This window comes from Primulina tabacum, chromosome 15 (assembly GCF_025594145.1).
Source record: "Primulina tabacum isolate GXHZ01 chromosome 15, ASM2559414v2, whole genome shotgun sequence".
NCBI classification, from domain to species: Eukaryota; Viridiplantae; Streptophyta; class Magnoliopsida; order Lamiales; family Gesneriaceae; genus Primulina; species Primulina tabacum.
Window position 1 is genome coordinate 36,258,989 of NC_134564.1, and position 113,741 is coordinate 36,372,729.

Consider the following 113,741-nt stretch of genomic DNA (forward strand, 5'->3'; position numbering starts at 1 on the left):
TTATAAGAAATCTATTCTTTATTATTAGAGTACGCATTAAAAGCATGATAGAGCCAACAAACACGATTCCAAAGAGTAAAAATTCAGTTTTGAACGGGTCAAATATATCTGGATTATTTCTGTTAGTTTAGTTAAATTTCGAGAACCAAATTCGGGATAGAATTGTAACTTTCGTAAAATTTTAAGGACCACTACTCCACTAGACCACATAATAATTATTTGATATTTAATAAGGTCTAGCGGCTGTTGGTTGGCTGAGTCACCATGATTTATTTCCTCTCACATTCCTGTCGAGCCGGGGGTGAGGGAAGCCTAAGGTGAGCGATTTCACCTTTGGAGCAATTATTTGATATTTAAAATTAAAGTGTTTTAAGTAAGAATATTAGTTTTAACCTATTTCTATGGGCATGCGGCGGCGGCGCTGTGAGGAGTTACATCACTCATTCACGGCAATGGGCATAGGGATGTTTGGTACGTCCATTTATATTTATTGATTTTAGAAGTCCAAATAAAGGAGGCTATTATTTTCATTGGCAATCGACACCAATCCACGGCATCGTCATCGAGCCCTTCATCACCATTCATGGCGCAGAAACAGAATCCCCAGTCGAATCACTTGTCTGCTGATGGAAATAACTTACGGAAACTCAAGACTGAGGTAACAGTGAATATTCATTCATCCATCTATTATCTCAAAAAAGAAGAACCATCGGCTACTCTTTTCTTCTGTGTTTTAAAATATGTTACTGTTACTCTACTTATGGGATTTTTTTTTTTAATCTTGCCAAATTTTGAGTCTTTTGTGCCAATTTTTTATTATCGAAAAAATATGGTCTGTTTCTGGGTGTCGTGTTTGCACGTCTAGTTTTAGTGACAAACAGTAGATTTTTTTGTGTTTGTTTTTGTTTTGCTTAGCAATTTTCCTCCAATTATTTGTACAATATGTTGAGGCTTTGTGATTCTTTTTTCGCATGACACTGGCCATTACATTTTGAATAGATTTCAGTAGCAAATGAGGATCGTTTTATGTATCCCGTTGTGGTTCTTCACTTCTTTTGTGTTACTGTGCAGGTGACTGGTTTCAACAGTATATCCATCACCTCTTGCATTTACCATTGTTGCAAGAGGTGTGCAAAGAAGAGACAAAGGAGAAAGTATCTTCCTCAAGAAATATTTTCCAAAGTTCTTTTACTTGGTGTTTTCCTTACTATAGATTTGATTTTACGGTATCGAGAGGGACTTAGAAAGAGTGATCAAAGCTCTTTCTTTGTAAGCAACGTGGCCTTCTCGTAAACATCCTTCACCGCCTTTCCGGTCGAGCCTACCGATCTTCCTTATTTTAGGATGCAACTCGGATTCCTCCTTCACGGCTTGTATCTGGGAAATAATCAGCTTTCTGGCACCATCCCTGAAAGGTTGGGGCGTTTGAGCAGTTTGGTAAAGCTGAACTTGACTAGTAATAATTTATCTGGTCCAGTACCAACAAGTTTTGGGAACTTGAAAGGGCTGACTCATTTAGATTTGAGTTATAATGAGCTCAGTGGTGAGCTTCCTTCATCTCTTGCGAGCATAATAAACCTCGTTGGGCTTTATGTTTAGCAGAACAGGCTTTCTGGACAGGTTGATCAGCTTTTCTTGAATTCCATAGCATGGAGGATTGAAACTATGAATTTCCATCTCAAGTTTTACATGATGCTGCGAGGTATGTTTGCCGAGACTGGAACCTCGTGATCCGTTCCCAAAATTTTATTTACGATCACCTTCGGGATTCAAATAGTGGGCTGTTAATCCAGGGTTGTGTTTCTCTTAGAAAAACTTTTGTGGAAATGCGACAAGGTTGTCTCGAGATATCTAAGTTTGATTTTGGGTTTGTTGATCTAGTAACTAGTAGCTGCAATGGTTTGGTGTTGACCACTGACGTCGGTAACCTGCATATTCTCATTGTTGTTAATCCCGTGACAAAGCAGCGTCTCTCTCTTCCTCCATTTTTCAGGCCATTATACTTTGCAGATTTTTGTGGTTTTGCATTTGTTGTGCCTTCCATGGAGTATAAAGTGGTGACGTCTTATGATCGTGTCTTTAGTGCGAATATACAATGTGCAGTGCTAACTATTGGAGTTGATCCAGTTTGGAGGCATATTGATATCCAACACTTGTCTCTCACAACTAGAAAAGCTCTCGGGTCTCTCCCATTGACTACTGGAGCCTTTGTGCACTGGATTGATAAAGCTGTTGTTTTGACTTTGAATATGGAGACTGAAACCATTCACCAGTTTTCTCATCCTCCAGAAGGGTTGATGTACGGAAAATTTTTACCTATGGAAAATAACCTTACCTATGTTTGTAAGGCCAGTGATTTTTTGTGGGAGGTTTGGGAAATGAATCTGGAAACTGGAGTGTGGAACAAGTCGTTTAGCTTTGATTTGGGAATTCAGGTTTCCAGACACAAGGACTTTTTTGGTTCGCAGAGTAATTTAGTTCCCTATGGTTGGTTAGTACATAGGGAGCTATTGGTTTTCGGTGCTCCAATTTGTCATCAGAGTACATGTATGGCTTACAATGTCAAGAGAAAAGAGGTTACTTTGTTCGAGTTGGATCCCAGTAAGGAACCGTACAATATTAAAGCTCATGTTAAGAGTCTTATTTGGTTGCAATGAGGATTTTAACTACCAATTTCTTGTTTGTTATTCGCCTTACATATTTCCCGGCGTAATGAGCTTCTAACGGACTTGGTTATTTGGTCTTTCGGGGGACTTTTGGTTATACTTCATTCCTTGCTGATGAATTTAGAAATATTTAGATAAAATGAAATATTTTATTTTTGAAACCTGGATTTAGAAAGATACCATTTATCACATCGTGTGATTTTCTACTTTATGCTTTGTTTTTTTATAAACAAAATTTAAATTATCACACAGACTGGCTGTGTTTGGTATTCACGATTACTATATCCATTGCATTTTTTTTTCAATCCTTGGTTTTATGTTTATGATTAGAACCCTCGGTTGGAGGTGGGTTAAACAAATCAAGAAACTATAGTAATGTGGATTAATAGTTGAAATTACCAGCGCATCCTTAATCTTTTTGTTTTACCATCTCGTCGTTATTCCTATTCCTTTTAAACTCATTTTGATCCACGGTGAATTGGCGTTAACTGCTTCAATCTCAATGGAGTAGGAATTGGAGAATGCCACTTTGGGATTTATGTTAATAGAAGAATGCATGAAAAATGCCTAATCAAATGCACAAATCAAAGCAAATTTTATGTTGGAGAAACTTGATGTTCATGCGATTTATATTCCTCAGTTGAGTTTGGTGTCTGTTGTAGTGCCATTTTTAGCTTCATTTTGGTGCTGGTTTTGTGTTAATGGGGAAGAATTTAAAGATGCATGCTAAAATTTCAGAAACTGGTGCAAGAATTAAATCTGGTTTGGGTAGTTGAATTTTTGTTGTGTTGTTAGAATTATGGGTGCAACCTCTTAGGTTTGAATGAAACTTTCATGGCATTAAGTTACCTTGTAAATGGCGTTGTAGTAACTTGATTTGGAGTTAGAACGAGATAAGTACGTCATTTTCAGTAATTTGGGTATAGTGTCAACATGAAATTTTAGATCTTCAAGATATCTTTGAGATGACACTTATTAGGATTGATTCGAAGTTATACTAAATTAGTGACGAAGTTTCTTCTTTCAAGTGTGTCATCTTACAACAACTGGTTACAAGATAAGTTTTGAAAAGTAGAAGTTATACTAAATTAGTGACGAAGTTTCTTCTTTTAAGTGTGTCATCTTGCAACAAATGGTTTACAAGATAAGTTTTGAAAAGTAAAAAACCAAAATCGCTCATAAAAGATGAAATGTGGTTCATTAAGTTGGCTAGCTTTCCAACTGAACCCGAATGAATTAGATAAAAAATAGAATTTATATGAATTTTTCTACCGTTATGGGACGAGCTGGATGCAGCTAACAGTACCATTTGCATCCAGCATTTACGTGTGGGAGCCTCTGTTTAGAGTTTAGAATCTTGGCATGACTGTTTCAAATAGTTAAGTAATATTGAATTCTCAACTTAGGTCTTAGGCCAACATAACATAATTATGATTGAAATAATTAGGAGACTTTTATTGTATATTTTGAATCGAATGCATGTGCATTAAAATTATATCGACTTATTAAAATATTTTATTTGTGTGACTTCGAGGGATGAAGTTGTAAGATGCGGCAGTTTCATGTAGAAGGAATAATGACTTGTACATTATGAGATATTAAATAGTGTGTATTAGTACTCATATTCTTTTTTTTTTCCTGAAAGGTTAGTACTTGTATTTATTGAAGGGGTTAGAATTGAGCATTAGTAGGTGTTGAATCTATGGTTGCTTATCGAGTTTCTTGGATTGGTATCATCTTAGAACTAAGACTTGAAAGCATTTTATATTTGGATACTGTAAGAGTTGAGTTACCTTTTAAGCTTGCGACTTAAAATGAACAATTGTTTGGGGAAATAATAATAAATTTACTTGAACAGTCTAGCATATGAAAAAAAGATTTAAGTTATGTAATCAATTTTTATTATGCCAACATATAAAAATTGAATATAAGATCCAACTAGGGGAGCAAACGAACCGAATCGAGCTAAATAATAGTAAAACATTTTAGGCTTGAGTTCAGATCAAATTAAGTATATTAGAGTTCAAGATCGATTCAAAACTCGAAAATTTCAAATATTTTGGTTCGAGCTCGGCTAGAAATGAAGTTCGAGTTCAACTCAAAATATTTTCGAATATATTCGTGAACTATTCTAACTATTGTTAAGGTTCGACAACTTTGTTCGAAAGCTCAAATGTTCGAAATATATTTATTATATCATTATATTAATAAAATGTAACGCTTGCGAGCGGCTCATGAACTATCTAACAAAATAATTTTGGCTCGAGTTCAGCTCGAAAAAAGTTCGAATATGTTCAGATTCGGCTCGAGTTCGATAAGTTCGAATATGAATAAAATATTATCGAGCTGACTCAAAAAGCTAACAAAACCGATTCGATTCGTTTGCGCCCCTAATCCAACTTAATATGTATGAGATTAATAATTATGTTGGAAGGTCTATTAAAGTTTTACTACCCTACCGTGTTAAGATTTTAGTTAATGTATGGTTTTTTGGGCATTAGCTTAGGCTCGGAAGTTTCATTTAAGTGTTTAGTTTTACGTTACAATTTTACAAAAGAGGAGTAAAATTATGATTTCTTTTTTGATAAATAAAATCACGAGAAAACAATGATATTATAACACAAGAGAAAGTTATACCATTTTCACATGAGTGAACAAGGGGTGTAAATTAGCTTTTGATGGCTAAGTAACAACATTGTGAATTTAACAAGAGTTTTAATTTTTATTTTTTTTAATTTTTATTTTTAATGAATTTAACAAGCGTTTGATGGGCTTTAGCTGTGATTGAGTTTCATCGGGGATTGAACATATTGTCTTTTCCAAGTGCCCTAAGATTTTAATTTATTATTAGAGTATGCAGTGAAAGCATGATAGAGTCAACTGACACGATTTCAAAGTTAGTAAAAATTCAGTTTTGAACGTCGAAATTTATCTGGATGTATTCTGTTAGTTAAATTTCGAAAACGAAATTCATTTTAAGAGGGATATAATTGTAACTTTCGAAAATTTTCAAGGACCACCTAGACCATATAATAATAATTATTTAAAATTAAAGTGTTTTAAGTAAGAATCTTAGTTTTGACCGATTTTTATTCTGTTGCCATTTTTTGCAACGGTTTTATTTACCGTCGCCTTTGGCGACGTTAAATTTACATCCGTCGCCATAAACATTAATTAATTATTGTATTTATAGATTAGCGACGGTTGCAGTACAAACCGTGGCTATCGTAGCGACAAATCTACATAAACTGTCGCTAATATAGCGACTGTGTATAGAAAACCGTCGCTATGATACCGAGAGTTCCTATGCACCGTCGCTATGAATACAAACCCGTCACTACCAGAGCGACGGTAATTTTACAACTGTCGCTACAGAGCGACGGTACTTTTACAACTGTCGCTATAATAGCGACAGTGCATAAGAAACAGTTGCTAATAGCGACAGTTGCGACCAAAACCGTCGCCGATCCAGATCGGCGGCGGTTTGTCTAAAACAGTCGCTATTGGCGACGCTTAATATCGAAAACGTAGCTAATGGCGACGGTTTAGGGTAAACCCGTCGCTATCATTCTATTTATACCGAGGTTCACGAACATTTTCTTCGCGCGAAATTTCTTCGGCACAATCTTCGCTCAAGTAAGGTTTTTAAATCGTTTTTTTTTTTACAGAAATTGTAATATTTAATTTTTTTGTAGTACTTTATTTACGAATTACAGCATAGTATTTTATTTATGAATTGTAACATAGGAAATTATTAATTTTGTAAATTATGAATGAGTTATTTGTGATAAGATATGAAAAACCGTGGCTCGAAGGTTAAGCTACTGTTTATTTAAATATCTTCGCTTCATATAGCGACGATTTTTGTAAATCAGTTGCTTACTATAGCGACGGTGTTTAAAACCCGTCGCTATATTAAGCAACGGTGTATGTAAAACAGTTGCCACATTTAGCGACGGTGTTTGGAAAACCGTCGCTATATTAACCAACGGTGTATGTAAAACAGTCGCTATATTAAGCGACGGACTTGTTATAACCGTAGCGACGGTGTTCTTAGCTCAACCCATCGCTATTTGGTCACGGTTATTGAAATACTGTCGCTATGTGAAGGCGACGCCACGTTCGGTTACGGACGACTAAACCGTCGCTATAACCGTCGCCTCACGGTTTTAGCGACGGTTTGACCGTCGCTAATCCCGTGTTTTTTTTGTAGTGTCTGGCTTGATTACTTTTTAAATTTCATATTTTGCTATAAAATGATCAATTTACATACTTTTAATCAACCTCCTCTGCGATCCTCTGGATATTTACTTTGCTGTAAATAATTACAATTTACATACTTTTAATCAACCTCCTTTGCGATCCTTCGGATACTACGTGCTCTGTAATTTATTGCACTAAATTTCTAGATGATTGGTTGAAATGTTATTGATTGTGTTTTTTCTATTGTGAGTTGCAGATTTAGTGCAACATTACGAAGAACGTCAGTTGAAACAGGTTCACTTATGAAATTCTTCCTTCCTCAGTGTTCAGGTTTTATGTAGCCTCGAATTTTAAAAATAGTTGCAACAATTGAATATTAGTTAGAATATAATGTTTGGTGTTTGTTGATTATTCTATGAAAAGAATATAAAATTACACTGCCAAATGCTGTAATTAAAAATACCAGGAGCATTACTTCATGATTGACGGAATTAATCAACGAAATAATTTAATTTTGATCGATTTAAGTGGTCTTATCGGCCTTAAAACTGAAATTATTGAAGATATATGGGTAAATGTTGGATTTATGTTTCGAAACTAAGCTTATTTGTGCATATGGTTTGAATTTATGCTGAAACATGTAGTCCTACTCGGTAGCAGTAGGAACAGAGCATATTGGGTCTTTTTCATGTTACTGCAACTTTTACTTATGGAATTTGAAGTTATGGTCTGAAGAAAGCTTCTACTGCTCTGTGTTGCTTCGGTTTGATGCCAATTTTTAACATCATTTGGTTAAAATTGAAAGAGATATGCTCATATTACTGAAACTAATCCTACATCAGAAACTAGCTTGCAGTAGAGCAAATTTCTTACTGTTTTTTAAAATTATGAGCATTGTACTCTGGAAAATTGGAAATATGATTCCAATGAAAGATGTAGAGAATTGTCTTATCTTCAAAATCGAAATGACACCGAAATCACGTAATTTGGTTTAGTGATGAATGATATTTACCCAATTTCCCAGATAATATGCATTCTCATATAAATAGGGCATACAAGATTACAAGTATGTTCTTGCGAACAAATTTAGGCCAGTTATATGATTTTATTTGGCATAACTTTGTGATGATGAGTTGGACTTTGAGATGTCTTGCACTTCCAATTGGAATAACTCGATTTTGATCAAGCATGAGAATGTTATCAACTTCCTACCAATATGTGTCGAAGAGGAAAATGCTTCTGCTTTGCTTTGCATGTGTGTGTTGGTATGGGTTGTTTTCGGCATTGTTAATCAAATAATTTCACTAAGCGTTGATCAACTTAAATGTGATAGAATTTGTTTGCTTTTCAACAAAATTAGAAGAATGAAAATTTGGTGAGTTTTGGTCAAGTTATAGGAAACATTCTCAAGGCATGTAAACTGAAATTTTATGATATGTTATAGACTAAGCAATTAGGCAAAAGTTTGATATTGTTAAGGTATTTGAATGAATTTATGATATTATTGTGGATGTATCTCATTGATAAAATCATGATGTGAGGATCGTGGAGACGAGCTATCTTGGTGTATTACTCCATTTTGTACTTGAATCATACTGCCTAGGTACTGCCCGGATACGTGTTTTTTAAATTTTTTTGATTTATATTTCCATTCCTTGGATGTATCATTGCCCACAACTCTTGGTTTATTGGTATGTCATGTCATGTCAATTTTTTGTACCACGCTTTAATAGATTGTTCTATTTCTTTTGCATATTTATGTTGTACTTGCCACTTGGGAATGATTCGATAAAATGAATATTTTATTATTACGCTAGAACAGAGAGAGTTTAACTTATGCATACAATGCCTAAAAATAAATACAGTTTTAATTGTTTTTGTTCAATTTATTAACTGAATTTAGGAGACAAATTTGAGGTTTTTATATTCAATAAATTTTAATTCGATAATATTATTATAATTTTTGGAAAATCATTTGACTACTTGTTTATTTCTTTTACGTTGAAGTTTATCTTTATTTCAAGTGGGATGATATTGCGGTTGCAAAAGAATATTATTTTTTATGATCAAAACTTATATCATGTAAGTTAACAAATTGAGTTTGGCGGATTTATTTAAGCTTTGAAATTCATTGTCTTTCATGATTCAAGTACAAAATGTTTCGGTGTCATGCTGTTAAAATTTCATGAATGTTTAATTTATTAACTCAATTCATTCATGTGTGCCTCGGTGGCTAGTGTTTATAATTATTTGAAAATTGAGATATATTTGGTGATTAAAAGGAGGTTACATATGTTTCAAAGAAAAAAAAGGAGGTTACATAAAGGAGTGGAGCCCACATTGTAACTTCGTTGTAACTGTTTAATGCGTGTGAGATTGAAAGTGGCCACGTACAACCTTTCACCATTTCTCACTTTTCCTCTTAAACCATATGCTTTTGTGTTCTTTCTAGGGCAGCCTTTCTAATTTGTGCTATTTCCTTCTAAATCAACATCCGCAGGATCAATGGAAGCTGGAGCAGATTTGAGTATGTCTTGCAAAACTTATTTGTTTGTTTATTTATCTATTTATTTAAATTAACAACTCTATTTATTGAACTATATTATTGAACTATATTTACAGATTTTTTTACTCGACGACGAAGTACCAGTGCGGTTAGGAAGAAGACGCACGGCGAAATTACAGCGGCGCCTCCACACTTTCAATGTTAAAACAAGGAGCTGGAAACTCCGCTACCAGAGGACATTTTGCAAGAAAATTAATATGGTGTTACGGTGTCTAGAACACCAAGAACGAATAGGTAATTACATATTAATTTCTTTTATTTGTACGTATGTGATATTTTCCATTAATATGCAATGTAAATTACATTCTGCCCAAACTTCCTGGTGTTTAGTGGAAATAAAGACCTATGTGTGTTGTGTGCGTGCGATATGATTGTTTCTTGATAGATCAACAGATAGAAACATGCTATCGTACTTACTGTAATTTACATTGCATCTTAATGGAAAATATCACATACTTGAGCCTTATTTATTAACACCTCCTTTGTAGCTGTCTTGACACAGATACCAGTCACTTCCGCTTTTTCACTTCCCGGCTTTAATCTCTCCACCCTTTGATGTGTAGTGCATATGTGATGTTTAAGTTGATTTATATTTGACAGTGTTTACATGTTTAATAATTTTTTCATCTGCATACATGCAGGGTTACAGCCATTTCGTAACAGAATGAGATTTAAAGTTTCAATTGTAAACCTTCTAAATGAGGTAACTTCTTGGAACCTTGATTTAAAATCTTTATGTACAATTTGTTTGGCTCATTTGTGAATACGAAATTGGAAAAAATAACAAAAGATTCTATTTCAAGTTTTCATCTTGCAACGAATTAACCTGGTTGATCTTGTATGAGTTAACGAAGTTTTAAAGTATTGGACATAATTGTCTCCGCCTTATCTCTAATGTTGATTATTATTTTAGAACTTTAAATGATATGTGTTGTTACTGTTTTGAATAGTTTTCTGTTTCCATTCTTTCTGAAACAGGAGGATCCCGCAATTGATCACTTGTTTGAGGTAACAATTAAACTGAACTATGTCGTGTGTTCTATTTGTTCTGCTTAGCAAACATATCAAATTCCATTAATAATGAAGTCTGAATATCGAGTATAATTGTCGTAAAATGTAATAATTAATTTTAGTATTTGTTATTGTATTTGTATGTATGAAACTTGTGCCACTTAATCTGCTCAGCATGTCTAAATTAAAGAAGTTTTTAAAATGCGTTTGCTTGATAGAGTTGTCTGACATATTGTACCAAGCTTTTGTTGTTTTCTCCAGCTATTTCATGTACAAGAAATTAGATTCTCTTTATTTCAAATATGATTATTAATGAGTGATTTATGAAACTCATCTCTCCGTGGACATGCATGTTATGTTCAATTTCAGGAAAAAAAATTATTCCTTTTGTTCGAACTGAATCATAAAATTTATTATGACATCGTTTGTTTTTTTTTCCAATTTGTGTTTTTTTCTATGTTGGAACAATCGTAAATTATTTCATGTACAATATATCGTTAATGATGTGTTCACTCTTCACAACAAAATAACAAAAGATTGTATTTCAAGTTTTCCTCTTGCAATGAGTTAATTTGTGTGGGGACCCGGACGCTAATCAAGTTCTTAATCATAATTGGGACTAATTAATCAATTAAAAACAAGGTCTAATTTTTTTTTTAAAATGCGGAACGTAGTGAAATCAAACTCATATACATATCAGTATAAAATAAAGTACATGTCCTGTACCGTCTACAAACCAGTAAAACTAAGGTACAACATCTATATATCAAGTGTCACACCCTATATACATCAAAGTCCGAAGTCTCCACTCTATCACGATCTCTCCTCATCTCCTGGACCCTGATCCTGTCCCACCTGTTGTCATGTACACATACAAACAAGACAACAGCCGGATAATTCCGGTGAGAATATAATCCCAGTATAAATCAACGAAACATGCAATCATATAAACACATATACAGCATGTAATCAGGTAACAAATATATGTATCAAAATCTGAAATATGAACAATCATAGACTGTCGACAATGCTCGTAATTCCACAATTCAGACTAGACTCAATCCTAGTCTAGGGATCCCGGTTTCCAAATGTGGTATTCCTATATCGAATTCTGTAATAGAAGGAACCCTGATCCTATTACTCGATATAACCAAATATGGTGTTCTTATATCGAATTCCGTAATAGAAAAATTCCGATTCTATTTACTCGATATAACCAAACATCCGGTGTCCTGACCTAACCGTCATGGACTGTAGCTCTATCGCTAATATCCTTATCTTGAGACATCGTGCAATGTGCCCGTGGCGATCCCGCCACTATCAGGCACTTCCGTCCCAAGATTTCTATACTATCTTGTGACATCGTGCAATGTTCCCGTGGCGATCCCACCACTATCAGGAACTTCTGTCACAAGATTACTCATCTACTACCTGTTATCTATAATTCAAGAGAACGAGTACATAATCAAATCAATGCAAATATCAATGCAAATATCAATGCAATAAAGTAAAGTATGTGATTTAGGGAAACTCAAGTCTAAACCGACTCAAGTCGATCTCCCAATACCACATTGACTTATACCTTTCTTTCGTCGGTTTCTGGCTCAGTCGAAGTCCTGAATTCACAGTCTGTCTGGCAATGACAATATCAATAATCTCATGTCAATATACCTTTCAAATCAATAACAATTTGATCAATCTTGATTTAATTCAAAATCAACGGCATAACGGTACAATTTCAATATCCCCGTCAAAACAATATCCTCAAATCACAGTTACAATCCATAACCTATATCCAATAAAATCCGTAATCCAATCACAATTCAAATCTGTCTGGTATAAATCAATATACCTTCAAAATTCATAAAAAATCCATAATCAGTCCGTTTCCTAATCTGACTTCGATTCTACGATGTCTAACATATCAAGAATATCATATATGAATCCTATTCAATTCTGACAATAGCATAATTTCAAAGCATGTCAAAACGTAGCAAAACTTACGTCCAGTTGTAGCCTACGTCGATAGGATTACAGTACTGAAGTCGGATTACAAATCAGACGGACGGATTTTTCACAAAAGGCGTAAGGATTTTTCACTCTTTCACAGAAACCCTTTTCTCGTTTCCTCTGTTGTGATTTTCGTTCAAATGGACTAAGTTATGTATATATATATCCAATCTTGCATGTAAAGAAACGTGGCTCATTTTCATACAATTTAGGCGGCGCTCGAGCGGTCAAAAACTACCGCTCGGGCGCCGAACACTCTGTCCAAGTACTCGGCTAGTCACGCACTGGCGCTCGGGCGGTCATAGACTACCGCCCGGGCGCCACATCTTCTGTCCAAGATGTGATTCTACTGAACTTTGGCGTTCGGGCGGTCATTTCTTACCGGTCGGGCGCCACTAGTTCTGTCCAAAGATTGCACCCTTCATATTTAATCTTATTTCGTGTCCCGATTAATCCTTTCATAATCATATCAATTATAAATCAACAATTACCGATTACTAGGATTAAATTTCCGGGCATTACAATTTGGTTGATCTTGTGTAAGTTAAAGATGTTTAAAAGTGCATCCGAATTTCATAATTTGCGTTCATGTCTATCTCAAAATATGGCTGATATTTTATTTAAACAGACACCTAATTATGGTTACAGTTTCTTTGGCGCTCATTTAGAGCATGTTGATTTTCTTTGGCGCCTGAGATTGCTTTTTGTTTTAAAAAAAAATTCAGTAACAGAGAAGTGCATTTTGAAAATACAACTTCTCTGCTTTTTTTTAATAGTAACTTAAAATGTAAAAGGCCCAACCCAACCCCAAACCCTAGCAGCCCAGTTCACAAATTAAATAACAGAAGGCGACGAGAGCAGAAGTGTGAAGACTGCAACAGAATTATAGAAGCCAACAACGTGACTTAATTTGTCGTTTTGTGTGACATTGTGACTTAATTATTTCATATTTTAATATATTATTCTAAGATAAATATATATTTTTTTAAAAATTAAAAATGTGCGCCTTGCTTCGGTAAGGCGCGCGCCTCGCCTTACGCCTTGCGCCTCAGGCTCCAAAGCCCTTGTGCGCCTCGGTGCGCCTTGCGCCTTGAGCCCTTGACAACTATGTTCATGTCTATCTCAAAATATGACTGATATTTTATTTAAATGGACACCTAATTATGGTTACAGTTTCTTTGGCGCTCATTTAGAGCATGTTGATATTTTCTATTTTAGATTGTTTTGGTTGATAAACGTACTTGGTATTTTTTCCTTGATTTGACTGAATTTTTCTTTATTTGATATATTTTTACTCAATTGTGTAGTGCTATCATATTATATATTTTTTCTTGTTTGATATATGTTTGCTTAGTTTGTGGCCCTCTCATGTAATATGTTATCTTACTTTGTTGGAGAGATGATTTTTAGGTCTTTATGTATTTTGTCGTATTTTTTGTTTCTTATTTTCATAGGAAAACATTTTAAATGATGCAAGGGAACATCATCATCTGCAGATTTGTTTTGACTTCAATATCTTAATGATCAAGTTTTTTTTTGCCTCTTAACTCTTGTGAATAAATGGAGTGTAATAATTTGCATCATGTTGATCTCAACATGTGGTCGATATTTATTTTAATGGATAGCTAATTACGATTACAGTTTTTTTTTTGCACTAATTTAGAGCATGTTGAATTCTCTTTTTTAAATTGTTCTTGTCGACGGATATCTTGGCATCTATGAGTGTGAATTACTTAATAAGACTTGTTCCTTAGAAATGGGTCTCTCAACCAATCTGTATATGCCATCATGCACTCCACCATAGCCAAACATTTTCCCCGTGCCCAGCTCTTGTGTAACACAATGAGAAGGAAAAAATTCAACTTTATGATTCAAATCTCTTGTAAGAGCACTGACGGACGGTAGGTTTATGTGAAAACCGGGGAATGTGTGTGTAAGGCTAGAGGCAAATTATTCGAAAAAGTATAGTTAATAGAACCTTTTCCGACAATAGGAGATAAATACACGTCAACCACACGGACTTTATCATTGCTTGAACAAGAGAAATAAGTTAGAAATTTGTTTCGAGCACTAGTCATATGATCGGAGGCTCCATAATAAAAAAAATCCACGAATCATCAGGAATATTATGTTTATTTTGGACAGTATGAGCTGATGGACGCGAGATACCCGAGTGTGCAAGATGAGAGGGAGGAGTGGAAGTACTAGCTGTGATGGAACGAGATTCAAATCTTGCTAGAAGAAGCCTGAGAGTTTGCGGTTCCTCCTTGGACAGTCCCCCCTGGAAGAATTTTGTTCCCCTGGTTTCCCTGTATGAGAAGTTTCGGAAATATAAGCTTGAGGTATGCACCTGCATATCTTTTACCACCACAACCACGTTTAGGACGACCATGGAGTCTCCAACACGTGTCTTTAGTGTGCCGTGGTCTCACAAAGTATTCGCATGATCTCGCGTTTTGTTCATGACGACCATGGAGTCTCCAACATGTGTCTTTAGTGTGCCTTGGTCTTACACAGTATTCACATGATCTCGCGTCTTGTTCATTTCCTCTACCTGTATTTCCAGTTGCATTGTGTTTCGCAGTGACAGAGTATGAGTTAGCCAACATACTTGATCTCTCTGTGGGTATAATAAGCATCATAGCACTATGCCTGATCTCATCCTGCTGTGCACATAGCTATATGCTTGTGGTAAAGAGGGAAAAGAATCCCGTCCGAGAACTTGAGTTCTAATCTCATCGAATGCATCATTCAGCCCTGTTAGAAAATCATATACACATTCCTTTTCGTTTAATTTCTCTAATTTTGTTACATCAGTCTCACATGAAGCTTGAAAGTCCTTGTAATAGTCAAGCTCATGCCACAATCCACTAATTTCAGAAAAATACTGACCAATGGTTATTTCATCTTGCTTGGTCTCATGAACCTTTTTCCGCAACTTATCCTGGCTGCCCAAATATTTGTGCTGTATTGAGCAGTAGATATCAAAGTGCAAGATTTGGTTGAATGGAATCAACCAACCACGACATTATCAGAGAATTTTCGGAGTTCCATTTGCTAAGACTGGGATCTGTAGGATCTGGTCTTCTTTTCCAGTTATTCATATAGCCTAGCAATCGTCTAGCCTGAATGAATATCGAGCATGATTTATTGGTTTTTGTTGACTTTATCATATCTTTTTTTATTTTTGTAGGAACACATTCCAAATAACCAACATGAACGGCCTCATGTTTGTTTATCAAGTTGTTTTTTCCTCTCTCTAAATCTTATCCTATCTTTTTTTATTTTTTGGTACTCATTTAGAACATGTTGAGCTTTTCTCTCTTCAACTGTTTTGGCTGACGAATATATTTTTGGAATTTTTCGCTGATATGACCGAAGTCAACGTTATATTGCATCTTCAAAGTTTTATAAGTCTTCCCTCTAATACAAATGCAGTAACTTTCTTGCTTGTATATTCATTTCTTGTTGGAGAGATGATTTTTACGTCTTTATGTATTTTATCGTATTTTTTTTGTTTTTTTATTTTCGTAGGAAAACATTGCAACTCATGAAGGGGAACAAGTTGGTGGGCATGTTTGTTTTGATATCTTTATGATCAGTTTTTTTCCCCTCAATATTACGAGTAAATGGAGTGTAATAATTTGCATTCATGTTGATCTCAACATCTGGCCGATATTTATTTTAATGGACAGCTAATTACAATTACACTAAGTTCTTGTAATAAATGAAGCTTGAAAGTCCTTGTAATAGTCAAGCTCTTGCCACAATCCACTAAGTTCAGAAAAATACTGACCAATGGTCATTACTCCTTGCTTGGTCTCTTAAACCTTTTTCCGCAACTCATCCAGACTGAGTAAGTTTGGGCAGCTGCATGCCAAATATTTGTGCTGTATCGAGGAGTAGATATCAAAGTGCAAGATTTGGTTGCATGGAATCAATCAACCGATATTATCAGAGAATTTTCAGAGTTCCATTTGCTAAGACTGGGATCTGCAGGATCTGGTCTTCTTTTCCAGTTATTCATATAGCCTAGCAATCGTCTAGCCTGAATGAATATCGAGGATGATTTATTGGTTTTTGTTGACTTTATCATACCCTTTTTTATTTTTGTAGGAACACATTCCAAATAACCAACATGAACAGCCTCATGTTTGTTTATCGAGTTGTTTTTTTCCTTTCTCTAAATCTTATCATACCTTTTTTTATTTTTTGGTACTCATTTAGAACATGTTGAGCTTTTCTCTCTTCAACTGTTTTGGCTGACGAATATATTTTTGGAATTTTTTCGCTGATATGACCGAATTCAACGTTATATTGCATCTTCAAAGTTTTATAAGTCTTCCCTCTAATACAAATGCAGTAACTTTCTTGCTTGTATATTCATTTCTTGTTGGAGAGATGATTTTTACGTCTTTATGTATTTTATCGTATTTTTTTTGTTTTTTTATTTTCGTAGGAAAACATTGCAGCTCATGAAGGGGAACAAGTTGGTGGGCAGGTTTGTTTTGATTCCAAATAACCAACATGAACAGCCTCATGTTTGTTTATTAAGTTTTTTTCTTCTTTCTAAATCTTATCATATCTTTTTTTATTTTTTGGTACTCATTTAGAACATGTTGAGCTTTTCTCTCTTCAACTGTTTTGGCTGACGAATATATTTTTGGAATTTTTTCGCTGATATGACCGAATTCAACGTTATATTGCATCTTCAAAGTTTTATAAGTCTTCCCTCTAATACAAATGCAGTAACTTTCTTGCTTGTATATTCATTTCTTGTTGGAGAGATGATTTTTAGGTCTTTATGTATTTTATCGTATTTTTTTTGTTTTTTATTTTCGTAGGAAAACATTGAAACTCATGAAGGGGAACAAGTTGGTGGGCATGTTTGTTTTGATATCTTTATGATCAGTTTTTTTTCCCTCCAAATATTACGAATAAATGGAGTGTAATAATTTGCATTCATGTTGATCTCAACATCTGGCCGATATTTATTTTAATGGACAGCTAATTACTGTTACTCGAAGTTCTTGTAATAAATGAAGCTTGAAAGTCCTTGTAATAGTCAAGCTCTTGCCACAATCCACTAAGTTCAGAAAAATACTTACCAATGGTCATTACTCCTTGCTTGGTCTCTTAAACCTTTTTCCGCAACTCATCCAGACTGAGTAAGTTTGGGCAGCTGCATCCCAAATATTTGTGCTGTATCGAGGAGTAGATATCAAAGTGCAAGATTTGGTTGCATGGAATCAACCAACCACGACATTATGAGAGAATTTTCAGAGTTCCATTTGCTAAGACTGGGATCTGCAGGATCTGGTCTTCTTTTCCAGTTATTTATATAGCCTAGCAATCGTCTAGCCTGAATGAATATCGAGCATGATTTATTGGTTTTTGTTGACTTTATCATATCCTTTTTTATTTTAGTAGGAACACATTCCAAATAACCAACATGAACAGCCTCATGTTTGTTTATTAAGTTTTTTTCTTCTCTCTAAATCTTATCATATCTTTTTTTATTTTTTGGTACTCATTTAGAACATGTCGAGCTTTTCTCTCTTCAACTGTTTTGGCTGACGAATATATTTTTGGAATTTTTTCGCTGATATGACCGAATTCAACGTTATATTGCATCTTCAAAGTTTTGTAAGTCTTCCCTCTAATACAAATGCAGTAACTTTCTTGCTTGTATATTCATTTCTTGTTGGAGAGATGAGTTTTAGGTCTTTATGTATTTTATCGTATTTTTTTTGTTTTTTTATTTTCGTAGGAAAACATTGAAACTCATGAAGGGGAACAAGTTGGTGGGCAGGTTTGTTTTGATTCCAAATAACCAACATGAACAGCCTCATGTTTGTTTATTAAGTTTTTTTCTTCTCTCTAAATCTTATCATATCTTTTTTTATTTTTTGGTACTCATTTAGAACATGTTGAGCTTTTCTCTCTTCAACTGTTTTGGCTGACGAATATATTTTTGGAATTTTTTCGCTGATATGACCGAATTCAACGTTATATGGCATCTTCAAAGTTTTATAAGTCTTCCCTCTAATACAAATGCAGTAACTTTCTTGCTTGTATATTCATTTCTTGTTGGAGAGATGATTTTTAGGTCTTTATGTATTTTATCGTATTTTTTTTGTTTTTTATTTTCGTAGGAAAACATTGCAACTCATGAAGGGGAACAAGTTGGTGGGCAGGTTTGTTTTGATTCCAAATAACCAACATGAACAGCCTCATGTTTGTTTATTAAGTTTTTTTCTTCTCTCTATATCTTATCATATCTTTTTTTATTATTTGGTACTCATTTAGAACATGTTGAGCTTTTCTCTCTTCAACTGTTTTGGCTGACGAATATATTTTTGGAATTTTTTCGCTGATATGACCGAATTCAACGTTATATGGCATCTTCAAAGTTTTATAAGTCTTCCCTCTAATACAAATGCAGTAACTTTCTTGCTTGTATCTTCATTTCTTGTTGGAGAGATGATTTTTAGGTCTTTATGTATTTTATCGTATTTTTTTGTTTTTTATTTTCGTAGGAAAACATTGCAACTCATGAAGGGGAACAAGTTGGTGGGCAGGTTTGTTTTGATTCCAAATAACCAAAATGAACAGCCTCATGTTTGTTTATTAAGTTTTTTTCTTCTCTCTAAATCTTATCATATCTTTTTTTATTTTTTGGTACTCATTTAGAACATGTTGAGCTTTTCTCTCTTCAACTGTTTTGGCTGACGAATATATTTTTGGAATTTTTTCGTTGATATGACCGAATTCAACGTTATATTGCATCTTCAAAGTTTTATAAGTCTTCCCTCTAATACAAATGCAGTAACTTTCTTGCTTGTACATTCATTTCTTGTTGGAGAGATGATTTTTAGGTCTTTATGTATTTTATCGTATTTTTTTTGTTTTTTTATTTTCGTAGGAAAACATTGAAACTCATGAAGGGGAACAAGTTGGTGGGCAGGTTTGTTTTGATTCCAAATAACCAACATGAACAGCCTCATGTTTGTTTATTAAGTTTTTTTCTTCTCTCTAAATCTTATCATATCTTTTTTTATTTTTTGGTACTCATTTAGAACATGTTGAGCTTTTCTCTCTTCAACTGTTTTGGCTGACGAATATATTTTTGGAATTTTTCGCTGATATGACCGAATTCAACGTTATATGGCATCTTCAAAGTTTTACAAGTCTTCCCTCTAATACAAATGCAGTAACTTTCTTGCTTGTATATTCATTTCTTGTTGGAGAGATGATTTTTAGGTCTTTATGTATTTTATCGTATTTTTTTTGTTTTTTATTTTCGTAGGAAAACATTGCAACTCATGAAGGGGAACAAGTTGGTGGGCAGGTTTGTTTTGATTCCAAATAACCAACATGAACAGCCTCATGTTTGTTTATTAAGTTTTTTTCTTCTCTCTAAATCTTATCATATCTTTTTATATTTTTTGGTACTCATTTAGAACATGTTGAGCTTTTCTCTCTTCAACTGTTTTGGCTGACGAATATATTTTTGGAATTTTTTCGCTGATATGACCGAATTCAACGTTATATTGCATCTTCAAAGTTTTATAAGTCTTCCCTCTAATACAAATGCAGTAACTTTCTTGCTTGTATATTCATTTCTTGTTGGAGAGATGATTTTTAGGTCTTTATGTATTTTATCGTATTTTTTTGTTTTTTATTTTCGTAGGAAAACATTGCAACTCATGAAGGGGAACAAGTTGGTGGGCAGATTTGTTTTGATTCCAAATAACCAACATGAACAGCCTCATGTTTGTTTATTAAGTTTTTTTCTTCTCTCTAAATCTTATCATATCTTTTTTTATTTTTTGGTACTCATTTAGAACATGTTGAGCTTTTCTCTCTTCAACTGTTTTGGCTGACGAATATATTTTTGGAATTTTTTCGCTGATATGACCGAATTCAACGTTATATGGCATCTTCAAAGTTTTACAAGTCTTCCCTCTAATACAAATGCAGTAACTTTCTTGCTTGTATATTCATTTCTTGTTGGAGAGATGATTTTTAGGTCTTTATGTATTTTATCGTATTTTTTTTGTTTTTTATTTTCGTAGGAAAACATTGCAACTCATGAAGGGGAACAAGTTGGTGGGCAGGTTTGTTTTGATTCCAAATAACCAACATGAACAGCCTCATGTTTGTCTATTAAGTTTTTTTCTTCTCTCTAAATCTTATCATATCTTTTTTTATTTTTTGGTACTCATTTAGAACATGTTGAGCTTTTCTCTCTTCAACTGTTTTGGCTGACGAATATATTTTTGGAATTTTTTCGCTGATATGACCGAATTCAACGTTATATTGCATCTTCAAAGTTTTACAAGTCTTTCCTCTAATACAAATGCAGTAACTTTCTTGCTTGTATATTCATTTCTTGTTGGAGAGATGATTTTTAGGTCTTTATGTATTTTATCGTATTTTTTTTGTTTTTTATTTTCGTAGGAAAACATTGCAACTCATGAAGGGGAACAAGTTGGTGGGCAGGTTTGTTTTGATTCCAAATAACCAACATGAACAGCCTCATGTTTGTTTATTAAGTTTTTTTCTTCTCTCTAAATCTTATCATATCTTTTTTTATTTTTTTGTACTCATTTAAAACATGTTGAGCTTTTCTCTCTTCAACTGTTTTGGCTGACGAATATATTTTTGGAATTTTTTCGCTGATATGACCGAATTCAACGTTATATTGCTTCTTCAAAGTTTTATAAGTCTTCCCTCTAATACAAATGCAGTAACTTTCTTGCTTGTATATTCATTTCTTGTTGGAGAGATGATTTTTAGGTCTTTATGTATTTTATCGTATTTTTTTTGTTTTTTATTTTCGTAGGAAAACATTGCAACTCATGAAGGGGAACAAGTTGGTGGGCAGGTTTGTTTTAATTCCAAATAACCAACATGAACAGCCTCATGTTTGTTTATTAAGTTTTTTTCTTCTCTCTAAATCTTATCATATCTTTTTTTATTTTTTGGTACTCATTTAGAACATGTTGAGCTTTTCTCTCTTCAACTGTTTTGGCTGACGAATATATTTTTGGAATTTTTTCGCTGATATGACCGAATTCAACGTTATATGGCATCTTCAAAGTTTTATAAGTCTTCCCTCTAATACAAATGCAGTAACTTTCTTGCTTGTATATTCATTTCTTGTTGGAGAGATGATTTTTAGGTCTTTATGTATTTTATCGTATTTTTTTTGTTTTTTATTTTCGTAGGAAAATATTGCAACTCATGAAGGGGAACAAGTTGGTGGGCAGGTTTGTTTTGATATCTTTATGATCAGTTTTTTTTCCCTCTAAATATTACGAATAAATGGAGTGTAATAATTTGCATTCATGTTGATCTCAACATCTGGCCGATATTTATTTTAATGGACAGCTAATTACTGTTACTCGAAGTTCTTGTAATAAATGAAGCTTGAAAGTCCTTGTAATAGTCAAGCTCTTGCCACAATCCACTAAGTTCAGAAAAATACTTACCAATGGTCATTACTCCTTGCTTGGTCTCTTAAACCTTTTTCCGCAACTCATCCAGACTGAGTAAGTTTGGGCAGCTGCATCCCAAATATTTGTGCTGTATCGAGGAGTAGATATCAAAGTGCAAGATTTGGTTGCATGGAATCAACCAACCACGACATTATGAGAGAATTTTCAGAGTTCCATTTGCTAAGACTGGGATCTGCAGGATCTGGTCTTCTTTTCCAGTTATTTATATAGCCTAGCAATCGTCTAGCCTGAATGAATATCGAGCATGATTTATTGGTTTTTGTTGACTTTATCATATCCTTTTTTATTTTAGTAGGAACACATTCCAAATAACCAACATGAACAGCCTCAGGTTTGTTTATCAAGTTGTTTTTTTCCTCTCTCTAAATCTTATCATATCTTTTTATTTTTTGGTACTCATTTAGAACATGTTGAGCTTTTCTCTCTTCAACTGTTTTGGCTGACGAATATATTTTGGAATTTTTTCGCTGATATGACCGAATTCAACGTATATTGAATCTTCAAAGTTTTATAAGTCTTCCCTCAAATACAAATGCAGTAACTTTCTTGCTTGTATATTCCTTTCTTGTTGGAGAGATGATTTTTAGTTCTTTATGTATTTTATCGTATTTTTTTGTTTTTTATTTTTGTAGGAAAACATACCAAATTATGAAGGGCAACAACAAAGAGTTGGATCTTCTGGATTGGGGCAACGACAAAGAGCTGGATCTTCTGGTTTGGGGCAACAGCGAAGAGATGGATCTTCTGGTTTGCGGTAAAATTCATTTCTGGAATTTGGATTGATTCTACTGCTTTATAGTTTTCAACTTTTTATTTCTGTATAATATTATTTTTCTATTAGAGGAAATATGGATGAAATTAAGAAGAATATCGCGCGGAAGGAGCTCAAGATCAAAGCTGAAAAAGAAAAACTCCGGATTATGGATAGCGGTCTCTTTACTTTTTCTAGTGTGACGGTTCTATTGAACCTACTCTCATCGCATGTTCCGCTGGAACAAAATCCATTACACCTTGAATCTTCCTTGGACAAGACGATGATGAAAAAATTGCAAGAGTTGTTCGGAAAAACTGTACCTACTATTGATGAGTTTCTCCGTCCTTCTTATAAAGTAATTGAACCAGTTATGCAGCGACTAGCCCCAGGATATTCTTTTAAAGTGAATGATGTTGGACCTTATTTTGTTGCTGTTGGGGAACATGAGTAAGTCAATAGTTATTTATATTTTCACGTAAAATAAATTATATCGCATGTTCAATTTGTTTTTTTTATTTATAGAGAAAATCTCATTCCACTTAAGAATATGCTGGGAGAGCTCGAGGAACTAAAATCGCAAAAAGAAGAGCTGGTATGTTACTTATAATTGTTTTGTTTATTTCCAAATAAAGCAAGAAGCCTGAGAATTAGCATATTGTTCTTTTTTGTGTTTACTCAGGAAAGAAAGTTGCAGGAGCAGGGGATTTAGAGAATGAACCTCTTAGGTTTGAATGAAACTTTCATGGCATTGAGTTACCTTGTAAATGGCATTGTAGTAACTTGATTTAATTTGGAGTTAGAACGAGAGAAGTATGTCATTTTCAGTAATTTGGGTATAGTGTCAACATGAAATTTTAGATCTTCAAGATATCTTTTTGATGACACTTATTAGGATTGATTCGAAGTTATACTAAATTAGTGACAAATTTTTTTCTTTTAAGTGTGTCACCTTACAACAACTGGTTTACAAGATAAGTTTTGAAAAGTAAAAGAACCGAAATCGCTCATAAAAGATGAATTGTGGTTCATTAAGTTGGCTAGCTTTCCAACTGAACCCGATTGAATTAGATAAAAAATAGAAGTTATACGAATTTTCTACCGTTATGGGACGAGCTGGATGCAGATAACAGTACCATTTGCATCCAGCATCTACGTGTGGGAGCCCCTGTTTAGAGTTTAGAATCTTGGCATGATTGTTTCAAATAGTTAGGTAATATTGAATTCTCAACTTAGGTCTTCGGCCAACATAACATAATTATGATTGAAATAGTTAGGAGACTTTTATTGTATACTAGGTAAAGACACGTGCGACGCACGTGAAAATACATTTCTATTATCAATAATTGTTGTTAAAGAAATGAGATCATAAGAGATTAATTTACAAAAAATTATATATTAATGATTTCATGCTATATTAGTCGATAGAAAATGAGTGATACTACATGTGCAACCAAATTTGTACAATAATTCTTACAGTTCAAAAAAATCGATACAGAAATTTCATTTATCAAAAACTCATGATAAATTAAATATAAAAACTCATTAGATAATAACAAAATCTCACGATATAATTGTTATAAATATCGCAGTACGATATATTGGTTGTACCTTTAGCATTATCAGTAGGAAATTCAATGTGATATAATTTGTACTACATGTATTATAAAATGAGTGCAAAAGATATTTGTTTAAAAATTTTATGTGTTATAAATCTAAGGTTATTCTTGAATGGAAGAATTTCAAATCCATGAATTTCAATACATTCAAATGTATTTTTGTTATTTAGAGAAATAACATCATAAACTTCAAATCCACTCATTTCATGTTTATATAGTAGTATTTCATGTTAGTTAGGATATTTTTCAACTACACCCAATAATAATGTTATTTGAAATTTATTCTACTTTATATAAATAATAATATGTAAATAAGTAATGTGTAGATTCAAGATTTGATATATTGTTTCATTGTTAACAATAAAATTGTAATTCTAATCCATAAATTTGAAATCAATTTATCCAAGCGTAATTTAAATAAATTAATAATTGTTAAAAAATATATTAGTAATAAATATTATAATTTTGTATAAATTAGACATTGGAGAAAATATAATATAAAATTGATATCACAATAGTAATTAAAATTAAATTTGAGAGAAGAAAAAAGTATAATACATAATATTGACCATTTATTTTACCACGTGTTATTGATTTATGAAAAATAAAAATATAATATAGATAATATATTCTAAACCTTAAATTAAATTATTACTTCAAACGTTTTCTTCTTTTATATTTTCAATTTATATTGCTTTTACGATTTTTTTTTTGGTCATCAGTTTTTTTTCCTCTGTGAAAAAACAATATTCTCGTCATCTTCATTAGCAAATCTTATAGAAGAACTGTATATTCTTCTCTATTTGATCCCTCTACAAATCTCCACACAATTAAGTGTTTTGTAGGAAAAAAAAGTTTGTTTCATCAAGCAAATAAAACCAAAGAATTTTGTTATTTCAGTATTCTACAAATTATATTTATTTTTTGTAAATATTTTAACTTACTCTACAAGCAAATAAAATCAATGAATTTTGGTTATTCTATCTTCTAGACAACTGACAAAATATAATTTAATTAATATTTTATTATATTTATCAAAAAGTGTTCAACTCTTAATGATATAACATATTTATGCAATATGTTATTTAAATACAAAAATTAAAAATTACGATAACATATTTTTTTATATTTCATACTATATTATTGGAAGTATTAAATTGTATATATTAATTTTTTTCTGAAAAACTTTTTGCATATATAACTCATTCAAAAGATTATATATTTACAAAATAAAAAAAATCATATTCAATTTAATATTTTGTGAAAAATATATGTTCACTTCATCTACAAGCAAATAAAAACAAATAAATTTGACCTTTCTTATTATCAATCATAACTCATAAGGAGAAATATCGAGCAATAATGAATAATTTTTGTAAAGATTTATTCATAATAATTTTAAAAATTTACCTTGAAAGATATGTCATTTCAGATTACATAAATCTATAATTGATTTACTTATATCCATCTTTTATAAAAATACATCTTCGTCAATTGCAAGATCATCAAATAAGTAATTGTTATAGTTTCTGATATTTACAAAGACGAAAAATAATTAAAATTAGTAAAATTGTATGTATTCAATCATATATTGTTAAATTTTAATAATAAACTAAGGCTTTGAAAAATATTAGTTGTAATTTTTATAAAGAAAAATAGATAGAATAATTAATACTCACGAAATATTTATAAGGTCATCTTTCTTCTATATCCAATAATGCTTAGTATAATTTTTGTAAAATGTAATTAATCGTCGAACCTTCTTCATAACACCAACCCACATGATTTAATTATTTGGCTTCATTATTTTAATTCATCGTTTTAAATTAATTATTTTCAATTAATGCAAAATAGAGGATATTTAATATCATGTCCTTACACAAATTATGTTTTTTGTGGAAAAAATTCACTATATTTACAACCAAATAAAACAAAAGAATTTTGGTATTTCAATATTGTACAAACTAATTTTTTTGGAAAAAATTATTTTGGCTTCATCTATAAACAAATAAAACCCATGATTTTTTGTATTTCAATATTCTCAAATTAATATTTTGCGGAAAAAAATATGTTCAATTCATCTACAAGAAAATAAAAACCAAAGAATTTTGGAGTTCAATCTTCTTGGCAAATTGATCATTGCCTAGCGTACGTAGATTGATAATCTTGACATCATCATAATAATTGATTTTACAAAAACTTCCGCACCAAATTAAAGATAAACTTCTTGCATATATAAAATCATTCAAAAGATTATAAATCTACAAAATAAAATAAATTACATTCAAACAAGTATTTTTGTGAAAAACATTTGTTCACTTCATCTACAAATAAATAAAAACCAAACAACTTTGACTTTGTCCATGGAGAAGTAGTGAGTGTTGCTAATGAATAAATTTTCTAAAAATTTATTTATCATAATTTTAAAAATTCAAATTCAAATATATATCTTTTAATGTTACAAAAACTATAACCGATTTGTCAATATATATCTCTTATAAAAATAATCATTGGTTATTGCAAGAATCTCACATAAAATAATTGTTATAGTTTCTAGCCTTTAAAAAGAGGAAATTATAGTTAAAATAAATACAAATATATTATTCAATCTTATATCGTTAAATTTTTATAATAAACCAAGGCTTTGAACAATATTAGTTGACTTTCTTTTTAATAAAGAAATATAGATAAAATAAATGTCAATAAAATATTTATTAAGATTATCTATATTTATATCTGATAATTCTTGTATCATTTTGTAAATGTAATTAAATATCGAACCTTCTTTATGACACCAACCTTGTTAAAACAAAAACAAAATTAGTTTAAATATTTGGCTTCATTAGTTTAATTCTTCATTTTAAAATAATTAATTTTAATGAACGTAAAATAAAAGATATTTAACATTATATCGTTATACAAATTAAGTTTTTTTGGAAAAAATATTTTCACCTTATTTACAAGAAAATAAAACAAAAGAATTTTGTTATTTTAATCTTCTACAAATTAACTTTTTTGTGAAAAAATCTACAAATTAAGTTTTTTGTGAAAAAAATTCTTTTTCACTTCATCTATAAGCAAACAAAACCAATATATTTTGGTATTTTAATTTTTTCAAATTAATATTTTTTTGTGAAAAAAGTTTGTTCAATTTATCTACAAGAAAATAAAAATCAAAGAATTTTAAAGTTTCAGATTTTTTTGTCATCTTGATCATTATCTAACATAAATGTAGTTTGATAATTTTGTCCTTATCATAATAGCTGATTTGACAAAAACATCATCACTAAATTTTTCCTGTATGTACAAACTAATGACAAAGTTGACAATACACAATAGAAAAACTTTGACCTTGATTCACACTTTTATAGATACTAGGTAAAGACACGTGCGACGCACGTGAAAATACATTTCTATTATCAATAATTGTTGTTAAAGAAATGAAATCAGAAGAGATTAATTTACAAAAAATTATATATTAATGATTTCATGCTATATTAGTCGATAAAAAACGAGTAATGCTACATGTGCAACTAAATTTGTACAATAATTCTTACAATTCAAAAAAATCAATACAGAAATTTAATTTATAAAAATCTCATGACAAATTAAATATAAAATCACATAAATAATAACAAAATCTCACGATATAATTGTTGTAAATATCGCAGTACGATATATTGGTTGTACCTTTAGCATTATCCGTAGGAAATTAAATGTAATATAGTTTGTACTGCATGTATTATAAAATGAGTGCAAAAGATATTTGTTTAAGACTTTATGTGTTATAAATCTAAAGTTATTCTTGAATGGAAGGATTTCAAATCCACGGATTTCAATAAATTCAAATGTATTTTTGTTATTTAGAGAAGTAACATCACAAACTTCAAATCAACTCATTTCATGTTTATATAGTAGTATTTCATGTTAATTATGATATTTTTCAAGTCCACCCAATAATAATGTTAATTGAAATTTATTTTACTTTATATAAATAATAATATGTAAATAAGTAATGTGTATATTCAAGATTTGATATATTGTTTCATTGTTAACAAGAAAAGTATAATTCTAATCCATAAATTTGAAATCAATTTATCCAAGCGCAATCTAAATAAATTAATAATTCTTGAAAAACATAGTAGTAATAAATATTATAATTTTGTATAAATTAGACATTAGAGAAAATATAATATAAAATTAATATCACAATAGTTATTAAAATTAAATTTGAAAGAAGAAAAAAAATATAATACATAACGTTGAACACTTATTTTACCACGTGTTATTGATTTATGAAAAATAAAAATATAATATAGATAATATATTTTAAACCTTAAATTAAATTATTGCTTCAAATGTTTTCTTCTTTTATATTTTCAATTTATATTGCTTTCACGATTTTTTGTTGTCATCGGTTTTTTCTTCAATGTGAAAAACAATATTCTCGTCATCTTCATTAGCAAATCTTATGAGAAGAAATGTATATTCTTCTCTATTTGATGCCTCTACAAATCTCCACACAAATTAAGTGTTTTGTAGAAAAAAAAGTTTGTTTCATCAAGCAAATAAAACAAAAGAATTTTGTTATTTCAGTATTCTACAAATTATATTTATTTTTTGTAAATATTTTAACTTAATCTACAAGCAAATAAAATCAATGAACTTTGGTTATTCTATCTTCTAGACAACTGACAAAATATGATTTAATTAAAATTTTATTATATTTATCAAAAGGTGTTCAACTCTTAATGATATAACATATTAATGCAATATGTTATTTAAATACAAAAATTCAAAATTACGATGACATTTATTTTTTTATGTTTCATCCTATATTATTGGAAGTATTAAATTTGTATATATTAATTTTTTTCTGAGAAACTTCTTGCATATATAACTCATTCAAAAGATTATAGATTTACAAAATAAAACAAATCATATTCAATTTAATATTTTGTGAAAAATACATGTTCACTTCATCTACAAACAAATAAAAACAAATAAATTTGACTTTTCTTATTATCAATCATAACTCATAAGGAGAAATATCGAGCAATAATGAATAATTTTTGTAAAGATTTATTCATAATAATTTTAAAAATTTATCTTAAAAGATATGTCATTTCAGGTTACATAAATCTATAATTGATTTACTTATATCCATCATTTATAAAAATACATCTTCGTGAATTGCAAGATTATCAAATAAGTAATTGTTATAGTTTCTGATCTTTACAAAGACGAAAAATAGTTAAAATTAGTAAAACTGTATATATTCAATCATATATTGTTAAATTTTAATAATAAACTAGGCTTTGAAAAATATTAGTTGTATTTTTTATAAAGAAAAATAGATAGAATAATTAATACTCACGAAATATTTATAAGGTCATCTTTCTTCTATATCCAATAATGCTTAGTATAATTTTTGTAAAATGTAATTAATCGTCGAACCTTCTTCATAACACCAACCCACATGATTTAATTATTTGGCTTCATTATTTTAATTCATCGTTTTAAATTAATTATTTTCAATTAATGCAAAATAGAGGATATTTAATATCATGTCCTTACACAAATTATGTTTTTTGTGGAAAAAATTCACTATATTTACAACCAAATAAAACAAAAGAATTTTGGTATTTCAATATTGTACAAACTAATTTTTTTGGAAAAAAATTATTTTGGCTTCATCTATAAACAAATAAAACCCATGATTTTTTGTATTTCAATATTCTCAAATTAATATTTTGCGGAAAAATATATGTTCAATTCATCTACAAGAAAATAAAAATCAAAGAATTTTTGAGTTTCAATCTTCTTGGCAACTTGATCCTTGCCTAGCATACGTAGATTGATAATCTTGACATCATCAAAATAATTGATTTTACAAAAACATCCTCACCAAATTAAAGATAAACTTCTTGCATATATAAAATCATTCAAAAGATTATAAATCTACAAAATAAAATAAATCACATTCAAACAAATATTTTGGTGAAAAACATTTGTTCACTTCATCTACAAGTAAATAAAAACCAAACAACTTTGACTTTGTCCATGGAGAAGTAGTGAGTATTGCTAATGAATAAATTTTATAAAAATTTATTTATCATAATTTTAAAAATTTACATTCAAAGATATATCTTTTAATGTTACAAAAACTATAACCGATTTGTCAATATATATCTCTTATAAAAATAATCATTCGTTAATTGCAAGAATCTCTCATAAAATAATTGTTATAATTTCTAGCCTTTAAAAAGAGGAAAATATAGTTAAAAATGTAGGACCGAGCACTTACCGCTTTACCAAAAGCTATAGCTAGTAGTAATGGTGTAACTCAAATCTTTTAAACCGCACAACAGCTCAAGCACCACGGTTCGATCGCTCTATCAAGCAGGGACAATTATTGTACCCAACAATCTCCCTCCCAATAATTGCACTCCTTGCAATCAATGGGAATCGAACCCGTGACCTTGGCTCTGATACCAAAATGTAGGACCGAGCGCTTGCCGCTTTACCAAAAGCTATAGCTAGTAGTAATGGTGCAATTCAAATCTTTTAAACAACACAACAGCTCAAGCACCACGGTTCGATCGCTCTACCAAGTAGGGACAATTATTGCACCCAACTTAAATTAATACAAATACATTATTCAATCTTATGTCGTTAAATTTTCATAATAAACCAAGGCTTTGAGCAATATTAGTTGACTTTCTTTTTGATAAAGAAATATAGATAAAATAAATATCAATGAAATATTTATTAGGATTATATCTGATAATTCTTGTATAATTTTGTAAATGTAATTAAATATCGAACTTTCTTCATGACACCAACCTTGTTAAAACAAAAACAAAATTAGTTTAATTATTTGGCTTCATTATTTTAATTCTTCATTTAAAAAAATTAATCTTAATGAACGTAAAATAAAATATATTTAAAATCATATCGTTATACAAATTAAGTTTTTGTGGAAAAAAATATTTTCACTTTATTTACAAGAAAATAAAACAAAAGAATTTTGTTATTTTAATCTTCTAAAAATTAAACTTTTTGTGAAAAAATTCTTTTTCACTTCATCTATAAACAAATAAAATCAATATATTTTTATATTTCAAAATTTTCAAATTAATATTTTTTATGAAAAAATTTGTTCCATTCATCTATAAGAAAATAAAAATCAAAGAATTTTAAAGTTTCAGGTTTTTTGGCAACTTGATCATTATCTAACATAAATGTAGTTTGACAATTTTGTCCTTATCATAATAACTGATTTGACAAAAACATCCTCACTAAATTTTTTCTGTATGTACAAACTAAGGACAAAGTTGACAATACACAATAGAAAAACTTTGACCTTGATTCACACTTTTATAATATGTATAGATTTTGAATCGAATTCATATGCATTAAAAATATATCGACTTATTAAAATATTTTATTTGTGTGACTTCGAGGGATGAAGTTGTAAGATGCCGCAGTTTCATGTAGAAGGAATAATGACTTGTACAGTATGATATATTAAATAGTGTGTATTAGTACTCGTATTCTTTTTTTTTTGAAAGGTTAGTACTTGTATTGGTATTGAATGGGTTAGAATTGAGCATTAGTAGGTGTTGAATCTATGGTTGCTTATCGAGTTTCTTGGATTGGTATCATCTTAGAACTAAGACTTGAAAGCATTTTATATTTGGATACTGTAAGAGATGAGTTACCTTTTAAGCTTGCGACTTAAAATGAACAATTGTTTGGGGAAATAATAATTTTACCGCCCGAGCGCCGCCTCTTCAATACATTATCTTCTTAACTTGGCACTTGGCTCTGATTTTAGTTTTCCGACCATTTTTCCTACAAATTCGTCACGCCCGAGTGAGACATGATCACATGCAAATGTTTACTCTAAAATGAACAAAATGTGAATAAAATATACGCATGCACAATGCAAATACACACACACTGATGCAATAAACACGTAAAAATCACATTTATCAACCCCCTCATACTAACCTTGTGCTTGCCCTCAAGCAAAATAGGTTACAGACCACAATCACAACACGAAACAAACACAAAACTAAAGTATTAAAATAACGAACTGAAGTAGCAAACTGACATCTCCTGCCTCAGCGGGTTTATGAACCACATCCAATTAGTCAAATCACAACATTTATCAATACCCCTTTTGTAAGGGCCAAGATCTTGATTCAGTTAATATGAGATTTTAATTATATTAACATGAGATTATTGAAGTTAAACTAATGTGATTATAGCTGGGCCATTACGAGACCCAAATCGGACCAAGCATATGATTTACACAACTTGGGGACAGAAAGTCTGGCGCCCGAGCGGTAGAAAGTGACCGCCCGAGCGCCAGTGTTCATCAAATATACGTTGCGGGCAGAAGAGTTGGCGCCCGGGCTGTAGTTTTTGACCGCCCGAGCGCCAAGGGTGCATTCGGAAATGTTTGGACAGAGAGGGCCGCGCCCGAGCGGTAAATTACCATCGCCCGAGCGCCGCCTGAAAATGGTGGAAAATGAGGACACATATCTCTACATGCAATTGGATATATATATATACGTATATCACTTTGCATTCTTCAAAAAACGAGAAAAAGAGTCTAGAAAAGGTTTCAGAGAATTACGAAGAAATCCTTGCGCCTTTATATTTTGATCCGTCCGTCTGATTTGTAATCTGACTTCAGCACCGTGTTCCTAGCAACGACAGCTACAACAGACGTAAGTTTTGTTACGTTTTGTTAAGATTTGAAATTATGCTATGTCCAGAATCAGATACGATTCATATATAGTGTTCTTGACATAGTAGACATCATAGAATCGAAGTCAGATTAAGAAACAGATTGATTATGGAATTGTTATGAATTTCAGAGTTAAATTGACTGAGATGTGATGTCAGATTTGTACGATGGATGATGGTAAATTATGGGAACTAGTAGATACTGGTGTGGTATCACCGGTATCGCAAGATTGTACTATTGTACTGTCAGAATTTGATAAACAGAGATGTTGTGGGTTGATTAGAATATTGATACAGAATATTGATATTATCATTGACAGATTGAACAGTGACAGACTTTGAATCAAGACTTTGATTGTATCAGAGCGACAGCAAGAAAGGTATAAATAAATGTTGATTCAGGATTGCACAACTCGAGTTAGGTTTGACTTGAGTTTCCCTAAATCACATACTTTATTTTATTGCATTGATATTTGCAGATTATCAGATTGATATGTTTAGTCTATTGAATGATAGCAGAGCCAGAGTTTGAGTCTAGGGCAGATCAGCCTAGCTAGGGCAGAACCGCCGAGTCTTTGTCAGAACCGATAAGACTCTAGACTTACGGTGTATCGATGAGCTTATATGTAGATCGACGTCTATTGTAGACACTCGATACAGCATACCAAAAGTCTAACTAAGATCGGGATCCCTAGATTAGAAATAAGATAAGAAAGATAACAAGTCATTGATTTAAATACAGATTCGTATTTGTGCATGTAGTCAGATTGGATACATGTTTTATTGACTGTTTATGCTTTTATATATGTTTTATATGATTGCATTAATACATTGTTTATACTGGGATATTTATATCTCACCGGAGTTATCCGGCTGTTGTCTTGTTTGTATGTGTGCATGGCAACAGGTGGGACTGGTTCAGGGTCAGATAGGTGAAGAAAGATCGAGTAGAGTGGAGACTACGGACTTGGACTAGAGATAGGGTTTAGACACTTGACAGTTAGTTGTTGAACCTGAGATGTGTATGATTGTATATTGTATCAGATTTATATTTTTATACTGATATGTATAGGAGTTTGATTCCATTATCTTCCGCATTTTAAAAAAAAATTTAGACCCTGTTTATTATAATTGATTTAGTCCCAATGACGATTAAGAACATGATTAGCGTCCGGATCCCCACAACAGGTGGTATCAGAGCGATAGATCCTTTAGATTGAGATAGAAGAGGCTAGTGAGCGGGGTAGATTGAGGTTTTCTTTCCTACTTTTGAATGCTAGCATGTCTTACTGCTTTATTACATGTTACTTCTTTATCTGATTTGATATAGTAATATGTTGTATTGAAACTGGATCAGCACTGATTCTAGATCAGCAGTAAGATGATCAGAGGAGGATTGAAACAGAATTGTGGTATTTGTTACTAATCTATTTGATTACCAGATATGCCTTCGAGACGAGTCCCTAGAACAGGGAAGTACATCAAATCCTCCAATGGATGTCACCCCGACTCCAATGGAAACGTTATTGAAACGATTTCAGTCATTTCATCCGCCGACTTTGAAAGGAACAGAGAACGCTGTGGAATGCGAGAGTTGGCTTGATGATATTGAAATGCTGTTTGAATCATTGGAGTATACAGATGAGAGGAGAGTGAAATTAATTGGACACCAGTTACACGATGTTGCAAAAGACTGGTGGATTACGAGAAAGAGAGCCATGGAGCATAGAGGTACGATTATTACCTGGAATATATTTAGAACTGAATTTTATGAACGATTCTTTCCAGTGTCGTATCGAAAGGACAAGGGGGTGGAGTTTGCCAATCTAAGGCAGGGACAGATGAACATAGAAGAATACGTGTCCAAATTCTCCTCCTTGCTGAAATTTGCTCCACATGTGGCTGACAGCGAAGAAGCTACTGCTGACCGGTTCATCAATGGCTTGAACCCCAACATTTTCACATTGGTGAACACAGGGCGACCGAATAATTTTACTGACGCCCTGAACAGAGCTAAGGGAGCAGAAGCCGGTCTGATGAGACAGAAAGGGGCTTCATTTGTGCCTCCAGCACCGAGACCACAACAACCACCTCCCAGATTTGAGGGTGGCAGCAGTAGTGGAGGGAAGAAAGAATTTTTGAAAGCCAGAGGAAAGCAATTCAAGAAATCTGGCAGCAGTTCTTCCAGCTCCGGTGGTTCCAGACAGAGCCAGAGTTACACTGGAGTTTACTGTAAGACTTGCGGAGGAAGACATGCAACTGAGCAATGCCAGGGAGTGACTGGTAGTTGCAACATATGTAAACAGCCGGGACACTTTGCTAAAGTGTGTCCCCAGAGAGGTTCCCAAAGATCTCAGGGGGCCGAGTCATCGGGATCAGCAGCACAGACTGAGAGATGATCAGCTGCTGTTCACACATTCCAGCCAGTGCCAGCTCAGTCACAGCAGAGGCCAGGAGGAAGCCAGACGGGTAGCCAGCCTCCTAGACAGCAGGCCAGAGTATTCGCTTTGACAGAGGAGCAGGACCCAGGAAGCACCAGATGACGTTGTGGCAGGTAACTGTTCTTTATGTGGTTACTCTGCTTATGTACTAATTGATATCGGTGCTTCACACACATTTATTTCTGAACGATTTGCACTGAGTCATGCATTGCTTGTAGAGTCTTTAGCTACTGTAGTGTCTGTCTCTTCGCCTTTGGGGACATGTTTGATATCTATAAATTCTGTTAAGCATTGTCTACTACAGTATGACGGGCATGAGATAGAGTTAGATTGCATCGTACTTGGGTTGTCTGACTTTGACTGTATTATCGGTATTGATATGCTGACCAAGTACAGAGCGACAGTTGATTGTTTCCACAAGATAGTGAGATTCAGACCAGATATGGCTGAAGAGTGGAAAATTTTATGGTAAGGGTTCTAGATCGAGAATTCCTTTAGTATCCGTACTATCTATGACTCGATTGTTACAGAAAGGAGCAGAAGGGTTCCTTGTATATTCAGTAGATTTACTGAAGTCGAGTCCAGCATTGGCAGATCTGCCAGTGGTACGTGAGTTTGCTGACGTCTTCCCAGATGAGATCCCAGGATTACCTCCAGTTAGAGAGATAGACTTCAGCATTGAATTGATGCCAGGTACAATACCGATTTCTAGAGCTCCGTACAGAATGGCACCAGTTGAATTGAAAGAATTGAAGAATCAGCTGGAAGACTTACTGGCCAAGGGGTACATCAGACCGAGTGTTTCTCCTTGGGGTGCTCCAGTATTGTTTGTAAGAAAGAAATACGGTTCGATGAGACTCTGCATCGACTATAGGCAACTGAACTAAGGCAACGATAAAGAATAAATATCCTTTGCCTCGTATTGATGATTTATTCGATCAGTTGCAGGGTTCTTCAGTATATTCCAAGATTGATTTAAGATCGGGATATCATCAGCTGAGAGTCAGAGATTCTGATGTCTCAAAGACAGCATTCAGAACCAGGTATGAACACTATGAATTTATTGTCATGCCGTTTGATCTGACGAATGCTCCAGCTGTGTTTATTGGATTAATGAACCGTGTATTCCAGAAATATCTCGATGATTTTGTGATTATTTTCACCGATGATATTTTGATTTATTCAAAGAATACGAGTGAGCATGCTGAGCATTTAAGAACTGTGTTACGAATTTTAAGAGCTGAAAAATTATATGCTAAACTGTCGAAATGTGAGTTTTGGCTAAGACAGGTAATATTTCTGGGTCATATTATATCTGGAGATGGTATATCAGTTGATCCCAGTAAAGTGGAAGCCGTGATTTCTTGGCCAAGATCGACATCAGTGCCTGAAATTCGCAGTTTCATGGGTTTAGCAGGATACTACCGTCGTTTCATTAAAGATTTTTCGAGTATAGCAAAACCAATTACTAAGCTGACTCAAAAGAATGCTCCATTTGTTTGGTCAGAAGAATGCGAGACCAGTTTTTTGGAGTTGAAGAAGAGGTTGACCAGTGCCCGGTGTTGACTATTCCATCCGGTACTGGTGATTTTGTGGTTTATTGTGACGCTTCTCACAGAGGGTTGGGATGTGTGCTGATGCAACGAGGACATGTTGTCGCTTATGCCTCAAGACAACTTAAACCACATGAGACTCGTTACCCAATTCATGACCTTGAATTGGCAGCCATTGTCTTTGCATTAAAGATATGGCGACATTACCTTTATGGGGAGAAGTTTGAGATATATTCTGATCATAAGAGTTTGAAATATCTGTTTTCACAATCTGAATTGAATATGAGACAGCGAAGATGGCTTGATTTGCTTAAAGATTTTGATTGTGAAATCAAATACTATCCAGGAAAGTCTAATGCAGCAGCAGATGCATTAAGTCGAAAGGTATGTTCTTTATCCTTATCGACGATTGGTGTTTCAAATTTGGTAGAAGACTGCTGTTTGTCTGGATTAGCATTTGAAACAGATTATAGACCGTTGAGACTCTATACGGTACAAGTAGAACCAGAGCTGATCATGAGAATTAAGGCAGCTCAGAGAGTTGATCAGAATATACAGAAATCAGTATCGATAGTCAGAACAGGACATCGATCAGAGTATCAGGTACGTGATAATGTCTTGTATGTGAATAATCGTCTGGTTGTGCCGAATGTTTCAAATTTGAGACGACAGATATTGTCAGAAGCGCACAACAGTCGATTCAGCATTCATCCTGGTGGCAGAAAGATGTATAACGATTTGAAAAGACAGTTCTGGTGGAAACAAATGAAGACTGACATTGCCGAATTTGTTTCCAAATGTCTGAATTGCCAGCAGGTGAAGGTAGAAAGAAAGAAACCAGGATGATTATTACAGAGTTTGTCCATTCCTGAATGGAAATGGGATCACATTTCCATGGATTTTGTAACGCAGCTACCGCGTTCCTCCCGAGGTTATGATGCGATTTGGGTCGTGATCGACAGATTGACCAAATCCGCATGTTTTATTCCGTACAAGATGACGTACAGATTTGACCAGATGGCAGAAATCTATGTCAGAGAAGTGGTCAGATTGCATGGAGTGCCGAAGTCGATTGTATCAGATCGTGATCCTCGATTTACTTCGCACTTCTGGCAGAGTTTGCAGCAGGCTCTCGGTACAAAGTTACATTTGAGTACCGCGTATCATCCACAGACCGACGGACAGTCAGAGCGGACTATCCAGACACTGGAGGATATGCTGAGAGCAGTAGTGCTAGATTTTAGCCCTAATTGGCAAGATGCATTGCCGCTTTGTGAGTTTTCGTACAACAACAGCTATCAGACGAGTATTGAGATGGCACCATTCGAAGTGTTGTACGGAAAGAAGTGTCGATCCCCTCTATATTGGGATGATATCTCTGAAGTGCCTGAAATTGGACCTGACATGATCAGAGATATGACAGAAAAAGTGAAGATAATTCGAAAGAAAATGAAGGCAGGCACAAGACAGACAGGCCAAATATGCCAATGTTCGACGTAGACCGTTGGTATTTGAAGTAGGAGACCGAGTATTCTTAAAGATTTCACCTTTCAGAGTAGTTGTCAGATTTGGCAAGAAAGAGAAATTGTCTCCTACGATACATTGGGCCTTATGAGATTCTCGCGAAGATAGGAGATCGTGCCTATCGACTCGCTTTACCACCTTCACTATCTGGGATACATGATGTCTTTCATGTATCGTTATTAAGGAAATATCTTCCTGATGCTTCACATGCTATTCAACCAGACGAGGCCTGAACTGGATGAAACATTGAGCTATGTTGAAAAACCGATTCAGATTATTGATCGTAAAGAAAAACAGCTCAGAACAAAGACCATTCCACTTGTAAAAGTTCAATGGACTCGTCATGGTACTGAAGAAGCAACCTGGGAAACTATTCAGATATGAGACAAGAGTTCCCAGAGTTATTTCGCTAATGTAAATTTTTTATATAGTTTTTGTATATATACTCCTTAGGAATACGATTGATTACATGTGATTTCGGGGACGAAATCGTATCTTAGAGGGGGAGAAATGTAAGGGCCAAGATCTTGATTCAGTTAATACAAGATTTTAATTATATTAACATGAGATTATTGAAGTTAAACTAATGTGATTATAGCTGGGCCATTACGAGACCCAAATCGGACCAAGAATATGATTTACACAACTTGGGGACAGAAAGTCTGGCGCCCGAGCGGTAGAAAGTGACCGCCCGAGCGGTAGAAAGTGACCGCCCGAGCGCCAATGTTCATCAAATATACGTTGCGGGCAGAAGAGTTGGCGCCCGGGCGGTAGTTTTTGACCGCCCGAGCGCCAAGGGTGCATTTGGAAATGTTTGGACAGAGAGGGCCGCGCCCGAGCGGTAAATTACCACCGCCCGAGCGCTGCCTGAAAATGGTGGAAAATGAGGACACGTATCTCTACATGCAATTGGATATATATATATATATACGTATATCACTTTGCATTCTTCAAAAAACGAGAAAAAGAGTCGAGAAAAGGTTTCAGAGAATTACGAAGAAATCCTTGCGCCTTTATATTTTGATCTGTCCGTCTGATTTGTAATCTGAATTCAGCACTGTGTTCCTAGCAACGACAGGTACAACAGGACGTAAGTTTTGTTACGTTTTGTTAAGATTTGAAATTATGCTATGTCCAGAATCAGATACGATTCATATATAGTGTTCTTGACATAGTAGACATCATAGAATCGAAGTCAGATTAAGAAACAGATTGATTATGAAATTGTTATGAATTTCAGAGTTAAATTGAATGAGATGTGATATCAGATTTGTACGATGGATGATTGTAAATTATGGGAACTAGTAGATACTGGTGTGGTATCACCGGTATCGCAAGATTGTACTATTGTACTGTCAGAATTTGATAAACAGAGATGTTGTGGGTTGATTAGAATATTGATACAGAATATTGATATTATCATTGCCAGATTGAACAGTGACAGACTTTGAATCAAGACTTTGATTGTATCAGAGCGACAACAAGAAAGGTATAAATAAATGTTGATTCAGGATTGCACAACTCGAGTTAGGTTTGACTCGAGTTTCCCTAAATCACATACTTTATTTTATTGCATTGATATTTGCAGATTATCAGATTGATGTGTTTAGTCTATTGAATGATAGCAGAGCCAGAGTTTGAGTCTAGGGCAGATCAGCCTAGCTAGGGCAGAACCGCCGAGTCTTTGTCAGAACCGATAAGACTCTAGACTTACGGTGTATCGATGAGCTTAGATGTAGATCGACGTCTATTGTAGACACTCGATACAGCATACCAAAAGTCTAACTAAGATCGGGATCCCTAGATTAGAAATAAGATAAGAAAGATAACAAGTCATTGATTTAAATACAGATTCGTATTTGTGCATGTAGTCAGATTGGATACATGTTTTATTGACTGTTTATGCTTTTATATATGTTTTATATGATTGCATTAATACATTGTTTATACTGGGATATTTATATCTCACCGGAGTTATCCGGCTGTTGTCTTGTTTGTATGTGTGCATGGCAACAGGTGAGACTGGTTCAGGGTCACAGAGGTGAAGAAAGATCGAGTAGAGTGGAGACTACGGACTTGGACTAGAGATAGGGTTTAGACACTTGACAGTTAGTTGTTGAACCTGAGATGTGTATGATTGTATATTGTATCAGATTTATATTTTTATACTGATATGTATAGGAGTTTGATTCCATTACCTTCCGCATTTAAAAAAAAAAATTTAGACCCTGTTTATTATAATTGATTTAGTCCCAATGACGATTAAGAACATGATTAGCGTCCGGGTCCCCACACCTTTCAAAGCACCTTATAGCTTTTTGATATGACCAGGAAGTGTGGTCGTGTGTGTGTGCTGTGGGATTATCTAGCTTGTGCTTCAGACAGTTTTATTCGCGAATCATGCAAGTCACCGAATCGACAGTTCAACGCCAGTTTCTTTATCCTGAGTTCCGTTTCTATTTGTGACCAACAAGTAAACACAAAGTGGCAAAATTACCTGGTTGTACAACATGAATTAGGGGGTCAATATCCATGAGTTTTCAAACGGCTCAAAAAAAATGGGAAGTACACTGATCATTTTCATTATGTACTTGTCAGAATTTTTTTCTGACATTTCTCAACGCCTTACATCTTCATCTTTTTAGCCTCGGGATAAGATTTCATCCCTTTTGGCTCCCCCACACCTTACATCCCCTTTTGTTATTCACAACAATAAACACTTTTTTTTTTGAGTGCATAATTTTCTCATGTGTACTCCCTGGGTTCTGAATATAAGGTGTTTGCTTTTAGATGGCCTAGGGATGGCTTTTGAGGCTCTATGCACGATTGGGACAAAGAGGATTTTAGGTATGCTCTGATTATCTACTCGAGTTAATGCTACCGGTTGGCCACTTCTATCAACCGAAACTCATTCAAGTGCAACTCGCATATCATGTTTCTTTCAATTTCTCCCACAGATATTTTAAACTCGACTGTTATTCACACCACTACCAAAACCCACCTTTATGTGCATATGAAAACATACAATTCACCAGGGGATTCATACGAGTGATACGACTAAGCAACATGCTGTTCATTTATCCCATAATCATCATTGGCTACCAATTTACTCGTTTCACCATCAACTGACACTCATGCAAGACAAATACGAAAGACAACAAATACGAATACGAAAAACGACCCCCTCATACTAAAAGTGTGCAATGTCCCAATTGCACAAAAGAACCAAAACACAGAAATGCTAACACGAATGCAGACTCATAAACACAAAAGCTAAAAACATGCCAGACTGAAAAACGGTAAGAAAGAAAACAGAAAGCAGTAAAGAAATAAAAGTGCAAGGAAGGGGAAACAGTGAACTCCCCTGATCAAGGCTCCTCGTTGTCGTGCTCCGGCGGTGGCACTCCTGCCGCATCTCCCTGATGAAGATAGTCGTACTGAAACTGGTAGGGGGCATAAATGGCGGAGGCGGTAGGATGGTCTCGGGGTCTACGCCCCCGTGGATGAGCATGGTGCGCATCATGGAGTCGAGATGGGCAAGATGTGCCGCGACGTTGTTGTTGACTTTCTCCTGGTGAGCCATGAAGGCAAGACCCTCATCAATCTTTTCGTTCTGAGTACGCCGACAGGGTGGTGGGCGACGAGGGACAGCAGTGCTTGATCCACCAGCTTCCTCCTCCTGATCGGGGAAGTCGACCCGTCGCTTTTCCCTCTTCCGCCGTTCATCCTCCACACAAATTGGCTACATCGGTTGAAGCCACTCCTCGTCGTCCCGAAAATTTACCCCTGCCCGTGCACACAATTCGGATATGATGGTCGGAAGAAAAGACCAATGTGGCTGTTGTGAGCACTCAACATGATCTGAGAAGCTATAAGTTTTCCCACATTTATGTTGTATCCTTGTGTCAAAGCAAAAAGTAGCACCGCTCGTTCCTTTTGTACCTCGCTCTTATGCGAGACTGGCATCATTCTTCGGGCCACAAACAAATACCACATGGCAACTTCAGCTTTAAAGTATTTCTCGTCGAAACAGCTTGGCGGTCCGCCCAACGGTTTCCACGTCGCACCCGGATGACATAGAGTCTCGATAATCAAGGTGTAGTTGGGATCAGCCACTAACGCCTGGAAGTTAGAGTCATCAAACTCAGCCGTTTCTAAGAGGGAGTTAATCGTGGCAGAATCAAACAGCACAAGCTTTCCTCTAACAAAGGCCCTACCATCGGTTCGTTCACGGGCATTAGCGTAGAATTCCCTAACCACAGACACCACGGCTACCTTAGGTTGCTCGCTAAATTTTTCCCACCCACGTCTCTCCAAGTCCACAAGGGTTGGTACGTATCTATCGTCCAGTGTACGACAAAATCCTCTTTCAGCTATGGGGTTTCTATTAATCTTAGCATGATCGTATCTCTCCCTAGCCGCCGCACTCACAAAACGATTTCTATCGAAGGACGAAGATGAAGAGGCTGAACCGAGATTACCTCGTTGTTTCTTTGGAGCCATGGTGGTGTTGATGGAGATGGTGGGTGAATCGGAGAAGATGACCGGAGTGATGTAAGAGTCTAGCTTCCCTAATAAGATTGTCCTACCTTGCCAGAAATTGGAGTAGGGATTGGAGCTCCTGCACAAGAAAATCGAAAAGGGGGTGAGGTAGAGTTAGGGATTTGGGGGAAAGATTTTCGCAGAATGAAAAAACGGGAAGGGGATTCGCGATTTTAACAGCAGGCGCGCTCGAGCGGTGGAAAAGTACCGCTCGAGCGCCATGTTCTCGGGAATTTAATTTTTCGGCTTGAGTGATGGCGCTCGAGCGGTAGATAATTACCTACCGCCCGAGCGCCGAGATCTCGGGAAAATTCACTATTTTTTTAAGCAACAAGAAAACAAATAAAAAATCGAATGAAATACAAGATAAGGAAAAGAGAAGTAGTTCTCAATTTATAATCGAGAGCTTGACTGTCGGTCAATTTCAGTTCGGATTGTCCTGGAACCGGGTGATTCCAAGTTGTGGCTCAACTGTGCCACCCATGTAGTGCTTCAGTCGCTGTGCATTGACCGTGAAGGTCCCATCCTTTCCATCGTGCAATTCTACAGCTCCCGATCGGTAGACTTTGGCAATCACGAATGGACCAGACCATTGCGACTTCAACTTTCCGGGGAATAGTCGCAATCGGGAGTTGTAGAGTAGGACATTGTCATCTTCCTTGAATTTCCCTCTCAATGATCCGCTTGTCATGGGCCTTCTTCGTCTTCTCCTTGTATGACATTGCAAGATCATATGCCAGGTTTCAGAATTCCTCCAACTGATCCAGTTGCAGCAGACGTCTTTCTGCATCAGTAAAATTAAAGTTCAATGCTTTTGTAGCCCAGTATGCTCGATGCTCTAACTCTACAGGTAAATGACATGCTTTACCAAACAACAACCTATATGGTGTAGTGCCTATAGGTGTTTTAAAAGCAGTCATATATGCCCAAAGAGCATCATCTAATCTCACTGATCAGTCTTTCCTACTAACACCTACAACTTTCTCTAAAATTCGCTTTATCTCTCAGTTCGACACTTCCACTTGACCGCTCGTTGGGGGTGATATGGGGTAGAGATCTTGTGTGTGACACCGTATTTGCTCAAAAGTTTTTCAAAGAGTTTGTTGCAAAAATGGGTGCCACCATCACTAATGATTGCCCGTGGTGTCCCAAACCTGTTAAAAATATTTTTCTTCAAAAATTTCAGGACCACTTGAGCATCGTTAGTGGCATACGCTTCTGCCTCGACCCACTTAGACACATAATCAACCGCGACCAAGATATATTTTTTCGTGAACGAACTGGGGAACGGTCCCATGAAATCTATCCCCCATACATCAAAAACCTCACACTCAATAATATTATTTAATGGCATTTCATGACGGTTAGAGATGTTACCTGTCCGTTGGCATCTATCACCCGCTAGCACATAAGAACGAGCATCTTTAAAGAGGGTTGGCCAATAAAAGCCACATTCGAGTACCTTAGATGCCGTCCTTGTTGGTCCAAAGTGACCACCTACCTCACGGTCATGGCAATGATTGAGAATTTGACCAAACGCTTCCTCTGAAACACACCTTCTCATCATAGAATCTGCACATATTTTGAACAAGAAGGGTTCCTCCCAAAAATAATATTTCACGTCCAAAAAAAATTTCTTTCTTTGGTGAAATGTTAAATTTGGAGGGGGTGAGCGTGTAACAAGAAAATTCGCAAAGTTTGCAAACCAAGGACAATTTGTTACCGCTAGAAGCTGTTCATCCGGAAACCAATCGTCTATTTCATCGTTTTCACAATTTTTACTAACGTACTCTAGCCTAGAAAGATGATCAACTACCACATTTTCAACACCCTTCTTATCCTTTATTTCTAAATCGAACTCTTGCAACAGTAAAATCCACCTAAGTAGTCGTGGCTTCGCATCTTTCTTAGCCAGTAAATATTTTAGTGCAGAGTGGTCTGTGTAAACAATGACTTTAGACAGAACAAGATAGGAATGAAATTTGTCAAGCGCAAATACTACTGCAAGTAACTCCTTTTCAGTTGTTGCATAATTCATTTGAGCCTCATCTAAGGTCTTACTTGCATAGTAAATTGTATGAAATACCTTGTTTTGCCGCTGGCCAAGCACTGCTCCCACCGCAGTGTCACTGGCGTCGCACATGATCTCGAAAGGTAGATCCCAATCTGGTGCCACCAAGACAGGAGCCGTCACCAGGCGCTCCTTCAAATCCTCGTATGCCTGTACACAGTCAGAATTAAAATCAAAGGGCGCATCTTTCATAAGTAAGGAAGATAGAGGTTTGGCAATTTTAGAAAAATCTTTGATAAACGCCGATAAAAGCCGGCGTGGCCTAGAAAACTTCTAACTCCCTTTATGGATGTCGGAGGTGGTAAGTTCTTGATAACTTCGACTTTTGCCTTATCCACCTCTATTCCATGCTCTGATATCTTGTGCCCCAATACTGTAACGTACCGTACTTGTACTACTTAAAATTTGCGGAAAAATTAAAAATTTTCTTGAATACGAAAATAAAATCAATACGGTCGTCACTACATCATCCATTCACCAATAAAAATCTTGTTAAAAGAAAAGCTTGCTCAAAAAGTCTCGCATCAAACATAAAATCAGAGTATTTTAAATTTGCATAAAAATGTTAAAATAACGTGGGCGGTCCTCGGGTCTAGCCTCCCACTCAGTCCAAGCCTGCTCCTTGGTCCCCACCTCCTGTCTCCTCATAGTCATCCTCACCTGCATCGATCAAGTCTAGTGAGTCTAAAGACTCAACACGTATAAACTGAGAATAGCAAGTAATACATAATAAAATCGCATGCAACTTTAAAATAGAACATACATACTTGAAGCTTGGATTTGAAATGAGCTTGAATTTGCATACATATATAGACGTGCCATAACTTAAAAGCTTTCATAAACATGCTTGCATACTTTATCATACTTAAACATACATGACTTCATTTTTGCGTAGAGGCATGTTTCAATGCAAGTGACCCATACATAATAAACGCCTGATCAGACAAACCACAGTACTGGGCTGACAGGGACGTATCCACTGCCACATACATGAGATCCCCGTTCATGATTTAACGGGCTGGTTGGTCCCCGTTCATGATTTAACGCTTTCCAACCACGATCTAACCCGTTCATAATTTAACGGGGTGGAGAGGTCCTCAGCCACGTTCACCGACTTCCAAACCCATTCATAATTTGGTCACAAGACATTTAGCATACCTCAAAAATAAAATATTTTCTTGCACGTCAACATACTTACTTGGCTTTGAGGGATTCGTTGGATTTCATTTGGGGCCGCTGCTGCACACTAACATGAATTTCAACACTTAACTTGCATAACTTAGACGTAGGAACTCGAGCTCACCACCGAAGTGCATAAATGGCTTATGACATTCTAGATCACTCGGGACTTGACCTCGTTTAATCATAATAACCAGGACATCAAACCCCGAAACAAACTCTAAGATGCCGTGTGAACATTTCTCAACCGTAAAAGACATGAACTCACTATTAGAACTTGAAAAGAAGAAAGAACAGATTATTTGGACAGAAGGGGTGGCGCTCGGGCGGTGAAACTTTACCGCTCGGGCGCTAGGGTCCGCGCTCGGACGGTGACAAACTTCCGCTCGGGCGCCGAGGTTACGGGGAAAAACATTCGAACAGGAAGGATGGCGCTCGGGCGGCAGGAAGTTATCGCTCGGGCGCCGAGTAACCTGGACTCCGCGACTTAAAAGCTTATACTCTTCGAATTCGATTACACAAATGGTGAACAACGCCTCGAGACCCATCCTAGGACACTGTGGCACTGGATCGACTCCACAAATGTCCCAAATATCTCCAAGGGACGACACACCCCACGCAACACCATAAACTCATAACTTAAATTTTGATACAACAAAATAGTTTTACGACTCCTCGATCTCTAATGTGCCTAACGACGCGAATCAAAACGTCAAAGACCATCCCAACATCATTATCAATATACCTATACGCAGCAACGCTCGCTCGTCGATCCCCAACGAAGCCTGCAACAGCAAAATCTCTAGAACATATCAATACATAATTGTCTGAAAACGCAGTTTGAGCAGTCCTATGAAAAGCGTCATAACTCACTCAATTTTCGTCCAAAAATTTCGAATTTTATATCAAATCGAAGGTATCGAAAAGTTCTACATTTTTCACGTTGAAAGTTTTCTCAGATTCGAGATTGAAAATTCGCAGTTTTAAGAAGAACAGTAAAAACGTGATTTAGATCTAAAAAGTTTCCTTCAAAATCGATCTAAACAATTAACCGCTCAAACTGTGAACATCACACATGAATTTTACGCATAAAATAACGCAAAACATAATATGACATGATCGACGCAGCAAAAGAGAGATTATACGTGCCTTTTGATGTTAAAAGTTACCGAACCTGCGATACCGAAGCGGAGATGGCGCGAGGATTGATCCGGGACGATCGTGGGATGATTTTCTTGCAATAAAGCACACGAAAATTCGCTGGACAATTTCAGAAGAAGGGGCGGCTGCTAGAGGAAGAAATAAGGAAACCTAGATATCTATGTTTCTTTTTAAAACAAAGAGATGAGATGGTGTGTGTGCAAGTGTGTGTGACCGTGAGTGTGTGTGCGTGTTGCCAAGTGTGTGTGCGTGAGTTTTGTGAATAAAATTGGAAACGGGTGTGTGAGTTAGTGGGAGGAGGGTTTTAAGGATTTAATTAAGATAATAAAATTCTAATAATCCATTAATATGCTAAATAAAAACACTATCCCCCCTAATCTAATAGTCTCCCTTAATTTAAAATAAAATACACAAGTGCTAAACTTTTGAAAGTTTAAAAATCTTAAAATCACCTAATAATTAAATCAGGCTTTAAAAATGCTAAAACTTAATAAATCATTTAAATGCAATTTTCTTGACTTTAAATAAATACCACATTTTAAAATCGCCTAAATTCGTCGCCGGTCTCTTTCTCTCGATCCCGCCTCGAATAATCGCCTGAAATATAAAACTCAAGGAAAACGTTTTAACGTGCATTATATAATGATTTAAAATAATGCAAATTCATAGATCATGAATTAAAACACAAATTAATGAAATAAACATGCATTAAAACCATTTAATAAAATACATGAGGGATTTAATAACTTGCACGCACGTGGTTCATGTGGAACTCAAATTTTCGGGACGTCACAAATTCTATCCCTTCTTGCACCATAAAATGACACTTTTCCCAATTCAGCACCAAATTCGTCTCCTCGCATCTCATCAACACCACCTTCAAGTTCTGCAAACAGTCATCAAAAGAAGGGCAAAAAATCGAGAAGTTATCCATAAAAATTTCAAGAAAAGTTTCTATCATGTCATGAAATATCGCGGTCATGAATCGCTGAAAAGTGGCCGGGGCATTACACAAACCAAAAGGCGTCCGTCTAAAAGCAAAAGTGTCATAAGGACAAGTGAAAGTGGTTTTCTCTTGGTCCTCGGGCGCAATCATGATTTGGTTATACCCAGAATACCCATCCAAAAAGCAATAAAACTCATGACCCGCTAACCTCTCAAGCATTTGATCAATAAAAGGAAGGGGAAAGTGGTCTTTACGGGTGGTATCATTTAACTTCCTATAATCAATGCACACACGCCATTCCGTAACAGTCATAGTGGGTATTAATTCATTATTTTCATTTGTGATCACAGTAATCCCACCTTTTTTCGGCACACACTGAACATGACATACCCATGCACTATCAGATATAGGATAGATAATACCTGCATCAAGGAGTTTGATAGTTTCTGTCTTTACTACCTCTTGCATCTTTGGATTCAATCTTCTCTGAGGTTGCACGAGAGGTGAGTACTTTTCTTCCATCAATATCTTGTGCATGCAGACTGATGGATTGATCCCTTTAATATCCGCCACTTTCCACGCAAATGCACTCTTGTGCGCTTTCAAGACTTTCAACAGTTTGTCCTCCATAACATCTGTCAAAGCAGCAGAAATAATGACAGGTAAAGTGTTATTCTCAACTAGGTACACGTACTTTAGGTGCGGATGCAATGGTTTGAGCTCAAGCGTCGGTGGTTCCTCTATGCTTGACTTGGGAGGGGTCAAATCTCTTCGATCCCCCAGATCTTCCAGTCTCATCCTCACTGGCTTTTTCCATGGATGGTTGGCATTAAAGTATGCCACTATTTCAGGTTTTTCTTCGTCCAATTCCTCTTCTCCCAATTCAGTAGTGATAGCGGTTTCCAAAGGATCCCTAAGAGCATCCTGCACATAGTTAGACACAAGAAGATCAAAAGCATCAATTCTAAAACAACTATCAGAATGCAAAGTGTGCTTAAGTGCATTAAAGACATCAAAAGTAATCTCTTCCTCCCACACTCTCAATCTCAACTTCCCTTCTTGAACATCAATCAAAGCCTTGCCAGTTGCAAGGAATGGTCTCCCCAAAATCAAAGGCATCTCCATGTCTTCCTCCATGTCAAGCATCACGAAGTCCGCAGGAAAAATAAATTTGTCCACTTTAACTAACACATCCTCAATCACTCCTCGTGGATACTTGACAGATCTGTCAGCCAGTTGTAAAGACATCCTCGTTGGCTTAGGCTCGCCCAATCCCAGTTTCTTAAACACAGACAACGGCATAAGATTAATACTTGCACCAAGATCACACAAGGCTTTATGAAAAACAACATCACCAATCATGCAAGGAATAGAAAAACTCCCTGAATCTTTAAGTTTCGGTGAGATTTTGTTCTACACCAAAGCAGAGCAATTTTTAGTTAGATTTACCATCATGTAGTCCTCCAATTTTCTCTTGTTTGCTAAGATATCCTTCAAAAATTTAGCATAACTAGGCAGTTGCATTAAAGCACCAGCGAAGGGAATATTGATATGCAATTATTTAAATACCTCAAGAAACTTACCGAATTGTGCATCTAGTTTTGCTTTTTTCAATGCTGCAGGGAAATGTGGAGGAATAACAATTTTTGATTGTGCAGTGGGTGCTGGTGCAGTGTTCGAAGACTTACCTTTAGATGTCTCAGTCAGTTCATCCGGCACTTGATTTTTTCCTTTTTCTCTCGACTCTAAAATTTTCCCACTCTTCAACTCGATGGCCTTTACTTGCTCTTTTGGATTTGTCTCTGTGTTACTTGGCAAGGTGCCCGGCTCTCTACTTGCTATCATCTTGGCCAACTGTCCAATTTGATTCTCGAGCCCTTTTATCGATGCATCCTGGTTTTGAAGTCTAGTTTCAGTGGATGAAATAAACTTAGACATCATTTGCTCCAGGTTGGATTTTTCTTCTCTAGGAGGATCAGATCTGTACATCGGTTGTTTCCCATATGGTTGTCCTCCTTGCGGTCGATTCTGACTGTTTTGACCGCCCCATGAGAAGTTGGGATGTTGCCTCCACCCAGGATTGTATGTGTTCGAATAAGGGTCATTCCTTGGGCGGTTTTGGACTCCCACTTGATTCACCGGTGCCTCATTTTGCACGTAGAAGGGATTGCCATCTTGACAGTCTTTCACATAGTGTTCACCTCCACATTTATCACAGAATATCTCTTGAAGACGCATAGCTGTGCCACCCATGTTCAAGCCGTCCAGTTTCCTGTTCAATGCATCAAGTTGTGCAGTAATGGCAGAAAAATCAGTTACCTGATGAACTCCTGCACTTCTCCGCTGGTTGTTCCTATCAGATTGAGGATGATAACTGCTAGCAGCCATCTCCTCCAACAACTCATATCCTTCTTCCGCAGTTTTTCTCAACAAGTTTCCACAAGCAGCATCATCTATCATAGTACGGTTAGGAGAGAGCAAACCATAATAAAATGTTTGAACGACTAACCCAAGTTGTAATTCGTGATGTGGGCATCTTCGTAGTAGATCCTTGAAGCGTTCCCATGCCTCATGTAAAGACTCCTGATCGAATTGAGCAAATGTTGTAATGTCTGCCCGCAGCTTCATGGTCTTTGATGGAGGAAATTATTTAATGAGAAATGCTTTCGCCATGTCTCCCCATGTAGTGATCGAACCTACAGGCAAACAATTTAACCATGCTTTAGCTTATCACGTAAAGAGAAAGGAAACAAACGCAATCTAACAGCATCATCAGAAACTCCATTGAATTTAAAAGTATCGAAAATTTCAAGAAAATCCTTGATGTGCGTGTTTGGGTCATCTACTGCAGTTCCTCCAAATTGGACTGTGTTCTGAATCATCTGGATTATAGCTGGCTTGATTTCAAAGTGATTTTCCCACACAATAGGCCTCACAATGCTAGGGCGTGCACCCTCCAAAGAAGGCTGGGCATACTCTAGCATCGGTATGCGACGTGGCATCTCAACTTGTCTATCTTCACGCTGTTCCTCCTCACGTTCTTGCTCGTGTCTCTCCATCAGTTCTTTAAGTCTCTGTTGTTGTCTTCGCCTGCGGAAAGTTCTTTCAGTTTCAGGATCAAACTCAAGCTCCACGTCAAGTGACTTTGGCATGCACTAGACAAGATATCTGGAATAAAATATGGAGTGTTAGCTCAAGAGAGATAAAATAATGCTAAAGAAAATAACTATAAATAAAATTGTAGATTAACAGTCCCCGGCAACGGCGTCAAAAACTTGATCGAGCAAAACTTGCACTGTTAAATCCTTAATAAAATTATGGTTTTGTATGCTCAAAAATTAATCGCAAGTGCACGATGTCAAGTAATAGTATAGTGTACGTAAGTACGAGTATCGTTCCACTGAAGACTGTATTTAACAATTATTATTTTCAGTTATTAAATCTTTAGCAATGAAAATTTGATTGAATGATTATTACTACTATGCTCGAATAAATATGCAAAGAAAATGATTCAATAAGTAAAGAATGAGAATTAATATCTAAAATGTTGATTTAAAATTCAATGAGAAATGAATTTGTTGGGAATGTCGGTTCACCTACCCCTCGTTAATTAATTAATTCGTTCGATAGTGATTATATGCTTTCGACAGGATTTCCTATTCAATTGAACACACTCTCTCGAGTTATTTCAAACTAATTCTACTCAATGAAGTAATTAAATGTCTTTAATTATTTTTCACGAGTGAATTGCATGTCGATCTATGAAATCCCCTAGTTTTCGACCCTCAGGACTATGACTATCGGCGCGTATCCAATTTCATATATCTATGCAAATTGTAGATCCACGGATTATACTACTCATTCCTATCATAAGTTATTCTCTCGAACTCACTCGTAATATAAAGACGTCGTTAAAATTAGCTACGCTCTAACAACACGATAAAGAAAATCGCAAAGACGACGCCCGAATATCTTCAAATCTTCACTTCAGGCACAAATTGCTCTCCAAAACTTGTGGCGGCTCTCAATGAAGTCTGAATATCCCTTAATTCGTCCAAGAATCATCCCCATATCATCTCTTTTTTCCAACTAAGGTAAGGAATCGGCAAATATATTTTTCCAAAAATAGGTGGTGCTCGGGCGGTAGAATATTACCGCTCGAGCGCCACACTCTCTATAAAGCACTTGGGGAATGCGGCTTCTCGCGCTCGGGCGGTAGGGAATTACCGCTCGAGCGCCAATCTTCTGTAACTTTTCTCTTCTTGGATCCCGGCTCGCGCTCGAGCGGTAGAAAACAACCGCTTGAGCGCCGACCTCTCTGGATTTCTCCTTGGCCTTTCACCTCTCGCGCTCGGGCGGTAAAATTTCACCGCCCGAGCGCCGCCTCTTCTGCACATTATCTTCTTAACTTGGCACTTGGCTCTGGTTTTAGTTTTCCGACCATTTTTCTTGCAAATTCGTCACGCCCGAGTGAGACATGATCACATGCAAATGTTTACTCTAAAATGAACAAAATGTGAATAAAATATACGCATGCACAATGCAAAAACACACACACACTAATGCAATAAACACGTAAAAATCACACCTATCAATGTAGCTTGGTCGGATCTTTATTTATGAATTGTTGACTTATATATGCGAATTTATTCTTGTTTATTTATATTTTTCGGATTTCTTTGCGTTCAATTACTTGATCAGTAATTGATTTGTCATATTTATTTGAGATCTATCACTCAGGAGATGTAGTTTTCAATGTGGCCGTAAGAAAATATATTATCGGTGTTTATAGGCTTCGGAAGGCTGATGTAATGCCCGAGATTTGCTGTGTTGTAATCTGAAATGATTTGTTGATTAAATAATGCGATTATAGATAAATTGGACCGGACCAGAAAGCTGAGAAGAAGATCGGAAAGTATGTGTGAGGAGATTGCCTCGCGCATATGCGCGACCAGATAGGGCTCATATGCGCGGAGTGGGCAGAGAACCTCGCGCATATGCGCGACATGGATTCGTGCATATGCGCGAGGGTATCCGAGAGTTGTGAAGAAATCCTCGCGCATATGCGCCGAGCAGGGGAGCGCATATGCACGAGGTGCTGTGCAGATAAAGCGCCGAGACATTTTGTCTCGCGCATATGCGCCGAGTGATGTCGCGCATATGCGCGAGACATGTTTTGCAAAGAATGAGCCACTTGCCCCTTGGACATGCAATATATATGTATATATAGAACAAACGCTAATTCTCATTCATTTCAGACAAGAAAAGCTCCCGGGAAAAAGCGTGAAGTTCTTGAATCTAAAATTTGATTTACGAGAAATCCGTCCGTTCGATTCTGAATCCGAGTATACTATCGTGTTCCTATCGTCTATAGCTACAACTGGACGTAAGTTTTGCTACGTTTTGATATGGTTTGAAATTATGATGTTGCTAGAATCGGATATGATTCATATAAAGTGTTCTTGACATGTTAGACATCGTAGAATCGAAGTCAGATCGAGAAACAAATTGATTATGGAATCGTTATGATTTTTTAGATTATATCGATTGATATTGGACAAATTTGGATTATTGATTGATTACAGATTGTATTGGATATTGGTTATGGATTGTAATTAGTATCTGTTGAGATTGTGTTGATGGGAATATCGAGATTATGCCGTTATGCCATTGATTTTGAGTTAAATCCAGATTGATCAAATTGGTGTTGATTTGAGCAGTATATTGATATGGTATTATTTGATATCGTCATTGCCAGATTGTGTATTGACAGACCTTGAATTCCAGACAGGAACATCGTCAGAACTGCAACAAAAGAAAAGTATAAGTCAATGTGGTACCGGGAGAACGGCTCGAGTATGATATACTTGAGTTTCCCTAAATCACATACTTACTGTTATTGTATGCATTTCTTTGAGTTAATCTGCTTGTTCTATTGATTTATAGAAAGCATGTATTAGACGAGTATTAGATCAGTAATCTTGTGACAGTAGTGCCTGATAGTGATGGAATCGTCACTGGCACATTGCACATTGTCACGGGATAGTGTATTGGTGAAAATGCCAAAGTCTGTGACGGATAGGTCAAGACACCGGATGTTTGGTTATATCGAAGTGAATAGAATTGGAGTTTCTTCTATTACTGATATTCGATATGGAATGCCAACGTCTGGAAACCGGGATCCCTAGACTAGGATTGAGTCTAGTATGAGCCGTGGAGTCACGAGTCTGATTGACAGTTTGATATTAAATTATGTTCTCCGATTTTGATACATATTACTGATATTTGTTTCATGCTTTATATTGATTATATGATTGCATGTTCGTTGATTTATACTGTGATGTATTCTCATCGGAGTTATCCGGCTGTTGTCGTGTTTGTATGTGTGCATGACAACAGGTGGGACATGATCAGAATCAGGGTCGAAGAGATGAAGAGAGATCGTGATTAAAGTGGAGACTACGGAATTGGACTAGAGATAGGGTTTGGACACTTGATATTTAGTTGTTGAACTTGAGTTTTGAATGATTGTATATAGTACAAAACTTGTACTTTAATACTGATATGTATATTAGAATGAATGCCATTACGTTCCGCATTTTGATATTGGTATAAAAAAAATTTAGACCCTGTTTATTATAATGAATTAAATTGTCCCAAATATGATTAGCGTCCGGGTCTTCATAGCTGATAACTCCGACGAATCCATTAAAAGAGTTATTGTGCAATTGAAATTGTTTATTGTTTGATTTTGATAGGGATGTTGAAATTGACTTTAGATAAATAATTTATATGCACCACTTGGGAAAAAGAGTAGAAATAGTCAATAATTCTTGGGTATTAAATACGTTGAAATTATAAATATTGATGTCAGTTATAATTTAATATAGTGAAGACCAAATGAAATCGTATCTCTATATTCTTATTCTCACTAATTTTGAAACGGTTGCGCGATTCCATTAATTTAGTTCATAATTAACAACAAACAGTTCAAGTGAATTTTCTAAATAAAGTTTGATTATTTTAATTGTGGTAATTAATTTATAATTAAATTGCATTCTCTGTGGGATCGACATCCGTGCTTTACCGAGTACTAAAACTTGACACCGCACAATTGTGGTAGCAAATACATCATCTTTTTGGCAACGTTGCCAGGATTGCTCTAATTAACTCTAATATTAATATCGCTACCAATTAGTTTAGACTTTAATTTAGATTTTATTTATTTATTTATTCACTAATCTGGTTCTCCTCTATGTAGTTTATGCGAAGATCACAGTCATGACTTGCTTTTATTTGATCCTGAAATCAAAAGAATAGCTAGGAGATTGAGAAAAGCGAGGCGAGAAGATGTTAAAGCAATGACTGATAACAGGGAGAATAATGCAAATCAACCTCCTCCGGTAGTGCCAATCCGGTATCACTTCAGACCAGTGATCAATACTAATTATTCTGGGATAGCTCTGGAGTACAATCAAGTATGATTGAAAAATATTTTGCATGTTTAACTTTGCAATGATTGGCCTTTTCACTTCGTTTGCCAAAGTTTCTATCAATTCATTCTGAATTTTGGGATTTAAATATGTATAATGAGATTCCTTGCTTCACAACGTCCACATGCTCCTCCATCAATCGATCAAACTCAGCAACCATTTCTATCATTTGCAGAAACAACCCATTTTTCTCGACATAAAGTTTTTCATCATCTCCTCGAAAAGTCAAAGTGTTTTTGGCAAGTCTTTTCACAATGAAGATTATTCTTGTCAACACTTGCCTTCGGTGTTGTCTTTCTTTATTGATTTGAAGTTGCAAACTGTTATCAATTGTTTTATTTTTTTTCAGCCTCTTTTCCAATTCAACCCATGCAAACATGAAATTCATGTGGTCCCTACTAGTTTCATGATTTTTAAAACTCCTATGCATATTACGCCAGTCCTTGTATCCATCATAACCCAAATTTCCCATCCTGCTCATCATTTGTTCAGTCTTGAACAACTTGCAACAAAAGCAAGATATTATATCCAAAGAAATAAAATATACAAGCCATCTTCTACCAAATGTATGTCCATTTGCCATTACTCGTGTATAATGTAATAAATCAAAATGTCTGTTATTACAATCTTTAGGAAACAAGAAATTATCCACTTTATTGGATCCATTTATATTAACTAGTCTCTTATTTTTTGACAGATATTATTCTAATTTCTCGGATCCTCCAAATTCAAAGTCGAATTCAATTCTTCATGTTAAGATTCATCTTCTAAGTTTTCGTTTGATTCACTCAAATTATCCTCCTCATTGCCATATAAATCACCCAAATTGAATTCTTCAATCGATTCATTCAAATTTCCAAGTTCAGTCACTTCTTCATATTTATTGTGATTTTTTTGTTCTTCAGTCAACAAATTATTCACTAATTCTTATCTTTTTGTTATGCTAGTTCTACTAAAATATTTATTAATATATCCAGCTTGACTTTGAATTAATGACATTTCCCTTCGTTTCATTTTTCATTTTTGAGCTCCAGACAGATATGAGGAGGCATTTTAATTTTTTTTTTGGTTGTATCTACAAGTGATTAAAAATGAATAATTATCAAAATTTTCAATCAACAACAAATTAAATTATGTATTAAATTTTTTTAAAAACCTAAAAAAAATCAATCATTTTCAATTAACATATAAAATCAAAACAAACAGTATCACATGGAATAAAAAATTATAGTTTTGTAATTTGCAAAAATTAAAGATAAGTATTTTCTGAACCAAATCACCAGTCACTTGCAAGTTTTAATTTCTAAAATAATATAAATCAAATTAACAAGCGTCTAGCCAAAATATCCATACACTTTTAGTCTCTATAAATTCGACTGATTCTCAATACCAAGAAAAAAATATCTGACATAATAAAGAATCTAAATACTTCCAAATTCCAGTAAATTGTAGAAACTACAAAATCAAAGAATTCCTTGAGTCAAAATAACAAACTACAAAATCAAACGACAAAAAAATCCCAAAAACAACGAATTTCATCTTACAATGGTCCACACATTCAAGCTCTATTCACAATTTATTTTATTTTCTTAGACTATTCATTGATTAATTACACAAGTCACACATAAAATTTATATAAAACGCATAATTCAATTATAATTAATCAAAGAATTTAAATCATGCTATAAAGCATAATTCATGAATAAAATTACTTACCTTCAGGCTTAAGAGAAGTAAGGGACCGTAAACTTTATTTGTTGAATAGAGACAAGAATATATATGTGTGTATATATATATATATATATATATATATATATATATAAAAATTTGGGCCGGGCCCTGAGACAACCGCTTGGTTGGCCTCATAAGAGGTCCGGCTCTGGGATATCATATCATCAATTATATTTTAGAGATATTACAAAATATTTCATGGATATGCTCAAATCTAGTTGTCATATATTACAAAAGTCCATATTATCTAGGACTTTGTACCTATATATAAATGGCTTCTAATCCTAATCAAAGGGCGCTTTATGTATATACTTATTTACGTTAGGTTACTTTAGTCTTGCATCTTTTTCTCTCAAATACTATATTGACTTAAGTGCCATTGGTTTTGCCACCGCATCATATATCAATTTGATTTTAGATTACTACCCTACAACAATTTTAGTTCCTTCATAACTCGATGGTGCTCCAATTTTCAATTCTATGGAGTACGAGTGTTCAAAACATTTCCCGTATTTAAGACAAATAGCTTATTAGTATCCTCTTTAGACTCAAGACGAGGCGATCTTGAAACTTCAAATGCCACAAGTTTCTCCAACATAATTTCCCATGTTGAAGGAAATCATTTTCAAGACACGTGGAGATAAAATTTGCTTTGATTTGTGCATTTGATTAGGCATTTTTCATGCATTCTTCTATTAACATAAATCCCAAAGTGGCATTCTCCAATTCCTACTCCATTGAGATTGAAGCAGTTAACGCCAATTCACCGTGGATCAAAATGAGTTTAAAAGGAATAGGAATAACGACGAGATGGTAAAACAAAAAGATTAAGGATGCGATGGTAATTTCAACTATTAATCCACATTACTATAGTTTCTTGATTTGTTTAACCCACCTCCAACCGAGGGTTCTAATCATAAACATAAAACCAAGGATTGAAAAAAAAATGCAATGGATATAGTAATCGTGAATACCAAACACAGCCAGTCTGTGTGATAATTTAAATTTTGTTTATAAAAAAACAAAGCATAAAGTAGAAAATCACACGATGTGATAAATGGTATCTTTCTAAATCCAGGTTTCAAAAATAAAATATTTCATTTTATCTAAATATTTCTAAATTCATCAGCAAGGAATGAAGTATAACCAAAAGTCCCCCGAAAGACCAAATAACCAAGTCCGTTAGAAGCTCATTACGCCGGGAAATATGCAAGGCGAATAACAAACAAGAAATTGGTAGTTAAAATCCTCATTGCAACCAAATAAGACTCTTAACATGAGCTTTAATATTGTACGGTTCCTTACTGGGATCCAACTCGAACAAAGTAACCTCTTTTCTCTTGACATTGTAAGCCATACATGTACTCTGATGACAAATTGGAGCACCGAAAACCAATAGCTCCCTATGTACTAACCAACCATAGGGAACTAAATTACTCTGCGAACCAAAAAAGTCCTTGTGCCTGGAAACCTGAATTCCCAAATCAAAGCTAAACGACTTGTTCCACACTCCAGTTTCCAGATTCATTTCCCAAACCTCCCACAAAAAATCACTGGCCTTACAAACATAGGTAAGGTTATTTTCCATAGGTAAAAATTTTCCGTACATCAACCCTTCTGGAGGATGAGAAAACTGGTGAATGGTTTCAGTCTCCATATTCAAAGTCAAAACAACAGCTTTGTCAATCCAGTGCACAAAGGCTCCAGTAGTCAATGGGAGAGACCCGAGAGCTTTTCTAGTTGTGAGAGACAAGTGTTGGATATCAATATGCCTCCAAACTGGATCAACTCCAATAGTTAGCACTGCACATTGTATATTCGCACTAAAGACACGATCATAAGACGTCACCACTTTATACTCCATGGAAGGCACAACAAATGCAAAACCACAAAAATCTGCAAAGTATAATGGCCCGAAAAATGGAGGAAGAGAGAGACGCTGCTTTGTCACGGGATTAACAACAATGAGAACATGCAGGTTACTGACGTCAGTGGTCAACACCAAACCATTGCAGCTACTAGTTACTAGATCAACAAACCCAAAATCAAACTTAGATATCTCGAGACAACCTTGTCGCATTTCCACAAAAGTTTTTCTAAGAGAAACACAACCCTGAATTATCAGCCCACTATTTGAATCCCGAAGGTGATCGTAAATAAAATTTTGGGAACGGATCACGAGGTTCCAGTCTCGGCAAACATACCTCACAGCATCATGTAAAACTTGAGCTGGAAGATGTAAAAGAATTTTGGAAAATATTTCTTGAGGAAGATACTTTCTCCTTCGTCTCTTCTTTGCACACCTCTTACAACAATGGTAAATGCAAGAGGTGATGGAGACACTGTTGAAACCAGTCACCTGTACAGTAACACAAAAGAAGTGAAGAACCACAACGGGATACATAAAACGATCCTCATTTGCTACTGAAATCTATTCAAAATGTAATGGCCAGTGTCGTACGAAAAAAGAATCACAAAGACTCAACATATTGTACAAATAATTGGAGGAACATTGCTAAGCAAAACAAACACACACAAAAAATCTATTGTTTGTCACTAAAACTAGACGCGCAAACACGACACCCAAAAGCAGATCATATTTTTTCGATTATAAAAAATTGGCACAAAAGACTCAAAATTTGGCAAGATAAAAAAAAATCCCATAAGTAGAGTAAGAGTAACATATTTTAAAACACAGAAGAAAATAGTAGTCCATGATAAAACAAATAGATGGTTCTTCTTTTTTTGAGATAATAGATGGATGAATCTTCACTGTTACCTCAGTCTTGGGTTTCCGTAAGTCATTTCCATCAGCAGGCAAGTGATTCAACTGGGGATTCTGTTTCTGCACCATGAATAGTGGTGAAGGGCTCGATGACGATGCCATGGTGTCGATTGCCAGTGAAAATAATAGCCTCCTTTATTTGGACTTCTAGAATCAATAAATATAAAAGGACGCATCAAACATCCCTATGCCCATTGCCGTGAATTTGTGATGTGACTCCTCACAGCGCCGCCGCCACTACCATCTAATCACCACCACATGCCCAAAGTCACCACCTAAAACAACACAAAATACACAATATCAAAACAAACAATTATTCGTGAAAGGGGTGTGATTAAGTCCAAAAGAAATACACAAAAGGCACGTGACATAAACTACACATAAGTTTGAAATTGAGCAAAATGACCTAACTTATCCAATAATACAATTATAACCCATTCTTAACCACAATAAGTAAGAACACATATAATTGAAGTCCAACGATCCATTTAGGACATTTATATCGAAATAATCCGATATAAAATATAATCCAAAATTTCAAAAATTAGGTTCATCATCGAAATGTGGTCACCTATATCTAGAACAACCCTAGACTAAGCTAATGAAATAATGAAGGAACCTTAAGAGCCCGTATGAAATGAAATACTAACTACAACCAAAAAGCAAAGATGAAATCAAAAGGTAAAGGGATTCAAATCAACTCATATTATATTATATATAATCGCAAACCTGAAGCATAAAGCTTTGATTTTGTCGTGGGCTTCGGATCAAAGAACTGAAGATCGATTTCAAAACCCCAAAAACAGCAAGCAAAAGCCCGGGGAGAACTATCACATAAAGCTCTGACTGGTAGCCTTCAGCCGACCGCGGATCGCCGGATAAGGCGAAGAAACTGGGGCATGAAAGGTGGTAGGGAAAAATTAACTTCGCGATCTGGAAAGTGCATCGTTTTAGTTCTATCTACCTTATATCTATTATCCTACTATATATATATATATTATATATATATTATCTTTATATCTAACTTTTATATTTTACTTTTTTTTTTCTTCTATATATATATATATACATATATTCTTTATATCTAACTTTTATTTTTATCTTCTATATATCTTTCTTCTACATATAAAAGTGTGAGTTGATTTGGAAGTTAAAAAAATGTCTTGTGTTTCTTAATTATACTTTTTGGATTTTATGGGCATAGTTGTCTTTTCCATACAATTTCTATGTTTTTAAAGTCGTTTTTTAAAGCTAACTTAGTAACTCATAAATAAATTCATTGAATATGGAATTATTAATCCAAATTATTTATTTCTTCTATATATAAAAGTGCGAGTTGATTTGTTTTTAGTTGTTGTTGAGGCTATATTTTAATTAGGCTAAAGTTGGACAGAACCAAAACTTAATCAAGCTCAAGAAGAAGAATAAAAAGAAGCAGATAAGATAAGAAAGCTCATTAATTCAAAATATGTTTGAATAAATCAAATGACGTGCAGATAGGAAGAGATCAGAATGAAACATGGGTAGATCGTCAATCATGGAGAGAGTGGGAAAACGCCGAGTGTTCCGAAGAAAAAAGATAATCGGAAATAGAGAAAAACACACATTGACACGCACATCTCTCGCACAAATTCTAACAAACTCCCTACAAAACTCACATAGCTTTAATCAATCGTTTCCATAGTTTTTCATTCCAGATTCAAGTAGTTCAAGTCATCTTCTTTCAATTTCAGCAACATTCTTTTGTTATATGTTAATATTTTGTAAATTCAAACATTTATTGAAAATATAAATCATGTTAAGAGTTTATCTCTCAATTTCCAGTAGTCTTTCTTTAGTTTTCTTTGTTTATGGTGTTGCATGTATTTGTTTAGCAGATTATAACGGAAGGTCAAATTTATTATATACAATCGTTGTGTTTTTAGAAGTTAGATTTTTATCTTTTTTTACACAAATTGGTGTATCTTCACACGTGGCACGTCCACAATTTAAAATATTGTGTAAACAATTTTTGGCACGCCCAGTGGGACACCAAATATGCCGCCAAGAAGGAAAAAAAATGTCAGTCAAGGGGATGGGGAGTACCTACCAAACTAGGAAAAGATTTAAGCTCCACTGACAGAACAACCTGCTACTGAACAGCCAATCAGGGAGTTGGATTTGCATCCAAGTGGTATTCCAGAGGTACATGCTCATATTTCAAACCGTTTGGTTGAAGAGTTGACTGGGATAAATATTGAAGAGATATCACAAGCACTGTCAAAGTCTGTGTTTGATTGCTTGAAGGCGGTCTTGGGCAAACTTAATCAGTCAGCCAACATGGAGCTTAACACCAGTGAAAAAGAAGGAAACCAGGGAAGCAACAGATTCCATGAATTTGACCAGAGAGTAAGAAACTCATAGGATGGTGATCCTCGCCGCCCAGAGTTCATTCTTCCGAATCAGCCAGAGATGAGGTATACATCACCTCAAAGGAGAGAAGAGACCTTAGGGGGGTAGCACAGCCGTATCCATGTGCTCATGGAGTGGGGAGCTCAAAACGACCTTTTAATCAAGTGTACATCGTGACAAATCCTCGGTACCAACCAGGAGCTTATGATGACATGTCACACATTGATTATCAAAGCCCAGGAGGTAATGTGGATTTTAATGCAGGCTTCCAAACTCATGGGGCAAATTATTATCATCACCAAGTCCCAGCTCAGAACATCCACATAATTGATCCAGAAATGGTGAGGGAAACTATCCAAGAACTCGTCCACAATTTCATAAGCCCTATCCAGAATACGTAAATGTGAATAACCCGTATCCTATGGGTTACAGGGTTCATGACTTCAGCCTATTCTCTGGGGAGAACAGCCAGTCCATCATAGAACACATAGCCAGATTTACTATCCACTGTGGGGAGCTCTATCCAACTTGGAGAGCTTCAACACCTTAAGGTTGTGATTATTCCCAAAATCTCTCACAGAGACCGCATTTGCTTGGTATACCTCGCACCCCAGAACTTCATTGATGAATTGGCAAAAGATTAAAAGACAAATTCACACCCAGTTATATATAACAGAACCAGATGTATGTATTGCCAATTTATTCAAGATCACTCAAAAGAAAGAGGAATATGTGGAGTCGTTTATCGACATGTTTAAAAAGATAAAGAATAGGTGCGAGGTGTTCTTAACCTGAAATCGAGTTCGTGAAAATGGTACAAAAAGGTTTGCATTTTGAATCGATGAAGAAATTTCAAGGCATGGAGTTCAGAGATTTTTTCAAGTTGGCTACGAAAGTTGCTGAGTATGAGAAACTGTTGATGGAAGAGTATACAAAAAGAAAACAAATATGGGGTTTTATTATCAAGAAGTAGAGGACGTCGCGTTGGCTAAGATCTGATCGAATGGTTCATGTACTGTCCTTTTGCTCAAACAGAAACTGGCAGAACCAGAGAAGAAGATTAGCCTTCAACTCCCCAAAGATATGCAGAACACATTTGATGTATCAAAGACTGATGAGGTTTTTGATTTTCTGATAAAAGATAAATTTATCACTTTTCCACCAGATCCTAGAGTGTCATCCAAAGAAGAGCTGAAGGGTCGAGAATATTATAAGTACCACAACTAATATAATCATGCCACTAAGTCTTGTTGGGGTTTCAAGAATATTTTGCATGACACAATTAACAAGGAAGTCTTGAAATTTCCTGACAAACAAGAGTCAATGGCAGTGGATGATGATCCATATCCCCCAATAGCTTCTATCAATGTAAACGTGAAAGATTTGAGGGAACTTCTCGATGAGAAAAGAAGCAGAAAAATGCAGTGATGGATAGAAAGATTAAGAAATGATGGATTCCAAAAGGACAAATATTTGAAGCTACTGGAAAATGTAGTGTTGATCGATCAAGATCAATTCAGCAGCGATTCTCCAGAAATGTTAGTGGATCTGCGGCCTTTTGGCCGAGGAACTAACATTTTCTCGAGACACCAGTGCATGAGAATCAGTGTTTTAGAGGGAGTCATTTCACCATCAACCACGAAGATACTTGAACAAGATAAACAAATATAGGGTTGAATCGCGAAGGATGGCAGTAACGAGAAAGTCCGTTCATCAAGAAGAAATCGACATGTTCCAGTAAGAAAGATTGTTGAGGATAGGGGAGCAAATACCAAGTTTGTTTTTCCTACCAGAAATAAGTTTACTGAGTCCTGGAGAGTAGTCCAACACAAAAAGTTTCCCAGGCCACTCACTAGGACTCAAAAAAGAAGGTTGTTGAGAGAACGAACTTCTGCAAAAAAGGAGGATCCAGATAAGTTGAAAAATGAACTCACACTCGATATTTTAATCATTGAGGAGCATGTGGGGAGTAGGTCTAGATCAACCACTGAGGACAAGCTGGTGAACGAAAATGATTTATTAAGTGAAGATGATGATCAAAGAGGAAAAATAATAAACTTTTGTGTGGGAAAGTTTGACATTATTGTGGATTGTGCCACAGGAGTATTGATATTGCATGAGAAGTTTAAGTATGTAGAAGATGAGAATGGGAGTTGATGTCCCAAAAAATCAGTGCAAAAGGAAGGTCATGAAAATAAACTCCTCAAAGTAAGTTCAGGAGTGATTATCAAATAAGATCACCCAAACAGGCCCAAACAAGTAATACTCGAGAAGCCTACACCAGCCATGACTAAGCACATAATGTCGTTGTACATCAAAGCACATATAAATGAGAAGTCAGTGTCTATGGTGTTAATAGACAATGACAATGCTCAGCAGTGAATGTTGAATGTCCTGCCGGTAATGATGTTAAGAAGTTTGGGTAAAACTGAAGAAGACTTGGTCCTCACATAAGTTTTCGTGGCTACATTTACAGTAAAAACCAGTGTTTTTATAACCGGACCCTTAATCGAACCGGTCAAGCCTTAAAAAATGGTTCAACCGGTTCAACCGGATCAATAAAATTAATATTTTATTTATTTTATATAATAAATAAAATAGTAAAATATTGATTATTTATATTTTTATAGTTTTTACTTAATTTTTAAGATGAAAATTACAAAAAATATCCAAATAAACACCACTTTTCCGGTTTTTCCGGGTTTTAACCGGTTTCCGGTTTTTTCCGGTTAAACCGGTTTTCCGGTTTTTTCCTTATCTCCGGACCGGTCTGGAGGCCGGTTCGCGGTTGAACCGGTCCGACCGGCCGGTCCGGTCCGATTTGGAAAACAGTGGTAAAAACCACCAAGATCATCGGGGTATTTCCCACATATGTTACTATAGGAAATATGTCGTCTTTGTCTGTGTTTTTTGTAGTAAACTCATCTGCCAATTTTCAAGCGTTGTTAGGCAGAGATTGGATCCATGCAAATTAGTGCATTTTATCCTCGATACATCAGCATATTTTATTTTGGAAAGGAGATGATGTGAAGTTTTAGAAGCTGATGGGCAGCCTTTTCAAGTTAGCGCAAATGCAGTTAAAGCTAGATATTACAATGGAGATTTTGGGCCCATCAAAGTTCGTAGCAAGAGTAAGAGAGAGTCAGGTGTACATGCAAACATCAACTCCAAGCTTGGTGTTGGAAAGAATCATCAGGCCTACAATTATCGTGCCGCCTAGGCCAATAATTCAGCCATCGATCGAGGAACTCGATGATTGAGTTGAACCGAAAGGGAAAAGAGGTAGCTGCGGTCTCTAAGTGTAAGGTGCATATGCAGCAAGTACTGAACAAACTAGAAGAAGATGAAGCATGTGACACCCATGGAACTGAGGTTGTCCAAGAAGAAGAATATGAAGAAGATGAACTCCAAGTTGACGAGTTGTTGATGGCGCCATATCAAATGGAAGATGACCAACAAAAAGTATAAGATCTTTTAGAAGAAATCAACTTGGGGGAGCTTGAAAACCTTAAAGTAGTACATGTGAGCAAGTTACTGGCAGAACAGTTGAAGAAAGATTTGGTTAACTTGAGGATATGTTTAAACAGCATTTTAAACAGTTTATGATCTCGATGTGTTTATGGTTTGACAGATTTTAGCGTTTTACTTTATGCTTTTGTTTTTACAGAGTAGACTCATATGGTGGTTCATTCCTATGATTTTAACTGCAGTAATTTATTCGGTAGTCGGATTATTTTTAAAAGCATGTTTCGAATTTTTATATGTATTGGGTATGTATATGCTCCGGCCAATTGCTAGTAGAAAAAAAATTCAATAGGGGTTAGGGTCGTTACAGATGTGATCAAGGGATATTTATCCAATCTTCTTGTTCTTATGCCACCCAAGTATGGAATGCCCCTTAATTTATGTCTTTGCCGCTCATGGATCAATAAGATGTTTGCAAATTCAAAATAATCACGAAGGAAATGATCGGTCTATTTATTATTTGAGTATATTCCTTACTCTAGTATAAGTGAAGTATTATGTGATTGATAAGAAGTGCTTAACGTGGTATTATGCATCTACTAAATTAAGAAATTATTTGATTCAATCAAGAGTATTTGTTGTGGGTAAAACTGATTTGATTAAGTACATGCTTAATAGACTCGTTCTCTCTGGGAGAATTGGTAAATGGTCTTTGGCATTAGCCGAGTTTACATTGATCTATTATCCCCAAAAATTCAATGAAAGGTCCAAGCTATCGCTGATTTTTAGCTGATCATCCTTCACTTGATGAGTTTGTTGAAGAGCAGGTTGGGTTTCCAATTTGTGAAGTGGGAGTTCAACCATGAGAACTAAAATTCGGTAAATCAAGTACAGAAACAACAGCCAGAGCTGGTATTGTTATCACCTCCCCAAGAGGTGTGAAAACTGCTATATCTTTTTAATTTGAGTTTTCAATGGACCGAGAATCAAGTAAAGTATGAGGCATTGACCGTTGGATTGGAAATTGTAAAATATTTGGGAGCAAAAGAGTTGTTGATATTAGGGGATTCACATCTAGTACTTAAACAACTGTCAAGGGAGTTCAAATAAACCGGTTTTATCATTAGCACCATACTACACTGCATCATCCTAACTTTTAGCTGATTTTGAAGGACATTTCCATGATTTAGACATGCAAGCTTGTACTCTTTAGTGGAATGAATACTTTGGTAAGAAAATTTTTAGTGTATTTTCAATTTTTAAAGTTCCTCGCTACATGGACCTGTGGACTGGTCCTAAATCTGTGCATTATATAATTCTTTTTTTTTTGGTATTTTTGTATCAAAAGTTGATATAGCCTAACATAGTCATATATACTCGCCTAAGAGTATTATTATTGTTTGTGATGCTTTTGATTCTAAGAAGCAATCCTCTCTTTTCTCACATTTCTCACTGTATGTCATGGAGCTCGTATATTCTGCACATACCAGCTTTAATGGTTTTTAAACTTCACCGTGGGTCCCCCAAATATTCCCGTGATTCAACAGCAGAACATGAGATAACAAATAAGAAACAAAAACCTCACAAAAGCACTAGCCAAGCACACTAAGAACTAACAAACATTTATAAGGCGGTAAACTGTTAAATCACTCTTCAAGAAATTCATACAGAACAACCACCACCAATTGTTACTCAAAGTTCATCTGGTTATCGTGATTGAACAGATTATGTTAACACTCTTAACTGGAGTAAAGTAAAAATTTTCAGATTTCAACCATATTAGACAAGGCTAACACCTGATAATCATTTAACAAATTTGCAAATCATACTTCACAGGATTTCTAATAAGCAACGAAAGAAAATCTGAAAATTCTGCAACCAAAAAAATTATATACACGTTGTCAGATTTGTAAATCATTAACGTAGGAAGAAAAACTATATAAATTCAGATCAGAAACCAAACATTTATCACATATATAAATTCAGATCAGAATTTCATTTATATATCCATACAACAACTAACCAATTGAAAAAAATCTTTCAACCTCCAACGAATCATAAGCAAGAACAACAACAAACGCATCACAAAAGAGTCAAATTGAGATCGAATCAGTAAGTGATTTTCAAATAATCTAAACATATCAATCTCAGACAAAAGATTTTCATAGATAAAAATATATAGCAAAAGCAAGAGAAATCGAATTACCAACGAACGAGAGCGAAAGAGAGCAGCGAGCTAAAGGTGGGGCTAAAAGATAAATAAATCAAGCATACAACGTGTGTTCACCAAGCCCTAAAATAAATTCAGGGAATAAATGTAGTTACACTTTCACGTGCCCGTTAACACGTGCGAGATAAAGAGGTCTTATCCACAAACGAAATAGATATATTCGGCCCGGTATCTAGATTTGGGTTTCACGTGAAGAAAATCTGAAAATGGGATTGAAGCCCTATGAATTTAAACACCTTGATGTATATAAAATAAATTTAAACACTCTTTTTAATTTTATAGTGTTTTATAATATAATTTTTAAATGATTGATTTAATCATCTAATCTAATGAGTCTGAGTTCTATTTTCTTAAAATAAATTTACCACATATTTTAATATTTTGTACCAATTTTTATCCGAAAAATGTGTCTTCAATACTAATTTTTTACACATGCTTGGGTATTAAAAAAATCATAACGTAGATATCATATATTAATATCAAATTTTCATCCGGAAAAGATGGGTGATTAATATCAAAAATTTGTACATGTTTGAGTACTTAAAAATCATGTATTAGTGTCATATATATAAAATATTTAGTTCTAATATAGTATACATTTATTTCAGATTTTCAATATTTTAAATCCAATTTGATCTAAAAAACATATGTTGGTCCATACAAAAATATTTTTTGGTTTAGTTAAAAAATGACGGAAAAACTAAGGATCAGAAAGAAAATAACATATATTTATATTTAACTATAAACGGAGATTCATAGATCTTTTCCTCTTGCACTAAATTGTATCGGGGAAAACGACGTGGCAAAATATGGTTGGCGTGAGGCCATTTAATATGGTGACGTGGTGATGTGGAGTGGAAGGTAAATTACTCTTTTCTTCAACGCTCCCTCTCCTCATCCATCTATCTGCCCCAATGGAGACCGCAGTAGCCACTGTAAATGAAGCTCATTTTTGTAAGAAATTAAGTAATCCCGCTACTTTTACCTCGGTTTCAGTTCTTGGATCATCTTTGCCTCACTTTAAATCTCCAGCATTGGCCCAACGATGCAGAATTTTTTTCACCAAGGCTTCGGTTGCAGTCGAAGAGAAGATTCGAACAAAGGCTGCTGTCATCAGAATTGGTACCGGGGGAAGGTAAAGTTCTCTTTCTTATTCGTCTTCTCATTTCTTTCCACGATTTCATGTGAAGTTTGTAAATACATGTGAAGTTGAGGAACAATTAAAAACATTTACCTTGAATGCACGTAATTTTTAGTCAATAATGCCAACTTGAAACTGAATTGTTATCGGTTCGTCATGTAACAAGACTATGCCTCGAATATCCAATGTGTTTTTTAGCGATCGGAATTAGAATCCTTGCCTTAATTTCTTGTCCCAGTTCAACATTCATGCATATAAACGTTGGCGTTACAGAGGGTAATTGTCGAGTACCATCATTACACTTTTGGAGACTAATATTAGCGAGTGATTTAGCTTTGAGATGTCCTCAGAAATCAGATCGAGAGAAAATACTCTGATCATGCTTATGACGGCATCATAAATTGTGATTTGTTACCCTTTTCCTTTAATAAAATTACTGGATATTGGATTGTATGTTCGATAATGTGCTACTACTGATCAGAGGAACGCCTTCTTTCCCATCATTCTAACATTCATTCTCAGCCGTTCGAGCTTCATTTTTTGATGTCACGCAATCAGAGGTTTCTATGTTGTTCACTGAATGATTTCTTTCCCGTTGCTCTTCCAACAGCCCACTTTCCCTTGCTCAAGCTTATGAAACACGAGAATGCGAGATAAACTGATAAAGTCACATCCCGAGTTAGCTGAGGAGGGGGGGGGGCGATTCAGATTGTGATTATTAAAACAACAGGTGACAAAATTTTAAGTCAGCCACTAGCAGATATAGGCGGAAAGAGCTTATTCACTAAAGAGATAGACGAGGCACTTCTTAATAGTGAAATCGATATTGAGGTACACTCGATGAATTCCGGAGAAAATAGTATTACCTTGCAATCTTCCCTGGGAGGATGTCCGTGATGCTTTTATTTGCTTGACTGCAGCTTCTCTGGCCGAGCTTCCTGTGGGTAGCATTGTGGGAACTGCTTCTTTGAGAAGGAAGTCACAACTTCTCAACAGATATCCACCGCTAAAGGTAAGAATCTTCAGATAAAATCAGAGTTTTCTTTTTGACAAGAGGGTTAGTCTTAAATTGTTGTTGATTAATTATCTTCTACGTACTTTCTTCTGATTATTTATATATTTTCTCCATCATTTCAATCTCTACTGGTGATTTTTCGATTTAACATTCCCGCATAAGATGGCCTGCTTGCTTCCTGAAGGCTGCAGTTTCCATTTTGCCATCTTTGTTTTAACTACACTGTCATGTTTCCGATGCGATCATTGTACAGGTACAGGAGAATTTTCGAGGCAATGTACAGACAAGGTTGAAGAAACTGAACGAGGGAGTAGTCCAAGCAACATTGCTGGCATTAGCAGGGCTGAAACGTCTAAACATGACTGAAAATGTTACTTGTGTGCTGTCTATTGAAGATATGCTTCCTGCTGTAGCTCAAGGAGCTATTGGAATTGCTTGCAGAAGTGATGATGAAAAAATGGTTTGTATTTTTGTACTCTGCCAAAGCTTGCAACCAATAGAAGCTTTTGCATCCCTGGTTATTTGTTTTGGTGCACATCTTATCTGGCTGCATACTCAATACATGCCCCATGACTGGATAACAGCAAATAGATTGACCATCAAGTATTACTATGTGTTTTAGGAGGGACTATAATTCATTTAGAACTGCATCGGGCTTTTCCAATGGGTCCAAAGTCATTGATTTCCTCAAGAATTTTTCATCTTTCGCTCGTTCATCTTTCACATGATTCACTTGTCTTCTATCCAGCCTACATACTTGAAGTCCTTGAATCACGAGGACACAAGGTTAGCAATTTCCTGCGAGAGGGATTTCTTAGAGAAATTAGAGGGATCTTGTCGAACTCCAATTGCTGGATATGCCAGTAGAGATGAAGATGGAAACTGCATTTTTAAAGCATTGGTCGCATCTCCCGATGGAACTAGAGGTATGTATGCAAAATATATATATATATATTTGAAGTGTGGCTTAAAAGACAGAAAAGCGCATGATATTGACATTGTTTCTGTCAAATGATGTCTTAACGTTTGAGTTTGTGTTACGTCACCAATTCTTGAAACGTCTCGAAAAGGCCCATATTCTTTTGGTGATGTGATAAACATGGGTGTAGAAGCTGGTGAGGAACTTCTCTCACGAGCTGTTCCGGGGTTCTTTGACCATTAGCTTAACGACTGAGCTCCTGTTTACATCTACTGAGGTTAAAAGGCAGGCCAGGCCATTTATTCTTCTTCCTCATTTGGGTGATAGATGTTTTGCCTGTTCATTAGTTTAACTACTGATTATTCTCTATGTTTATGGTAATTAATGTGAGTTTGGGTTTTATTTACTGATGAACATCGGCTATTGTTTTGGAGGCTTTGAGGGGTGTATTCAATGTAGAGATTTAATGACTTTCAATGACTTTTTTTAAATGATAGATTTCCATGGATTTGGTAGATTTTTATTGACTTCTGTAGAATCTCGTAGATTTGTAAATATAATTCCATGGACTTTTGTAGATTTTTTGCAAGATTTTGATAGATATTTGTAGACTTTTGTAGATTTTTTGCAAAAAAAAATTACAATTCAATTTAAGAAAATCAAAAGTTCAATATATATTATTTCTTCGAACTAGTATCCTAATTCCTCCTCACCTTCCAAGATATAGATGCATTTCCTCCTCACCTTCCAAGATATAGATGCATATAAAATTAAAATAGATTTTTATATCCTAATTCCTGACCACTGTGAAATCGTCCGCTAAGATTGAAAGATAGGACATAAAAATTGTTACTATCATTCAAATACTGATAGGACATAAAAAATTATTACTATCAAGTGATAGGACATAAAAATTGTTACTATCAAAATTTCACATAATTATTTGAAATATAAAATATCCTAACACAAGACGAATTATAACATATGAATCCCATTTTAATGAATCCCATTTTATTTTCCCATCCGTAATAACAATCGTTAACAATTATTGAGAAGATAGAAAACCAGATATTCGAGTAATGTCCAGTGGCCCTGACGTTATTTCCCTCCAAGAAATTAGTATACCAACGACCAAAAAGCTTCTCATATCTTTTTAATTTTTTGAGTTTTTATAGTTGTACCTAGAGTTTTAAGGTTTGTACATAGAGAATTATATTAGAATCATTATAAATCTATGAAAATATTGGATACCTATAGATTTTTAAAAAGTCAAGTTTGAATACCACTATACTTTTCATGACTCTAGAAAAATCTAATTTGGATACCACAAAACTTTTATAGAGTTTATAAAAGTCTATATTCAATACCTATAGACTTTTAAACTCTACAAAAGTCAATAAAAGTAATTAAATTTCCAAGATTGAATACACCCCCCTTTATTTCCTTAGAAATAAAGAAGAGATGGAGGATCTTGTACACGAGAACATGTTTCTGAAAAACAATAACCAGAACAACCCAAAACGGAATCATCCCCTTTTTTCCGGAAATTTCAATATTTCTAAAAATTAGAATATCTTTTATCTTTCAATATTTAGTAAAATTTTACCTATTTCTTATTTTAGTTTAATATTCATACTAATATATATACTGATTATTTAATTGCTTTGTCATTGACATAGACATAGCTTAGCTACCACGAGTTTCTACTCACGTGTTATTATAAATAAATGTTTATTACTATATCACCTCTTTTTGAGTATTGAATGTAACATTCATTCTCTTTATTAAAATAAAAAATTAGAATAAAAAGCGTAAGATTTCTTTACAATCATTTTGAGCCATTCAACAATCAAATAATTTCAATTATTCTGGCAAGAGTTTATTTTTTCCCTCACTAAAAAGTATATTTGAATTTCAAACAGAGCACTTTCAAGATGTATCAAGAGATTGATAAAAATAAAAGATGACCGATAGATGATATCTTCAAAAATAAAAATAAAAGATGACCAATAGATTATATATTCGCATCTATAATCAGAGTCAAGGATCTGCTTCGAAGATTAATGCAGATTCATTTGTTGCCAATTCTGACAGGTCATCCTACAGAACAGGACTAAAGCATAACGACCCAAAAATTTATTTGGTTTTACACCAGTTCTTACCAGGAGCGAAGCTAAGAAACCAGATAAAACATAAATGTGCCACAAAAATTTGTCCAAATAAACACACAACATAAATCTTTAAACTTAAAAGACGACGACTCAACATGACCAGGGTTTTAACTCATAGACGTTACGTTAGTTCTCAGAAAACATTAAATTATAATGAATCAAGTTGAAAAATAATTCTACCGAGGGGCCAGGTACAGAAAATTAACAAGAAACACAACGTTTACCTGCCTCATGCTTTATAGCCTATCCTTTAATTCAGAGAGGGGCGTACCTTTCCTCTTTCGGATGTCTGCTACCAGAGTGGCTGCCTGAGATCCCGCCTCTAAAGGATCAGAGGCCATCATGTCCCATTGATCAAAGCCCTCAAGGTACTTGAGAAACCAAATGACTCAACAACAGGTAGGCATGCCGTGATATTGTAAAGAGTACCCGGTCTCTGCATTTCTTCAAAGACGTGCCGTTTCTGATTCAAGACACTGTAAATTCCACCTAGAGCTTGCTCCGGAGCTTGGATCTCCACCAGGTACACGGCTTCCAAAAGACGAGGCTTGGCAGTTAGTTGTGATGCGTAAATAACCCTCCTCGCTGTTGGAATAACTTGACCACCACCTCTATGTATGGCATCGGTATGAAGAACAACATCGCAGACCTCAAAGCAAATGCCTCTCATGTTTTCATCAGCCAATGGCCCTTCCTTCGAAGCCCACTGGAACCCAGCAACAACCGAATCCTTAATTTCATTCAAGTACTGAACTCCTTTACACATATCAACTACCATATTTTGACCAGTGGTTTCAGGACCAAAGCACCAAATCTTCTTTGCCAGCTGCTTATCCCAACCATACTCTTCCGACAAGATCTTCGAACGAACCTTTGGAACATCCCTTGGACCGATACGGCCATCATCAATTCCTCGGCGAGTCCATCTTCCAATGGTCTAGCTTCCATGTACAAACGGTTGTGTTTGTTAGGTGATTTGCTCATCACAGTACGGCAAGATCTCTCAAGAACAGTCTCAAGGAAAGACACAACCGGATCTGATTTTATAATTTCAGCTCCCCCCATTAAATCATCCTATAAGTCTTTCAAGCAGATCTCAAGATGAAGTTCTCCAGCACCAGCAACGATGTGCTCACCAGATTCCTCCATAGTACAGACAACCATAGGATCGGACTTGGCCAAACGCTTCAAACCTTCAACAAGTTTAGGTAGGTCGGATGAACCTTACACTGGACAGCAACACGCACAACAGGTGAAACAGAATTTCATGGCTCTAATAGGATGGGCATCAATTTCCTTCTCATTGGTCAGAGTACCATTTTTCGTAATGAATTGATCGAGACCGACCATGGCCACAGTGTTCCCACAAGGTACATCTTCAACAGTCTCCTGCTTCTTGCCCATCCAAATAACAGTTCTCTGGACACTCTTCACATACAAGTCCTTTTTCTCCCCAGGAACATAGTTTGGGCCCATGATTCTGACCTTCAAACCTGTAGACACCCTGCCAGAGAATACACGACCAAAAGCAAAGAACCTACCCTTGTCAGAGGCTGGAATCATCTTGGACACATAGAGCATGAGAGGTTCCTCGGGATCACAGTTTCTGAAAGCATTCGCATACGTATCATCTAGAGGCCCCTCGTACAAGTTCTCCACACAGTACTTTTGAGCCTCGGAGGGTGATGGCAGATGGAATATCATCATTTCCAAGAGGGCAGTACCAGCAGGGAGCCAGGTTGCATGACACGCTTCATCAGTGTTTTCCCCATCAATTCCTTCTCATCAGATTTCATTGTGACACCGAGTTTCTGCAACATCGGCCACAACTTGTCCTTCTGATCATTCATGCAAGTGTTGATAATCTGCTTGATGGGCTCATAACAAAACTGAACAAAACCACGTTTGCACATGTGAGAGCCAGAATTTTTGGAAGTCCACTTCTTAGTTGCGGGATCGAAGAAGTTCTCTCCCCAGAGCCTTTCCATCATCTTGGACTCGTCAACACCAAATTTTGAGGCATATATCTTGGCAAAGTTCGTCAGAGTAAATGCCCAGCCATGCAACCCAGCGGAGAAAGCAACGGTACCTTTTTCTGGGTAAACCTGAACATCACCAAGAAGGGGATCCTCATAAGTGGCCATGATAACATTTGCATTTTCAATGACCCTCTGAAATGTTTGGTATGCCTCCTCCCCATCCACCTGGAGTTCCAAGAAACACCTGTCCATCTTGTTAACAGTCAAAACAGGCCTAATCCTTTCTCCCAGTGCTTGTCGTAGGACAGTTTCTCTTTGGACACACACACCTTCGACACAGTCCACCACAACAAGAGCACCATCAGTGATACGAAGAGCAGCCGTCACTTCAGAAGAGAAATCGACGTGTCCGGGAGAATCAATAAGATTGATGAGATACTCATTGCCTTGTCGGTCTCCCTTATAGTTCTTCAAAGACTCATCAGACATTTCATGATACAGAGAAATGCCAGTGGACTTGATCGTTATACCACGTTCAACATCATCTGCACGGGTATCTGTCATCCTAACATCACCAGCTACTTCCTGAGCAATTATACCAGCAGCAGCAACAAGAGAATCCGTGGGAGTGGACTTCCCTGCAGATAAATAAATAATCAAAATTTGCTTCGAAGTAAAAATATTTGCCAAAATTCAAAGACTGCTCGAGAAAAGATATAAATATAAATGTTGCCGCTACCATACCATGATCAACATGCGCAATAACAGACATGTTCCGGATATTATGCTTGTAGTCCATAATCCTCCGGAGCTCTTCTGCTGTGAACTTCACCTGAAAAATGCAGGTAAAATTTAATGTCAGATTTCCTAACTTAACAATAATTGCTCTCATCTATAATTTGAAACTATCTTCTGCACCCATTCACCATGATTGCAGGTTTTAAAACTTCACCAACAATCAAAATGTGTATACGAGGCCTCCCCCAAAATATTCCTGCCATTCAACAACAGAACATGAGAGTAAAAAATAAGAAACAAAAACCTCACAAAAGTACTAGCCAGCCACACTAAGATCTAACAAGCATTTAAATGGCGTTAAACTATTAATCACTCCTCAAGAGACTCATACATAACATGAACCACCAATTGTTGTCAAAGTGCATCTGGTTCTCACGATTGAACAGATTATGCTACCTGCATCTAAGCAAACTTTTCCAGATTCAACCATAATATATAAGGCTACCTGATAATCATTTAACAACTTACAATCCTACTTCATAGGGATTTCTACTAAGTAACGAAAGAATATCTGAAAATTCTGCAATGAAATATCGAACCGACAAAAGAAAAATTGTACCCGAAAATTAAATATGAGTAGGTAGGCACTCATAAATGTTAATAAACTTGGATAAGCTATCAAAAGCAATGAAACCGAAAGAAAAACAAGAGGAGCAAACGAACCTAGGAAGATCTTCCCGAGCTCAGGAAGCAAGAACACTGTAAGGACAAAAGCGAAGCACCTATAAGGACACCAAAACCAGTAAGCTCAGCCACATCGGCACCACACGGACAAACAAACGTTCAAACCACGGGCAGGTAATCGAAGACGGGAAACGAATCGTTCAGGAAAAAATTCCGTATGAGAGTTTCAATTGACGCTAAATACAGACCACAACAGAATCGAACAAAACCATGGGAAAGACACACCTGGTCGACGCTCTCGGAGGCGGAGGAAACAGCACAACGCGGCAAACGATCGAGAGAGAAGGATGCAAGCAGATAGAATCGAAGAGGAATGAGATGAAGGAGAAAACCGGATGTTGTGAACATACACAAGCGCCTTTTTTGTGACAGCGCAAGGTCTTGGTGTGTTGGAGAAAGCTATGCAATCCACGTGTAATTTGTTTGACCTGCAACCGTTTGGCCCATTAAAACTTAAACTTATTCACGAAGATAACAAGTAGATAAGTAGATTAAACTATCTATTACTAGGTATCTTAGAATAACCTAAATATTGTTTTGGTCTGTTTTTTAAATTAGCTAAAATACTCGTACTTGATCTCTGCACGTTTTCTAAAGTTTCAACCAACCCGCTTATCTTCTCTTCTCCCAACTCTCAAACACGAAGAGAGATACTAAAACTTCTACTAAAATTTTTTCCTCACAATTACATTGCTCTACTCCACCTTGCATTCAAAACCACTGCAGGTTCCCTCACACAAAAACACCTCCTCTCCCAAACCTCTCTTACACGACGCATTCTCTTTCATTACAATTCTTCAGTCACGCGACAGTAAGAATGTAAGGTCCAAAATTAAGACGATGTAATCCAACTGCATGCGAATCTAGGAAATAATGGAAAATGAGTAATTAATTTATTTTAATTTCTAATTAATTATGTGACATACATGTTTATTTGCTAAATATGATTTTATTGTCATCATGCATAAAATGTAATTTTTAGGAATATTCAAGCGACGATCGAGGAACGGGGTCTGAGGGCTGAAGAAAACGTAAAATATTTTTATTAAATAATTATTTTTAATTATTTAAAAGATGGTCGATGCTTTCTAGGATTTTTGAAAATAAAGGGTTTTGAAGTGATTTTATACGCCGGGACGTAAATTTTATCGGTGTTGGTTTTTTTCAACTAAAATACGAACTTTTTGGCAAGCCGGCTAATAAATTCACATATTTAATTAATCAAAACTTTGGTTAATATTTTAGTAAATCCTAATTTAACTAATGGGCTTGAATTTTGGGGCTTAATAGGCCTAAAGCCTACTTAGTGGTTAGATTAGTATTTAAAGTGCAAAAATCACAAAAACCTACTCATTGTGCATCAAAAAATCGGCCACATTGTTTTGAATTCTGAAAACTCCTCCCTCCCCACACTCACACACACACACGGCAGCACACACTTGCAATTAGGAAGGGATTTTCGAAGGTCTATCAAGAGCAAACTGTAGTCGTCCCTCCGTTCTTCGTCGTCAACGATTATTCGAGCGTATACTACGCAAAAGCACACCTTAATCTCCCCTTTCTCATCCATTATATCATAATATTGTTTAAATTATGGTTGCATGAAAAGTTGTAGTTCATGTATATATATTCAGAAATTTCGAAACTCATCTTGTACATGCATTGGATTTGTGATTTTTATGCCACTTGTTGATGCTTCGATTCACGCTTATTTGATACTAAGGGGCTGCCATGATATCTAGGTATTTTGCGTAAGGTTTACACTTGTTTTAGAGTCCCACACACTTCACAGAAATCGACTGAAACGGTGAACTTAGAGTCCAGTAGGGTACTTTGGCATGTTGGGCAAGTTTTGGCTCGATATTGTTCGGGGGTAACTCGTGAAAATCGAGAGTTGGCTCGGGGGTGAAAATTAGGGGTCAAATAGAGTTTCTAAAACAAAGGAAAATTGGAAAACGACTCACGGGGGTCGATTCATGGTCCATAAGGGCTAAAATAATATAAAAAGACTAAATTTAGAATTTAGGAATTTTATATTAAAGTTTGGTATTTTTCGGGATTAAAACACCGTTAAAACAATTAAGAAAAGATAATTGAAAAAGTCTAACATTTAAGGCAAATAAAATTATGAAAAAATTCACGTAAGCTTAAATAATTATTTGGGACATGTTAGAGTCATGAAAACAAGAAAAAAAGTCGAAAATGTAAAACGTCGAACCCAGAGGTAAAACGCTCTTTTTACACCGGGAAATTAGTAAAGGTCATGGCAGTGCCCTAAATGCGATTTTTATGAAAATATGATTATTTTTAAATGGTTATGAATTGTTCATGATTAGATGATGATTTTTAAATGTCTAAGAGATTTTCATGAATTAAGAAGACATTTAAAATACATGTTGCCTGCTTGATTTCAAAAATGAAAAATATAATGATATCCATGATTTTTCTAAGTGATGTGAATGAAATGAAAAATGTTGAAGGATGTGAAATGATTGTGACTAATTCGTTAATGATGGCGACGTCGTGAGGGTTATGGTCCCAGTGGGAGCCCGACGATCGTGTTTCCATCATTGCGAATATGTGATAACGGATATGTGGTAACGGTTTTGTGGTAACGGAAGAATGGGAATATCGTGAGGGGAAAAAGGCCCCAGAGGGAACCCCGACGATCGTATTTCTATTCGAATCATGATAGGCCAGGGCCCAGTTGACCGGTGAAAGTGTTGCTGGTGTCCCCCGCCGCCCAGTACTGTGGTTTTATGTAGATGGATCCATCGACCCTCATGAGCATGATCAGGAAAGTCACAATTAACGATCTGAATTCAACAAAGGAAAAAGAAAATGATTATGATCAAGTTAAAACGTTTATTGATAAGGAAAATGATCAAGATTTTATGGGCATGACATGAAATGTTATTTTCACTTAAAAGTATTTTCACTGTTGCATGCGATTTTATACGTATTATTTGTTATAAAGATTATGGTGTGTTGAGTCTTTAGACTCACTAGGTGTGATGGATGCAGGTGAGGATGTAGGAGGACTTGACGGATGATTAGTCTGGACTGATGTCGCACACAACCCGAGGACCAGCGCTACATTTTCCGCATTATGCTTTATGATTTAAATTAAAGATTTTTAAGATTATTTATTTATGCTTTGAGAGATTTTTAGAGGTTTAGTATGAGTTTTACTTTTCAAATTATTGCTTTTTAGATTTGGTAGAACAGTTGGCGATTTTACTTTTGACTACTTCACTTGAATTTTTAAATACTAGTTGATTGAGGTTTTATTTTAAAAAGGGGCAAAATATTTTATAAAAATATTTTCACGTACTAAGTGAGTTGGCCGAAATACAAAAAAAAAATTCTAGTACTTTTAAAGCAATAAAAAGAGCAGGACATTTCAGTTAGTATCAGAGCAATGGTTCCTGTAAAGGGTTGTGCCACCGTCAGCGCCGGGAAGATCAGTCGTCAAGCCTCTAAGTAGTGAGTTTTACTTGCTTTATGTGATTCTATATGATTTAACCTGCATGAAGTTATGGATATTACGTTTATGATGCATGTTTATTAGCTTTTTGAGTATTTATGCTTTGCATGCTTAAATTGCTAATTGAGTTAGGATTTGTCGCATGATTAGAGAACTTAGATTTAAATGCATGTTGGTTACGTTAGAATTTGGAAAACATTCAGATATAATGCCTCCTAGACGTGCACCCATTCATGAGAATCAAGCCGAGAATAGTGTTAACCGTCGAGGGAACAGTCAAGGGAATGCACCACCACCACCACCCCCACCTGGGGATCCTGCTACTCGTGCATTAGAGGGCATGGCTTGTCTTTTCGAGCAACAGTTACAGCAGCAACAGTTACAGCAGCAGCAGATGCAGCAGCAGCCGCCACCTAGGCCGCAACAGGATATCTATGAGCAGTTCTGGAGGCTAGGCCAAAGGAATTTTCTGGCACCACCGATCCATTTGCTGCTGAGAGTTGGATCCGTTCGCTTGAGGTGCATTTTCGCTATCTAGACATGGGAGACGCCGACAGGGTGAGGTGTAATACTTATCTGCTTAGAGACGACGCTTCTTTATGGTGGGAAGGAGCCGAGCATGGTGTTGACCTTGCTACACTCACTTGGGCACAGTTCAAGACGAAATTCTATGAGAAATACTTTACTGCTGAGGTCCGAAGCCGGATAAAGAGGGAATTCATGACTCTCCGTCAGGGAGACGTATCTGTTGCTGACTTTGTGAAGAAGTTTGATAGGGGTTGCCACTTTGTGCCCCTTATTGCTGGAGATGCGGAGGAAAAGCTTAGGCATTTTATGGATGGCCTACGACCTACCGTTCGGGATAAAGTTATGATGATGCATCCGGAGAATTATGCTATGACAGTTACTTATGCATATCGGGCTGAGCAGTCCTTGAAGGATATTGAGTTTGAGATTCAGCGCAAGAGGCAGCATCATCAGAATAATAATCAGCCTAACAAGAAGCCATACACGGGTCCTCCTAGACCTCAAGGGCCTCAAAAGCCCCAAGGTCAATTCAAGAAGCTAGCACCACCAAAGCCACAGAATCCGGGAGCACCAAAGCCTGCTGAGAGGCAATCATGCAAGGAGTTCAACCGTCTACATCTTGGCAAATGCGAGTTGGGATCATATAAATGTTTCTACTGCAAGGAGGCCGGTCACAAGGCTATTGATTGCCCAAAGAGGAAAGCAGCTACTACGGCCCGAGCTTATGTTATGAATGCCGAGGAAGCTGAGGAAGAGGCAGACACTACACTCATCACGGGTAACCTAGTCATTTAACATTTTTATATTGCTTATTTCTGCCTGAAATGTTAAATTGGTTATTAGAATTGAATTGTGATTAAGTTCCAACCTAGAATAAATTAGGTTGCATGTTCTACCTAGTGGGACTTAAGTGATGATTTTAGGAACCATAGAAAAATGATTCAAATTTTGTGCCTTAATTTATGTGAAGGATGTTATGATTCCAAATAAAAAGTTTTAGGGCCAAAATTAAAGAAAATCACAAAAGGGGGTTTCGAAATTATTGGGGGGCCAATATGCAAATATTCGAAATTAAGGGACCCATGTGCAAATTCTGAAATCTTAAGGATCAAAATGCAAACTCTCGAACATCAAGGATTAAATCAGAACTTCGAATAATATATGGACTTAAGTACAATAATTCGAAAATTATGGGTCAATTTTGCAAATTCCAAAAGTTGAGGGACTAAAGTGCAATTCTTCCTAGAAATGTTTAAGTTCAACACGAAATCTTCATCCAATCTTGGGAATTAATGATAGTAAATCCTTAAGTTTCAACACGAAAAGATTTAAAAGATATTTTCACTGCAGGGAGGATCATCATTCTAGGTGTAGCTACCTATGCTTTGCTAGATTCAGGAGCTACGCACTCTTTCATACCAGAAACCTTCATCAAAAGATTGAATATTACTCCTCAAGATATGGGTTTGGGTTTCAAAGTTTCGATTCCATCCAGTGATCAGATGCTCACATCTAAGATTGTTAAGAATCTGGAGCTTCGGTTATTCAGAGATGTTGTTCGAGCAGATCTTATTGTGCTTCCTATGCCCGAATTCGATATTATTCTTGGGATGGATTGGCTATCAGCGAATGGAGCTTCGATTGATTTTCGTCAGCGATCAGTATCTATCAGGCCACCCAGTGGTAAATCTTTTGTTTTCGAGGCGGCGAGAAACAAGCAAATGCCGCACATTATCTCTTGTCTATGTGCGAGGAAGCTTATAAGCATGGATGCCGGGCGTATCTAGCATGTGTCACTACTACACATGAATCCATCAGCCAGAAGTTAGAGGATGTTGATATTGTGAGAGATTTTTCTAGCGTCTTTCCCGAAGACGTTTCTGGCATTCCACCCGATCGTGAGGTGGAATTCTCTATTGATCTCATGCCGGGCATTGTTCCTATATCTAAAGCACCTTATCGTCTAGCACCCGCTGAAATGAAAGAATTGAAATTCAACTATCTTATTCTAGCTTGCTGTTACTCTGCAAAAATCTCTACTCGCATTCAGAAATCAAAAGCTCACGCTTACTAGTTATATCAGTAGCATTCAAGGCTACATTCCGAGCTTATTAGCACTTTGTAATCTTTGATAGATTTTCTAAGTTGTGCTTAGATCAGTTACGATATGTAAAAATTGTTGTATAATAAGAGTTTCAGTTTTGGAAAGTGATAAGTCCAAACTGAAGTGGGTCAGTACATTTTCTTGTATTCGATCAAAGTCTTTTAGTGAATATCCTATCTTCGTGATAGAAGGGGTGACGTAGGAGTTATTCAAGTCTCCGAAAATCCAGAAACATATTGTGCTCCTTTTACTTCAGTTACATTTTTCAGTTAGACTATTCTATATTTCAGTCAGTTTATTTTCCGCAACTGTTTTCTCAGTTTACTGATTGTCATCGATCGACGTGATACCTAGTGTCAGTTTGTAACAAAACTGAACTTTATCTTTGGAGAAAATTTAAATCTGTAAGTGTTTATTCAACCCCCCCTCCCCCTTTCTAAACACTTATCATCCCTTTAACCGATCCTTTCAGGGTGATCACTTCACAGCGTAGGAGAGCTGCTGGATTTTTCTGAATAGACACAGAGTTCAGATATTGAATATTTTTATGTTGAAGAATTTGTGTGATTGAGTCACAGATTTACCGTGTTGCCAACACTCGAAGAACAACACTGACGCATAGTGTTGATCGAAGAGTGGTTTCGTTTGGTTTTAAGCAACACACTTTTTGTTTCACGCATCTAGTATTTACTTTCAGTGTTTGATGCATGTTAATTCCTTGGAGTGTCCAGGAATTTAGTTTTGTTATTTTCACTAGTATTATTTTGGTGTAAACGATTTACATATTTTTCTAGTGAATTTTTGCCATGAGGCATCGCACAAGTATTCGTACTTGTGCATGATTTAAAACTGGTGTTTATTTATTAAAGTTATATTTGTGTGTTAACAATTAATTTTCGCTGCTGTGTTGTGTGCTGGTGTTGACAACACCGAGCACAACACCAAATTCTGATACACACAATATATTTATTTCCTGTACGTTTATGTACAACGTCCCTTACACATACAACCATAAGATGTCACCACTTTATACTCCATGGAATGCACAACAAATGCAAAACCACAAAAATCTGCAAAGTATAATGGCTTGAAAAATGGAGGAAGAGAGAGACGCTGCTTTGTCACGGGATTAATAACAAAGAGACTATGCAGGTTACTGACGTCAGTGGCTAACACCAAACCATTGCAGCTACTAGTTACTATATCAACAAACCCAAAATCAAACTTAGATATCTCGAGACAACCTTGTCGCATTTCCACAAAAGTTTTTCTAAGAAAAACAAAACCCTGAATTATCAGCCCACTATTTGAATCCCGAAGGTGATCGTAAATAAAATTTTGGGAACGGATCACGAGGTTCCAGTCTCGGCAAACATAGCTCACAACATCATGTAAAAATTGAGCTGGAAGATGTAAAAGAACTTTGGAAAATATTTCTTGAGGAAGATACTTTCTCCTTTGTCTCTTCTTTGCACACCTCTTACAACAATGGTAAATGCAAGAGGTGATGGAGACACTGTTGAAACCAGTCACCTGCACAGTAACACAAAAGAAGTTGAAGAACCACAACGGGATACATAAAACGATCCTCATTTGCTACTGAAATCTATTCAAAATGTAATGGCCAGTGTCATGCGAAAAAATAATCACAAAGCCTCAACATATTGTACAAATAATTGGAGGAAAATTGCTAAGCAAAACTAAAACAAACACAAAAAAATCTACTGTTTGTCACTAAAACTAGACGCGCAAACCCGACACCCAGAAACATACCATATTTTTTCGATTATAAAAAATTGGCACAAAAGACTCAAAATTTGGCAAGATTAAGTAAGAGTAACATATTTTAAAACACAGCAGGAAAGAATAGCCCATGATAAAACAAATAGCTGGTTCTTCTTTTTTGAGATAATAGATGGATGAATCTTCACTGTTACCTCAGTCTTGGGTTTCCGTAAGTCATTTCCATCAGTAGGCAAGTGATTCAACTGGTGATTCTGCTTCTGCACCATGAATAGTGGTGAAGGGCTCGATGACGATGCCATGGTGTCGATTGCCGGTGAAAATAATAGCCTCCTTTATTTGGACTTCTAGAATTAATAAATATAAATGGACGTATCAAACATCCCTATGCCCATTGCCTTGAATTTGTGATGTGACTCCTCACTGCGCCGCCTCCGCTACCATCTAATCATCACCACATGCCCAAAGTCACCACGTAAAACAATACAAAATACACAATATCAAAACAAACAATTATTCGCGAAAGGGGTATGCTTAAGTCCAAAAGAAATCTTTGTGAGTTTCTAGAAAATAAATCGAGCTTTAGAGTTTTTTTTATACAACAATTTACTACCCGAGGAGTTCCAGCGAGATTTTTGCTTAGAGTGGTTGTCCTTGTTAAATTTTTTCACTTGGCTTGGGTGATACGCTCAGCTGCTGAATTGATTGCCCATGTACTCATCTTACTTTTCTGCTTATTGGATTTCTTTCTTCCTCGGAAATTTCATTGCTCGGGCAAATATTTTTTTTCTTATTATAAATTTTATTCTAAGATATCATGACTGTTATTATGTTAGCTTTTACCGCTTTCTCTCTTTTTGTATCCCTTTTCTAATTTTAAGAGTCTCAGATGTCTTCCTTGATTGCTTCCATCGGGCATGGAAACTTCAAGCCTACCCTTAAAAAGCCTCTGGTTGGCCAAAAGAAGCAAATTGAAGCTCCTAGTTCTTCTCCTCTGTCAAGGTAAAATCATTTATTGATGCATATCAGGAAATCTGCTTGAAAATAAAAAAAAAAACTTCAGCATATGTAGTGCTGAATTGTAAAATATTCAGCAGTAAAAAGCAAAAAGTGGCTGGAGCCTTTTTGGATCAAAGCATTGAAAAACTCGATGATGTTACTGCAGTAAGCGGGGTTAATCTCAAGGTAACTTGTAAAATCCAAGATTTTTGTATAATTGTGATAATATTTTGTAATTTAATGGTACTAGGATTTGCGCAATCTTCGGGTATCTATCTCATAAGATGTAAGATCTGCAAGATTATCTAAAGTTCAAACACGATGATAATACACGATCAGGATAGCAGCCACTTTCCTATAAATAGGAGAAGCTCCCATTCAGAATTTACAACTCATTTACACATCAAATTTTCAAGTTTTTGCACTGCAATTTTCGAAAATTCCTCTCCAAAATCCTGCACGAGTCATCAAAATTCTGTCCAAGTTCAGAAATTCATTTCTCTCATTCGGGTAGCTGGAATCCGATCGCAACCATTCAGAAGATGCTTCTATATGTTTCGAATAACATGTCCAAATTTCGGCCAAATCCAACGGTTAGTTTTTCGTTTGTAGCCTTCGCAAGAAAACTGCTCAGAGTCTAGACGGAAAACAGTATACCTACGATTTTCCATCCATAAACAGATTAAAACGACTTCCAAACCCGATCTACACCGTTCATAATTTATTTGACGTAATGTGAACGTACTGTAAAAGTTTGAGCCCGATCCAACGGTTCAATAAGGCGCAAAGAATTTTTCAAGACGGTTGATTTTTTGGACAATGTGCTGCTGCGTTTTCAAAGTGTCGGTAGCATGATTCTTCTATGATTTTCGAATTCTTCATGTTTTCTTCATATTTTTTATGGTATATATGATATAAACTCGAATTCTTCATGTTTTCTTCTGCATATTTTTATCGTTTTCATAGTTACTATTATAAAAACGATTCTATTTTTATGGTATATATGATATAAACTGGTTTTGGTTTATACTGTACTACGAGGCTTGTTGTTTAGAAATTATGTGATTGTTGAATAACGCCGATGTCGACTAACCCCGGTTTCGGAGCGTGACATTTAAGTGGTATCAGAGTCACCAGGTTCAGAATCCAGTTGAGGAAAATTTTACCAGATAAGAAAAGAAAAATCGGCTAGATTTTTCCAAAGAGCCGTTCCAATCTCCTTCAGAACGACCCAACGAGTAATATTCACAAGTTTTTGAGGCATGGTCCGAAAACGCAAAATTCATTCTTTTAGGCCTCCGAAATCGCGTTTTTGCCGTTTTAGGAAAGTTTCGTATATCCTATAACTTTCTGAATAAAATTCCAAATTCGATTCCGTCAGTTGTTCTAAACGCTTCTCGACATATGCTTTAAATCCATATGTTTTTATCTAAATTTCCATTTTTGGAAAATTTCTCGAAAAATCTCTTTCAACGCGTTTCTTGCAGTGTTTATCAGATTTTTATGGAATTGAATTAAAGAAACAATTAGTATTGACCTATATTGTAGGGATTGTACCTATCTAAGATAAGTTGACTTAAGCTTCTGACCTAAGATGAAATATTTGATTTGGGGTAATAAATTATTTATGGAAAAAAAAACTAGCGTGTGAAAATCTGATATAAGAGTTACAATAAGTTTTGAATATTCCAATATAGAAATTGATTTTGGGCAATAGTTAAATGTGTGGACATTCATTTGGGTTCTTAAGAATGCTAAGCGTTAACTTTAAATATGTATGATTTTAGGTTATCTTGTTTAAAATGAAGTTGGGGAACAATATCTTAAGGTGAAGAAATTTATATTATTTTGGGATAACTAGTGGATTACGACCTTATGTGAATAAAATAAGTTATGAGATATTGCTGGATATTGAGGAAATATAGCATAATAAGTTTTGACTTTTGTTATGGTACTAAGAATGAATAAAGGAGAAAGACATTCAATAAAAATAGTTTGTGTTGGAGCTCTCTAAGATCATTGTCTTGTGGAAAGTAAGATTTATCACAAAAATTAATTGAGAATTAATTTCATTCATACAAGGTTAAATAAGATTTTATTTTATGACGACTGAGTTATAATTTTTGAGATTTAAATCAATAGGCTATAGATTCATATTGAGTTAAGTTCTAAGATTTTATGAGTTTTAAGTTTTGAGATAGTAATCGTGATAATTTCTAGATAGAATAAAATCAGTATCAGTTCGCATATATTTAGTGCCAGCTTGATTCAACCACCTTGGTAGATTTCGATGTCGAAATATATACCATGCAAACATAACTCATACCACGTGCACATCATTAACCCGACACTGAGATTCATCTACTTTCAATGGTTTACTGATATCAGTCGCTAATTTTTACTCCTCTAAGGGGACGAGGCCGTATAGCGGTTATCTCCCCCACCGCGTAAGGGTACGTATGGTTGGGATTCCCACCCATATCAAGTTGAATTCTCACAGTGTCAAAACACAACTCATGCAAAAACATTGTAACCAGAAGGGTGTAGGAGAAGAATTGTACTCGACCGAATTTTGACAAAAACGAAAAACACATGCACCGAAAATTTAACAATTTAAAACAAGCCCACTTACCTTAGACCTGGAAGAAAACATGAAGAATTCGAAAATCATAGAAGAATCATGCTACCGACACTTCGGAATAGCAGCATGTTATCTTGAGATTACATAACATACCCCACCCTCGATGATGATGTAATAAAATTTCCTGTTAGCCCCTTTATTTCCCTTTATTTGCAGACAAATAAATACGGTGCTCTGATGTCTAGAACATCGGTAACGAATAGGTAATTACATATTTAGTTATTTTATTTGTGAGTTTGATAAAATTCATAAATATTTAATACGTGTCTTAAAAATATGGGATCGAGCCAAGAAATTAATTTCCTTCTAATTTGATAACCGAGATATAAAAAACAACAACCTTCTTTTATGCATAGAAAACGTAGTGTCAATGAGATAAAAATAGAGACGATGTATTACGAAATAAGTGCCACTTACTCTCTCGGTATGAAAACAAATTTGAATGTCTTTCCTTACAACCCAACTGCTATTATATTATTCCCCTTCAAAGTGTTTTTCCTTCAAGTCTCTTAACATGCACCTTTACCAACTTGGGCTTCTCTATTTCAATCATTGATCTGAATTTGATGTTGATAGACCCAATGGATCAAAATCTCTCGTAGCTGGATCTGGTTCTGGATCACAACACCTTCACACACCATCCAATCGGGCTTCTAACTTTCAATCAAACTTGGGCCCTATGAATTTGAATTTCGTGGGCTCGATGGATCAAAATATCTCCTATCTGGATATGGATTATCACACATTAACCAACCATCCACTCATGACCGCCCAATGGATCAAAATCTCTGGTATCTGGATCAGGTTCAGAAACACCTTCACACACCATCCAATTGGGCTTCTCATTTTCAATTACACTTGGGCCCCAATGGATCAAAATGCTCGCGTACGTGGATATGGATTATAACACTTTCACCCATCATCCACTCCCAACACTCGATCACAGCATGTCTGTGTGTGTGGGCTAGACCGTTACATTTGTTATGAGAGCCTGTGTGTGGGCGCCGCACGTTGTGACGCCTTTTAAGTTTGAAAGCGGGGGTGTGGTGAGAAGGCCCTTAGGCGAAATCTCACATCGCCAAACCACGAGAGAGAGGCTGGGCATGTAAATGAGCGTGTAGCAACCCTTGTGACACGTTTTGAAGCCGTGAGGGCTTGGGCCAAAGCGGACAATATCAGAAGTGGGCTGGGCCGTGACATTATGTTTGTTGTGTTCGAACCGAATATGATGCTCACTGGAATGATTTTTCCTTGCGTGTTTTTTTTTTATCTTTCAAGATCCCCTCAGAACTAATGTAGTTGAAAATTAAAGTAGGTTACTGGATTTTATATGTTATTAGCGTGATTTCGAAATTAGCAGTATGTTATCTTGAGATTACACAGCATACCTCACCATCTATGATGATGTAATAAAATTTCCTGTTAGTCCCTTTATTTCCCTTTATTTGCAGACAAATAAATATGGTGCTCTGATGTCTAGAACATCGGTAGCGAATAGGTAATTACATATTTAGTTATTTTATTTGTGAGTTTGATAAAATTCATAAATATTTAATACGTGTCTTAAAAATATGGGATCGAGCCAAGAAATTAATTTCCTTCTAATTGATAACCGAGCTATAAAAAACAACAACCTTCTTTTATGCATAGAAAACATAGTGTCAATGAGATAAAAATAGAGACGATGTATTACGAAACAAGTGCCACTTACTCTCTCGATAAGAAAACAAATCTGAATGCCTTTCCTTACAACCCAACTGTTATTATATTATTCCCCTTCAAAGTGTTTTTCTTTCAAGTCTCTTAACATGCACCTTTACCAACTTGGGCTTCTCTATTTCAATCATTGATCTGAATTTGATGTTGATAGACCAAATGGATCAAAATCTCTCGTAACTGGATCTGGTTCTAGAACACAACACCTTCACACACCATCCAATTGGGCTTCTCATTTGCAATCACACTTGGGCCCTATGAATTTGATGTTCCTGGGCCCGATGGATCAAAATATCTCGTATCTAGATATGGATTATCACACCTTAACCCACCATCCGCTCATGACCGCCCAATGGATCAAAATCTCTGGTATATGGATCAGGTTCAGAAACACCTTCACACACCATCCAATTGGGCTTCTCATTTTCAATTACACTTGGGCCCCAATGGATCAAAAAACTCGCGTATTTGGATATGGATTATAACACCTTCAGCCATCATCCACTCGCAACGCTCGATCACAGCATGTCTGTGTGTGTGGGCTGGACCGTTTTGTATTGGAGCCTGTGTGTGGGCGTCGCACGTTGTGATGCCTTTTAAGTCCAAAAGGGGGGGTGGGGTGAGAAGGCCCTTAGGCGAAATCCCACATCGCCAAACCACGAGAGAGAGGTTGAGCTTGTAAATGACCGTGTAGCAACCCCTTGTGACACGTTTTAAAGCCGTGAGGACTTGGGTCAAAGCGGACAATATCACAAGTGGGCTGGGCCGTGACATTATGTCTGTTGTGTTCGAACCGAATATGATGCTCACTGGATTGATTTTTCCTCGCGTGTTTATCTTCTTCTTCTTTTGATCTTTCAAGATCTCCTCGGAACTAATGTAGTTGAAGATTAAAGTAGATTACTGGATTTTATATGTTATTAGCGTGATTTCGAAATTAGCAGCATGTTATCTTGAGATTACACAGCATAACCCACCATCGATGATGATGTAATAAAATTTCCTGTTAGCCCCTTTATTTTCCTTTATTTGCAGACAAATAAATATGGTGCTCTGATGTCTAGAACATCGGTAGCGAATAGGTAATTACATATTTAGTTATTTTATTTGTGAGTTTGATAGAGTTCATAAATATTTAATACATGTCTTAAAAATACGGGATCGAGCCAAGAAATTAATTTCCTTCTTATGGAAAGTAAGATTTATCACAAAAATTAATTGAGGATTAATTTCATTCATACAAGGTTAAATAAAATTTTATTTTATGACAACTGAGTTATAATTTTTGAGATTTAAATCAATAGGCTATAGATTCATATTGAGTTAAGTTCTAAGATTTTATGAGTTTTAAGTTTTGAGATAGTAATCGTGATAATTTCTAGATAGAATAAAATCAGTATCAGTTCGCATATATTCAGTGCCGGCTTGATTCAACCACCTTGGTAGATTTCGATGTCGAAATATATACCATGCAAACATAACTCATACCACGTGCACATCATTAACCCGACACTGAGATTCATCTACTTTCAATGGTTTACTGATATCAGTCCCTAATTTTTACTCATCTAAGGGGACGAGACCGTATAGCGGTTATTTCCCCCACCTCGTAAGGGTACGTATGGTTGGGATTCTCACCCATATCAAGTTGAATTCTCACAGTGTCAAAACATAACTAATGCAAAAACATTGTAACTAGAAGGGTGTAGAAGAAGAATTGTACTCGACCGAATTTTGACAAAAACGAAAAACACATGCACCGAAAATTTAACAATTTAAAACAAGCACACTTACCTTAGACCTGGAAGAAAACATGAATAATTCAAAAATCATAGAAGAATCATGCTACCGACACTTTGAAAACGCAGCAGCACATTGTCCGAAAAATCAACCGTCTTGAAAAATTCTTTGCGCCTTATTGAACCGTTGGATCGGGCTCAAAACTTTTACAGTACTTTCATCATTACGTCTAATAAATTATGAACAGTGGAGATCGGGTTTGGAAGTCGTTTTATCCTGTTTATGGATAGAAAATCGTAGGTATACTGTTTCCCGCCTAGACTCTGAGCAGTTTTCTTGCGAAAGCTATAAACGAAAAAATAACCGTTGGATTTTGTCGAAATTTGGATATGTTATCCGAAACATACGGAAGCATCTTCTGAATGGTTGCGATTGGATTCCGGCTACCCGAGCCAGAGAATCGAATTTCTGAACTTGGACAGAATTTTGATGACTCGTGCAAAATTTTGGAGAGTAATTTTCGAAAATTGCAGTGCAAAAACTCGAAAATTTGATGTGTAAATGAGTTGTAAATTCTGAATTGGAGCTTATCCTATTTATAGGAAAGTGGCTGCTATCTTGATCGTCTATTATCATCGCGTTTGAATTTTCGAAGCAAACTTTAAATCTATGATAATTATCAATCTTTTATCCGTGATATTGGATAATATTTCGAAGAATAAAATTTGCAAAGCAAATGAAAGCAAACTATGAAAATAAACCTGTTTTGACAGTCTGATGAGATTAGCTATAATGCCGCGCATTCTCTCTTCCACAAACTAAGTGTGCAACATTCAACCAGAAATAAATAAATAAAGTCTTACAAGGCTTTCGTAAAAATGCAGTAATGGAGAATTCGATTTTACCAAGGACAAGCACCGCTCTACATCACTGTTCATATTCTTCAAACCAGATTTCGCCACTGCCAGAGAGCAGACAAAACACAAAAAGTCTAATATTTACGAGACCAAGTGGGATGCAGAATAAGAAGTAAACAGATAATCCAAGCAAAGATGGTTCATATAGCTAGAAATATTACTTATTTCTGCCACTAGCTTCTGAAGTGGAATCTTATGCAAAATCAGCATTTCTTCCTCTTCTTGAACAACCCGCCGAGATGCTTCTGAAGCCTGACTGTCTTCCTTGTAAAGTGGTCCATGGAGAAGGACCATGTAACTTGTACTGTAATAAGTTCACTTGGCCTCGTAGAGCGCTACAGCTGGAGAAATCATTATTTATTTCTATACTCGGGAATCTCTTTGAGTTTCTAAAAAATCATGTTACATGATTATTTGCAAGTGGTCCATGGAGAAGGACCATGTAACTTGTACTGCAATAAGTTTACCTGACCTCGTAGAGCGCTACAGCTGGAGAAATTATGATTTATTTCTATACTCGGAAATCTGTGAGTTTCTAAAAATTCATTTTACATGATTATTGGCAAGTGGTCCATGGAGAAGGACCATGCAACTTGTACTACAATAAGTTTACTTGACCTCGTAGAGCGCTACAGCTGGAGAAATCATGATTTATTTCTATACTCGGAAATCTCTTTGAGTTTCTAAAAAATCATGTTACAGGATTATTGGCCAGTGGTCCATGGAGAAGGACCATGTAACTTGTACTGCAATAAGTTTACCTGACCTCGTAGAGCGCTACAGCTGGAGAAATCATGATTTATTTCTATACTCGGAAATCTATGTGAGTTTCTAAAAAATCATGTTACAGGATTATTGACAAGTGGTCCATGGAGAAGGACCATGCAACTTGTACTGCAATAAGTTTACCTGACCTCGTAGAGCGCTACAGCTGGAGAAATAATGATTTATTTCTATACTCGGAAATCTCTATGAGTTTCTGGAAAATCATGTTAAAGGATTATTGGCAAGTGGTCCATGGAGAAGGATAATGTAACTTGTACTGCAATAAGTTCACTTCACCTCGTAGAGCGCTACTGCTGGAGAAATCATGATTTATTTCTATACTCGAAAATCTCTGTGAGTTTCTAGAAAATCATGTTATAGGATTATTGGCATGGAGAAAGACCATGTAACTTGTATTGCAATAAGTTTACCTGACCTCGTAGAGCGCTACAGCCGGAGATCATGGACCACTTGCCAATAATCCTATAACATGATTTTCTAGAAACTCACTTTAAATCATCTGCAAATTCAGGGTGGTGGATGATGGGTATGATCTCGAACGGCACAACTCATTCATCCTTCACACCGTACTTGGCTCTGAATGCTGGCTTTGCTTTCAAATCTTGGAGGGCCATGTAGTCGTCTGGAGAATCACTTGGAATGCTAGTAACAATTCCAGTACCCTCGTCAGTGAGAACTGATATCATGGGCAAAGTATATATAATTTCATTAACTATGGTTATCAGTATTCTCTCTTTCCCCCCCCCCCCCCCCTTCCATATATCTTTGCGGATAGCACAACTGGTCTCCCTTTCTTCATCACGCCAGCGATCACGACGACCAGATTAAATTTCCATAACTGATGGGCGGAAGAAAAGGGGGTTACGGTCGAATTGAGTTTTGGGGAATAGGGTTAGCTTCTCTTCAATGCGTGCTTTAAAGTATTGAGGAATAGGATTAGCTTCTCTTTAATGTATGCAGAAAAGGGTTACGACCGGATTAAACACTTTAGTTTTTGGGGAAAAATTAAAATATGGTTTATTTTTTTATTTCATTAAATATAGATATAATTTTTTTATTTTTTTATTTCATCAAAACTATTCCGTCGAAGTAAAATGTCCCGAGTTTTTAAAATTTTGAAGTAAAAAATATTTTACTTCGTCGGTGTTTTTTTCGAAGTTGATTGGTATATACTACTTCATAATTAATCATCGCCGAAATAATCAGTGGCGAATTAAAAATCAAAAATTTTATTAGTGAATAATAAACAAATAAGTTTTATGTAACATACTCTGATCTTGTCCAGCTTCCATTAATTTTATGGATGTTGATTTAAAAGGAAATAGTACAAATTTGAAAGCCTGTTTAAGGAGAGTATTCTAGAAAGAACACAAAAGCAGATGATTTAAGAGTAAAAGTGAGAGAGTGGTGGAAGGTTGTACGTGGCCACTTCAATCTCACTAGTAGAGGTTCCTAGTCTAGTCGAACGCATACTCGCGATTTCTCACGCATCTACTTCAATCTCACTAGTATTAGTTCAGTTCCTTGACAACTCTTTCAAGTTGAGATATATATAGCTTAAACCGATATCCAGATATACGGAAATTCAATGTGAATCGGCATGGAAAGCTTGGAATAATGTCCATGAGAACAATTTCGTAGTTATAATCTCTATATGACGAAGTTTCACGTATAAATCATTACGACACAAAATATATCAGATCGATGAGACTTTCTTAAGTGGAATCTCACCTCAGAAATTATCTTCTTATAAATTTTTGCACAGTGTTCGATCGTGAGACCAGACCAGACCAGACCAGACGAGGTCACTACAGTAATTCTTCTGTAGTTGCGCGAATGTTATGATTACGAGAACACGCAGTAGCCTTGGTTTGCAGGTAGATGATTTTGGGAGAAAGAGTGAGGGATCATGAGTTGCTGTGTAAAGAATTAAATTTGAAAATTCCTCTCAAAGGAATAAAATTGGTGAACATAAAGTGCATTGTTGCTTTGAGTTAGGAGATGGCCAATATCAAATAATTGGAATATTGAAATCTACAAGTGTCACACTAACCATGTGATGCACAGTCAAGCCTTGACCCTCATATATCCTTTCCATGCTCTATTTTATGAATAAGTAAATAGCATTATTTTACCTTTATTGATTCAATATCTCTCTTTTAAAATAAAACGTGAAATATTATTTATTATTTCAAATAAAACGTTTATCTCTTGTACGGATAAACGTACGTTGGTAACACCAAGACCGTTCAATGAGCACAAGGACTGACTAGATATGCTCATCCTTTGGTTTTTACACCGTTCGGCAATACTAAGAATGTTAAATTTGCTTGCAGCAGTTAGTTGACCATCAGTGCGTGCAGCCACATCAAGATTTGACAAAGCATGCATTAACAAAGGCTCCCCTTTCTTCCTATAAAACACACAAGCTTCATTCACCTCAAATTCAGTAACTTTTCTTCTATTTTCTCCCTTTGTTCCACCATGATTAAACTTCTCTATCATGGTCATAAAATTATGATTATATACTCCCTTGTCTTTGTTTTGATCCTCGAAAAAGTTTCTGGAGATTGCGAGTGTGGTAATGGAACTAAGCAAGGCAACAACAGTGAAGCTCTCAAGTACAAATTGTCGGCCGTCGCAGCAGTTCTTGCTGCAGGTGGGTTTGGAGTAAGCCTCCCACTTTTGGGCAAAAAATTTGCAGCTCTGAAACCCGAAAATGACGTATTCTTCATGATCAAGGCCTTCGCCGCTGGCGTAATCTTAGCAACTGGATTTATTCACATCCTTCCTGACGCATTCCGCAGCTTGACATCCCCTTGCCTTGACGAAAATCCATGGGGGAAATTTCCCTTTACCGGATTCGTGGCCATGATGGCTTCTATTGGAACATTGATGATAGATACGGTTGCAACCACCTTTTACAAGAAAGTGCATTTTAGCAAGGCCAAGCAAGTGAGTGTGGATGAAGAAGCTGCAGAGGACGATCACACAGGCCACGTACACGTACATACACATGCTACGCATGGCCACGCTCATGGAGCCGCCAGCCCCTCCCATGACACGAGTCTGTCAGATCTTATCCGGCAGCGGATAATATCTCAAGTATTTCTATCACATCCTTAATTAATCTCTAGTTTCCTGGTCCAAGACATGTAGAAAGTGTTTCCAAGAGTGACACCTTTTTTTCTTTTTCTGGATCTTGGTTGGATGATCATGTAGGTTCTCGAGCTGGGAATTTTGGTGCATTCGGTAATAATCGGGATTTCACTGGGGGCATCAGTGAGCCCTGGTACAGTAAAGCCACTAATGGCTGCTCTGTCTTTCCACCAGTTCTTTGAAGGCATGGGTCTTGGTGGATGCATATCTCAGGTACTGCTTCCCCGTAAATATAGTACATGTTTTGGGAATCAATAACATTAAAATGTTGTCATGATGTTTCATCATTTCATATGCTTCCAATATGATTCCATCCTTTATTGCAACGATGCCACAAAAGTTATTCCAGTCTTCATCCCCTTTTCATTTGTTCTTTTCAAAACCATCCTAAAGTCGCATGAATGAAATATCAGCAAGCTACCTTTTGGATGATGATCAGGCCAAATTCAAGTCTTTGAAAACGACGGTTATGGCCCTCTTTTTCTCCCTCACTACTCCACTGGGAATCGGGATCGGGATTGGAATTTCTCGAGTTTACAATGAGAACAGCACCAAGGCTCTCATTATTGAAGGGATTTTTAATTCAGCGTCATCTGGGATCTTGATTTACACTGGCGCTTGTAGATCTGTTAGCAGCAGATTTTCTGAACCCAAAGTTGCAAAGCAATGTTAGGCTTCAGCTGGGGGCACATGTGTCACTTCTCTTAGGTGCTGGATGTATGTCTTTTCTGGCTAAATGGGCATGATTTCCTCCTAGTTCTACTGCCTGTGATGTGTACATAATTTTATCGTAAGAATGGTACCTAAATTTGAACATTACATGTTTCTGTTGTTTCAAATGATTTGCAACTCTGTTACGACTCTTAGTAAGTTTCACTTTAGACATCAGGTTGACATTCTATGCTATGGTCCCAATGAAACTACAATCAAATATTGAAGGACTAAGACAAACGAGCAATAGAATGGAAAAAAATGAACATTAAAAAGACATGAGCGCTACTCTAAAGGCTAGATGCTCGACTACCTTCCAGTCCAACGCATAGGAAAACCTTTCTGTTGATAATTATGCACAATACTGGTGAATCGCAAATCACAAAGCAGCACTGGTAGTAAAAAGTCTCATAAATGATTATCTCCTCATGAGCAACAGAAATGCACATAGAAGAATGTAAGCTAATACAACGGTTCATGAAGTATAAATCCAGTTTTTTTTCATCTCGCCCTAGTCTCAGAACATGGTTCCAGATTCCCTCGACCTAAAACTTTGCATTTTCATGTATCCAAGTCTCCAGCCTAGCCGATTGTATCAGCTGGATCGAGGGGCAAAAATCAAGGAAGTTGGTACTTGGTCGACAACTATTTTCTTTCATCTTCTGGAAAAAGCTTCATTGCAGGATCAAGGTCTGGTTTCATCACATTTCTCCGTCTTAGCCCGATACTGAAGCACCCTATTATTATGCACACCGAAGGAAGATGTCACATTCCACTCGAGAGTGGAATCGCTTACAATTTCCTCACAATTATCGGAATTCCGTCGAGATCTCTTTCATTCAACATATCAAATATTGAAAAAAAATGTTATATACTTATTTTTTATATTTTGATATCAATTAAATAATATACCAAAAAATTGCTAGTCTTGGCTAGGCTGCTAATATGGCAGCCCAGGGTGGTACATATCAAATAATATTGCTGGTACATATATATGGCAGCCCAGGCCCACTAAAAATTTTGATATCAAATAATATACCAAATAATCCGAGGGTGGCACATATATGGCAGACCAGGCCCACTAATATTGCTGGTCTTGGCTAGGCTGCTCTTATTTAGATTCGATAACATTGTAATCTCAAGAAAGGTTTAAAAAAAAAGTTGCTACAAAACATAAAAAATAGTACATACCGATTTCGAATTTAATGTAAAAAAATCATTCAGGAAAATCTTATGTATATGTCATTTTGATTTTGTAGAACATTCATAATAAATCAAATGTTTATAATATTTATAAATATTGTGTCACGTGCGTGCCCTGACCAATTTTGATGAATTTTGAATACCTGGAGTCTTGATCTTGAAGGCCTCCACGTTTTTAGACTTTTCAGATAAAAAGAAGCCCATGAAAATCAAATGGTCCTGCACGAATCAGATTCCCAATAAGATTAGAAACCGAGTTGACTCACTCGCTGTCTTACCCACAAGACAAAAATTCACAAAATTTGGGTCCTCTGCATTTGATTTAAAATTACACTTACTTGGAAGAATAAATATGGTCCCGCTTATTGAACTCAAAGGAGGAGGAATACATTCTAGAAAGCATATTAAGATGCTTAATATTCAAGCAAGCGTTCCCATATATTCTATCCAACCCACTTTTTAAATATTTATTTCGTTTACTATATAATATGATTTTAAAACCTAAATGAGTCACTAAAAGTTAAACCTCAACTTTTGATGCGTACGCTTTTATATATAATAATAATGGGGCATAATTATTTAATTCTGATTAAATAAATAAACCGCGAATGTCTGATTTCGAACTCAGGTGATAGTGAAAGATTACCTCGGATTTCAATCTATGTTAATTGCTTTAATGTTGCGATAGGTAAATGAATCTATACTTGTGAATTCTGTTTGTCTGTCTGCGTGATAGAAAGTGAAGGGGCATGCAATCTTCTATCCCACAAAAGCACTGGAGATATTAATGTAACTCCCCAAGCTTTAGAACTAAAAAGGAGAATAGCTATAGATTTATTATTTGCTTTGCGCATTCATGTTCACAACTCTACTTAGCTACGCTTAAATTTTAATTATATGGTAATCAAATGTTAAATGATTCGTATATATTTCAATTTAAATAACATATGCGATTTCAATCATTTTAAAGTAACGCATGATACATCGAAATTTAGCATGGGCATGTTAATCTATCTTATACAATTTTTGGCACAAAATTTCTCAATATGATCAATTTTATGATAATAACACAAAAAGCAAAGTATATATTCTTTGTGTGTATTTAATTTTTTGGTGTTAAGAAATTTAGAGAATTTTTTTAAAAAATAATCTATGGATAAATATAATATAAAATCATAAAATCTAAAGGAAGTAATGAGTTGCAATTCTTGACTAAAGGTGACTTGAAAATAGCACAAATTAAAGACCGGTTTTCTTTACTTTTATCTTTTATTTAATTTCATTAGGGTTAATTTACATACCTGTGTCTATTTTCATTCTATTAATTAGAGAAAAACCGCATCCTGTTTTCTATGCGCACAGCATTTGTACTTGAATATCTTCTTATTCGATAGCAGTAGTGAGAGAGAGTAGAGAGAGGAACAGAATGTTCCATGCCAAGAAACCTTCAAGTATGAATCCTCACGAGCACTCCATGTGTGTTCAAGGAGATTCGGGCCTTGTTCTTACTACTGATCCAAAGCCTCGGCTCCGGTGGACTGTGGAACTTCATGAACGATTCGTGGATGCTGTTACTCAACTCGGGGGCCCTGATAGTATGTATCTTTAGTATATAGACATGTTTGTACGTCATATTTATCAGTTTCAATGATCTGTTGTTGTAAATCCATTTTCTTGGTTCTGTAATTTAATTTGTGATTTAGAGGCAACGCCAAAGACTATTATGAGAGTTATGGGGGTCAAGGGTTTGACGCTATATCATCTAAAGAGCCATCTTCAGGTTTTTTTTTTTAATCTATCATGGGCTATATATATATCATCTCTTTCTTTTTTTCGTGCATAATCCTGATAAGTTTTTATATAGAACACGAGAGTTTCATGATCGACTCATCTTCACGAGTCGCTGAGCTAATTTCTGTGTGTAGTTCTGATTTATAACTTATTTCATGCTTCTGTATTTTCAGAAATTCAGGCTTGGAAAACAGCCTCACAAAGAATTTAGTGATCATTCAATGAAGCATGGTAAGATTTATCGGTTAATAGAGTATGCATGCCATACAGTACCATTTTTTATTTTTCAATCTACCCTTTGGATAAGGAATATTAATTATTAAATAATTTAATTGTTGCAGCTTCATCTTTGGAACTCCAACGAAACAACATCGCATCATCATCTGGAATGCTTGCACGTAACATGAATGAGTACGTTGTGTTTCATTATCTTCATGGTTTGGAACTTTAATGAGTTGTATGTATAATCACTTCTCGAATAATTGACCCGATTAGCATGCAAATGGAGGTGAACAGAAGGCTCCATGAACAATTAGAGGTAAACAGCTTCTGAAAAACCATTGAAGTATATATTTTTCTAAATCTAGTTATATGTAGTGTATATATGTGCATATTTAGTGAAAATAAATAAATATTCATGTAAATTTTACAGGTGCAAAGACATCTTCAACTGAGAATTGAGGCTCAAGGGAAATACATGCAGGCCATTCTTGAGAAAGCATGTCAAACTCTGGCAGGTGAAAACATGGTGGCCGCTGCTTCCGCGAGCTACAACAAGCCCAATATTAACCCTGAGGTTTCCGTCATGAATTTCCCGTCTCTTCAAGATCTCAGCATTTATGGAAGTAGTGATCAACTTCATCATCAAACCATGGAGAGATCATCGTCCATGGGTTCATTCATGCGGAGCAACAGCAACGAAAATTTCTTAACAAGAACGAAGTCAAATCCATGCAACAACACTGGTAAAAGCACTTTTATTTGGGCCGATGATTTGAGGCCGCTTCAGGAATTGGGTACAGCTGCTGCATCATGCAATATTGATGATCACCAAATTCAGATTGCTCCATTGTCGATTGAGAGAGGCTGCGAAATTGATTCAGCGGTAGGGGATTTTTATGAAGAGACGCTCGTTTTGTCCAGAGAACACGAGGCATTGAGGGAGAAGAAGTTCGATGTGGTGAAGCTCGAACGGCCGTCTCGCCGGATGAACCCCCAGGCCATCAGTACCGGCGGAGTGACTCATGATCGGAACTCGCCTTTCCGATGATTAATTAGGGGATTTAATCATTTCTGTTATACCGAAAATTTTAATTTCTTTTAAATTAATTAGTCATAATTAAGTACTTCATTATATTATATGCTTCTAATTATTAAGAGGTTTGGAATTTTACCATGCATTGATATTTGGAATTTTTTCCCAACCGAAATTTCATGTCTCTTCAAAATAGCTAGCTAGCTAGCTATTGAAAGAAAAAGGAAGGGTTTTAAATTAAAGCTATAGAGTGTGGCATCGCTGATTCGGAATGGTGATTGTGTATAGTGTAATGGCTGTTTCTTGTTTTAAATCACAATGATGAGCGGCAACAAAAAATTATTATTTTTAAATAAAATCATACGTAAAATTAAAGATTTTGAATTTAAGCAAAGATATAATCAACTCTGTAATATGATTTTCGGCGGTAACCCTCTTTTTGACTCTGCTTTACCGTGAATTAATTCTTAAATTAATGTTCGCTAGATAATATATAAACTAAACCAAGAAAATCTTAGGCCTGATGTGCTACAAAAGAGTAGAGAAAATCTAGCTAGCAACACAGAGATTAATGTTCCAAAAATTTCTATATTTGGGAAAAGCCGACAAATAGTATCGAACTTTCATGCTCTTTTTCTCTTCTTGACACTCCAAATTCCTTTGGTATATATCATCTTTGAATTGAGAACACTAGATGGTGTCTCGTACTTGTAAATTTATTCTTGCACTTACAGCAACCATGATTTTTATGTAATAGGAGTTTTATTTGGCACTCCTAAATCAAGTTCTAATTAATCCGTGCCTGTATGCTTCAAGTTAAGCTGCTGGTTGTGACAAATGCCATTCATGTTAATGTTAAAGTGTATTGGAAAAAAAGCAAATAAAGAAAGAAAGAGAGCTAAAGTGAGAGAGGTAGGAATTAAGAAGAAAATGCAATTCTATGCGTACAAATATCGATGAAGCTTCTAACTTTATGAGAGCAAGTTTGATCAGTACTCGATCTGTCATCAAAAGCAGTTTGAAGCTAGATACCCGTAGACTGGCATCCACCAGTATGCTACTGCGCGCTTGCGTTGCCAAATACCCAGAATACTAAATAAAATGGTAATTAACTCGGTCATTGGTTTTCTGCCATCTTCCCCTTTGGCCCGCACTCCCATGCATGCAAGTGGTTGAATGATCCTATATTGTATGAGGGCTAGATTTTCGAGAGTATCCTCAATTGGCTTAATTGAAATATTTGGAATTTTGAAAAGATTTCGGCTCGTACGCCACACTTTTGGTGTCTTCGAGCCCAAGAGGTTCAAATACTTTGAAATGAGAAACGTGCTTAATTTTTTTCGTCAATTTAACTTTTATGTTCATATATTGCGCCTATTGGAAATAGTGGCTTAATTACATCTTAGATACAAAACATGATATATATATTCCTATATCTCAGTTAGTACACGTGATTAATTAGCATTTGACTATCAGCTGAGATTCAGTACGTGGCGAAATAGCTCCAGTGTTGGCTAACTTTGATCAATAGATCACCTCGACTAGCTAGCCGAGCTGTTGACCAACCATGCGGCCATGCCGGTCAAGTACTCGACACACCTTCGTATAGTTTATGTATTCCCAAGCCCGAATAAGTGAGGTTGGTGTCTCGAAGATCTTAACGGCACATATATCAACTACAAGAAAGTAATACTCACAAAAATCACGGCGTTACGTGTCATATCCATATCATTATTAATATTTTTACGGTTATAAAGATAATCGGAATGATACAAGGAAATCTTTTATTTATTTTCCTTATAAGGTTTTTCCAAATAATTTTTCTCAATCATTGACTAATTGAGAGTGGAGGAGTTTGCGGAAAACCCCGGGACTCTGTAATACAAAATATCACACTTTAAAATTTAAGGATAAAAATACATCAATATTTTTTATTCAATTTACAAAAATGCATTTCCTTAAAACAGTATAAAATATAAAATCAAACAAGCCACTAGTCTTTGTGGGAGAGCTTCAAAAACTTTAAATATTGTGTTAAAAAGAGTAATAGGGTTTTTTTTAATAAAAAAAACAAAAAAAATTTAAATAAATTTTATTTAAACTTGTTAAATTTAGCAAAGGATTGTCACTGCTGCTTCGCAAGAACATGATGTCGTTCTTCTTTAGTTTCATCATTAAGGAAGATCGAAAATATTCAGAGGTACAAAAGATATACAATGATTAAACATAATTACTTGTTCCCCATCGGAACATATTATTGGCCAATCATATTTAGCCTGAAATCAATGATCACGGGGAAACTAGTTTCTGTTCTGTATCGAAAATATCCGCCGGAGGAATGAAGGAGTCATATGAAAGTCCTGGTACATTGAAAACAACATCGTGTATCCTCCATATCTCTTCCATCCTTGTCCTGCTGTGATGCATCGACGTCTCCCCGAACTGGAACACTGTGGCAACGGTCCTTCCTTGATGTGCGATCAATACTCCGTCAACGTCTCTGTAATCCCCGATGCTACTGCCGATGGTGGTTTCCCAGTATACCGTGACGTTCTCCGTGGAATGTACTCTGGTGAGGTGAGAGTCTTCCATGTAGATTAAGAGGCCACTCTTCTGGCTGAAGTATCCGTATAGAACATGGCGGATCACCTCCGCCGGGCCTTCATTTCTCTCCATGACCGCTGCTCGATCCGCTGCTACTTTCAGGACGAAGCAATCGTCGTCTCCAATGCGTTTCTCGCCTAGACACTGCGCTTTTACAAAGAGGCTTGCGGTGCTCTTGGGATCCAGGCCCTGCGCAATGCTTAATATGTGAATATACAACATAAAATTATTATGCGTATTTCATTATTATTATTTTTTAACAAACACTAATTCAATTTCTTCAAAACATACGATAACCTTAATTTGCGCATAATTTTCAAATTCATTCCTATTATTTATAAATTGAAAATTTTCTGATGTAATATTAAATGGTAATGTTAGCCATTTGATAAATGTGGTCCCGAACCCGATCGGTTCAAAGACAGAGCAAAGCCTCAAATTTGAATGTGTTTTACGGATCCAAGACTGTGGCAGCATGTGATCTCTTTAGCATATTTGAAATTTGGTAGGGATCCAAGATTGGTAGCTGCATCACCTTGGCACAGCTTTTCTTGGTGCCACAGAAGAATATATATCTTTGTAATGGATAAAATAATGCCAAAATTAAAGAAATAAAGTATGGGGTTTTCAACAAAGTAAAAGCCCAAAAGCACAAAAAATTGTTGATGCTCAATTACAAAAATATATATATATATATTAGGTATCATGCAATTTATTTATAACTCCACGAGTATTTTAAATTGTTTTATATAAAATGTATAATGATCAACGGGATATAGATAAAATGTCGTACAACGTTAACGAAAAAATTAACATGCGAAATAATTAAGGTACAAAATAATTAAATGACGGTGTCAGATTGTATCCGTATTCACATGCCATGTCTTCACAAATTCTGTGCGTGTCCAAAGAGAAGTGTTGGGTCAAGCAGGGGACACTGTCAGTTCCAATATCAGTCACTAAATTAAATTACGTAATTCCCTACTATTAATGATTGTTTGCAAATGATTAAAAACATTTCTCGGAACCTGTTATCCTTACGCTTTTGCAATTAATTTTACTTGATTACGCCAAAACCCCAGAATTTAATACAGATTCAAGAATGAAATTGGTTATTGTTCAGAATTTATCATTAAAATTACCTGAATGATGCGACGTAGGGGACGTTGTGGACCTTTAGCTGCATGAGTACCGAGCCATGGCGTATGCCTCCACGCAATGTTCCCGTCGCTGCCGGCGACCACTTTGTTCCCGGCCACCGCCAGTTCAAGTGACCACATACCCGGCGACATTTGCCACATTACAAAACACCCATTTTCGCCACTTCTTGAACCCATTGTTCTCACGCTTTTACCCGATGAGATCTCCGTTTCGCATCGTATCAGTTTTACAACCCCAGATGTGTACATGTTTTTCGCACATGTTTGCTGCTTTGAGCACCCTGTTGCCGCCAAGTATTGATGAATTATGTAATACGCAGCAGATGTCTCCTGTATAAATCAATATTCAATATCAAATTGAAATTGGGTTGACCGATATAGCTAGATAACAAAAAAAGGAAAAAGAAAAATTTGCAGTTGCTTAATTTATAACTCACGATGGGGATGTCTTTAATGTGAAGGTGAGAGATGGGTTTGTTTGAAATGGGAATCGGAGCGAGTGGGCATCCCAAAACGCCGAGTAAAAGTCTTAAATCTTGCATCTTTGCAGGACTAACGTTGCTGGATCCGTACAAAGGCGGCGACGATGAAAAGCTGCTACCTCCGGGCGGCACACTTCTCTCCATTCTGAACCATTCCCTGATAACTTCCCAAGAACTCTCCTTTTTATTCCCTTCTTGATTTTCCGTTCCGAAATCCGGGCCTTCCATCAGAGGAGTCAGTTGTTGCACACACCACCTCTGTTTCCTATGACCCCTCGAAGCCATCGTTTCTACCCAAATACACACTTTCGGCAATCCCAAGTCTTGATGAAAAACAGAAAAGAAAAGGAACCCAGAACAAGATATCAAGATTCCGGCACAGAGAAGATATATTGTGAGTTTTAGAGTGAAAAAAATGGTATCTTTAGGCGCAAGAAGGGACAAAAGGGACAGTCCATCTACCCAACGGCAGCGGGTGATCAGAAGATGATAAATTAAGAGTGATATTATAGTGAAATAGAGGTGTTTTTTTGGGGATCGGAGAGGGCAGCTGTCGCTTTATTCTCTTATTTCTTGCTTTTGAACTGCAATTGTCGTCTCATTGCTTCTTTTATTATCTTGAGCCACTCCAAATGAGACGGGTTTTGATGAATTACCATTCCCGCTTTCCACACATCTGACTTTGTCCCTAAAAAAATGTCCTTTTTTTTCAAGTTTTTGCCCATCATAATATTGCTGCTGCACTTGTCATGGACTTGTTATGTATGCATCTACCGTTTTAAGACATATTTTATTAGCATATAACTTAGTACAGGAATCCGATGAATCACTTAAAGTTGGGAAGTGTTTCCAACTTACATTCAATTGCACGGTTGTTTGTATGACTAACGCAAGACTGTAATATCAGTCACCCTTTGATAACTCAGTTCGCATTACTAAACTATTTTGGATTACTATTTTTTTCCCAACTGGTATGGATTATTCCATTATTACTAGGTCTGTATACCAACTCTATAAAGCCAACATGAGTCGTGTTTTGTTGCTACCAATATTACGATAAAGTCAGTGCCTTAAAAAAATTACTTTATAAAGAAAATTTGTTTGCAATCACTGAAAAAATTATTATTGACTTTTGGATTAAAAATTCTCTTTTGTTTGTTCTTAAAATCTAAATTATGAGTTGGATTCTACTTAATTTCATTGAAATCCAGAAGCTGTGTGGGGACCCGGACGCTAATCAAGTTCTTAATCATAATTGGGACTAATTAATCAATTAAAAACATGGTCTATTTTTTTTTTTTAAATGCGGAACGTAGTGAAATCAAACTCATATACATATCAGTATAAAATACAATACCAGTCCTGTACTGCATACATTCAACTACAGTAGGGTTTAACAACTAATGTCAAGTGTTCCAACCCTATTATACATCATAATCAAAGTCCGGAATCTACACTCTAATCACGATCTTTTTTCATCTCCTCAACCCTGTACCTGTCCCACCTGTTGTCATGTACACATACAGACAAGACAACAGCCGGATAATTCCGGTGAGAATATAATCCCAGTATAAATCAACGAAACATGCAATCATATAAACAAATATAAAGCATGTAATCAGGTAACAAATATATGTATCAAAATCTGAAACATAATCAGCATCAAACTGTCGACAATGCTCGTGACTCCACGACTCAGACTAGCCTCAATCCTAGCCTAGGGATCCCGGTTTCCAGACATTGGCATTCCATATCGACCAACAGTAATAGAAAAGACTCCAGTTCTATCCACGTCGATATAGTATCGATCGCCAGTAATAGAGAAGCTATGTTTTTATCCACATCAGTATAGTATCGATCACCAGTAATAGAAGAAACTCCGATTCTATCCACATCGATATAACATCGATCAACAGTAATAGAAGAAATTATAATTCTATCCACATCGATACAATACTGATCACCAGTAATAGAATGAGCTATAATTCTATCCACATCGATAGCCAATTATCCAGTAGCAGACTATGGCACTTCCGCCAATACAATATCTCATGACATTGTGCAATGTGCCCGTGGTGATCCCACCACTATCAGGCACTTCTGTCATAAGACTACTCGTCTAATACCTGCTATCTATAAATCAAGAGAACAAGTATATCAACCAAATCAATGCAATATCAATGCAATAAAGTAAAGTATGTGATTTAGGGAAACTCAAGTCTAAACCGATTTAAGTCGATCTCCCAATACCACATTGACTTATACCTTTCTTTCGTCGGTTTCTGGCTCAGTCGAAGTCCTGAATTCACAGTCTGTCTGGCAATGACAATATCAATAATCTCATGTCAATATACCTTTTAAATCAATAACAATCTGATCAATCTTGATTTAATTCAAAATCAACGGCATAACGGTACAATTTCAATATTCCCGTCAACACAACATCACCAGATAACAGTTACAATCCATAACTCATATCCAATACAATCCGTATTCCAATCACAATTCAAATATGTCCGGTATAAATCAATATACCCTAAAAATTCATAACAATTCCATAATCAGTCTGTTTCCTAATCTGACTTCGATTCTATGATGTCTAATATGTCAAGAACAACATGTATGAGTTCCATTCAATTCTGACAATATCATAATTTCAAGACATGTCAAAACGTAGTAAAACTTACGTCCAGTTGTAGTCTACGTTGCTAGGAACTCGGTACCGAAGTCGGATTTAAAATCAGACGGACGAATTTTCCACAAAATGGCCGATTCTCAGAATAATGAAGGAAAACGAAGCTTGTTACATATATATATATTGCATTCCCGCATGTAAAGCAAATGGCCGATTCTCCATGCAACACGTCTCGCGCATATGTGCGACATTACCCGCGCACATGCGCGAGACCTACTGGTCTCCGCCCCAAATTATCGGCAGCTCGCGCATATGCGCGACTCATTTCCGCGCATATGCGCGAAGCCCTCTGGACCTCCCGCGCATGTGCGCGCATCCCCCTCGCGCATGTGCGCCGACGCCACTGTATGTCCCGCGCATGTGCGCGCGTACTTGTCGCGCATGTGCGCCGATGCTACTGTCTTGCATCATAGGCTACTGTCTTACTCGCGCATATGCGCGCCATCACTCCGCGCATATGCGCGAAGTCTTCTGTCCACTCCGCGCATGTGCGCGCATCCGGTCGCGCATGTGCGTGAAGGCTACTGTACTTGCACTTATACTTTCACACGTTACTTCAAATCGTGTCCCGATTAATCCTCTCATAATCATATTAAATTATAAATCAATAATTACAGATTATTAGGATTAAAATTCCGGGCATTACAAGCTGATTGAATGATGATTCACAAAAATGATTCTAGTAATAAGTTAGTATTATAAACAATTATTTCTCAAATATTGTCGGCTTCTGATTTCGAGTTTTTCACTTTAACAAAAATTCTTGTAAAATTTTCTCACGGATTAGTTTTGTGAGACGAATCTCCGACACCTATCCAACTCTTGAAAATATTAATTTTTATGTCAAAATATTAATTTTCATAATAGTTATGAATCGCGTCAACCCGTCTCGCAAAAAACTTACTATCTCACTTTTTAAACATTACCCACATTTAATTTTTCTCTACTTCTTTATAATTTATAAATTTAATAATTTCTTATTGTAAACACTCCCTATTTTGTCAGTTCCACGATTGCTTCAGTAACTGAATTAAGATGGCCACAGTTTTCATGTGCCATTTTGAATAGTTTCTAGCAAGCTCTTTAGGATATGGTGCATTTATATAATACCAACCCCATCTGATATTTTCATGCATTCATGATTAGGTTTCAAAGGCTGAGTTTTAATATGATATACATTTTTGGTATGGTTTAATTAAATTAAATAGGAATTTAATAAATCGACTTGTTCTTAATTAATTGCGAGTTTTCGAGAGTAGTATAGAGTAACATCCAATTTGTATTCGAAACTTCCAAATTCGAGCTTGTTTCAAACTTAATAACTCAATAAAACTACATTATTATATTTCGATCAAATGAATTCATCTTCAATTCAACTACTAAATTGAACCGATTACAGCCCAACACAGTTTATTTTTTATGATTCGAACCGACTGTATAAATTAAAGCACCAACTAGAATATAAAATACTTATAACAAGTAACGTGATCAGGTACTATGATATACATCAAAGTCTGCTAATTCAACCCACAAAAAATCAATATAAATATATTATAACATATTGCTTCACTCACTCTCCAAGATCTTCTATTTAAAATTTTTAGACTATTTTAGGTTGGGTGGATAATTAAATCATGATATACAAATATTCATGAAATTCGAAACTCGATGATAAGTCTATATTTTGGTTTTTTTAGATAAATAAATATGCTTAGATCGAATAATTTAAATAAAGAGATATTGAATATGAACATGTGTATTTCGAAAATTGTGGGACATGATTTCGAAATTTATGAAGAAAATACAAGATAAATGTATCAGATTTGAGATAATGTTGATACACGTATAAATCAAGATAAAAGGAAGATCAAGAAAGAGAATAATGCAATCTTAGATTTCTAAATTTTCATGTATATATATTTATATAATTTCGAAAGTAGAGGTAGGTCAAGAAGATAGCTAGATAAAAGTGTACATGATAAGGAAATATATGCATGAGAAATTAAAATGTTGTCTACCAAAATTTCGAGAAAATCAAAAATCTTATTTTAAAGATAAATGATCAACAAATTCAAAAATACATAAGGGAAAAAATTCGAAATTAAAGGGTAAATATTAAGTTGTACATCATTATATGTGGTGCACTGGCGTTGGATATTTGGAACTAATTGGACAGCTGCACTGATACCGATCTTAGACAGATTGGCAGATCGGCGAATTGGGTGGCGCATTCCCTTGAATTTTTTTCGCTTGGCAAAAACTTGTGTGAGACGGTCTCACGGGTCGTATTTGTGAGACGGATCTCTTATTTGGGTTATCCATGAAAAGTATTATTTTTTATGCTAAGAATATTACTTTTTATTGTGAATATGAGTAGGGTTGACCCGTCTCACAGATTAAGATCCGTGAGACGGTCTTACATGAGACCTCCTCTTTTCGCTTTCCTCCCCTACTCCTTTTGTTTGAGAAAATGGGGTTTTTCCGTTTTGGTTGGTGAATCTTGTAACAGACGATTTATTGCTTTCTGAATAAAATTAGAAGCGCTACCATAAAAAAAATGTTGTACATCATAATAAAATATTTACCAGATGATGGAAAATTAGACATGGAATTCGAATTCTGTGCTTAGGTCAAATAGGGGAAAAACTTGTATGAGACGGTCTCATAGGTCGTATTTGTGAGACGAATCTCTTATTTAGGTCACCCATAAAAAAGTATTACTTTTTATGCTAAAAGTATTACTTTTTATGCTAAAAGTATTACTTTTTATTGTGAATATGGGTAGGGTTGACCCGTCTCACATATTATGATCCGTGAGACTGTATCACATGAGATCCACTCGTTAAATAATTCTTATGTTTATGCTGATGATATGTCATATGAATTATTTTATGTATGATAAGTTGTATTTTCAAAAATCATATATTTGTTATGTATGTGCTCAAACAGTCCCCACTTGCTGAGTGACGACAATATCACTAAATCTTTATTCCTCCTCCCCAGATAAGTCTGAAGAGCAGATAGAGAAAGAGGAACATGACCAATTTTGAATCCGATGATGGACGAAAATAAATAGTTAATTGAGTTTATCTTTGTTTTAAGTTTGTTCAAGATTTCGTTGTAAACGCTTCAACATATTTTAATTGTTTCAAAAATTTACGCCGAAATTATAATTTTATGATTGATTGTAAATAATAAACTGGTTTTAGTTAATTATTTACTACGTGACTTGTTATTTTCAATTGTACGATAATAAACATCAATATCGACTAACTCCAAACTCGAGACGTGACGTTCCACTAGATTATTCTCCCTTTCTCCCCATGGAAATGTATAGCCGTTTGGCAAAGTGGTTCGGCAGCAATTGGCATCTTATGGCAAACCAAACAAATGTAAGATAATATATCAAATCTCGTACCAAGTAGGACATGTCTTTCACCAACCTATTGATTTATTTTTACCACGTAGCAACATATTTATATACTTTAGGGCCTCAAAGAAATTAGATAAATTATATCTTTCTTTTTAAGTTTCTATAGATTTGAAATCTCAGATTTTTTTATATAAAAAATATCACTGCTAAACTTGGAATTCTAATGTAAATTCAACATGACGGCAAATGCTTTTAAATGCGTGATGTTTTAATGGATTTTCAGGAAAGCACGAGAGTTGCATTTATATTTGTTCTCCAAACTCAAATTAGATTAAAGTTATAAATTATTATATTATTTATATATATTAATTTATTATTTGTATATTATATATCAATCATATTATCACCTTATTTTGTGATGTATATAAGATTCGTTATTCTTATTTTTAATAAAAAATAAATAAAAGGACGCATAGTATAGTATAGGGAAATTAATCAAACTTTGTGGGTACGAAAGAGTCGACATCACTTGGCTCCAAGAGGGTCGACGCCAATTGGTAGGCTGGTAGCTCAACTTCTAAGACAAGATTAAAATTTTAAAATTATATATAATCGGTCTTCTTATTATTATGTTTTTAATTTCTCAAGAATCTCATTTATGTAGCCGTAGAAAATTTAAATAATACTGGATATGGTAGTTTAAATGGATTATAAATTTTATTAAAATATATATTTACGGTTTTTTTGACATGATGTTTATGATAATTTTTACAAGATAATTGTCTAATGACTTAAAATAGTCTTTAAAGATTTGATACTTAGGGACTGTTTGCAACCTCTAAAAAAACGAGTTTATACTTTTCACTTAAAGGGTTTTTGTGTTTTTTGACCCAAAATTTTACTTATGCTTTTGCTCAATTTTAGATTGTTAAAATATATCATCAAATCTATCTTTTCCAAATATTTCAATAAATGTATTTTTGATATTTTATTAAAACTAATATTAGAATATTTTATTTACTAAACATTGTACCTTAAATAAAATTTACTTATTTTTTCACTTTTTATTTCCAAAGAAATTAAATTGCTTTGTCAATTATATATATAAATTAAAGAAAATTGAGCTACTTGTCAATCGAATCAACCGATGTAACGTTCCATATTAGCTTTTCAATTTATCATTACTTTGCATACGTTATGGCTTTGGACCCATTAAAAGCACGATCCAAAATATCTATCTATCTATATATATATATATATATATATATATATTCATGAGCTCGGCCCGTTAACACAACATTGACACGTGTCGCATTAA

The 113,741-nt window shown here is 35.6% G+C and overlaps 5 protein-coding genes, 1 long non-coding RNA gene, 1 other non-coding gene and 2 pseudogenes across 10 annotated transcripts; 6 read left to right on the plus strand and 3 right to left on the minus strand.

The window, feature by feature from the left end:
• Nucleotides 1-333: 333 nt before the first annotated feature.
• LOC142528132 (uncharacterized) lies at nucleotides 334-55,972 on the plus strand. The gene is made up of 3 exons (XR_012815618.1): nucleotides 334-658; nucleotides 1,072-1,182; nucleotides 55,843-55,972. It is a non-coding gene; the product is annotated as an uncharacterized LOC142528132 (long non-coding RNA).
• Nucleotides 1,672-23,668, plus strand: LOC142528131 (uncharacterized). 3 transcript variants are annotated; one of them, XM_075633217.1, is made up of 12 exons: nucleotides 1,672-1,702; nucleotides 7,126-9,396; nucleotides 9,492-9,669; nucleotides 10,077-10,138; nucleotides 10,414-10,443; nucleotides 16,916-16,957; nucleotides 21,305-21,346; nucleotides 21,690-21,731; nucleotides 22,613-22,734; nucleotides 22,822-23,181; nucleotides 23,257-23,326; nucleotides 23,414-23,668. In XM_075633217.1, the coding sequence occupies exons 3-12, from the start codon at nucleotides 9,633-9,635 to the stop codon at nucleotides 23,441-23,443; spliced, it is 837 nt and encodes a 278-aa protein (XP_075489332.1). In that variant the 5' UTR covers nucleotides 1,672-1,702; nucleotides 7,126-9,396; nucleotides 9,492-9,632; the 3' UTR covers nucleotides 23,444-23,668. The 3 variants fall into 3 exon arrangements, with proteins under 3 accessions (XP_075489332.1, XP_075489333.1, XP_075489331.1); XM_075633218.1 differs by lacking the exons at nucleotides 1,672-1,702; nucleotides 21,305-21,346 and adding an exon at nucleotides 20,920-20,961 and having other exon boundaries at nucleotides 6,889-9,396; XM_075633216.1 differs by lacking the exon at nucleotides 1,672-1,702 and having other exon boundaries at nucleotides 6,889-9,396.
• On the plus strand, nucleotides 51,046-51,151 carry LOC142528147 (small nucleolar RNA R71). The gene has a single exon (XR_012815629.1). It is a non-coding gene; the product is annotated as a small nucleolar RNA R71 (small nucleolar RNA).
• A 2,749-nt stretch (nucleotides 55,973-58,721) lies between the features above and the next one.
• Nucleotides 58,722-68,663, minus strand: LOC142527877 (uncharacterized). Of its 2 annotated transcripts, none has more exons than XM_075632864.1 (3): nucleotides 68,599-68,663; nucleotides 60,531-60,811; nucleotides 58,722-60,110 (listed from the first exon to the last, which is right to left on the minus strand). In XM_075632864.1, the coding sequence occupies exons 2-3, from the start codon at nucleotides 60,636-60,638 to the stop codon at nucleotides 59,001-59,003; spliced, it is 1,218 nt and encodes a 405-aa protein (XP_075488979.1). In that variant the 5' UTR covers nucleotides 60,639-60,811; nucleotides 68,599-68,663; the 3' UTR covers nucleotides 58,722-59,000. The 2 variants fall into 2 exon arrangements, with proteins under 2 accessions (XP_075488979.1, XP_075488978.1); XM_075632863.1 differs by lacking the exon at nucleotides 68,599-68,663 and adding an exon at nucleotides 61,266-61,523.
• An 847-nt stretch (nucleotides 68,664-69,510) lies between these two features.
• LOC142527878 (porphobilinogen deaminase, chloroplastic-like) lies at nucleotides 69,511-72,107 on the plus strand (annotated as a pseudogene).
• A 1,570-nt stretch (nucleotides 72,108-73,677) lies between these two features.
• Nucleotides 73,678-77,678, minus strand: LOC142527876 (elongation factor 2-like; annotated as a pseudogene).
• An 18,262-nt stretch (nucleotides 77,679-95,940) lies between these two features.
• On the plus strand, nucleotides 95,941-98,015 carry LOC142527454 (zinc transporter 1). The gene is given in 4 exon segments (XM_075632266.1): nucleotides 95,941-97,095; nucleotides 97,213-97,362; nucleotides 97,589-97,759; nucleotides 97,761-98,015. Coding segments are annotated over 4 exon segments (1,077 nt in total). The 5' UTR covers nucleotides 95,941-96,474; the 3' UTR covers nucleotides 97,896-98,015.
• Nucleotides 98,016-100,263: 2,248 nt separating this feature from the next.
• On the plus strand, nucleotides 100,264-102,210 carry LOC142527829 (myb family transcription factor IPN2-like). The gene is made up of 6 exons (XM_075632792.1): nucleotides 100,264-100,658; nucleotides 100,767-100,843; nucleotides 101,028-101,085; nucleotides 101,196-101,265; nucleotides 101,350-101,392; nucleotides 101,507-102,210. Exons 1-6 carry the CDS (start codon nucleotides 100,490-100,492, stop codon nucleotides 102,122-102,124), a joined length of 1,035 nt encoding a protein of 344 aa, XP_075488907.1. The 5' UTR covers nucleotides 100,264-100,489; the 3' UTR covers nucleotides 102,125-102,210.
• Nucleotides 102,211-104,241: 2,031 nt separating this feature from the next.
• Nucleotides 104,242-107,009, minus strand: LOC142527174 (uncharacterized). The gene is made up of 3 exons (XM_075631900.1): nucleotides 106,311-107,009; nucleotides 105,856-106,203; nucleotides 104,242-104,902 (listed from the first exon to the last, which is right to left on the minus strand). The coding sequence occupies exons 1-3, from the start codon at nucleotides 106,638-106,640 to the stop codon at nucleotides 104,399-104,401; spliced, it is 1,182 nt and encodes a 393-aa protein (XP_075488015.1). The 5' UTR covers nucleotides 106,641-107,009; the 3' UTR covers nucleotides 104,242-104,398.
• Nucleotides 107,010-113,741: the final 6,732 nt, after the last annotated feature.

Excerpts from the sequence above, each read along its gene's own strand:
- LOC142528131 (XM_075633217.1), top strand. The coding sequence starts at position 9,633 with ATGGTGTTACGGTGTCTAGAACACCAAGAACGAATAG. Across the intron at positions 16,958-21,304 it reads GGGAACAAGTTGGTGGGCAG|GAAAACATTGCAACTCATGA; the intron begins GTTTGTTTTGAT and ends TTATTTTCGTAG. Across the intron at positions 21,732-22,612 it reads GGGAACAAGTTGGTGGGCAG|GAAAACATACCAAATTATGA; the intron begins GTTTGTTTTGAT and ends TTATTTTTGTAG.
- LOC142527877 (XM_075632864.1), bottom strand. The coding sequence starts at position 60,638 with ATGGCATCGTCATCGAGCCCTTCACCACTATTCATGGTGCAGAAACAG. Across the intron at positions 60,111-60,530 it reads TACGGAAACCCAAGACTGAG|GTGACTGGTTTCAACAGTGT; the intron begins GTAACAGTGAAG and ends GTTACTGTACAG.
- LOC142527829 (XM_075632792.1), top strand. The coding sequence starts at position 100,490 with ATGTTCCATGCCAAGAAACCTTCAAGTATGAATCCTCACGAGCACTCC. Across the intron at positions 100,844-101,027 it reads ATCTAAAGAGCCATCTTCAG|AAATTCAGGCTTGGAAAACA; the intron begins GTTTTTTTTTTT and ends CTGTATTTTCAG. Across the intron at positions 101,086-101,195 it reads TGATCATTCAATGAAGCATG|CTTCATCTTTGGAACTCCAA; the intron begins GTAAGATTTATC and ends TAATTGTTGCAG.
- LOC142527174 (XM_075631900.1), bottom strand. The coding sequence starts at position 106,640 with ATGGCTTCGAGGGGTCATAGGAAACAGAGGTGGTGTGTGCAACAACTG. Across the intron at positions 106,204-106,310 it reads ACATTAAAGACATCCCCATC|GAGACATCTGCTGCGTATTA; the intron begins GTGAGTTATAAA and ends TGATTTATACAG. Across the intron at positions 104,903-105,855 it reads CCCTACGTCGCATCATTCAG|GGCCTGGATCCCAAGAGCAC; the intron begins GTAATTTTAATG and ends AGCATTGCGCAG.